General features: G+C 39.3%; 5 protein-coding genes across 6 annotated transcripts in view; all 5 read left to right on the top strand.

The window, feature by feature from the left end:
* Window positions 1–10,310: 10,310 nt before the first annotated feature.
* On the top strand, window positions 10,311–34,780 carry LOC103046318 (sodium- and chloride-dependent GABA transporter 2-like). The gene is made up of 14 exons (XM_049469269.1): window positions 10,311–10,741; window positions 12,785–12,919; window positions 13,804–13,944; window positions 15,436–15,514; window positions 16,317–16,449; window positions 17,795–17,929; window positions 21,988–22,091; window positions 24,829–24,953; window positions 25,210–25,322; window positions 26,484–26,621; window positions 28,222–28,324; window positions 32,232–32,332; window positions 32,449–32,619; window positions 34,501–34,780. The coding sequence occupies exons 1-14, from the start codon at window positions 10,504–10,506 to the stop codon at window positions 34,609–34,611; spliced, it is 1,827 nt and encodes a 608-aa protein (XP_049325226.1). The 5' UTR covers window positions 10,311–10,503; the 3' UTR covers window positions 34,612–34,780.
* Window positions 34,781–52,768: 17,988 nt separating this feature from the next.
* Window positions 52,769–96,489, top strand: LOC103046017 (A disintegrin and metalloproteinase with thrombospondin motifs 5). Its single transcript, XM_007237759.4, has 8 exons — window positions 52,769–54,126; window positions 74,706–74,838; window positions 78,351–78,518; window positions 80,550–80,833; window positions 88,240–88,423; window positions 89,512–89,687; window positions 90,474–90,649; window positions 91,765–96,489. The coding sequence occupies exons 1-8, from the start codon at window positions 53,194–53,196 to the stop codon at window positions 92,393–92,395; spliced, it is 2,685 nt and encodes an 894-aa protein (XP_007237821.3). The 5' UTR covers window positions 52,769–53,193; the 3' UTR covers window positions 92,396–96,489.
* A 9,425-nt stretch (window positions 96,490–105,914) lies between these two features.
* On the top strand, window positions 105,915–112,358 carry adamts1 (ADAM metallopeptidase with thrombospondin type 1 motif, 1). The gene is made up of 8 exons (XM_007237758.4): window positions 105,915–106,959; window positions 108,351–108,691; window positions 108,801–108,933; window positions 109,043–109,500; window positions 109,613–109,799; window positions 109,901–110,079; window positions 110,193–110,368; window positions 110,488–112,358. The coding sequence occupies exons 1-8, from the start codon at window positions 106,413–106,415 to the stop codon at window positions 111,212–111,214; spliced, it is 2,748 nt and encodes a 915-aa protein (XP_007237820.1). The 5' UTR covers window positions 105,915–106,412; the 3' UTR covers window positions 111,215–112,358.
* Window positions 112,359–118,375: 6,017 nt separating this feature from the next.
* On the top strand, window positions 118,376–134,549 carry cyyr1 (cysteine/tyrosine-rich 1). The gene is made up of 4 exons (XM_007237757.4): window positions 118,376–118,835; window positions 124,494–124,593; window positions 131,372–131,532; window positions 132,856–134,549. The coding sequence occupies exons 1-4, from the start codon at window positions 118,751–118,753 to the stop codon at window positions 132,987–132,989; spliced, it is 480 nt and encodes a 159-aa protein (XP_007237819.1). The 5' UTR covers window positions 118,376–118,750; the 3' UTR covers window positions 132,990–134,549.
* Window positions 134,550–140,902: 6,353 nt separating this feature from the next.
* Window positions 140,903–144,179, top strand: part of appa (amyloid beta (A4) precursor protein a) — a 68,212-nt gene continuing 64,935 nt past the window's right edge. Inside the window, exon 1 of one of the 2 annotated variants that reach the window (XM_049469263.1) lies at window positions 140,903–141,103. In XM_049469263.1, the coding sequence (XP_049325220.1) occupies window positions 141,044–141,103 (60 nt within the window). In that variant the 5' untranslated portion in view covers window positions 140,903–141,043. The remainder of the gene's footprint in view (window positions 141,104–144,179) is intronic. The other variant, XM_049469262.1, reaches the window with a different exon arrangement.

Raw genomic sequence — 144,179 nt, forward strand, 5'->3', positions numbered from 1 at the left:
TGATTCCTTTGGGATTATTTGGATTTCTGGATAAATTGGTGATTAAATATATTCTAATCTTCATCTAAGTCACAACAATAGACAAACACAGGAAGATGGATGATCACAAGCCATCAAACCAAACTGAACTGCTTGAATTTTTGCACCAGGAGTAAAGCAGCATAAAGTTATCCAAAAGCAGTGTGTAAGACTGGTGGAGGAGAACATGATGCCAAGATGCATGAAAAACTGGTTAAAACAGGGTTATTCCATCAAATATTGATTTCTGAACTCTTAAAACTTTATTAATATGAACTTGTTTTATTTGCATTATTTGAGGTCTGAAAGCTCTGCATCTTTTTTTTGTTTGTTATTTCAGCCATTTCTCATTTTCTGCAAATAAATGCTCTAAATGAGAATATTTTTATTTGGAATTTGGTAGAAATGTTGTCTGTAGTTTATAGAATGAAACAACCATGTTAATGTTACTCAAACATAAACCTATAAATAGCAAAATCAGAGAAACTGATTCAGAAACTGAAGTGCTCTCTTTTTTTCTCCAGAGCTGTATAATATCTTTGTCTCATTTGTTTAATTGGATCTAGTTTTAGGATGTGTGCAAAAATCTGATGAAGCTTTTTTTCTTCACAAACTTTTAAGCAGATCAACTAAGTTTTACATAAAAATATTACAACAATTAATTCAGGTATTTTCTTCCATTTTCTTCCAATTCTTCTTGTAGCATACGTTTAACTAGTGGTGTGAATCAATAAAATAAATAATGAATTAATCACAACAACATTCTATTTTTTTTTGTTCTTTTTTAGATTAAAGCATTTAATAGTGGATATTTAAATGTAAATATAATATGAATTTAAGCTGTTTGTGATTGTGCACACCTGTGGGAGAGAGTTTAATCATTTTTATCTTCCGAACTTGACAGTAGTAATGCTGTGTTTACACAGCTAAATAAAGTCACTAATACATCACCTGGCTCTGTAAGAAAAGTGAATTGCAGAAGAAAAGTTGCACCAAAGTTGGTATAATTACAGACAAACCAAGTCTCCCTGAAGCTGCGGGAGTCTCCCGCATTTCGGTAGCGGCTCCCTGATGCCCGCGAGTCACATATAATCTCCCAGAATTCAGAACGAGTGCCCCAAACGCACTGCACACAGGCCACAGACTTTTATTCTCTAATCACGTGTGGGAAGGAGAGAGAGAAAACAGAGAGGGTTCTGATTGGCCTGTTCTCTGCAAAGAGTCTGTGAGACAGCCAATCAGTATTTAGTGTGGGCGGGCAGTGTCTTTCCCCCCCTCCCGGATGGGATTTGTTCAGTGAGTGAGAGAAAGCAGATCATGGCGGAGGCAATATTAATAATTATTGTAACATGACATGAAATGTTTTTGATGTTGTGCATTTTTTTGTGATATTGTAACTGTCATTTTTTTGTCAAATAAAGGCTTTTTTTCCAAAAAAAAAAAAAAAAAGGGAAGCAGAGGAGGTAACCTCCCTGAAATCAACTTTTGCAACTTGGGATGTCTGTAAATATTCATTTGTCTATGAAAAATAACAGTTTTACAATTTTCCAGATTAACCTCATCGATCCATGCATTATCGCTGACTGCACTAGTTTAAACACTTGTTAGCATAAAGTTATAAGCATGCTAGCATCACTCACACTAGTAATAAACACAGCCCCTCAGTTATAGGAGAACTTCAGTGAGGGTAAACGTCAGTGGAATGTCCTGCTAATGCTTTTCTAATAGTGAGCTTGACATGGAGGGGCAGCCCACAGGAATGTGTGGAGTTTGTTTTTAGGAAGCTTTTCCCAATGAAGCCGCCACATCCAACAGACTGGAGTCCAGCCAGAAGTCAGAGTTCACGGCCAGGTAAGAGGAAGCAACAGTGTGAGGACGAAGTCGATACACTGTGATTTATACAATGTGTAAATATAGAGTTTATGTACTGTAAGTGTTTACTATATATGAGTGAAAGTATTCATTTTTTGTGGAAACTTTTGTGTGCCAAGTCCTGCTGGAAAATGAAATCTGCATCTCCATAAAAGTTGTCAGTAGCAGAGAGAAGCATGAAGAGCTGTAAGATTTTGTGGGAAAACAAAACTGCACTTTAGACTTGCTAATAAAACACAGTGGATCAACACCAGCAGATGACAGACATGTCTCTCTAAACCATCACTGATTGGTGGAAACTTCACACTAGACCTCGAGCAGTTTGGACTGTGTGTCTCTCCACTCTTCCTCCAGACTCTGATCCCTTGATTTACAAATGAAATAAGTACAATTTACTGATGATCAGTGATGGTTTGGAGAGACATGTCTGTCATCTGCTGGTGTTGATCCACTGTGTTTTATTATCAAGTCCAAAGTTAGCTGGCAACTTTTATGGAGATGTGGATTTCATTTTCCAGCAGGACTTGGCACACTGGCCAAAAGTACCAATTGGTCTTATATAATATTCTAATGATCTGAGACACTGATTTTTGGGTTGTCATTGGCTGTAAACCATAACCATAATCATCAACAATAAAATATATATATATATATATTTTTTTTTTTAGGTATTTTTGAGATGCACTAGTACAAACCAATCATAAAAGTTTAAGCCATTAAAAAAGTTCCTACTGGATGCATTTTCCCATCCCAACAAGTCTACAGTTTACAGTTTATTTCATTCGTTGCTAAGAACATTTTCTCTCTTCTGTCTGTGTTTTTCCTTTAGTGCTGAGTGTGCAGAACCAGGTCAGTTGTTTTGCTGCCAAATATACTGTAGATACACCGAAGAACCTGTTATTAAATCTGTCATTAAGACTCTTAATTGAAGGTTGTTGTGGAGTCAGACAGCAGTTGGTTGAGATGGCACTTCCAGCACATCTGGGAGCGGAGCGTGGGCCAGCGCGGTTATTGGGATGTTTAATGTGGGCAGGCTGCTCTGGAATCACTGAACGCTCGCTGCATCTAGATCCGCTCTGGGTGATAAAGATTCCTGAGGCTGGAGGAAAAGCCTGTGCTGAATTAAAGCTCTGGTGCCACCGTTTAGCTGCGACTCCACGTCTGACCCGCAAGAACAATAGTGACTGTGTGTGCAGAAACTCTTATGACCGTGTTTTATAGCAAGGCAGGAGCCTGGTGGGTGTGTAGCCGATTTATGTGTGTGTGTGTGTGTGTATGTATACAAGCCCCAGACTGAGTATGTTCACCTTAACGATTGAATACATGAGTGTTTTGCTCATTAGCTCATTAGCTTCCTTTAGGTTGTTGGTAAGCTGGTACCTTTACATATCCTCTAGAGACCATTTGTCCTCTTATGTGGACATTACATTTCTGCATTTCTGCAGAAAAAAAAAAAATCAAAAAAATGTTAACCCTTCGTTCTCATATAGAGACACTGCCTGTACCATCTGGTGGTGCATAACTACATTACTCTCAATTGATTAAAAAAAAAAAAAAAGATGGCGAGAATCCCAGTCACATGTTTCTACAGCCAGTCCAGACAGAGACATGGGCCAGGTAAAAATTCTCATCCATTTTTTATGTTTGAAACTAGTTTATTTACTTACTGTAGAAAGCTCAAATTTTATTTTTGGACTAATTAGGTTCGTTGGATCCCAAATTGCAAGGATCATTTTTAACTTTTGTCTCCTTATAAGAACAATGGTATTAGCAAAAAAACGACTTTCTGCACAAAGACAAAATTTAGTTTTTAAACTTGTTCGGTCCTACTGATCCCGTAATGATTTATTATAGATATGATAAATTAAAAATGCACAGCAAGCAAACGTTCGGGTCCCAGGAGGATATATTTAACACGAACTGACCTGAAGCTTTCTTCAATGTATCTGATTATAACAGATGTAATGACAAAAAATGAATACTTTATTGATACAACTGTACAGTATTGAAATTAAGCTCTATAAGAATCCTGTTGGAGCCTCTAGCCCAGATACCAGCCTTCTACTTCTACTCAGTTTTTCCTGTGATAAACGTCTGATTTCACTCTAATATCGACGGAAGCGCTTACATATATCATCATTACGTTCACATATGAGTGGTGGGACATGACGTGGGCTTTTTTTTTTTGGTCCAGTGCGTCAAATAAATGTAAATTATAGAAGAATATGATATATCAAAAACTGTGATGATATTGTTTAGAAAGTGCTGTTTTATATCAACTTACAGAGCATTCATGAGATTAACATTAAATTTTTTCACAAACTTCAATCAAACCAGAAAAAGCTCATATGGGGTGACTATCCCAATCCATTTCACGTAAATTAATTTATTTTCTGTTAAATCAATCATATATTAATCTGCCTGGCTAAAAGTTTAGAAATAACATTTTAAAGCCACCATTAACTAAAACATTTTGTCCCAAAAATGTATATAATGTGGTGTGACGTCATGCTCCTTTATTAAACGGGCAATTGTTTGGAGACCTTTAGGGAGTGGGGGTCTTTCTTTCTTTCAGGAGGAAGAACAACATCTCTTTTTTTTTATTATTCTTTCAGAAAAAACAAGTATATCTAGAACTCCTGCTTCAGCTGCATTTTGTATTTTGAATTTTGTCATACAGCGGGACACATTTTATACAAAAATGCCCAAAGGAAATTACTTTTCATTCAATATTACCTTTAAAACTATATTGTTATGTTGTAGTTGGCATGGTTTTATGATGCTAGCATAAAGCCACATCAGAGTTCATTATATATATATATATATATATATCGGCTTTCATTATATATATAACGACTTTCATTATATATATCAGCTTTTATTATATATTTCCTGTTTGGCTTGCCATAATATATATATATATATATATATATATATATATATATATATATATATATATATATATATATATATATATATAATCAGGGTTCATTATATATATACATATATCAGCTTTCTATATATATATATATATATATATATATATATATATATATATATATATATATATCAGAGTTCATTATATAGATCGGCTCTTATTATATATGTCCTGTTTGGCTTGCCATAGTATATATATATATATATATATATATATATATATATATATATATATATGATTATTTTTTCTTGAAATTTACATTTATTAATTTATTTATACATTATTTCATCAAAATGTGTTAATTGGCTTAGTATATTCTACCAACTCTTATATTTCCAAATATATATATATATATATATGTAGATATATATATATATTTTTTTTGGCCAAATATGTCATCCACCCATATACTGTATTTAATTGAATCTTTGAGCAGAGCATCATGAGCGTGTGAATGTTTCTGGTCTTGTGAACAGGGCCCTCAGGTGCTCTCGACAGGAGCACTGCACGTTCCTGCCAAACCCTCTGCCACCGCTCCAACAGCATCAAAGCTCCTGCACACAAACCAGCAGAGAACAGAGAAAAACACACTGTACTTCAATCACATCCAGCTGTGCTGTTCTTTTAGCTGGAGGATTTTACGCCAGTGTCCGTTAATTAAACCCGTCAAGCACAAAAGTCCTGATCTCTGCCGTCACGTCTGCGTGGAACCGGTGTCGGATGATGATAAAGCGTAAGCAGTGTGTGACACAGTATTGAAGGATGTCATAATAACTGTAATAAGAGCAGAAACAGGGGCTGACAGTGTGAGACGGGACCCTCGGCAGGCAGGGACGTGGTGTTTCTGTGCTGGGTCGGGTCGGGGAGGAGCGAGATGGAGTTAACTGGAGTTAAACGGAGTTAAATGAGTCGCTCAAAGGCAAACAAAGCACAGCCCGGCCTGGCGGAGTCGTGTGTACACAGGAGTTCACCTCCAGGTTTTGGACAAGGTGCAAATTCCTGAAACGTGATGCCTGAGCGATTTCCAAGCTGGGAAAAGTTGATTCTGTTTACTGGTGAGATCGTATGGTGAGACTCGCAGGCCGAGCCGTGGTGAACTCTTGCCAGGAAAAGGCCACTGAGAGTGTAAACCACTGAAATGAGAAAGTGCAGCTCATAAGTCATTGGACAGTGACATTTCCTGCTGTTGTTACTGTTTTGGTGCCATTCTGGACCATATTAAAGTGAAAATTGAATTAAAAGGGTCATAATGAAATTACAGCCCTTTTATACAAATACCTTCCAATTTAATTGCACCAGAAGTTGGATGCAGAGTTCTTTTTGTCCCAAATGTGTTATTCAAGTTTCAGAATCTGTGTTTTCAGGCTTTTCTACTCAGTCTCAGTTGATTCCAACAACTACAATTCCCATACTCCACCTCTCACAGTTTCTCTCACACTCACATTTAGCTAAAAATGAACTGTTCCCATGGTCTGGGTCAGATAATTATACTAAATCTATACTATAAGTTCCCTCTGTGCCAAATTACCTACGTGTATAAATACCCTTCAGGTTTGTCTTACTCTTTGCGAACTATTGTTTTGTGTTTCAAATGTTTGTTTATGGCTCTCTGCATTATGAGTTTTGTCAATTTTAAGTTTGGTTGCCTAGTTCTGGTTTGGTTTATAGGTTGTTTTGGTTTATACACCGTTCATGCATATTCTGGTAACTATAGCATTGATATTATACAAGCCACAGACAACTTTTTGGGGTCTAGTGTCACAGCAATATTATTTAATGCACAACAGAATTAATGTATAAATATTATGCAGTCATATGCCAAGGTTGGACACCTCTGTTCAAATTATGATCTTTCCATGTGTTTTATAGAAGCTATGTGAATTGTTTGTCCAAAAATGCCGTTTTAGATACCCCTGTACTACAGTTGCTGGCCAAGAAAAAAAGGTCACACTCTCTAATATTTGGTTGGATCGTCTTTATCTTTAATTGCTGCACGCATTCACTGTGGCACTGTTTCAATGAGCTTCTGCAATGTCACAAGATTTATTTCAAACTAGTGTTTCATTAATTTTTAATCAAGATCTTGCAGCAGTATTGATGATGGTAGAGTCTGACCGCTGCTCAAAGCAGCTCTTCTCCATCCAGCACATCCCAAAGATTCTCAATAAGGTTAAGGTCTGGACTCTGTGGTGAACTCTCTCTCTCAATCCATGTGTGAAAATGATGATCTCATGCTCCCTGAACCCTGAACTCTTTCACTATTCCAGCTCCATGGATCCTGTTATTGTCTTATCTTGGAATATGGCCGTGCCATCAGAGAAGAAAAAATCCATTGATGGAATAACCTGGTCTATATTCAGTATATTCAGGTATTGAGGTCAGCTGACCTCGTTCTTTCAGCACATACTGTTGCTGAACCTAAACCTGCAGACCAACTGCAGCATCAACCAACCCCACATCATTTACTTAATTAAATCCAGGTGGAGAATTTTTTATGAATAATTTAACGAGCTATGCACTAATTGACTGGTTTACAGTAAAATACATTGACAGTGATGCTATCCAGTTGGCCAATTACCCAAATATAACATGTCCATGTGGGCCTGTATGAGTAGCCCAACTGGGAACCGGATCATTTCGTCCACAGATTTCAACTCAGCCCAGGAGGGGTTAAACATGGGTCCCATCTGGATTGTCCCTATGGACCCATGTGAGATTAAGGTGGGATGTAATGATGGGTCCCATTTGGGAAGTCCAACTCAGTTCCAGTAACAACACTTGTACAAACCCACCTGAAACCCACCTAGCGCATGTTCCACCAATGTGAGCCTCATATCAGCATGCTGGCTGGGTAGTCTGGATATCTGTATGGACCTTATGGAATACTGCTAGTCTAAGGTTAGCTTTTAGCCTAACATCTGTAATGACATTTCTATTTACAATATTGCTCGACAGCAGCTTTTGCATGTAGCTGGTTTCAGTATATATAAGATGGTCTCTGATGGTTAAGGTGGTTGAAATGCTGGTCAACAAGGTGAAAACGTATTGATAACGCTTTATAATACAGCCTGTGTTTTAGGGGTAAATACTGCGTACTTACAGAATAAGAACAGTAAAACACTGTACACTACATAATACAGCCCACACCCTGTTGTTTCTGAGTAATTACTGAGTAAATACTGTGTACTTATAGTGTTCTTATAGTAAGAACAGTAAAAAGCAGGTGATGTGTGAGTTTACTAACCATTAATATAAAACCTTGTGGTTTCTGTGTATTCATGAATAAATGATCTTTAAAATCTCAGCATTCCTGATTGTGTTATTGAAGATATATAAATATTATTGTATTTTAGTCTTAATATTACAAACTATATGTTTTCTTCCTACTCTACTCCACCCTGAGTGTTTTTAGCTGCTCCTCACTTGACAGTTTTGAAAGCCTAAATCAAATTCTCATCTTCTTTTTCAAACTCTATGAATACTCTATGAAATTATTAAAATAATAATACTGTAATTTCTGGAGTGTGACTGGAATGAAGCCTTTATAACTGCCATGAATATATTGCACAATGATTATATATTATTTTATATGAAAACCACAAGTGTATAAATATTGCAGGTTCTAATATTCTTTATTTATACCTACATTTAAGTACAAGTAGTAAATATTTTGTATTTACTGATTCACAGAGAACAGTGTTGGAAAGTGTTGGAAAGTACAGGGAAAGTTTCATAAAGTTACCTAGTTGTTACACTCTTGTTCCTGGTTACACCATAAGTAAAGTAAACTATTATAAGTATTATAAAGCATTCTGTCATACTTTATTCTGGCAAGCTAGCTGGTAAACCATATCTTGACTAGTATAGTGTATATCATATTTGATCTTGGCCATGTTTGGCTGGTCTATGGGTTTAATTATGCTGATCGGGTCAAGGTCATCAACCAGCGATGGTCATGCTGTCCAATGGACTTGGTCTCAATTTCCATGCTAGTCAATGGGATTGGTTTTACTGTATCTAGTCTCACTGTTGACCAGCTTGGTCTTGCTGGTCATGCTTGTCCAAGATATAATAAGGATATTTATTCTATCATGGGCATCTAAACATTTGCACACAACATTAAACATGGTACACTACATTAATAAATTAAAATGCATGTAGTTCAGTAGTCTGAGCTCTCAGGCTAGTCCTATAAGGGACCCTGTTACTCCAGTTCTCCCACCCTCCCCCTGTACTTCTCACCCTCTCAGGATTAGTAAGGAAGGTGTAGGAAAGTATGAACCCGGCTGTAATTTTCCAAAACAGAAGTGACTTATAAAAGCAGCTTACTCTCCAGCGTGGAAGTGAATTCTTTCCTCTTTATGTTCTCCATTCGTTTTTTTTTTTTTTTCCTCCTGCTCTATTTCTTTTTTGGCCTCACCTGCAGAAAACACTCACTTAACCGTGGCAGAACATTAGACCTAGCCATGGGCTAATTAGCTCCATCAGAAACTGGCTTCATTTCAGTTAGGAAATACTTTAGGTCTGAATGGTTGTTTTTAAAGTTTCAGATTCTGACAATGTACCTTTACAAATGATTAGATCTTTAAACACATGTCTAAATATAATCGTATAGGTTTATTTAGAGAATATTACTCACATGCACAATTGTTATCCATTCATCTCACTCGTTCTTTCCAGAAGTAAGACCCAACAAAACATATATACAGGGGTTGGACAATGAAACTGAAACAACGGGTTTAAGACCACAATAATTCTGCCTTGATTTGATCAGCTCTTACAGCGTCCACAGTTAATCCTGTTGGATGTGGTTGGTCCTTCTCGGTGGTATGCTGACATTACCCTGGATACCGTGGCTCTTGATGCATCACAAAGACTTGCTGTCTTGGTCACAGATGCGCCAGCAAGACATGCACCAACAATTTGTCCTCTTTTGAACTCTGGTATGTCACCCATAATGTTGTGTGCATTGCAATATTTAGAGCAGAACTGTGCTCTTACCCTGATAATTGAACCTTCACACTCTGCTCTTACTGGTGCAATGAGCAATTAATGAAGATTGACCACCAGGCTGCTCCAATTTAGCCATGAAACCTCCCACACTAAAATGACAGGTGTTTCAGTTTCATTGTCCAACCCCTGTATGTAGCAAACTAAAAATTAAGAAAAATGGAGATACTTGTTTTTCATTGGACAGCCATGATATTTACTCAGGTTATTTTTGTCTGATATTCGAGTTTGTTTGATAATCTGAAAAATATCAGTATGACAAAGTCACTGTACACACCTCTAGCTAATAAATTGAAGTGTACAGTATGCAGAACGGTTTCAGACCCAGTAGCAAAGTCCGCTCTTTGATGTAATCGGAGCTGTTTTAGCTGACCAACCCCCTCCTCCTTCACTAACCGCTATTTAGGCCTTGCAGTGGCTGACAGAATTAGATAACGCTCATACACACCCGTTCTGTAGCCGCGTCTGAGCAGATAAGTTTACACAGCTCAGCCAGCCATGTGGAACTGGACGGTATGGTGTGATGTGAGACGGCATGTTTTCCAGTGTGTGACGTTGTAGGGTTGGTGTTTAGACGGTTGCACTGTTTAAACTCCTGCTTTGACACTGCGTATTGTGTGTGCAGGTGAGTGTGTGTGTGTGTGTATGAGTGTGTGTGAGTGTGTATGCCTGTGCCGGAGTCTGTCATGGTGGGCCAGACCAGTGTGCTGCAGGAAACGGTGGTGTTTAAAGATAGCAGTCTGCTGGAGAAAGCTGTAGAAAAGACAGCAGGCCAGGAGGAAAAGCTGCAGGATCGCGGTCAGTGGGCCAGCAAGGCTGAATTCCTGCTGGCTGTAGCCGGACAGATCATCGGCCTGGGAAACGTCTGGCGCTTTCCGTACCTGTGCTACAAAAATGGAGGAGGTGAGCAGCTTTATTCAATCCTGCATTATATAGTACACAGGGTTTGGACAGTGAAACTGAAACCTGTCATCATTTTAGTGTGGGAGGTTTCATGGCTAAATTGGAGCAGCCTGGTGGCCAATCTTCATTAATTGCACATTATTGCACCAGTAAGAGCTGTAAGAGTGTGAAGGTTCAATTAGCAGGGTAAGAGCACAGTTTTACTAAAAATATTGCAATGCACACAACATTATGGGTGACATACCAGAGTTCAAAAGAGGACAAATTGTTGGTGCACGTCTTGCTGGAGCATCTGTGACCAAGACAGCAAGTCTTTGTGATGCATCAAGAGCCACTGTATCCAGGGTAATGTCAGCATACCACCAAGAAGGACCAACCACATCCAACAGGATTAACTGTGGACGCTGTAAGAGGAAGCTGTCTGAAAGGGATGTTCGGGTGCTAACCCGGATTGTATCCAAAAAACATAAAACCACGGCTGATCAAATCACGGCAGAATTCAATCTGCACCTCAACTCTCCTGTTTCCACCAGAACTGTCCGTCAGAACAATACATTATTGTGCTCTAAACCCAGGTGTTTCAGTTTCATTGACCATCCCCTGTACAGTGTGTCACAAAAGTGAGTACACCCCTCACATTTCTGCAGATATTTAAGTTTATCTTTTTATGGATCAACACTGACAAAAAGACACTTTGACACAATGAAAAGTCAGTGAGTCTGTGTGCAGCTTATAGAACAGTGTAAATTTATTCTTCCCTCAAAATAACTCAATATACAGCCATTAATGTCTAAACAACCGCCAACAAAAGTGAGTGCACCCCTAAGTGTAATTAATTAAGCCCCGTAATGTCCAAACTGAGCACTGGTTAGTGTTACTAGGGCTCAGGTGTGCTCAGGGAGCTCTGTAGGGTGTGTTCAGTTTTGTAGTACAGATCTCACACTCTCTCATACTGCTGACTGAAAGTTCCAACATGGCACATGGCAGGAGTGCTATTATTGGTAAAATTTAACCAAAGATGACTTTACAACCTAAACATGTTACTCCACGTTACATTTACTGTCCAAATTATATACATATGACAAATACACATAAACTTTTATTTTGAAAGCATGCCGAAATCTGCACCCCCGCAATGAAAAGCATCTCCTCTCGGGAGCACGTGCCTACGTCTTCTTGGCTTTAACTTTACTTAGAAAATGGAAATACCCAAGATACTGTTCTAAGGAACCTCACCTGCTTTTCCTGGTAATGCAGATTTAGGTCCTACTATGGTGCCAAATTCGGCACCCCCGCCATGAAAAGCACCCCCCACTTGGAAGTGCGCATGCATCATCTTCTTGATAAAAGTGAAGATAATTTCTTTAGTTAACCTTTATTAAAAATGCGCTCCCGAGAAGGGGTGTTTTTCATTGCGGGGGTGCAGATTAAGTTTAAAACAATTTCTGCTTTTTAATTTTTTGGGGACAAAAAAACCTATTTGTAATATTGGGTCACGTCCCACCCATCCAATCCCACCCAGCCAATTATTTCATTTATTATGGAAAAAAAGCTATCCAAACAAACTGGTTTTATGTGAAAAAGATAAAGAAATTAACTTTGATTACATTTTTTTTTTAAGTTTTTTCACAGTTCAATTTCACTACTAATCACAACCCTTCCTGATTACTGCCAAACCTGTAGAATCAAGAAATCACTTAAATAGAACCTGTCTGACAACATGAAGCAGATAAAGATCTCAAAAAGCAGCACATTATGCGGAGATCTGAAGAACTTCAAAAACAGATGAGAAAACAATTAAAAAGTCATTGATCATCTATCAGTCTGCTTATAAAGGTTATAAAGTCATTTCTAAAGCTTTGGGACTCCAGGGAACCACAGTGAGATCTACTATTCACTAATGGAGAAAACCTGAAACACTGGTGAACCTTCCCAGGAGTGGTCAAAATTCAAGCCGATCAAAATTACTCCAAAAGGGCAAGGACAACTCATCCATGAGGTCCCAAAAGAACACAAAAAACAGCTTTGTGCGTTTTTCTGCAGGTGTTTTCTTCATCCCGTATCTTCTTTTCCTGGTGCTTTGTGGAATCCCACTCTTCCTCTTGGAGACAGCACTCGGTCAGTACACTAGTCTGGGAGGAGTCAGTGCCTGGAGAAGCATCTGTCCGTTGTTTGGAGGTACATCACACCTTCACATACTCGTACGTGCCGTCAGTCACACTGGTTTACAGTATATACATGCATTCCCACGTAGACTTTATACATCTACAGCTGTAATCCACGGCTTTTACATCAGAGTCTGTGAACAGGCAGCGAGGCGTGAGCTTTTATCAGATTCAGAAACTCTTCAGTGTGAACGCTGCCAGAGATGGAGGCACTCTTCCATGAAAGAGCCGAGTCATGCTGAGCGGCTGTCGAGAGCTTCATCTGCAGCAGATAAACAGACTGTTCCTACACATTCCTCACATTCCTTAACCTTGTTGAAGATGATTTCAAACTATTTTGTTTGTGGTCCAAAAAGAAAGGCCTTCCAACAAAACATCGATGTTTTTAAACTTTATTTTTCATCAAATCATTTTTTTTTAATCTATATGAATACATTAAAAGTTATAAGGTAGTAATAACAGTTAATAACAGTCTTTGTTGATGACAGACTGTAGTTCTGTATCTGTTTCTCTGTATACTTTTTTTACTTTAGTATACTTTACTGTATACTTTATTATTTATGAAATCAGACTCCACCTCTTTTTAAACTGCTGCTGATGCAGTATTGTCGAGTAGCATCACAACGCTAATGCTCGGAGGAAAGCGCAGCGACTCGGTTCTGATACATCAGCTCACAGACGCAGCCTTGTGCTGATCAACATCACCTTAGAAGTGATGAGTGGAAAGAGAGCCACCTACTGTACCCACCCAAACAGGGCAAAGACAATTGTGTTCTATCAGGGCTCCAGCTGCTGATGGCAAGCTGCATGACCAGGATTTGAACCAGGGATCTCCAGAGCAAGGGTGTCCAATCTTTTGACTGATACTGTATATGTTTGTATATATGTGTGTTGCAGGTCTGGGCTATGCCAGTCAGGTGATGATCCTGCATGGTTGTGTTTATTACATCGTTATTCTGGCCTGGGCTCTGTTCTACCTGTGCAGCAGCTTCCAGGCTGAACTTCCGTGGGCCCACTGTAGCAACACCTGGAACACAAGTAACAGCGCTGAACCTCATCCAGACACATACTGCTTATATATCAGAAGATAAATAAAATAAAATATAAGATTCAGCAATTCAGACAGATTAGTCTTTACACACAATGCAAACCAGAAACACCCCACAAAACCCAACATTCAGAGGATTATCTCGTCCAACCATTAAGCCAATATTGCAATTTAGCTTTTTAGCCAGTTTATCCCAACAGCCATGGACTAGTTGCTCACTTTCTTCTAACAATTACACATTAGATCTTTTTTAGATGTATAAAGACTTTTAACATTCATTTATTAGTTCTCTGACCAAAGGAGGATTGGCACCCCTTATATATTAGGTTATATATGTGATAGTTTCTTCCTCCTTTAGCTTTTTTCTTCAGGTTTTGTGTTGTATATTCAATAATTTGTCTGATATCATATTTCAAGACAAGATGAGTTGTAGAAAGCGTTACATACAGTAGCTTGCAAAAGTACTTATCCTTTTTTCATATTTTGTCAACTTACAACCAAATATACAACTTAAATGTATTTTATTAAGATTTTAAGTGATAGACCAGCACAAAGTAGCACAGAAAATTATAAAGTTGACCGAAATGAAACATGGTTGCCAAAATGTTTAATTAATAAATAAATTGTTGTCTGGTTTGTCTCTACCAGCTTTGTGCATCTAGAGACAATCTAGAGAGATTTTTGGCCCATTCTGCTTTATTAAACAGCTGAAGCTCAGTCAGGTTGGATGAAGACCATCTGTGGTATTTAGGTCAGCAGGACTTTGACTGGATCATTCTAACACATAATTATTCTTTGATCTAAATCATTCCACTGTAGCTCTGGCTGTATGTTTAGGGTCATCGTCTTGCTGGAAGGTGAATCTCCTTCCCAGTCTCAAGTCTTTCGCAGCTTCCAACAGGGTTTCTTCCAGGATATTTAAGTTTGCTGTCGTTTGGGGAAAAAAGTGAAAAAGCTCAAGGGGTGTGAATACGTTTGTGCAAGCCATTTTAATACATTTGATTTGATTTGACTTTTGTCAAAGTTGCTCATTCATTGCAGATTCAAATTCTTATACTAAAGTCTCTGGCTTCAAACACAGGTGGAGAACTTAAATTGTTAAAAAAAAACATTTACATAATATAAAAGTTGTTCTTCACTCAAAGAACCACTAAATACCTGTTTGTGGATAGATGTAGAATTACAGTAAAATATTGGCAACAATGTTTTATGGACATATGGGAGCAAAATAGAGGTGATTTCCATATCTATCAATTGATGGATATTTACAGTATATTATGTTTGACCTCTAGGTGGTTCTAAGACCTACACTTTTTTGTTTTCCAAAAAATTCAAGTATTATTAACACAAATATCTCACAATATAGTCCATCTCTGAAACATTAGATATCTTTAGATATTTCTATTGGTTCTCTCTGGTTATGCTAGGTTCTATCTTGCTAGGATGGTAAGATGAACCTGTTTTTTGCTTGTATGTTGTAGATAACTGTACAGTGTTGGAGGGTAAGAACATCAGTGGACTTCCTCTCAATATGACTTCACCCGTTACAGAGTTCTGGGAGTAAGTATAGCAGTTTGTGTACATACACTGCATGTAAAAAAAAAACTATTTTTTAACCAAATAAAGCTTACAGTATGTTGATACAGTATCAGAATAATTCATATAGATTACAGATATGAGGCTCTGTTTTAGCGATCTATAGATAAGCCGTCAACTGTGCACCATACAGCTTGATTTAGAGTCAGTGTGTCTTTGCTATCGTAATGACTGGAAAAGTATGCCTTGCACAGCTCAAAATGCATAAAGGCAAATATTAATTCTCTTAATTAATCATGGGTGTGATTAATTTTGGCCGTAACAAGAAATAAACCAATCAGCGAGTCACTTGCCATTCCCATCAGAGATGCACACTGATTTTGTCGTATTGCTATTTTAATGACGCAGCTCTTTCTTGTTCATGCTGTGAAGGTACATAAGCAGGTCATTTACAGAAACAGCAATGTTATGTTATTGTTTATTCTGTTAATTGTTGATGTAAAAGTTAGGTTTGAGCACTGCTGCATGTCTATGTGTGTGTGTGTGTGTGTAACGAGCTAGGGTGAGTGTTGTCAGTGTTCAGATCAGTCAGTGGTGCACCTGTGTTTTCCACTACCAAGATAGCAATATGCCAGAAATTTACATGAATACTTCTCACTTCCAGGCCACCACGCTTATCAGTGTGTATATATATATATAAATCTCATTGCTATTTTAACGAAGCACATGTAAGGTGAGAAAATAGTCAGTTGATGGGGGGATAAGATAGCAATGAGCATCACGACACGCCTGTAAGATGTAAGGTGTGTGTATGTTGTTTCACCAGGCGGGAGGTGCTGAACGTGTCGGATACAGTTGGAGAGTTGGGGTCTATACACTGGAGGCTGGCTCTGTGTCTGCTGGTGGTCTGGGTGGTCTGCTACTTCTGTGTGTGGAAAGGGGTCAAATCCACTGGAAAGGTGAATAGGAAAAAATTCACTCTCATAAACAAACTTAGAGTTACTGTATGTCTCACGCAGATTTCCAAAATCTATCTATCTATCTATCTATCTATCTATCTATCTATCTATCTATCTATCTATCTATCTATCTATCTATCTATCTATCTATCTATCTATCTATCTATCGATACGTAACTGATTACAGGTGTGCTCTGATTAAACACTGGTTCTTACCTCAAGGGGCCTTATTTGCTTCCCTTGAAGGCTCTCAAAAGCTACTTTTGGGTAGTGTCCCTCTTGGTGAGAGATTGTTGACTGCTAACCATGCCAATATGATGCACTTGAGGCCATCTAACCATTAATGAGTCAGCCACCAATAAAAAAAAACCTATACTGCTAAAGACTGGAAGCTTATCATCATTGGCAATGGATCTGGATTCTGTTTGGGATCCAACAATGGTCGGGTTAGAAGAGTATGGCGACCTGATCTGGGAAGATCAGAGAAGATACAGTGTTACAGCTTAGCATGGGTTGCCTGACATGGCAGAGTTTCCAATTGGTAATATTTATCAGGTTAATGCTTTATGACCAATCTTTTCTTACCTTGTATCCAGGCTAGAGGCGCTCAAGAAAGAGGGTACTTAAGCATCTGTTTAACTGTACAGTTTCTCCCAAAACTTTCATTCTAATATTGGAATCACTTAGATATATTGGGTCCTATTTTAGTGGTCTATAGATCACTAAAACTGTTAACCGTGAACCACACAGCTTCATTCAGGGCGTGTCAGTGTGTCTTTGCTATCATAACGATGGGAAAAGGACACCTTATGCAGCTCGAAACACACAACGCACACGCCACAGTGCTTCTGTACTTCTTAGCAATGGAAATTGACCTGCTTGTTTATACTGTGAAGGTACATAAGCAGGTAATTTACAGGAACAGTAATGTTATTTTATTTTGTATTCTGTGTATTGTTAAAGTGTAAAAGTTGGGTTTGTGCACTGCTGTGGGTCCAGGTGTGAGTGTGTAATGAGTGGCGGTGTACACACAGCGCATCTGTGTTGCCAGGATAGCAATAAACATCTGACATCTGTTGAGGTCTGTCTAGGTTGTACTCAGTCATTGGTGCACCTGCGCTTGCCATTGCCAAGATAGCAATAATTTACAAGTATAGTTGCTATTTAAACATATATAAATGTGTACTATCATCTTGACATTCACACATATAAGGCTTCATTCTATTTCAACAATCAGTTCTTGTCAATATGTGTAGATTATAAAACACATTTGGAAATGTTACGTCCGTGTGTGTTTGTGTGTGTGTGTGTGTGTGTGTGTGTGTGTGTGTTTGTGTGTGTTCAGGTAGTCTACCTCACAGCTACCTTCCCGTACGTCATGCTGCTGGTTCTGCTGATCAGAGGTGTAACTCTTCCTGGTGCTGTAGAGGGAATCATCTACTACCTCAAACCTGATCCCACCCGCCTCACCGACCCTCAGGTAAAACAGCATGACCAATATACACTCGAGTGTAGAATTACAGATTTAATAAACTTTCTCCACAGTAATAAAACACTGTCCTGCTCTTTTCTACTGCTGCCCTTTTCTTATTGTGCATATTTCATTATAAATGGGTCAACAGCACCAAACAATCAACAAAGGGAAAGCCAGGTCTATTAAAAACATTGCTGTGACTTAAAGCCCCACTAGGTAGGATTTTCTTGATTTTTTGATCTTTTTAAAGAAGTAAAATTACAGCTTGAAACTCACTGCAGCGCTGCATTGAGGTGTAATAGGAGGAATAGCGGTGCTCTCGTGTCTGTGCCGGAGCTCCTCCGAGCTCAAACCAGACTCTGTACGTTTTCTGAGGCGGCCGCGACCAACGCTCGCGAGAACTGCGACCTGCTTTCCGACCTTTAGTTCTAACAGTTCTACAAGGACTACTGGTTCATTCTTTACAAACTAACATACAGACACTCTGGAAGAAGCTGGAAAGAGACTGAATATGTCTGTGAAAGCCAGAAAACGAGAAAGAGAAACTAATCCCCCTGAAACATTTATTACACTCTACAACTGTAGGGGGAGCCCACGAGCACAAAATCTCAATCCTACCTAGTGGAGCTTTAAGTAAAGTTTATTGTAGCTTTAAGATCCCAAATACAGAGTCTTATAAAGGTGGTAGGATGGCAGTATTAATCTGTACTGACAATGGAAAGCCTATACATTTGGTCTATAACCTGTAACTCTGCATGCAGTTATGTCCCAGGCAGATATGTAAATGATTACAGTGTGGCCTGATTTTGATGCTGGGTCTTGCCATGAGAGAGGAAAAAAAGGACTTCCCCCACTAACCTATGAAAAGGCTCTCAGAAGATACTTTTAGAAAGCATATTTCGGTAACACGCTCTATAAATGTCATCTCTATAAGACTCTATAAACATACTCATAACACATTATAATGCATTCACAAGGCATTATAAACATGGCTATACATATTTATAAAAATGTATAATTCATCATAGACATGGTTATTATGTATCATGAACTGTGATTATAATGCATCAATAGCTGTGTTTATAACATGTTATAAGTCAATACCAAGAAACTCAGTCCCAGCTTGCAAACTTGTATCATGACTAAAACAGCTTCCAACTTATAAACACACCCTCAGTAAATATATTTTCAACCACTGATAACTTATTCTTGCCTTGAACATAATATTAATTATAGTCAATTATGATGTATTATAACAGGTCTTTGTGCGCTCTAAGTAAAGTGCCAGACTTTCATTGTGGGACTATATTATTAACTATACAGCTTATAACGTCATAAGGCTTTATAAACATGGCTATAATGGGTTATGCATGTTTATAAATATTTATATCCATGTTTATAATGTCTTGTGAATGCATTATAATATGTTATGAATGTGGTTATAGAGTCTAATAGAGATGACATTCATTGAAAGTGTTACCCATATTTCTTGTTAAGAGGTCGTTGACTGCTAGAGATGCCTCTATGACTCTTTTTGCCCAGTTTACTGTCTGAGTCTGGGCGCATCATTGGACTGAGGAAAACAGTTCGGTATCAACAACTTCATCAGGCAGCCGGTGCTCTTGGTTTGCAGTGGTATCATAAATTTGAAACTTTTGAAAATTTTGAAGAGACTCGTAGAATTATATATATTTTTAGTGAAGAATTCCCAACTGCTGATGGTCAGGACATTAACCGATTTGCAATATACGCAGAACTTATTGCCGCATATGTTGCCTCTAATAACAGGGTCAACTGTCATTATTCAGCAAGATAATGCTCATCCAAACACAGTTAAAGCTTCCCAGGCATGTCTTCCCAAAATAGCATAAATTCCTTGGTCTTCCTGGCTACCAGATTTATCGCAAGTCGAGCATTTATGGGACCAACAAAAGAAGCAAACAGAACTTACCATACATGTTGTATTTGATTATATTTGACTGCTTCTGGGATATGTGATGAATTAGGTTCATTAGATTTTTCACCAAACTGGTCCTTTAAAACCTACTTAACTACCTTTTTAATTAGGGCGGTCAATGTTAAAGTTTTAATAAATTACGTCACCAAGTTTAACCACTTTAACTTCCACCGTAATCTGCCCCATCCGGAGAAGTTTCCTTGTGGTGAGAACATAATCTGGTCTTAATCTGAACCAGCTATCAATTATACCTCTTTTTAATTGAGCTAAACTCCTGATAAAGCCCAGTTTAATCTGATATATTAGCCAGATAATATACTGCTATGATCAAATGCTGTCTCTGCTGCTTCATGCTGTTTACACACTAAAAGCGCAGAATGTGCAGCGTTCACCGCTCACAGCAGCAACACTCTCGCTCCCACGCCAGACAGCTCTGACCAATCAGAGGAGACGTTGAGCTCATGCGGTTTATTGGTACGCAATTTGTTTGGTGCTTTTAGGTTTCTATGCCTGTGTGAAACCAAACCAAACAAAGGAAGAAACGCTTCAAATAAACATATTCATCAACTGATCCAGATCATAGAAACTTTCACAACTACAGGTGTAAAAACTCTCTTTTACACTCAGCTAATTCTAAAGATCGAATTCAGAAATCCTTACAATCAAGCTGAGATGTTTATAATAAAGTAAAAAAAGCTTCCTCTATTCAATTTATCATGCATTCTTCTTTATTCCAGCGCCCCACGCTACGGCCTTATCTCCCCTCAAACATAAATATAAATACACTAGTATTTTAATACTAGACACCACTAATATAAACATAATTGCATTTTACATTTCTTACATTCATTCCCAAACTGTCTCCTTAAAACCTACTTAAAATACCTTCAAATTACGGCTGTCAATTTAAAAGCATTAACACATATTTGTTTGGAATCAGTAACGTGTTTTCGTAAGCAAATTAATTACGCCACCAAGTTTGACCCCATCTTTTATTGTCAGGGCCAGACAGGAATGAGACTGGTGCAGATACAATAAAATAACTTTATTAAAAGTTATAGAGCAGACAGGGGTAGTCAACAGAAACAGGGTCAGTACCAATAATACACAGTGTAGAGAAACCATACCATAACCGGAAGACAGTCCAGAGTTCATACACGGGTAGGCAGTATAACAGGGTAGGCAAAAATCCAAAGTACTATAAACAGTCCAGGTCATACACGAATATCCAACACAAGGGAGCAGGCAAAAATCAACGTCGGTAGCAAACAAAAACAAGATCATACACGGATAACGGCAAGGGCAAGAGAAACGCTTTGTATTGCAGGAATTACCAAACAGATACTCGGCGAGGTGTGAGCGTGAGCATGGTCCTTAAATACTGAGGATCATCAGTACTCGGGGCTTCCTGGTGGCGTCATGTGATGTGTCATGTGATCGGGAGTGTGTGTTGTGTCATGGAGTGGTGCGTTCTGGGTATTGTAGTTGTTACTGTGGGAATCGCAGATAGAGCTGGATGTGGGAGACTCAGACGTGCTTTCAGCACCAGACATGACATTTATAATAATCTACCCCGCCCCTGTCCAATGTGCATTTTTTTCTTGCACGTTGGTTTTATCTACTCTCAAACATACAAGTATATACTAGAATTTTAATTGACATCACTAATATAAATATAATTGCATTACATACATTCCTTTATTTACATTTAAATATCTATAAATCTATAAAAACTTGTGTCTTATTTATTTGCACCACTGCTTCTAATGCATGTTATAAATGTGTTTGTTGTTTCCTAGTTAGTTAGTTAAGCTTAATTAAGTAAGCTTCATTTATTTTAAAGAAACTTTACCTAAAGAAGATTAGACAGCACGTTTGGACTGAGTGAAGTTGAGTGTAAAAGCATGTTCTCACGCAATAGTGTGTCACTATACCCTGAACTCAAACTAAACCCATTTACAACTTAACAAAGACAGATGTTCTTAGCCAAGTAGCTACAACACTGCATAATTACTTTATATTTTGTTTAAGAAACACCAGCACAGGATCAGCTGACAGGTTTGTATAGGTTCTGACTCTCTCTCTCCTGGTCTCTGCGTCTGTAAAGGTGTGGATGGACGCTGGGACTCAGATCTTCTTCTCGTACGGGATTTGTTTGGGAAGTCTCACGGCTCTGGGAAGCTACAATAAATTCAACAATGACTGTTACAGGTACAGCACAGAACTCTAACTCTGACACAGTACACTGAAAAAAATGATGCAAAAATTTACTTTAAAAAAGTTTCACAACTTTCTGCATTTGCGTTTTTTAAGTAAATTTAATTTTAGATCAATTTAAGTAACTTTAACTCGGTTTTAAGACTTAAATAGAGTTACATAGAGAAAATAAGTGAACTGAAATTCAGTCAATCCTTTCTTTTAGTAAACTTCACTTCATTTATTTTTACTGAATCAATCCTTTCTTTTAGTAAACTTTACTTCATTTATTTTTACTGAATCAATCCTTTCTTTTAGTAACTTTACTTATTTTATTTTTGCTGAATCAATCCTTTCTTTTAGTAAACTTTACTTAATTTCTGCATACAATATTACCTAATTACAATTACTTAATTTATACAATATTGCTCAAATTATTTATGATACTTATTATATTATAATTCCTGAAATGTAAATATTTTAGTTAAAACACACATATTACACTGTCTCAACACATGGATGGCATTGAAATGTAAGTATACTAAAAAGAATGTATTACATACCGTCCATGTGTTGAGACAGTGAGACTTGATCTTTTTACAAAATAAATCTTTAAGATTATGTAAATATTTGAATGTGTGTTTTAACAAAAAATATTTACATTTCAGGAATTATAATATATTATGTATCATAAATTATTTTAGTAATATTGTATAAATTAAGTAATTGAAATTAGGTAATATTATATGCAAAAATGAAGTAAAGTTTTCTAAAAGAAAGGATTGATTCAGTAAAAAATAAATGAAGTAAAGTTTACTAAAAGAAAGGATTGACTGAAGTTCAGTTCACTTATTTACTCTATGTAACATTTAAGTCTTGAAACCGAGTTGAAATTATTTAATTTACTTTTTTAAAAAAAGCAAATGCAGAAAGTTTTTTAAAGTAAATTTTACTCATCTTTTTTTCCCAGTGTAGAAATAAGCTAAAGATTCAGATTAACAGCCATGGGGATCAGTCTCACTTTCTCACAGCGCACTGTTTGAGTTGTTAGATTTTTTTGAGTTGTGTTTTATGTGGAACTCGGGAATGTTCTCAGACGTCTCACCGTTATTTATTTCTTTTTATAAGAAGTCTTTTGAAGTTCAGCTCTGAAAGGCCCAATCAGCAAGCAGCTGGATTTAAGAACCATACTTGGACCCTCGCAGGATGTCTAATAACAGCGTAACACACCTACTAAACCCTGCAGTTCATGTATACTTCCCAGACTGCTTCAGTAAACTCACACCTAATCTGTCTGATCCAGAGTCAGCTCTGATGTTCTGGGGGTTCTATATGTGACTTTAAATGCTGTTTCTGGGATTGTGGATTTTGTACATTTGTGCTCTAAGGACAGAATTGCTGCTGGAAAACAATGAACTGCTGGTGTTATACAGATAATTATGGAATGTTACTCTTTGAATTAATGTTTTATACAATTGTTGGCCACATTATTTGGAACATTAAGCATTTAGGTCTACAGGGGTTGGACAATGAAACAGAAACACCTGGTTTTAGAGCACAATAATTGATTGTGGTGACGGACAGTTCTGGTGGAAACAGGAGAGTTGAGGTGCACATTGAATTCTGCCTTGATTTGATCAGCCGTGGTTTTATGTTTTTTGGATACAATCCGGGTTAGCACCCGAACATCCCTTTCAGACAGCTTCCTCTTACAGCGTCCACAGTTAATCCTGTTGGATGTGGTTGGTCCTTCTTGGTGGTATGCTGACATTACCCTGGATACCGTGGCTCTTGATGCATCACAAAGACTTTCTGTCTTGGTCACAGATGCTCCAGCAAGACGTGCACCAACAATTTGTCCTCTTTTGAACTCTGGTACGTCACCCATAATGTTGTGTTTATTGCAATATTTAGAGCAGAACTGTGCTCTTACCCTGCTAATTGAACCTTCACACTCTGCTCTTACTGGTGCAATAATGTGTAATTAATGAAGACTGACCACCAGGCTGCTCCAATTTAGCCATGAAACCTCCCACACTAAAATGACAGGTATTTCAGTTTCATTGTCCAACCCCTGTATCTTTCCACTGAAGTGTAGAACTGAATGTGTTTTGTACTGTTTTGTAACTTAATATTATAAAAATGTATTTTATCATGTTTTCTATTAAAAAAATCTACAAAAGACTCCTCAAACCCATTCATAACATACTAAAATGCATTAATAAGGCAATATAAACATGGCTATAAATGTATTTATAAAAATGTATAAAAAGGCATAACCCATTATAGCCCTGTGATCATAATACATTATAAGCTGGTTCTATAATAAGTATGTTAAAATAGTTAAAATATATCTATCATTAATATAATTATCTAGCCCCACAGTGAAAGTATGTCACTTTACTCGGAGCACACAAAGACCTGTAATAAAACATTATAAACTGCTGTAAGACAAGTATAATTCATGAGTGATTTAAAATAATTAGAGTATTATTGAGGGTGTGTTTAGAAGTTGGCAGCTTTTTTAGTCATAATGCATAATTATGCAAGCTGGGACTATTGAGTTTCTTGGTATTGGCGTAAACATGTTATAAACACAGCTATTAATGTATTACGATCACAATTCATGATGCATAACAAACATGGATATGATGGGTTGTATATTATAATGCGTTATGAGTATGTTTATAGAGTCTTATAGAGATCTCATTCATAGAAAGTGTTACTTTAACTGTGTCTGTGTGTTATTCAGGGACACGTTCCTGCTGTGTTTGCTGAACAGTGGTACCAGTTTTATAGCAGGTTTTGCCATTTTCACAGTGTTGGGCTTCATGGCACAAGAGCAGGGCGTTCATATCTCTGAAGTGGCACAGTCAGGTACATTATAATCTCTTTATTATAATTCAGTGTGTTTGCGTTAACCTTAAATTACCTTCAGCTAGTAAACATTACTTCTCCAGAAAAAAAATTAGCAACTACGCTTCCGTCTTGTAGTCCTTCTGGGTTCTAAGGTGTTCTATACCTTGCAACCTGTGGTGTGGAAATAGAACTGCAGAGCCTATAAAATAAAGAGATTTTGATTCTGTAATGAACGAATGTACACAACAGGTGCTGATGGATGTTTTGTTTTTAGGTCCTGGTCTGGCCTTCATAGCTTTCCCGAGGGCAGTGTCCATGATGCCTCTTCCTCAGCTCTGGGCCGTTTGCTTCTTCCTTATGATCATCATGCTGGGGCTGGACACACAGGCAAGACAGACACACTAACAAATAAAACACACACACACACACAAATCCAAAGAAATACACTGTATGGCAAAAGTAAAACCACAGATATTAAAGGAGAACTCTGGTGTGAAATTGACTTTGGATGTAGTAAAACATGATAAAGACCATTGTTGACTAGCACACTACCGCTCTTCCACAGCTTTCCAAAATCCAGCAGTTTTATTCTGTTTGTCCAAACACCCTTCAGACTGGGTGATATGGGGCAAATTCTTGCTCCTGCAGATACATTACGTTTTTACACCATTATTCAGGCTCAAAGTAGCTCCACACTTCAGAATCTGGAGAGCCCTGACATTTAAAACGGGGCCTTAATAACTTTGCACAAGAAGTTTATTAAAATCCACTGTTTACAAGCTGTAGCATTAGCTAAATCTCAGGGTGCTGCCTTCTTAAACTGTTCATCAGGTTCAGCAATGGATGCAACTTTAAGTAGCTTAATGCATTCACTAATAAATGGGTATCCATAGACATGTGACACATATACTAGTGTACATATTGTATTTATAATAGCATCTGTAGTTGTTGATTAAGACTACTATCTTCCCCTCTGGGTTTTAATTCCCAGCCCATGCCCTCTACACCAATACCAAAGTCTATTAACGTTGTCCTAAACTCCTTATTCTGTGATGACAAAGGGTTTGGTGCAGTGGACCATTAATATAGATTATACCCACAGTGAAAAGACAGAAGGTAGAATAAGTTGGATGGATGGATGGATGGATGGATGGATGGATGGATGGATGGATGGATGGATGGATGGATGGATGGATGGATGGAGGAATGGATGGATGGAAGCATAGATAGATGGATGGATGGATGGATGGATGGATGGATGGACGGATGGATGGAGGAATGGAAGCATAGATGGATGGATGGATGGATGGATGGATGGAGGAATGGATGCATGGATGGATGCATGGATGGAGGGATGGAGGAATGGATGGATGGATGGATGGATGGATGGATGGATGGATGGATGGATGGATGGATGGATAGCCTATTGAAATACTGGGTTAGACTGCATTTACTGTACATACAACACAACCATAAACTAATTAATATTAACTGATTGTTCTGAATTCTGAACTCTCTTTCTATACATGTCTGTCTGTGCACATTCAGTTTGTCAGTCTGGAGGCTCTAATGACTTCGTTGACTGACCTTTACCCAAGGGTCATTCGTAAAGGTCGACGGCGTGAGCTGCTGCTGTTGATGGTATGCATGGTCTGCTTCCTGGTTGGACTGGTCATGGTCACACCGGTGAGTGATATCAGCTGAGTTCATCTTCAGAAAAAAAGAAAACTGCACTTGTGTGATTTTGTGTAAATTAACAACGCAAGATACTGGAAAAAAACAAACAATATATACTATATTTTTTTAGACAATAAGGCTTTCCCAAAAATCCACAGTGCATCTTTTGTATGACTTCTACCAGTCAGGTATTAAGGAGCAGTAAAGCCACTCTGCTGAAGTAGAGCATTATAAGGGTGAGTTTTTCGGTAAAGTTTCTCCAGCACTAAGGCTGGGTGCAGCAGCATTAGCATTAGCTGCTGACCACAGAACTAGCTCTTTTACTGTTCAGAGGTGCGTATATTAGGCTGCGTGTTTACTGTGTTTAAACAAACTGCGTGTGAAGAACCACAAGGTGAAAGTGCCCTCGGTTACCAGAATACCCAGGGTTCCTCAGTCTAGTGCTATCGGGTCGCATTAAAGCCCCACTAATGCTGTGGTAAGCGGCTAATGCTAATGCTGCTGCACCCAGCCTTAGTGCTGGAGAAACTTCACTGAAAACTCACCCTTAGACAAAATATTGGAAATCTAAGCTTAATGTAAATAAACAGAAGCGCATTACTCTCCTAACTAAACAGTTTTCAGCAGATAAATCTGTGTAGATTACCAGCCAGCGCTCGTTTGACTTTAAAAGAAAATGTTTTTTTTTTTTAAGAATTACAGTTTTGTTTACTTCCCCACTTCCCCCAGCTTCCCTATTAGAAGGGAAACATGGCAACACCTTTGCTCACTTCGATGTAGGCATCCTTACTAGTTTCGCTTAATGCACCTTATAGTCTGATGCGCGTTATAGTCTGAAAAATGAGGTATTGTGATTAAGAATTACAGGCTTTTTGCTGGATTTCTGTCGCAGTGGTCCTACATTTCAGGATATTAATACTGAGTAAAATAAATGATATTGGTAAATGTGTCACTTTAAATAATGCAAAAAAAAATAAGTTTCATTTTAATTTAGAAACAACATTATTAATGTTTTAACTTAGGAAAAGTTCATGTAATATTATTATAATATTTGGTGAGAATATTTGGTCTTGGCATGCTCTCCTCCACCAGTCTTACACACTGCTTTTGGGTGACTTTATGTCACTCCTGGTGCCAAAATTCAAGCAGTTCAGTTCCTTCCTCTTAATTACATTTCAGAGATCTATTAATGTTTTCTGGAGCTGTAAGTTAGAATAAAAAGGTCACGAAAAAAGATCTGGATTGTTTTTGGTAAAGGATCTATACCTAAATAATGCACAACAGTGTTCAACAGTGTTAAAAGTTACATTTTTCACTTTATACTTTTCACCTTTCTAAAAACTCTCTCTTTAAACTCTCTCTCTGTCTCTCTCTCTCTCTCTCTCTCTCTCTCTCTCTCTCTTTCTCTCTCACTTTCACTCTGTGATTTCTCGCCTTGTGTTTTCTCTTTGTCTGTTACTGCTTTTTTCATTTTACACAAAACATCTTCTTTCCCTTTATCCACCTTTTTGATCTTTATATCACCGAGACAGGGAGATTTGTCACATAATGAAGATTTAAAATGTCTGACTCATAAAGACTCTCTCTCTCTCTCTCTCTCTCTCTGCAGGGAGGACTGTATGTGTTTCAGCTGTATGATCACTTCTCCTGCAGTGGAGCCAGTCTGCTGATGCTCTCCATCTTCCAGTCTGTGGCCATAGGCTGGGTCTATGGTAAAAACACAGACAACACACTCTTGCTTTAAACCCTCCCATTATAGTACTTAAGCAATCGAGGTTTGTGCTATAATGTGTAATATTGGCACTGCTGTGCTGCGGTTACAGCACAAACCTCGGGTGTATTATTGTGATTATACCACAGTTCCATTATCACTGTTTATTAAAAGATTTTGAGTTAAAAAGGAGGACAAAATAGGATCTGTTTGGTTATAAAGACAGAAGTGGTTTAAACTTACATTATTTAAATCTGTTTTACATAAAATTGGAGATTTCTAAACAATTCTCAACTATTCTGAGTTAGTTGAACAACTACTGTACTATTCAAACTGAGATCTTTGAGTTGAACCAATTTATAATAACAGAGTTTAGTCTGTTTCCATTAACAGCTTCTTTTCCATTGGCTTCTGTCACAATCTATGCATACTGGGTGTGTCCAACAGTTTCTGACTAACACTCACCATCAGTGTGTAGTGATTCCCTCTGCGCTACCTTACAAATAAATCAACTTCCCCTTTAGTTGTAATAACTTGATGTTCTTAGTTATGCTAACTCAAGTTTTTATTATCCATTACTTAACTTTTTTAAGGCAACCAGTTTCCTCAATTTTTTAAAGTAAATTCAACTTATCCGGGCTTACAGTGTAAGTGTCTCAAGAGTGTTTTAGCACACACACTCACACACACACACACACACACACACACACACAAGCAGCTCTCTGTTTTGCTCTGTGCTTTTCTTTATCCTCTTTATCCATCATTTAAACCTCCTGCTGTCTCTGTCTGAGATCCACAGCCTTGCTCGGATATGTACTGTAAACTGCAGCTTTGAGAAAGAAATATAGACCTAGAGCCTTTTATCTATTTTGATAAAATGCAAACTTATACTCATCCCCAAAAGTTCAGATAGTACTGATCAAAAACCTGTACATTCTGCACACCCAACTAAAAGAGTTATAAAATAGTAAATGTAATTGGTGGACAAAGTACTAGTGCATCTCAGAAATGTAGAATATTACATAAGACCAATGGGTACTTTTGGCAGTGTGCCAGTTCCTGCTGGAAAATGAAATCCGCATCTCCATAAAAGTTGTCAGTAGCAGAGGGAAGAAGCATGAAGTGCTGTAAGATTTTGCAGGAAAACAAAACTGCACTTTAGACTTGATAATAAAACACAGTGGATCAACACCAGCAGATGACATGTCTCTCCAAACCATCACTGATTGGTGGAAACTTCACACTAGACTTTGAGCAGTTTGGACTGTGTGTCTCTCCACTCTTCCTCCAGACTCTGCTCCCTTGATTTACAAATGAAATGTCAAATTTACTGATGATCAGTGATGGTTTGATAAAAATAGACATATCTGTCATCTGCTGGTGTTGATCCACTGTGTTTTATTATCAAGTCTAAAGTCAGTGCAGTTTTGTTTTCCCACAAAATCTTACAGCACTTCATGCTTCCCTCTGTCATCATACCACTCAGAATAAACAGTCTTAATCAGTGGTGTTTAACTCCAAAGTTTGGTAGTTGCCCTACCCACTATATAGTTTCTCCCACTATGTCAATAAAACAGGATTAGAGTTTTGATTAATTAGATAAGTGTGATCACGTTGTTGTTGTTGTTGTTGTTGTTGTTGTTGTTGTTGTTGTTGTTGTTGTTTTCCGGTACTTAATTACATCTAAAGGTAAATACATGTTTACTTTATCTGTAGTGGAGGTCTAAATCTGATTCACCTTTAACTCAAATACATGGTTTGGGTTCTTAGTCCACCACTGTTGAGATATCTACCAGACATCAGCCACCAAAATCCTCAGAGCAGTTAAAATGAAATACTAGTGGGAACCTAATGTTTCCCAGTCTATTAAGCGTCTATTGGCTGTAGCAAATAACCTAAACGCTGGTGCTCCTGGCTGTTTTCTGGTGGTCTTTTGTTAAATTGGGGATTCTGCTATCTGGGCTGTTAAACTGCGGGACAGTGGCCTCTGGAGCAGAAATATTCCAGGGGTTTTATAGCTCCCTAAAGGCAAAGGAATGCTTCAGTTTCAATCATTGTGTCGCCTCAGGAATGAGTCTTAACTATGGACCACTTCTTTCCTAGCTCTAATAATACTACCACTACTACTATCACTACTGTGCTGTACTTTACAATTCCTTCTTCAGTGTAGAATTTGTATATACCATTTATTAATCAGACATAAAAAAATATATATCATTAAAAAGTGACTTTATTTCAGTAATTCAGTTTAAAATGTAAAACTCATATATTATATAGATGTATTACACACAGAGTGATCTATTTTAAGCGTTTATTTCTTTTATTGTTGATGATTATGGCTTACAGCCAATGAAAACCCCAAAATCAGTGTCTCAGAAATTAATATAATATATAAGACCAATTGGTACTATTAACAGTGTGGGCAGTGTGCCAAGTCCTGCTGGAAAATGAAATCCACATCTTTATAAAAGTTTTTCTCAGCAGAGGGAAGCTGTAAGATATGAAGTGCTGTAAGACTTTGTGGGAAAACAAAACTGCACTGACTTTAGACTTGATAATAAAACACAGTGGATCAACACCAGCAGATGACATGTCTCTCCAAACCATCACTGATCATCAGTAAATTTTACATTTCATTTGTAAATCAAGGGAGCAGAGTCTGGAGGAAGAGTGGAGAGACACACAGTCCAAGCTGCTCGAGGTCTAGTGTGAAGTTTCCACCAATCAGTGATGGTTTGGAGAAACATGTCTGTCATCTGCTGGTGTTGGTTCAATATGTTCTATCTTAAAATTGTACATTTTGACCAACACAAATGTATTTCTGGAGCTACCTTTAACCAACAAATGTAGTCAACGCACAAGCAAAGATAAAAAAACATAGACATGCCTAACCAAAACATCAGAGATAAATAAAATCAATAAAAGATAAACAATAGACAAAAAGGATCAGAAACCAAGACAAAATCAGACAAAAAATAGGTAATAAACAGAAATATAAATCATAGGAATAACGCTTGGTCTGCAGCTAAAATGAAAGGGGCAATGCTTTGCAAGAGGCAGAACAAAAAGACCGCTATTTATACATGGGAAAACAGGTGAAAGGAATCAAAATACAGGTGAGGCTGATCTGCCAAGCTGATGCTGTCTGAGAGACATTACTAAAAAAAAGTGCATGTTAGGAATTGGAGTTTGTGACGGAGGAAAAGTCTGTAGAGGAATTGGAAAGCATGACAATTGCATTATAGTATTATTATTATTAAATATATAATTATTGTAGTATTATAATTAAATATTTACATACATTTTTTTATCATTTTTATCCCATTTTCTCTCCAATCTACAAGACCAATTACCCAACCCACTATTACCCCCCTATTACTAGTGTTTCCACAACACCAGGAGGGTGAAGACTAGCACATGCCTAATCCTCTTTTTGCTGATGCAGCATTGCTGAGTAGCATCACAGCGCGTTCGGAGTAAAGTGCAGCGACTCGGTTCTGATACATTAGCTCACAGATGCAGCCTTGTGCTGATCCACATCACCCTAGGAGTGATGAGGGGAAAGAGCACCATCTACTGTACCCACCCAGAGAGAGCAAGGCCAATTGTGCTCTTTCTGGGCTCCGGCAAGCTGCATGACCAGGATTCGAACCAGCGATCTCCCGATCATCTCAGAGCCTAAAACAAAGCCAAAAACCAAAAATTAGGTCACACAAGATCCCTTACAGCTTATTTGGATTAATCCTTGGTCTGAAGTTTGTATTCAGTGTTCAGGTTCAGGGTGGAGGACTCTGAGGGAGCTTTGAAAAGTGTTCTGTTACCAAACGTCAATACTGTCCATGTTTAGTTTTTTGTCTTTTAGAAATCCAAGCCAGTTGCTGCTTTTCACACACTTTCCTTTCATCCAGGGCCAGACCGCTTCAGCAGCAACATCAAAAGCATGATCGGTTACCCGCCACCGTCCACCTTCACACTGTGCTGGCGCTACCTCACCCCAGCTGTGTGCACGGTAGGAGCAGGTCGCTCTCGGGACCTTCACTTTTAACACTGAACATCTGCATTGTGTCAGGATTGGCTCAGAGATTTTCAGGAGCCCCTGAACTGCTTGTTTCTCTGGTTCCTCAGGGCACGTTCGTGTTTTCTCTGGTGAGATGGACGCCCCTGAGGCTGGGGAAGGGTGTGGAGGCCCCAGCGTGGGCTACAGCTCTGGGTTGGCTGCTGGCGTTGTCGTCGGTGTCTCTTCTGCCACTCTGGTCCATCTACGCTTTGATAAACACTCCCGGCACTTTGCTCCAGGTTAGTCATGGTTATGGCTAAACAGTTGGTCGATTTATTCTACTTAATCACGACAATAGCACAAAGTGAATGTAAATTAAATGTTAATAAAATAATTATTGTAAGAACTGTAAAATGTGATTATATTTATATTAGTTCTGTTTAATAAAAAAATACTATGTACATGTTTGAGGGGAGATAAAGCCAAACATTTCAGCTTGGTTGAAAGGATTTACAGTATGAAAGTCTCAGGAAGTGTTTGGTATTGCAGTATTGAACACATTCTCACAATGGGGGGATGACTCTTTAAATGGCCTGGGGAAAATATGTGACCGCCAGTATTCAGTAATGTGTACACTGTCCCTTTAAGAGACTCTTATGCTAAGTATGCAGGCAACCTTACCAAAAACATCCAACTAACCTCACCAAAATATTTAGCTAACCTTGCCCAAACATCCAGCTAACTTGACTGAAACATACAACTAACCTAACCTAAACATCCAGCCAGCCTCACCAAAACATCTAGCTAACCTCAGCAAAAACATCCAACTAACCTTAACAAAGCATCCAGCTAACCTGACTGAGACATCCAGTTAACTTTAACAAAAACATCCAGCTAACCTCACCAAAACATTTAGCTAACCTGACCGAGACATCCATCTAACCTTAACAAAGCATCCAGCTAACCTGACCAAGACATCCAGTTAACTTTAACAAAAACATCCAGCTAACCTCACCAAAACATTTAGCTAACCTGACCGAGACATCCATCTAACCTCAGCAAAAACATCCAGCTAACCTTACCAAAGACTCTAGTTAACCTGACCAAGACATCCAGTTAAATTCTCCAAAACATCCAGCTAACCTCACCAAAACATCCAGCTAACCTCAGCAAAAACATCCAACTAACTTTAACAAAGCATCCAGCTAACCTGACCGAGACATCCATCTAACCTCAGCAAAAACCTCCAGCTAACCTCACCAAAACATCTAGCTAATCTGACCGAGACATCCAGTTAACTTCTCCAAAACATCCAGCTAACCTTACCAAAACATCTAGCTAACCTTAGCAAAACATCCAGTTAACTTCATCAAAACATCCAGCCAGCCTCACCAAAAAACATTCAACCAACCTCACCAAAATCCAGCTAACCTCATCAAAACATCCAGCCAGCCTCACCAAAAAACATTCAACCAACCTCACCAAAATCCAGCTAACCTCACCAAAACATCCAGTCAACCTCACCAAAAAATCCAGCTAACCTCACCAAAACATCCAGTCAACCTCACCAAAAAATCCAGCTAACCTCACCAAAACATCCAGTCAACCTCACCAAAAAATCCAGCTAACCTCACCAAAACATGCAACTAATCTCTCTTTAAAACATACAGTCTACCTCACCAAAACATCCAGCCAGCCTTACCAAACATCCAGCTAACCTCACTAAAACATACAGTCTTACCAAAACCTCTAGCCAACCTCTTAGCCAAACTTACCAATAACCTCTAGCAAAACCTCACCAAAACATGCAACCAAACTCATCAAACATCCAGCTAACCTCACTGAAACATTCAGCTTACCTCACCGGCTTTTATTTTTATGCCGTTATAAATTGTGTTTGACAGTGAGATATGCACATAACAACGGTACAATAAAGAAATTGATCATTTATTTTTCACAAAAAAAAAACAGATAAGTCCATAAATAAATCATTCTTAATAGATATAATTCCTTAAAAACATTTATCCAAAAATACAATAAATAAAATATTAAAATTACATTTAATATCTAAATAAAAAATATCGCCTTCTCATCTTCAGGCCTGTCTTTGACACTTTAATTGACTTAATTCTGACACTAAAATCAAAAATAAACTTTTATATCTTTCTTTTATCTCCCAGCGTCTGCAGACACTGTGCCAGCCGGAGGAGCGCTCACTGGAGGTCCTGAAACATCAGGGTAACGGAGTTCATCCCCCCTCAGACTCGGAGAACACATCCAGAGTCCTGTAGCTGTATAACTGTATCACTCTCTCCCCTGCACTGTTTCCCTCTGATCTGTTTCTCTGGGAAAGTCTCACCCCACACGCTCTGCATGACTGAAACACATGCAGGAGAAAATGACATACTGCACACATGCAGCATAAGCACATACAGGGGTTGGACAATGAAACTGAAACACGTGTCTGTAACGTGGTAGCTCACCTAAAGGTGGATTTTAACCACCAACCTTATGGGTGGGGGACAAGAGTAAACTAAGTGAGCTACCAACTGAATTATTTATAGAGAGACCCAAGTGCAGAGTGGAACTGAGATAAGGGTTAACAAGGGATATATGTATTTTAAATAGAAAATGAAAAGTTGCTTTACAGAGGGAAAAAACCCAACCTCTGCTTAGTAAAACAAATGAAAATGCACTGCACTGCTGGAGGAGTTAAATAAGTGATTTGGACCAAAGGGACAACTTAGACTGCCAGGGGAAGGCTGGCCAGCTCAAATATCACAGAGCAAAGAAAATCCAAGACTAAACTTCCCAAACAAATAAACAAACTCAAAATGCTTAGAGGGAAAACTATTTCTTTCCCTTTCACTTTTTTTTTTTTTTTTTTTTTTTTTTTTTGGAAAGGAGAGTTTCCAGAGAAACCCTGAGAGGAAACCTCAGAAGGGTAGGTCTGGGATACACAATAGCAAAGAGCAAGAGATTCAAGGAGAACACTCGAGAGAGACTTGTGCGTATCAGGCAAACTCAAGACTGAGCACAGGGCTAGGGGTTGGCTCTCCTTAAATAGGAGAGGACCAGGTGTTGCTAATTGCCTGTAATCAGGGTGCAGTGGTTCTGGGTTTCCCTCTGGTGGCTGGGGGTGGCATAGCAGGTTGCCCAGCCACAGTCTGCACCCTTACAGGACCCCCCCTCCTAGGAACGGCACCCGACGTTCCTAACCCCGCAGCACGGTCACGCCTGAATGCACGAATGAGCTCAGGGTCCAGAATGTTACGAGCAGGGACCCAAGAGCGCTCCTCAGGCCCGTACCCTTCCCAGTCCACCAGATATTGGGTGCTGCCCCGGACCCGCCGTGAGTCCAAGAGGCGCCGGACAGTGTAGGCAGGTGAACCATCCACCAAGAGTGGGGCTGGGGGAGCAGGGACTGAGGTAAGGGTACTGCAGAGTACGGGCTTCAGGCGTGACACGTGGAATGTGGGGTTAATGCGCATAGAGCGCGGGAGAAGCAAGTGATATGTGACTGGGTTTACTCTGCGAATTACCTTAAATGGACCCACATAACGAGGGGCCAATTTCCGGGACTCCACTCGAAGAGGTAAATCTTTGGTGGAAAGCCAGACCCGCTGTCCTGGCCGTAAGGTTGGCCCAGGCTGTCGTTTCCTGTCTACAGCTCGTTTCTGAGCTGCTGAGGCAACTTGCAGAGCAGCTCTGGCCTTTCGCCAGGCCCGACGACATCTCCGAACTAAATGCTCTGCTGCTGGGACCCCCACTTCATCTTCCTGCTCTGGAAACATAGGGGGAGCGTACCCGAATTGGCACTCAAAAGGGGACATGCCCAAGGATGAGTGCCACAAGGTATTATGGGCATACTCAGCCCAGAGCAGGTGATCAGCCCAAGTGGAGGGATTAGAAGATGCCAGACAGCGGAGGGTCCTACCTAAGTCCTGGTTGACCCTCTCTGTCTGGCCATTGGATTGCGGGTGAAAGCCTGATGATAGGCTCACTGAGGCACCCAGTAACTGACAAAAAGCCTTCCAGAATCTACTGGCAAACTGAGGGCCTCGATCTGAGACCAAATCCACTGGCAGCCCATGGACCCTGACCACATGCTGCAGAAGTAATTTTGCCGTCTCCCTGGCTGAGGGTAGTTTGGGCAGTGCAATAAATTTACAGGCTTTGGAGAACCTGTCGACTACGACTAAGATTACAGTGTTGCCCTGAGACACGGGCAACCCTGTGACAAAGTCTAAGGAGAGATGGGACCATGGGCGTGAAGGAATCGGCAAGGGGTGGAGCAAGCCTGATGGTCGTGTCCTAGGCTCCTTGTTCTGGGCACAAACCTGGCAGGCAGCTATATAGGCCCTAACATCTTGGTCCATTTTGGGCCACCAAAATCGCCTTTGCAAAAACTCCAGGGTACGGGTGATTCCTGGATGGGCTGTAAGGGGTGATGCATGACCCCACTGGAGTACTTGGGGCCTGACAGAAGTAGGGACATAAAGCCTCCCTGGAGGCCCCCCTCCTGGGTCAGGCTCACTTCGGAGGGCATTTTGGACTGCAGTCTCTACTCCCCAGCGTAGAGGAGCCACAATCCGAGTCTCAGGGATGATAGGTTTTGGTGGCTGATCTGATGATGGAGGATCCCACTGCCTGGAGAGGGCATCGGGCTTAGCATTTTTCGAGCCTGGCCGATATGAAAGAACAAAATCAAACCGGGCAAAGAATAGTGCCCACCTGGCCTGACGGGGATTTAGACGCTTGGCTTGTTGAACATAAGCCAAGTTCTTGTGATCCGTCCAGACCAGGAACTGATGTTTGGCCCCCTCCAGCCAGTGTCTCCATTCCTCCAACGCTAGTTTTACTGCCAAAAGCTCCCTGTCACCAACATCATAATTTCGCTCTGTGGGTGTGAGGCGGTGCGAAAAGAAAGCACAGGGGTGCAGCTTTTTGTGAGGACCAGAGCGCTGTGATAGTACCGCCCCAACACCTATATCAGAAGCATCCACTTCTACTAAAAAAGAAGCCTCAGGGTCTGGAAGCTGTAGCACTGGAGCCGTGACTAAACAATGTTTGAGTTTTTCAAAGGCTTTCTGGGCAGCATCTGTCCATTGAAACCGCCCCATAGTTTTCTTTGTTAGGGAGGTTAGCGGAGCAGCGATCGTGCTAAAATTTCGGATAAATCTCCGAAAAAAATTTGCAAAGCCTAAAAAGCGTTGAAGCAGCCGAAGAGACGTGGGACGAGGCCAGTTTTTAATAGATTTTGTCTTGGCTGGATCCATGCTCAGCTGCCCCTTGGACACTACAAATCCAAGGAAGGAGACAGATGGGACATGGAAGAGGGACTTATCCAGCTTAACATAAAGATGGTTTTCCAGGAGAAGCTGGAGAATCCTCCTCACATGACCCATATGCTCCTCCATGGAATTGCTGTAGATGAGGATATCATCCAAATAGACAAAAGCATAGGAGTCCAGGGCCTCCCTCAGGACCTCATTGATGTATCTTTGGAAGACGGCCGGTGCATTCATCAAACCAAAAGGCATAACAAGGTACTCGTAGTGGCCTGATGGAGTAATGAAGGCCGTCTTCCATTCATCACCTTCTCTAACTCGAATAAGATTGTAGGCGCTGCGCAGATCCAGTTTGGTAAAAACTGAAGCCTGCTGCAGCGCCTCGAAGGCTGAGGTCATGAGGGGCAGAGGGTAGTGGTCTTTGACTGTAATTTTGTTTAACCCCCGGTAGTCTATGCAGGGACGAAGGCCCCCATCCTTCTTCCCTACAAAGAAAAATCCGGCTCCTGCAGGGGAGGTTGAAGGCCGGATAAAGCCTAAAGCAAGTGCCTCTTGTATGTAGTCCTCCATGGCTTTCTTCTCCGGGCCAGACAGGGAAAACAGCCTACCACGAGGAGGACTTGTACCTGGAAGAAGGTTAATTGCACAGTCAAAGGACCGGTGGGCTGGTAGGATCTGGGCCTTCTGTTTACTGAAGACCTCCCTCAAGTCAAAGTATTCAGAAGGGACTCGAGATAGGTCAGGGATACCAGGGAGGGATGGGGAGGTTGTATGTTGGATGGGGTGGACTACCAAACAAGACCCCTTGCATTGTGGCCCCCAGGCTGTTATGGATCGTGTTAGCCAGTCAATGTGGGGGTTGTGGCGTTGCAACCAGGGGAACCCCAAAACCAACTGCAGCTGGGGGGCACTAATCACGAAAAAGGTTATTTGTTCCCTGTGTTGGCCGATGTGTAATAAAAGTGGTTGGGTCTGCTGTGAGACCACTCCTGGCTCAAGAGACCGCCCGTCTATGGCAGATATTGGAAGAGGATGTTCCATAGACACCAATGGCAATCCCAAAGTCCTAGCTACAGTGGAGTCAATGAAATTGCCAGCAGCACCTGAGTCTACAAACACTCTGAGGTGTTTCTCTTGTTCTGGTCCCCAGGAAATGGCAGCATTGAGAAATACCCCAGAAGTATAAGGAGATGTATTGGGGTCCGTCACAGGTCTCCAGTCCTGTGACGGACTTTGGCTTTCCCCGACAATTCTGGGCATGATGGACGCATATGTCCAGATTGTCCACAATAAAGGCATCTGCCCTCCCGCATACGGGACTCACGCTCTTGGCGAGACAGGCGAGTATGTCCCAATTGCATGGGCTGTTCACCCTCCTCAGGTGAGACTGGAAGCGAGTGAGAAGTGGGAGGCACAGGAAAGAAACCCTGATGTCGTTGTGTGGAAAAGCCTGTATCTCGGACCCTACGGCGCTCCCTTAACCGGTTATCCAATTTGAGGGTTACTGATATCAGCTCCTCGAGGGAAGAAGGAGGATCACGTGGGGCTAACTCATCTTTAAGTTCCTCACTCAACCCTTGCTGAAACGCTGCCATTAATGCAGAGGAGTTCCAGCCACTCTCAGCAGCCAGAGTGCGAAACTCTATCGCATAATCAGCCACTGATCTTTTCCCTTGTCGTATGCGTAGGAGACGGGGCCCAGTTTCTCCTCCACAGACAGGATGATCAAAAGCTTGACGCATAGAGGCTGTGAACAAGTCTGCAGAGGTACACACACCAGGTTGATTCTCCCATACTGGAGTGGCCCAAGCAAGGGCACGACCTGTGAGCAGGGAAATTATATAAGCCACTTTAGCTCTCTCAGTAGGGAAACGAGACGGCTGCTGTTCAAATGCCAGAGAGCATTGGAGCAGAAAGCCACGACAGCGTCCAGGATCCCCATCAAATCTCTCTGGTGGGGGTAAGTGTGGCTCAACCCGTGGAACAGGTTCAGGGACTGGTGCAGGTGGGATGGGAGGGGCAGCTGTAGCCACAGGAGATTCAGCCTGTAAGGCTGTTGTTAGGGTCTGCAACTGTGACAAGATCTGCTGGAGAGCCTGCTCGTGTCTGCCAATTGCAGCACCCTGGTTGATTATGGCTCCCTTGACCTGCTCCATGTCTGATAACTCTGCTGGGTCCATGACTGGCTCAGTCTTGCTGTAACGTGGTAGCTCACCTAAAGGTGGATTTTAACCACCAACCTTATGGGTGGGGGACAAGAGTAAACTAAGTGAGCTACCAACTGAATTATTTATAGAGAGACCCAAGTGCAGAGTGGAACTGAGATAAGGGTTAACAAGGGATATATGTATTTTAAATAGAAAATGAAAAGTTGCTTTACAGAGGGAAAAAACCCAACCTCTGCTTAGTAAAACAAATGAAAATGCACTGCACTGCTGGAGGAGTTAAATAAGTGATTTGGACCAAAGGGACAACTTAGACTGCCAGGGGAAGGCTGGCCAGCTCAAATATCACAGAGCAAAGAAAATCCAAGACTAAACTTCCCAAACAAATAAACAAACTCAAAATGCTTAGAGGGAAAACTATTTCTTTCCCTTTCACTTTTTTTTTTTTTTTTTTTTTTTTTTTTTTGGAAAGGAGAGTTTCCAGAGAAACCCTGAGAGGAAACCTCAGAAGGGTAGGTCTGGGATACACAATAGCAAAGAGCAAGAGATTCAAGGAGAACACTCGAGAGAGACTTGTGCGTATCAGGCAAACTCAAGACTGAGCACAGGGCTAGGGGTTGGCTCTCCTTAAATAGGAGAGGACCAGGTGTTGCTAATTGCCTGTAATCAGGGTGCAGTGGTTCTGGGTTTCCCTCTGGTGGCTGGGGGTGGCATAGCAGGTTGCCCAGCCACAGTCTGCACCCTTACAGTGTCATTTTAGTGTGGGAGGTTTCATGGCTAAATTGGAGCAGCCTGGTGTTCAATCTTCATTAATTGCACATTGCACCAGTAAGAGCTGTAAGAGTGTGAAGGTTCAATTAGCAGAATAAGATCACAGTTCTGCTCAAAATATTACAATAAACACAACATTATGGGTGACATACCAGAGTTCAAAAGAGGACAAATTGTTGGTGCACGTCTTGCTGGAGCATCTGTGACCAAGACAGTGAATCTTTGTGATGCATCAAGAGTCACAGTATCCAGGTTAATGTCAGCATACCACCAAGAAGAACCAACCACATCCAACAGGATTAACTGTGGACGCTGTAAGAGGAAGTTGTCTGAAAGGGATGTTCGGGTGATAACCCGGATTGTATCCAAAAAACATAAAACCACAGGTGATCAAATCACGGCAGAATTCAATGTGCACCTCAACTCTCCTGTTTCCACCAGAACTGTCCGTCAGAACAATACATTATTGTGCTCTAAAACCAGGTGTTTCAGTTTCATTGTACAACCCCTGTATCTCAACATGTGTCCTGAATATAGAACAAATAATACTGACATTAAATTCCACAGCTCTGATCCGGCTCCAGAAGAGACGACAGAATCGACTCTGCTGCTCAGGAAACTCAGAGGAGTGCTTTGTTCCCTCGGGAATAGAAATTAACTCGTGTGTGATGTTTACATGCTACAGATGATGGTATGATTTGAATGGTTGTATTTTTTTATCCAATTTCTTATCAAATTTAATAAACAGTTTTGACCCAAAAACTGTTGTAATCTTTTCAGTTGAATAGAGTAATTATAATAGTAGAAATTGTACGTTATTTCATTTTTAATAGTTTATAGAAATATAAAACAATGTAAATGTTTTTTATCCAAATGTAATTTGGTGCAGTGTGGTTTGAGTAGTATGTGGGGGCCCTTTTACCTTTTTCGAATATTTTTTTTTCTAATTTTATTTCCTATTACTAGTAATGTCCCCAACTCTAGGAGGGTGAGGACCAGAACATACCTCCTTTGATACATGTGACCTAATTTATCACTGGGTAATGCCAGTGCACTCTGAAAAGAAAGTGGCAGATCCCCAGTTCTGATAGATCAGTTAACAGATACCTGTGCCGACCAACATTATATTACACTGTAAAAATAAAAAAGTTGAGAAAACTCAAATTACAAGGCAACTTACTGCACTACATTTCTGAGTTTTGAGGCCAAGAAAACCACCACCCTACACCTAACCCTACAAATCTAACCCTACACCTAACCCTAACCTTAACCCTTAATCAACCCTAAAATCTAACCCTACACCCAACCCTAACCTTAACCATTAATCAACCCTAAAATCTAACCCTACACCTAACCCTAACCTTAACCCTTAATCAACCCTAAAATCTAACCCTACAACTAACCCTATTCTTAACCCTTAATCAACCCTAAAATCTAACCCTACACCTGACCCTAACCTTAACCCTTAATCAACCCTAAAATCTAACCCTACACCTAACCCTTAATCAACCCTAAAATCTAACCCTACACCTAACCCTAACCTTAACCCTTAATCAACCCTAAAATCTAACCCTACACCTAACCCTAACCTTAACCCTTAATCAACCCTAAAATCTAACCCTACACCTAACACTTACCCTAACCTTAACCCTTAATCAACCCTAAAATCTAACCCTACACCTAACCCTAACCTTAACCCTTAATCAACCCTAAAATCTAACCCTACATCTAACCCTAACCTTAACCCTTAATCAACCCTAAAATCTAACCCTACACCTAACCCTAACCTTAACCCTTAATCAACCCTAAAATTAAACTCTACACCTAACCCTTACCCTAACCTTAACCCTTAATCAACCCTAAAATCTAACCCTACATCTAACCCTAACCTTAACCCTTTATCAACCATAAAATCAAACCCTACACCTAACCCTTAATCAACCCTAAAATCTAACCCTACACCTAACCCTAACCTTAACCCTTAATCAACCCTAAAATCTAACCCTACACCTAACCCTAACCTTAACCCTTAATCAACCCTAAAATCTAACCCTACACCTAACCCTCACCTTAACCCTTAATCAACCATAAAATCAAACCCTACAACTAACCCTAACCTTAACCCTTAATCAACCCTAAAATCAAACCCTACACCTAACCCTAACCTTAACCCTTAATCAACCATAAAATCAAACCCTACACCTAACCCTAACCTTAACCCTTAATCAACCATAAAAACAAACCCTACACTTAACCCTAACCTTAACCCTTAATCAACCCTAAAATCTAACCCTACACCTAACCCTAACCCTAATCTAAGCTTAAAATCTAACCCTAAACCCAATCCTAAAATCTTAAGATAAGTGTTTGGATTAGAGTTGAATGTTGGGTTATATTCAATAGAGAATCATTTACTTTCACCTTTTAGTTCATTTGCATTTAATAGACATGTAGTTGAATGTCAGTTGAGCATCAAAGAGGCCATCAAATGGACCATCCAAGTAAAGTGTTACCGAAATATTTTAGATAATACATATGATATGAATAAAAATTACTAATATTACTTAAGTATTCACTGAATGCTTTTATTTGGCCTAATTAAAGTTCTATAATATGTGAATCTTTAAGAGTCAAGAATTATTAAGTCGTGTAATGGACACATTTTACATTAATCTAATTGATTTAGTGGCACAACAGTATTTTATATTTTTTATATTTTAGTTAGCAATTTATTGTCAGTGATCAGCTAGCAAATAATGCACATGTGACCAGCTGGATCCAGTCAGCATATAGTCTATATACACTCAGCTACACAAAATACAGTAACTTGCTCTTACAACCTACAACACCAGGGAGACCAGGCTATAGTTGTAACTATTATACAACACATTTTTATTGCATTTTATTCATTTTATTGCATACGATAAAAAAACTGATCTGATTTAAAATCAGAGTAAAATTAGATTGATAACCATTTCAAGATGATGTCTTAGAAAATACTTTAAAAATCACCAGCAGCTTTTTGCATTTTGTGAGTTTTATTCAAATAAAATAATTTCAATCATATTAAATTTCACGTTTAAAAATGAAAAATAATCTCGTAAGATGAGTGTCTCATCACATCACTGCTAATTAATCTGATTAAATATTGAATAAAAAGCTCTCATTTTTAAAATAATGTGTAATATGAAACATGGACTGCTACAAATTGAAACGTATTGTCTTTAACAACAAATCCAGTTCAAAATCTTAAGTAAGCTTATAGTGGTGGTTGGTTTTCAAGTATGGTGTCCTCGTGGTGAAAGATTTAACCCTGTCTTTGATGTTGAGCAACACACTGCCCCATCTGCTGGTGTGATGATCTGGAGAGTCATTGAATATGACAGTCAGTCACCTCTAGTAGTCATACGAGGGACACTAACAGCTCAGTGATATGATATGTACAAAACATCCTGTATGGATAATGTTCGCACACATAGCAAGGGTTTCCCAGGAATTCCTAAAACCTGATACAGTGTGTGTGTGTGTGTGTGTGTGTGTGAGAGAGAGAGAGAGAGAGAGAGAGAGAGAGAGTATCACAGTATACACCCCCCCCCCCCCTACAGAGAGGCCTGTGTTACACATGTGCTCTAAAGTTCCCCCTCTCAAACAGCATCATCTCACCCAGCAGCTGCTGAAAGACGCAGCACATTAAAGCAGGTGCTAAACTCTGAGCGCTGTAGGTGTGACAGGTGGAGGACGATGCTGAAACAGAGATTAGAGATATGATGAGAGATGGAGTGTCGTACCAGTCCCTGTCGCTCTCATCTTATTACATCATATTACTCGTCATCTCTGACAGTGGGAAGCAGGAATGCTACTGTGTGTGAAGTGCGAGGGGCTGTTCGGTGTGGAAGGTGTCGCTTATGTAGCCGAGCGTTTAAAGAGTATTTTTAACCTGACACTTGTGAGAGAGGTGTATTATGCATGAGGGAGTGTGTGTGTGTGTGTGTGTGTGTGTCTGAGAAAGTCACAGTACTGTATAGGATGCACCAGCTTTGGCTTTTAACCCTCCTGTTATGTAAATGGTTCCGCTTTCAATTAGTGCTATTGGATGTCCTCGATCTAACTGTGTGTGTGTGTGTGTGTGTGTGTGTAGGTTCACACAGCATGTGTACTCTTTCTCTCCTAGCACGTGTCCTTGCATGCGTGTCCATATGCACGTTTTTATAGTGTGTGCTCTATATTTAGAGTGTGGGCCTATGTGTATATGTGTGTGTGTGTGATATGAGTGGCTGGCCCGGGTCCATATGTCTCTCTGGCAGGCGTCTCTGTTTCAGATGATCAGGATTATGTGTAATTCTCTAATGTGTGCTGGTGTTTGATGCTCTATCAGTGTAACTCTGCCAGCCGGAGTCGGGGTGGGCTTTGACACGTTGGGCCCTGTGTGCCAAAGCATGCCGAGTGTGTGTGTGTGTGTGTGAGAGAATCTTTTTGTCCATGTGCCATAAACTCTCATCCAGCACAGTTAAGTACAGCCACATCTTCCTCTCACTTTCCGCTTCTTCTAATCATCCCATCATTACCCACAGTTCAATGGGATATTGAAGGTCCCCTTCCACTAAAATCCATTTTTCTTGTTCTTTGTAAAATACTATAGATCTCTCTTTGACTTGTTTATGATGTTGCATATGAAACTGTTTCTCAGCCTCTCTTGTCTGCAGTAGCTAGTAAAATAAAAATCCTCAGAAATACGAGTTGATCAGAGAGATGTTACAGTGTCGACGTCAACCAGTGACTTCATGGCTTCATCCAACTCTGCTCAGGACCGCCCACAGGCCCTGGGCTTTCTTTAGAGACCACTAATTCAGTGATCTAAAGCAGGGCTAAATAGAAACACCTGAGCTTTTCTTTTTCACAAAAAACACCTCACATGACATTCATTCATACTAGAGAGACCACAACCAGACATTTTAAAATGAATGAAAAAAAAAACAATGGAATGAGACCTTTAAGTGATAGACCAACACAAAGTAGCATATAATTGTGAAGTGAAATGAAATACTGTATATGACTACTTAGTTGAGCCACCTTTCATTGCAATTACAGCTGCAAGTCTTTTAGAATATGTCTGTACCAGCTTTTAGCATCTAGGGATTGAGAGTTTAGACTTTTGCCCCATTCTTCTTTATAAAACAGCTCAAGCTCAGTCAGGTTCTGATGGAGAGCGTCTGTGAACAGCAGTTTTTATATTTTGCTACAGAAGCCTTGTGGTATTTAGGTCAGCAGGACTTTGACTGGGCCATTCCAACACATGAATGTTCTTTGATCTAAATAATTCCACTGTAGCTCTGGCTGCATGTTGAGGGTCATCGTCTTGCTGGAAGGTGAATCTCCTTCCCAGTCTCAAGTCTTTTACAGCCTCCAACAGGTTTTCTTCTCTTTCTTGCCATCAATTCTGAAGGCAATTGATTATAATGAATTTTGTTTAGGGCTTTCAGAGTAAAGGGGGATGAATACTTTTGCACGTCACACACTTTTCAGCTGCCGCAAGATGGTTTGCTGGGTTTCAGAACTGGGTTTCAGAACTAATCACATTTCCTGGATGTGGCAGCTCTTTTATCTCTCTCTCTCTCTCTCTCTCTCTCACTACACACAGACAGGTAGGTGATATGCCAGTGGAGGGCGAGGCGGGCGAGAGAGGTTCCTCTTCAGTGGGGTTATATAAGAGGGAGTTTTAACCCCCGGTGAAAGAGGAATAGGATATGGAGGATAGCAGATGGAGAGGCCCTTGCTGAAACAAGAGAGACAACTGATGTTTAGATCAACCATAGGGGGCCATCAGAGACCACAAGCAGTGAGCGCTGCACTTCTGGCGTTTTTTTTACAGTGTGAAAACAGTTTAGCATGAAGCAGCAGCAGAGACACTATAGTAACTATGGTAATTATATGGCTTATTTATCAGGTTAAACTGCACCTGAACATCAGTTTAGCTCAAATAAAGAAGTTTATTTGATATTAAACTGCAACTACTGTTAAACCCGACTAATGAACCCAAATAATGCCTTCTATGATAGTGCATCCAGGAATAATCAATTCCTGCACAAATTCAGGAGCACAAAAATAGAGGTCAGGCCAGAAGATACAAACAAATCTTTTTGTTTGAAAAAAAAGAAATTATCCACAAAAAATTAGAAATGTGCAAGGTTGATGCATTAATTGGAATAGAAGTCACAAACCAATAAAATCACAGTAAAGCTTTAGTAAGTATGTTCTTCTATGAATTGTCTGATACTGTGTGAAAATCTGTTTGAATCATCAGGAGTAAAACACCACTAAATACTGGTAATGCTGCTAATCTTAGCTACAGGTCATTTATCACAACTGCACATAGGGATGGGCATTTAAAAGTCAATTTAACCTTCAATTAACACATTTATACTCAGTGGTCCACACTCAGGTGGGTAATCAAGGCAACAAGTATTTAACCCTTTCAGACCCTGCGTCTTTTGAAACAGACATCATGTGTTTTCTTCATTCTTGTGTATTCTTGTACTGTTGTATTCTGTTGTCCATCAAAATAGACATTTATTAGACAATCAAATTATTGTCACAATCATATTAGCCCCGCCCACTGCATTGAACTTTTTTTAGTTGCACACTGAAAGTAAAATATGGCAGCATCCCAGCTAATGAGGTGAAATAACTATTTTTTCCTGTCATGTATTTAGTTTTATTGCGTAAGTAGTTACATAAAAGTGATATAGGATGAATTAGCAAATTTACACTAAACATTTAAACTAATTTTTTTTTTTTTTTAATTTATTTATTCACTATTTTAATCATTTATTTTACTGAATCTTGTTTGCATTTTCTTTCATCACTGAAACATAATTCAGGTCTGACTGGCTAACAATGAAGGAGCATATCGTCGCTGTCCTATGAAAAACACTTATCTCCATTTTTGTCGATTTTTAGTTTACTACGTAATTTGAACAGACAAACTGTCCCTTACACTGTGCCAAAATTTCTTGTTGAACGGACCAATAGAAACTCTTTAAAAAGACCTGAAATAAACTCTTTTTACATTGACTTCCATTAAAGGTTTAGAAGGTTTTTTCTCTCTCCTGTAAAGTTGCTGTTTTGGAGATAAGTGTTTTTCATTGGACAGCGACGATATGAGCCAGAGTAGCAAACAGTGACAAAGTGTGACAGAGATATATACGAGAGAAATCTAAAGTTTTAGTGTATTTTGGCTCAGTTTAGATCCTGAACATTTCTTTGCCTTTAGGTTCAATCTGGCAACCCATCTGATATTCACATTTTGTGAGGAGTGGCTGTGGGAGGCAACTCTCTCCAGTGTTTTAAAATTGTAAATTGTTTTTAAAATAGTGGCCAATTAATTTACTACATACAGTTTCTTGAAATTGGGTATAATTCAGTGTTCAAGCAAGTGATCTATCAAATCCCTATCAATTCTTCTATACACTGTCCATCTCAGAGGCCTAATCTGCTCAGTAAGAACTGTCTGCAAGGCTAAAGCTCTGAAGAAGACCAGACCACCGTACAGCCGTCACTCTGTCCACCGTCCAGACTGGAGTGGACTCTTCCATTCAGCCTGTAACACAGGGAGATCATTCATCACCAGTGGACTGCGCCATGTCAGGCATCTGTGAACACATGGTGTTGTGTTGTAAACAAGCGCTAAGCCCCTCCCACACACGTCATACAGTAGTGGCCACAGAGCGGTAAGTGTGTGTTAGGGGATGAGCAGAGGCAGCCTGGCAGCCTGGCACATGCTGGCACAGTGTCACAGGACTGGTACAGTGCAGACAGTGAGATTAAACCAAACCAAATCATGTGGTGGTTTTGCTTTCTGGTTCTAAAATCGGACCGATTGAGTCGTAATAAAAGCCATTATACACTGTAGCATATACAGTGGCATGAACAAGTATTTAACCCCCACAGATTTGTTTTAGCTTATTATTGAATCATTGACACTGACCTTAACTGAGGCGAGTGACGTTCTGGGTTCTTTTGGGACCTCCTGGATGAGTTGTCCATGCCCTTTTTTTGGAGTAATATCGGTCGGCCGGTCACTCCTGGGAAGGTTCACCAGCTTTCCATGTTTTCTCCATTAGTGAATTATATATAATATATAGTGAATAATAGCTCTCACTGTGGTCCTCTGGAGTCCCAAAGCTTTAGCAATGACTTTATAACATTTTCCAGACTGATAGATGATCAATAACGTCATGTTTTCTTATCTGTTTTTGAATTTCAGATTACAGTATAATGTGTTGTTTTTGAGATCTTTTAGCTGATTTCTTGATTCTACAGGTCCGGCATGTAATCATAATCTGTAGATTGGTTTGGATAGGTTTTGTCTCTTAATAAATGAAATTATCATTTAAAAAGCGATTTTTATATTTACTTAGATTATATTTTATATGTTTAATATTAAAGTTTGTTTGATAATCTGAAAAATGTAAATATGACATAAATGTCAAAACAAAAGAAATGTGTTTGTGGGAAAATACATTTTCATACCACTGTTGATTTAGATGAAATGTATTTCTATAAGTCTGTATTGATATAATCATAATAGTGGTGATGAAAATAATTAGGAGTTAAAATGTAACCTACAGCTCTAAAAAAAATAATCAAAAATATTTTTTACCAAACTGAAAACCTCTGGAATATAATCAAGAAGATGATGGATGATCACAAGCCATCAAACATCTGGTCCTTGAGGTTGTTTGAACTATATGTAATGAACAATAAAAAAATTAATGCTTCTCTGGCGAACTTTTATTTATATTCCTCCCCCATGTCTCTGTCGCGCTCGGCGTGACTTTAGTTTCCGCCGGTTCCTGGGCTCCTTATCTCCTTATGAGGATGGTAGTGTATTGGATCGCAACCCTGATGACCTGGGTTCGATCCCAAGGAGCGTGAGGAGCGGTGTGTTTATTTATTTATTTATTTATATTTACCTTTCTTTTTGGGTTTACCTGCTTTGAGATCAACTGTTCTGCAGTTGGGTTCAACAACCCTCTGGGCTGGAGAGCTACTAGTCTGTAGCACTCCATCCCATTACACTACATTTTACACAACTGAATGTTTTTTTGGCCCGCCACGTAATGGTTTGAAAAATATCTGGCCCGTGACCAAACTAATTGCCGACCCCTGGTTTAGTGTTTCGTTTTTTCGGTTTCAGCCAAAAACTTTCAGTGCATAGCTAATACAAGGGTTGAACAGGTGTTGCTTTATCGTTTGTTTTATTATTTTGTTGAGCACTACATTAGCTAAGTCAATGATACTTACTGTAAAATACCATGTTAATTAGTTTTTTTTAAAGAATAAATTTAGATGTAGATTTAGAAGTTTAAATGATGTGGGCCTGATGAGCAGCACACAGTGCCAATGTGCTCATCCTTACAGATCAGTGGGATCCACTGTGTGTCTAATGAGAGAAAGAGAGAGAGCGAGAGACACTTAGGCCCACTCTCTCTCTCTCTCTCTCTCTTCCACAAATCCTCCGTCGCCTCGCTGTCACTGACTCAGCGCTTTTGATGGATCCTGTGGGACGGACTGGTGACTGAGTCAGCCGTAATAATAAACAAATTCTGGGAGAGAGATGCACGAAGTGTCACTCTGTTTCGGCGGTCGACAGAAAATACTCAGGCTCTCCGTGAGTTTAAACAAGATCTGATATTCTATCAAACTAAAACAAAGACTAAAAAAATGAAAATACTAAAAGAAAGACTTATAGTCTGTAAAGCTACAATAACAGAACATGTATGTTTAAAAACAGAGTCTCTCAAAGAAAGATTGAGCGCCATATCTTACACCCTGTGCAAGGAGTGCCACGATGCTCATTGCTATCTTAGACCCCACCAATTGTCTATTTTCTTGCACCTTGCACTTGTGTCGTTTAAATAGTGACAGTGCTTGTGAATAAGGTGTGAATGTGGTGGTCTGGAAATGAGGTGTGTTGAGATAAATCTTGACAATGGAAAACATAGGTGCACCACTGACTGAATAAAACCTTGACAGACATCAACAGTCAGACGTTCATTGCTATCTTGGCAGCGAAGTGTCAACACGCATTAACCCCTCTTGTTATGCACACAGGCACACGCAGCAGTGCACAAACCCATACTGCCTGCCTGTTGGTGGCTATATGAACTTTTACATCAACAATAAACAGAATGAACAAGTGTAAACCAGCAGGCCCTTTTCTGACAAGTCCTAAATCAAGCTATTCAGTGTGAGGTTGATGACTCTAATAATCACTAACATAGGGCCCTGAACAGCATGGAGCAGTTCATAGCAGTATATTATATATCAGCACCTTATCTAACCTAACCTACCTGCTGCACCTTATCAGCAGTTTAGCTCAATTAAAAAGAAGTATATTTTATAGCTAGGTCAGATGGAGACCAGATCACGTTCTCACCACAAATGAACCACTCCAGAAGGCAGATTACAGCGGAAGTTGGTGTAAAAATTTGTGGCTTAATTTATTTACGTTATTACAACAACTTATTAGCTTAGAGTTTTGTCTGAATTATTTTCAGTAGGAATACTGACAAAGACAAAGCTAAGTAATGATCCGAAGAGATGAACAATCGCCAACTGAAGCTAAGGTAAGATTTTTTAAAATCTGTATAGTCCCCATTTTGGAGGCAACGATTTGTTCCAGCGGTGACTGTAAATACAGCTTTGGAAAAAATGAAGAGGTCACTTCAGTTTCTGATTTTGCTATTTATACGTTAATGTTTGAGTAAAATGAACATAGTTGTTTTATTCTATAAACTACAAAACAACATTTCTCCCAAATTCCAAATAAAAATATAGTTATTTAGAGCATTTATTTGCAGAAAACAAGAAATGGCTGAAATAACAAAAAAGATACATTACTTTAAAATAATAATCCACTGGATCATGTAGTAATCTGTATTGTTTTTAAAGTACCCCTCCGGCTCTGTGTGTGTGTGGCACACGTATGCTCTGTCTGGCTTTTCTGGCTGGGTATAAATTATACATCTTTTTATAGCTCTTAAATTCACACACAGCTGTGGAGAAAGGGAAGGGCTTTAATAATTAAACAAATCATATAACAGGATGCAGAATGTAGCGCTGAGTGTGCCTGTTTACACTTTGCGTTAACATGCGATTTTGATGATCAGATCATGCTTGGATTTCACTCACACGCATGAAAAGACAAGTGTATTGTTCTTTTATTATTTTTAAATCTTCAGCATTGTATATTAACAATAAAGTCATCCAAACTGTGAAGAAAAACATATGGAATAATTTACCAAGCAAAAGAGTGTTAAACAAACCATAATAGGTTTTATATTTTAGTAGCATCTTACACATCTTGTCTGGATTTTCTCAGTCAGCTTTATGAGGTAGAGTCACCTGGAATCCAGGCTTTCAGTTAACAGCTGTGCTGAACTCATCAAGAGTTAATTCCTTGAATTTCTTGTCTCTTAATAAAGTGTTTGAGAGCATCAGTTAAAGTAAAGTAGTGAAGAGGTAGAGTTACAGGTATACAGTGAATAGTGAATATTTGAGTAATGTTCTAATCCAGATTATGAGACGCAACTAAATAAAGAAAAAAATACTTTAAGAAATGGTCAGTCAAAACTTCAAAAGTTTCCTCAAGTGTGTGACAAGTTAACAAGAGAAAGTAAAGACAGAGAGACATTGAGAGAACAGTGAAGTGAAAAAAACAAGAGAGAGAAAGAGACAAAGAGAAAGAAAGAAAGAGAGAGAGAGAGAGAGAGAGAGAGAGAGAGAAATGTTAAGACAGACACTGAGAAAGCAGAAGAGTGACAAGAGAAAAAGAGAGAGAGTGAAGAGATGGAAAGAAGAAAGTAGAGATGGAGAGAGTAGAGGACTAAAAAAAACGAGAAAGAGAGAGTGAAGAGATGGAGAGAAAACAGGTAGAGATGGAGAGAGTAGAGGTGTGACAAATAAACGAGAAAGAAAAGAGAGTAAAGCCAGAAAGACAGTAAGAGAGTGACAGTAAGTAGAGTGACAAATGAATGGGAGAGAGAAGGAAATAGAGAGAGAGAGGGAGAGAGAGAGAGAGAGAGAGAGAGAGAGAGAGAGAGAGAGAGAGGGTGGAGTGGAGAGTTTAGCGCAAAGGGGCCGGACTTCACCCCCCTCCTCTCTCTCTCTCTCTCTCTTTTTCTCTCCGGCGCTTTAAAGAGCTAAAACTTTGTGTTTTGTTGCTGAAGTTCAGACTCGCGCCTCTCCGCTCCTCCGGTTCCCGGCTTCCTCTCTTCTTCTGCTTCTTCTGTTCCCTTCATCTCTCTCTCTCTTCCTCTTTCTCCTTCATCACTCTTTCTCTCCCTCTACATCCCTCTCTACCTCCCTCGCTCTAGCTCTCTCTCTCTCTCTCTCTCAGGCGCTCGTGTCTGTGTGGGATCTGACCCGAAGATGCTGCTGCCCCGGAGCAGCCCTCATCCTCCTCCTCGCGCTCGAGCTTCGACTCTTCAGTGAGGAAGATCAAAGCGGGATTACTTCCGATTACTTTTTTGTTTGTTTGTTTTTTTGCTTTTGTCTTCTTTTGCTTTGTTTTTGTTTTGATCTTTTTTTTCTACTGAGCGCGCGAGTGAAAGAGAGAGAGCGCGCGCGCACCGTCGTCGTCATCATGCTGCCCGGGATTATTGTGGTGTTGTTGTTGTTTTTCTCCTCGCTCCACGTGTGTCGCGCGCTCCCTCCCGCCGCTGCCCCTCCTGCCGCCGCTGCCCCTAGCTCGCGCCCCTCTGCACCTGCCGCCCCTCGCGCCTCTGCTACCGGGCTCGTGCGCTCCGTGGACCGGCTGTATCGCGGGGGCGGGCGCGCGGGCTTCCTCCTGGACATGGACGGCCGTCGCTTCCAGCTCGACCTGGAGAGGGACGAGAGCGCGCCGCCGGCACTGGAGCGCGCGCTCGGGCTGGGGCGCGCGCGTGTGAGGTCCCGGTGCGCCTACCGTGGCACGGTGGACTCCAACCCCGAGTCGCTGGCGGCGTTCGAGCTGTGCGGCGGGCGCCTGCGCGGATTCTTCGCGGTGGACGGCGCGCGCTACGTGGTACGTGCGCTCCCGCGCTCTTCCGTCTACTTCTACAGGCGCGAGGGATTCAGCTTCGAGGCGGCGCGCGGGGCGGACGCGCACGACGGCTGCGGAACGCGCGACCCCGACGTCATCAACGCCAACGACGCGGAGCAGCAGTCGGTGGTGCACGTGAGAACGGAAGGGAAGCGGCTGAGGAGACGCGGCAGGTCGGTGTCGCGCGCCCGGCACGTGGAGCTTCTGCTGGTGGCGGACGAGAGCATGGCGAGGAAGTACGGCACCGAGCTGCGGCACTACCTGCTCACGCTGGCGTCCATCGCCTCGCGCCTCTACGGCCACGCGAGCATCGAGAACCCCGTGCGCCTGTCGGTAGTAAAGCTGACGGTGCTCTCGGAGAAGGAGAAGGGCCTGGAGGTTTCGCGCAACGCCGCCGCCACGCTCAAGAGCTTCTGCAAGTGGCAGAACCAGCAGAACCCGCTGGATGACGACCACGAGCATCACCACGACGCGGCCATCCTCTTCACCAGGCAGGTAAAAACATGAGAACGCACGTGACCTGCGTTGCGTGTGCCACCAATGTGTTGTGGGGTTGGAACAGTGTTGTGTTTATATAGGAAACAATCGTAGCAGTAATGCAGCAGAAAACTGGCATGCTTGCCAGTGTAGTGCCAAAACTTGTGTAACAAGTGCAACAGTGTCACTTTCATCTAGCGCTATTGAATAGATATAGATGTTGGCAATAATGAATGAACGATCATGAAAACTCCACAGCTCACGTGCATGTGTTTGTGTGTGTGTGTGTGTGTGTGTGTGTGCGTGTGTGTGCGCATGTTAGCATGTAATGTTAAGCACAGGCACAGAAAAACTTTCTAAAACTAGATTATATTCTTAAAACTTGCACTACTTCCGGTAATATCAATATTTTTAACTAGGTCACTAAATGTGCCTGAACACAGTTAAAACACTGCAAAATTCACTTTTCTGTCATGCCAACACTTCCCTTCACCAAATGGTAAAGAAACCTTTCATGAATGTTACAAAAAGTTTGTTAGTTTGAAATCATATACATCTCCTTTCATATTAATCAGTGTATAATAAGCTAATGTCATCAGTATAAAGGGCAGCTTGCCAATTTCGTCCATTGGAATTCCATTTTTGTGTTTGTGTCTACTCCAACCTACCTGATGCAGCAAAGAAAGAGCTTGCTGAAACAGGTGTTTTAAGTTGCGTAGAGTCTACAGGTCTGGTCCTAGAACCCCCTGCTTTAGACAGTACAGATAGTGTCAGGAAAACCTTTTGTTTTGCTGGTTGAAGGCTGACGACCAGAGATGTTGGGTTGCTGAAGCTGGCATCCCAGCTATGGCAATAAATCTGGGAACTAGACAGAACAAGGAAGTGTTGCACTCTAACAGAAACATTCCTGGGAAACCCTTGCTGTATGTGGGTGAGCATTAAACTGCAGAAAATTACCAATTGGAAGCTCTACCATGAAAAGCAACACATGTGGATGCATTTCAAATATAATTTAGTGTCCTTTGTTTTACTAATAGTGGTGATCAACTGTTGCTTGCAATGCACTTGGGGCAGTGTGTTGCTCCACAGTAAAGGCAGGATAGAAGCTCTCACCACAAGACCTACATACTTAAAGCCAACTAACATCATGCATTAAGCTACATTATACCTCAGTTAATTCTGACCCTGCAATGTGATTGGCTGAGAGGCGTTTAATGAGTGACATTATCAGCCAGTAATGCACTGTTACCGAACCTCTCCATGTAATACTCTGCCACATACAGGTAACCTAGCAACAATACAGCGCTTACAAAACCAAATACAAACCAAATGTGATGTCATTATACACCACTGGAAGGTGCTGGATCCCACAGACACAGTGCAGATATGCCATGTCACCAATAGGAGGCGCAGGCAAAAACACTCGGTCCCACAAATAAAAAAATAATTAAGCCCAGCGATTCGAAAATATGCATTATTACACACATTTTATTAGCCACCAATATCAGGTTAAGAGTTATTATTAAAATAAAAGCTTGTGTATATATTTTCCAGATAATTTAGGGTCTCTGCAGGTCTTGCCACTGGGGGACGCTGAAGTAAATGAAACTTTAAATCTTAAAACAACACATTTTCTTTCAGTCAAACGAGCACTGGACTTTAATCTACACAGATTTCTCTCCTTAAAACTGTTTAATTGGGTGAGTAAAGCTCTTCTGTTTGTTTACAGTAAGCTTAGATTTCCACAATTTTGGCTGAAATGGCCGATAATGCATTTTATTGTGCATTTGCGATCGTATTTGCAAGTCCTGTTTAACTCAAAATCTTTAATTAAACAGTGATTATGGAACTGTGGTATAATTGCATTAATACACTCGAGATTCATGCTATAACGTGTCATATTGGCACTGTGGCCTTGTGCAGTGCGGTCTCGTGCATACAAGCGCAACACAGCAGTGCCAATATTACACGCTATAGCACTCTCTCTCTCGTGTATTATTGCTTAATTAGTCTGTCCTTTCCTCTGTCTAACAGTCCCTGACCGATTTCCCTCTTTCAACAAAAGGGGACACCAGCTTCGGTCTACCGAGTCCCACTCCCAGCCCGCCAGCGAGCGAGAGCCTCCAGAAGGCGCGTGATCTTTCTCACAGCGTGTGCACATTCCTGCACAGCCGACCAGTCAGCATTCAAATGGGTTTCTGGCTGAGATGTAAAGCATCTTTTTTTATTTCAAACCACAGTCCTCAACCCTCCCTTCCTCCTCTTCTTCTTGCTCTCCCTCTGTAGAGTTGAGCTGTCAGGAAAACAAACAGATTCACCATTTGAAAGGCCTTCCATGGGCTGGGACCACACTCGTCTAAGTTTCCCCTCTTCTGACAAAACCAACATCGGAGTACAAAGGCTTTCGCCTCTCTTGCGTCCCTCTAGTGCCTCTGTAGCGCCTCTCTAATGTGGTTAGAAGGCAACCCCCATCCCCCACAAACCCTCTCACGAAACAGCTTACTTGAAGAATCTGATGAATCTTGTGGAGCACACAAGTCATGTAAGGTCTTGACTTGTTTCTGGAGTTCTTTGCTTAACTTTGGTTCTCCTGGCATTAAGATTCCCTGCTTAGGAAAAGTTCTCTCGATGCTGAGAGTCCCTGTGGAATTCGTGCTGAGGTGCCCTCGCTTGGCACCAACCGAAGTGGTGCTGACGTAGCTTCCTCTTGGCAGGATTCGCCGCACCGGATTCCACTCAGAGGCAGCTTCTCTTGGCAGTGCCACAACTGCACTGGCCTTCCACTGGGTTAATAGGTGCCAGCGGTGTGTTCTCTGGCAGAGCAGCGCTTCCACACCTGGCGCAGCTGCCTTTGAGCTTATGTATGTATGTGTGTGTATGAGTATATCTATGTGTGTGTTTGGTAGCTGTGGTTGACTATGTCATGTCAGTAGTCTGTGGTGGGCAGAGCACTAGGGGAGGAGCGGCCCAGCTGGCAAGCTGAAGTGTTGAGTGTGTGAAACAGATTCTTGGAATGATCACCATCTATTTCCTCTCAGCTCTTGCTCACACTTCACAGCTCTCTCGCAGAGATGCTAGTCACTGAGGTTTACGTGGTGTTTTTGTTTCCACGGACAGGTCCACCAGCATCCTGCTCCAGTCAGCCGAGGACTCAGGGTGCTTTTGCAAGTACCTCGTTTGATCTAGACCTTCAGAACCTAAATAGCAGGTGTTAAAGGTGCTGCAAACCACGGTCTGATTCAAAGGACCAAAATTTGTTCCAACCAAAAGAGCTGGACTTGGTCCGGATGATTGTTTGCAGCATGAAAAGACTTTTCTAGGTGGTTTGCACATTCAGACCAATTACAGAAAGTTGAGGAAGACTGTTGTCATCCGTTAAACCATAGAAGAAGAAAAAAGAAATGGTGTTGCACCAAAATATGTCTATCCTTTGCATGCATGTGTGTAACACAGCAGTATGGGTACAACAGATTTCACTGGTGATTGCTGTATGTACTGTAACTGTAGATTAACTTTTATTTATAAACAGAAAGGAATATAAGGAATCTAATTGGGAATCTGTTGCACTCTATCTGTCGCAGGACACACCTGCACTATAAAAAAGCATTTATCTAGAAAGCATGACTCATATGGAGTCTCTTCAGGTGTTGTTATAACAGGTTAATTATAAGACAGTCATATTTTCATATTTTCACCCCTCATAACACTGGCTTTTCTCACACTACAACTGTATTGCTTTTTGGCATTTGCAGACTAAAATATCTCCAAACAAATGACATTTCACTCAAACCAACTGTTAATTTGACTAGCTTCCTTAGTTACAGGCTGTAGCTAAAGAAGGTTTTTTAGTTAGTTAATTAAAGTTAGCTATCTGCTTCTACTCTCTGACAGAAAACATCTGCAGGTGATTTATTAAACTTCTATTTCTCTGGTTGGAGACACAAAGTTTTTCACACCATCCTGTTACCCAATTACAGACAAAAAATAATATTCTCAATACATTTGAAGCAATAATCTTTTGAATAGAGTTCTGTCCATATTTTCAGTAAATATTGAACAAAAACAGAAACAGCTGACACACTTTAAACAATAAGTTAAAGTCTACCTTACATTTCTAAGTACATTAAACAAAATGTAATTTCTCTAATGGCTTCTGGCATCATTATTAATATTATATTTAGCATAATGGGTGTTCCCCCAACCGTAACTCACCACCAGTGTGCAGTCTTGTCCACATGGCTACTTTCCGACCAGTATTTAGTTAAATCTTAAATAAAGGATGTTTGTCTGACCACAGTGTTATAAGTGGCTATAAGAGCAAGTTACCATGTTTGTACTGTAAATTAGTGGTCGCAATTAAGTTTGGCCGTATTTTCTAAGCCATTAGGTGGTGGACCACAAAAAAAATATATGTTTTGGAGAATGAAGTGTAATGGGATGGAGTGCTACAGATTAGTAGCTCTCCAGCCCAGAGTGTTGTTGAACCTAATTGCAAAACAGTTGATCTCAAAGCAGGTAAAACCAAGAAGAAAGGGGAAAAAAATGCTTTTATAAGGAGATAGGGAGCCCAAGAACAGGCGAACAATCGAGAACGGACAGAAACTAAAGTCACACTAAGTGTGACAGAGAGACGGGGGAGAATTTAATTTTTTCATTTTTTCATTATTGTTCATTTTAGTTCAATCCCTGCTGTAAAGTTTGGAAAAGTGCTGGCAATGCACTGACAACTGCACTGATGCATCAAATCTAGTTTATTTTTAACTTTTGTTTTTTTAGTGTTAGCTTAAAAACTGTGATTAAACATTTGAAAATTTTTGTTTTAATTCCAAAGAGTGTGGAGCTGAATAAACCCTGGGAAAGTGTTGAAATCTGGAAACTTGGCTTTTTGCTGTGTTTAGCTCTAGAATCCATAACCACTTACTAACTGAATCTCAGACCAGTTCAAAGCATAATCAGAGAACGTCTTTAAACCCAGTGTGATTCTACAGAGGGTTCCTGGTTTAGAGTGGGAGAAGAAAGCCTCCTGAAGAATGCGGTGGGGACATGACAGCGCTGGCATAACCCTCACCACCACGCGCTTCACATCACGCTCCCTATTCCCTAACCGTCTCATCCACACTGCATCATTCATTACTGTAATGAGAACCCGAACCCAAAGCACTGCGGCGCTGCTGGATCTTTGAACCATGCTGTAGCGTGGTAAGTGTGGGCCGAGGTCCCACCCCCCAACACACACACACACACACACACACATATATAGTTCCCACAAACCCTGCTGCCCTTTTTCTGCTTGATTGTGAGTTCAGGCATGTGGAGATGCCCATGGAGCTGGACGCATACCAAAGCGTCCCGGAACAAGAGCCGCATTCAGAGGGCCGGGCGTTTTTGTAAGCGTGTGTTTATGAGATGTTATATCACAGAGGGAGCAGATATGCCATCACTCTGACGCTGCAGGTCACTGCCGGAGACGGGGGACAATGCCCTGACTGTCAGCAGGGACGGACAGTGACTGTCAGCCTGTTTAAGGGCCTGATTGAAGATGAGAATTAGAGTGTAGAGAGAATAGGACAGTGACTGTCAGATGTGTGAGGCACTGTATTCTAAATGATTGTGTATTCAGTTCAGTCTTCAAAGGAGTGGACTGATTTAAGTCCAGTTTATGTCTCACTAATTTGATTCACTTTTATTAAATGCTTGATACGAGAGTTATCTGAAACTGAAACACCTGACATTTTAGTGTGGGAGGTTTCATGGCTAAGTTAGAGCAGCCTGGTGGTCAATCTTCATTAATTGCACATTATTGCACCAGTAAGAGCTGTAAGAGTGTGAAGGTTCAATTAGCAGGGTAAGAGCACAGTTTTACTCTAAATATAGTAATGCTCACTATAACATTATGGGTGACATACCAGAGTTCACAAGAGGCCAAATTGTTGGTGCACGTCTTGCTGGAGCATCTGTGACCAAGACAGCAAGTCTTTTTGATGTATCAAAAGCCACGGTATCCAGGGTAATGTCAGCATACCATCAAGAAGGACCAACCACATCCAACAGGATTAACTGTGGATGCTGTAAGAGGAAGCTGTCTGAAAGGGATGTTCGGGTGCTAACCCGGATTGTATCCAAAAAACATAAAACCACGGCTGATCAAATCACGGCAGAATTCAATGTGCACCTCAACTCTCCTGTTTCCACCAGAACTGTCCGTCACCACAATAAATTATTGTGCTCTAAAACCAGGTGTTTCAGTTTCATTGTCCAACCCCTGTATATTTACACTTATTGACCATGAAGTTAATTGTTGGAATTAAATTAAACTTTGCTAACAGACTTAGCAAAGTTCGGGTGGTTTAGCTTCAATGCTAACACTCAGCTTCAGTATGGTTAGAGATGCAATGCTTACAGTCAGTCTCAGTATGGTTAAAGCCACAATGCTAACAGACACAGTAGCCAGACTCGACAAGATTTAGGTGGTTTAGCCGCAATGCTAACAGCCACAGCGGGGTAAGGGCTTGAGTATGGCTGAATATGAAGCATTTACTTTGGTCTGAGATGCTCTGGATTTGCTCAATTTTTTTTTTACATTTCCTTTGACTAGGTTACCTTTAAATGCTCTGCTCTGAAGTACTTTACTAAATGGATAAACAAAGTTGCATCAGATTTATCTACTCTGAATGGAGACCACACCCTAAGGCACAATTTAAAAGTACTCTTCTGCATGCTGTGTGCAATTACACATTCTCACCAGAGAGGTCTCTAAATCCCCAAATCCTCAACACTTGCAAAATATCACTTTAATGTACAGTCGTAATAGTTTCCTGCTTTTTAAACGTATTAACATCGCCTATACTGGCATGCCCTCTCTTTCTCCCCTGCTGTGTCTATCTTCTACACACACATACACTCACACACACACACATGCAGACGTACACACACTTTCACACTCAACCACTAGATGAGACAACCATGGCATGTTCAAACACACTCTGAATTTCCCTACTTCCCCGACCTCATGGCCTGTAGATATGGTACTGTACATTCAGACATTAGCACATAGCTGTACTGTACACAGAGCCGGGGTATGCAGTGAATGTGTGTTTATTTCTGGGAGACAGTGTGAGAAGTAGACTGTATGTGTGTATCAGTAGCAGTGGGGAATCCTTAGGGCCTTCTTGGCAACCCAAAAAAGATTTAATGATTTGTAAAAGCCCCAAATATATCTGTTAGATATGATATGATACAATCATTGCGCTTAGTAGCAGTAGTAGCACTAGTCTGGATCACTTAACCTATCTCAAACACTCGCTGCCTTGATAGTCTAGCAACACACAGACTACTGGGTATGAAAGCGAAACTTGAAAGTTGAAATTAGTTAAAATAGCTATCTCTACTGGTGGTTGTGATTATTTAACCAGCTTAGATTAGCTAACCATAGCTGAAGCTCAGTGATTACCTGTTCAGGAAATAATTCTCATCAAGCATCATCTGCAGTTCAACATCTGTCTTGTAGTCCTTCTGGGCTGTCCCCATCTTTCCAACTCATAGCCAATATTTACTGCCATTTTTAATCTATCTCTGCTCTTGGAGCTATCTTTTTTTAGAAGGATGCTAAAGCTATGGTATTCTGTGTTTGCCTGATATTGTGTTCTGTACCTGGCAACCTGAGGTGTAAAAAGATGAATGGGGATCAGGGGCAAGACAAGAAAGAAGAAATGAGACAAGAGATGCCAGTTCTTAAACTTAGCATGTTTTCTTGGTATCTGATCAAACATCCTCACCATTTTATTTTAGCTATTACAGAAAATCTAATATACAGTATCTATATATTGCTTTTACTGTCTATTTAATGCTAACCCAGGATCAGAAATTGAGCAATTAGCATTTTCTTCCCATTTTATTGGCCGAGTTTTGACATTTATAGCCAGAACCGAAGACCTAGCTCTGCCAGTCAGGGTTCACTATTGACCAATAAATAGCAGAAGTGTTCAGAGTTGAAGAATTCAGTAGCAGATCACACATATTTTATGAGTATGTGTGTCTGAGCATTCCTGTCACAGTGTACACTGAAGAGATTTAAGATTGTCTGAGGTGATGTTTATCATAGTCGGCTGGGGTATTTCACACATCCTATGTTTCGCTCTCTACACTGAGCTTCCAACAGGCTGAAACCCTCACATGGGTCCAGGCCGGGCTCCGTCCATCCGTGACGCCGGCTGGCTGGCTGAAATTTCTGGGGCCTGGGCCAACGCCGGGCAGCAGCACCGCGGGATCGGTTCCGGACACTTTTAAGAAACTCAATAGGAGAAGAAGTTTGTTTTTGACAGCAGCTGAGCCGGGTTCTCTCCCGTTTCTGTGTTGATGTTGAGGGAGGAGGCCCCCTTTTATTAGCTTTACTTGAAGATATCGATCATTGAGAAGATACACAGCAACTGTGCACTGTGGGAACATGTTAAGCCTCCGGTTGCTGTTCTGAGGTCAGTTGCAGGGTTGTTTTTGACCTCTTAAAGCCTGCAACCACATGCATATTGTTGTTTATTGTTTATTGTTTTATTGGGACCCTCATTCGCTGCTATCACAATAGCAGCTATTCTTCCTGAGGTCCAACTAACATAGCATACAATACAGGCAGAAAGTTTGGACACACCTTCTCTTTTTCAAAGCGTTTTCTTTATTTTCATGACTATTTACATTGTAGATTCTCACTGAAGCATCAAAACTATGAATGAACACATGGAGTTTTATGTACTTAACAAAAAAGGTGAAATAACTGAATATATATATTCTAGTTTCTTCAAAATAGCCACCCTTTGCTCGGATTACTGCTTTGCACGCTCTTGGCATCATTCTCTAAATGAGTTTCAAGAGGTGGCCACCTGAAATGAAAAGTTTTCCAACAGTCTTGAAGGAAGGAGTTCCCAGAGGTGTTTATTAGCACTTGTTGCTCCTTTGTCTTCTTCACTCTGTGCTCCAGCTCACCCCAAACCATCTGGATTGGGTTCAGGTCCGGTGACTGTGGAGGTTCAGCTCATTTTTTGTTAAGTACATAAAACTCCACATGTGTTCATTCATAGTTTTGATGCTTCAGTGAGAATCTAAAATGTAAATAGTCATGAAAATAAAGAAACGTGTTGAATGAGAAGGTGTGTCCAAACTTTTGGCCTGTACTGTATCTCAAACAGAACCTGGATTAATCGCTAAAGACAATAGCAGACCAGGGGCCCTATTTTAGTGATCTATTGGCAGCTTGATTTCGAGGATGTCAGTGTGTCTTTGCTATCGTAGTGAAAGGAAAAGTACACCTTGCACGGCACGAAATGGACAAAAGGCATGTACTAATTCTCTTAATTAATCATGGATGTGTTTTGGCGTACCTTGAAATAAACTAATCAGAGCCAGGTGTGCTCTGACTGTATTTTTTATTGTTGATGTAAAAGTTAAATGTTGGGTTTGTGCACTGCTTTGTGCCATGTGTGTGTAACATGCAAGGGTATAAGTGCGTTGTGTGCGCATGGTGCATCTGCATTGCCAAGATAGCAATGAAATTCTGAAAGTTGAAAGCTGTCCGGTTTTAATCAGTCAGTGGCGCGCCTCTGTTTTCCATTGCCAAGATAGCAATATGCCATAAATTTACCTAAACACACCTCACACATTTCCAGAACAACACGCCCATTGGCATAGATATATTCATAAGCACTGTTTTTATTCTCTTTTGTCAATTCCCACAGTCTAATCAGACCACACCCATAATCATTTACTGTATATATCTGCCTATAAAACCTACTGTAACCGCATCTGGAATGTGTGTTTTTTTAGGGGTCAGTGAGTGTACATTCAATGCTTTTATTGTAACAGTGACTTCTAAAGGTTAAAAGCCAATTTGTAATCCTTCAGTTTAATGGGTTAATGGTGAAGATCAGAGAAAGAGACAGAATGAGAAGAAAAGGAGTGTCAGATCCCCGGCCCTGAGAAGAACAACAAATCAGAACCAGCTGACATAAAATGGTTTGGGTCACACCTAGAATCGAGTATCCAGAGCTCCCTCCACCTAAACTCCACTCTTCCTGTCTGTCTCTCCTCAGTGTGTTTACTCTGAACTCATGCCAAGTCTGAGAGTCATGACCCATCTCAGGATGGTGGTATAGGATCTGTGTGTTTTTACAGACGTTCTAAATGTTGATCTCAGTGGGCTTTTATAATGGAAAAACTCAAGCTGCCTCTACTGTTTGTGGCCTCGTTTTGCTGGCCCTCTAGTGGCCATACTGTCAGAGAAATGGACTGGCTGTGTATATAGATACAGTATATTAGGATATATTGTCATACTGTAAGAAAGACAGTATATAACAAAATAGGGTTTATTTAGTATACGTTTATCCAGTCAGAGCAGTGAGGATTAGAATAGAGATATTTAGAATTTAGAAATAAACCTTATAAGTCTGAATGTCTGAATGACATGTGTAAGTGATTACAATATTAATATAATATTAGAGCGAAAAGAAACATTTTGTAATCTGTACAACTTAATGAGGCTCTGATAAGTTGTCGTGCACCTCTAGAATGGATACAAGATTAGTGCTTTTAACGATGTGTACCTGACACTGCTCTGGTTTGCGAACCAAATTTTAAACCATTTCGCCATGTTTCCACCAAAAAAAGTAGGTTTTAGAACCAGGAATGTTTGTTCGCATTGGGAACCGAAGAATACTAGGTTCTTCAGTGCAAACTATGTTGACATTTTGACAGTTCCACTAAAACTGGTGGAAACGCAGTCTGGCTTTTCAAAAAGCACTACGGTTCTCAGAAATGGTTCAAGAACCAGAGTTCTTTTGGTGGAAAAGCTCTAGATGAGACACAGTTGGGCATACAAGTTCCATATAGCATTTTCACACAGATGTTGCAGCAGCAGCTGCGCCTGTAGATTCTGCTCTACACTCGTAGGTTGCTAAAGTTGGCAACCCAGTTACTGCCATAAATGGATGATTGGCAAACAAATCAGATTTTTTTTGCTCAATGTGGCTCAGATCTGTTTTTGTCATGGATGTGTGAACATGCCAAATCCTAATTTTTCAAACCATTTCTGAGCCACTTCCATATGTCATCTTAAATTGGTTACATATCCAATCCATGGACATGCGTCATAAATGTAAACGGTCAAATCTCGGGAATTCTCTCGTTTCCACACATCTCTTGGTGCAGCAGCTCTGCAGCTATAGCTGCAAAAACAGCAAAAGCAAACCGCCTGGCCTTTTTTCATCTCTTCGACCTGAGCATGAACTTCAGAGCAGCTGTTCACTGTTTCTCCACTCCACCAAAAGATGCTCCACATATGAGCTGCTAATGCTTCCATTTCCCTTTATAAAGCTACGAGTCATCTCTAAAATATAAAGATTTTTGTTGTTGAAGAAGAAGGTGACGTTTATACAGGTATCAATGTGAGGCGCATGTGAGCCGTTTGAGGGACAGATTTGTTCACATTACACAGTACAGATACAGATCACTTATATTTGTAAATGTGATTCATCAAGATTCAGCCAAACCTGATCTGAGCAAAAAATCGGATTTGAGCAATGTGGCTTGTAATGTGAACGTAGCCTTAAAGGTACACTGCCTCAGTTAGCATATAAGAGCCTTTTTATGGGGCAATAAGGGAAGCATATGGCATCACTTTATTAGATACATGGTCCATTATAGATGCCTCATAGATGACATTCAACTAACATTCATCTGTATGGTATATTAAATGCAGCTAAAGTCTAAGGTAAAAGTAAATTATTGAATTTATTAAATGTTTATTGAATGTAATCCTTCACCAAACTCTAATCTTAACATTTTAGCCATTGTAGAGACATGTCTATCAGTCAACAATCTCTCACCAAGAGGTATACTACCCGAAATTAGCCTCTAAAAGATTTTTTTTTCAAGGCATTGGTTTTTAGTCTAGTATACTATAGTAAACCTTTTGAATACCCTGTGTCTTTAATCAGACCATAACACAGCTGTAATCATTTACATTAATGCGTCAGACATAAATGCATGCAGAGTTCTGCAGCTTCTGAGCTGCATTGAATGGACCATTTTATGCAGTGGGAATGTAAGTAAATGGGACTCGTTTTTATGAACATGCAAACTTTGGATTTGCTATGGATTTAATGGACAAAATGTACAGATTCTCATAAAATTTACAAGCAGCTGACAGCCCTGTGTGTACGAGTGAAGTCATGAAGTCACTCAAGTCACAGCGAGAGACAGGCATTTTTCTCTTTCTCCATCTATCTCTCCAAGCCTTCGTTCAGCTGTAAACTATTTCCATCATCTTTCATTCCTCACCACCAAATACTTTTCCTGCCCAGAGCTGTTTTCATTGGCCTCTCATCTGCCTCCACCAATGGCTTCATTAGTCAGCTCCTGTGATTGACAGGCTGTCGCCGCTTCATTTCCGATCGGCCAAATTGCCAGGGTCAGACCCCGAAGCTAACAAGTCTGACAGCATGTTATACCACATGGGCAGGACGCTGATGTGCAGGCTCTGAGAGGGAATGTACCACCCAGGCAATGCCAAGACACCCAGCCACTGTATTGATGGTTGCTTGACCTACATACCTTTCTACTGGATCTGCCAATAAAATAGTAAGGAAGTGGTGAACCCTTGCTGTGTGGGTGAGCATTATCTTGCTGGAAAATATTAATTTGAAGCCCTGGCTTGAGTAGCAACATGATTTTCTGTACATATCAATAAGGCTACATTTACATTACAAGCCACACTGTTCAAGTCCAATTTTTTTTTCACATCAGATTTAGCTATCTTGATGGTTCACATTCACAAATGTAAGTGATCTGTAGCTCGTAGCTTTATAAAAGGAAATGGATGAGTCAGCAGCTCATATGTGGAGCATCTTTTACTGGAGTGGAGAAACAGGAAACAGCTGGTCTGATGTTCATGCTCGGGTTGAGGAGGTGAAAAAAGGCCAGGCGGTTTGCTTTTGCTGTTTTTTTGCAACTATAGCTGCACAGAAAAGCATGTAGCAAATGCATAAAGCATAAAGATGCAGGAATTCCAATTTGACCATTTACATTCATTTAGGATGTTCATGGACCGGTTATATATCCGATTTAGGACCACATATGAAAGTGACGCAAATCTGATTTGAAATCGGATTGGGCATGTTTACACAGCCCTGAAAAAATCAGATTTGAGCCACATTGAGCACAAAAATCAGATTTGAGTCACTTCAGCCTGGTAATGTGAATGTGTAGACTAAGGGCATTTTCATACCAGCACTATTTGGTCCGGTTAAACGAACTCTGGTCTGTTTGTAACTTTAGTGCGGTTTGATTGAGCAGGTGTGAAAACAGTAATCGCATTTGGGTGTGGATTAAAAGAACTGCACCGAGACCAGCTAGAGGAGGTCCCAAACGAACTCTGGAGCGGTTCGCTTGTAGTGAGAACATAATCCGGTCTCGATCTGACACAGCTATTAAATACAGTTCATTTATTTGAGCTAAACTGCTGATCAGGCGCAGGTTAAACTGATATATTAGCCAGATAACGCTAATTACCACAGCTGTGAACAAACACTGTGTCCATGACTCGATTTACTATGTATACATCTGCGCTGCACGTCCAACCACTGTGTTTGAAAGTGTAACATTTTACTCCTGCACCAGACAGCTCTGACCAATCAGAGGATGTGCTTTAGAGGGTGTAGTTTATTGGTGCACATTTTGGTGCATTCAGGTTTATGCCTGAGTGAAACCAAACCAAACAAATGGAGAAAAGCTATAAGTAAACAAACTCATCAACTGATTCGAACCAGAGAAACAAACTACAGGTTTGAAAACGATCTAAGGCAGGGGTGTCCAAACTACGGCCCGTGGGCCAGTTGCGGCCAATTTTCTTTTTTGGAGCGGCCCGCGAGGTATTTTAGAAATAGAATGAAAGTTGTTCCGCTGTTAAGCAGGTTTTTATAATGTGAGATTCAAAGATTGAACGCTAGGTGTCAGAAGCGAACCAAAGAGTCTAAAAGCGGAGAGGGTGCGCATTTCTAGCGCAGAAAAACAGGCCAAAGATTCTAAAAGCGGAGAGAGTGCGCATTTCTAGCGCAGAAAAACAGGCCAAAGAGTCTAAAAGCGGAGAGAGTGCGCAGTTCTAGAGCAGAAAAACGGGCCAAAGAGTCTAAAAGTTGCCGTAATTAAGGAGTTTAATATTAAGAGACATCATGAAATGAAACATCAATTTGAAAAATCTTAGTTTACACAACACTGTCAAAGATAAAGATAGTTAGTCAAGTAAAATGGTGTGTAAATGAAATAAAAAATGTATTATTTAAAGTGGTATATTTACTTATTTGTTTTATTACAGAGTCTGTGGCCCGTGACTTCAAATATATTTCTCCTTCTGGCCCCCAACAAAAAAGTTTGGACACCCCTGATCTGTTAGGGATGCTGTTAGTATCCCTCATATCACTACTAGGGTTGACTGACTGACTGACGTATGCATTGTTCCTCCAGATCTTCACACCAGCAGTTGGAGCAGTGTGTTGCTTTACAGCAAACCCAGGATTAAAGTGGTCACCACAAGGCCTCCATGCATACTCAAGCAGATTGACAGTGTGTCATGTGTTCACATGGACAGGATGCTGTTACACAAACACAAATTCTGAAAGGGCATGTACCACCACTGACCCACGCAATGCCAAGACACCCAGACACTGTTTTGATGGTTGCCTGACCTACATACCTCTCGATTGGACCTGCCAATATTGTTTTCCCCCGAATATTTTCTAAACTTTCATTTCCTCGTGGCCTCCCTCGTCCTCCTCCTGGCTGACTCAAGGCCCTTGGTCAGCAGCCAAGAGAATTCCTCAAATCGCCGTCTGCAGATCTGTCTCTTTCTCTCTCTCGCCTTCCCATCTCCGTCTCTCGCCCCGAGTCCAGCCCGTCTGTCTGTCTCTCTGCCTGCGTCTCTCCCTCTCTGGACGTCTCTGCAGAGACACATTCAAAACAAATGGCTATTGGAGAGCAAGATTGACTAAGGCGTAGTTTAAACAGCAACAGAAAAATATTGAATAAGACAGGGAGGCTATGAGTTTTTTTGATCAAACGTTTCTCAATTTTAAATGAAATTCACAATAGCTGTAACTGTTCTGCACAACATGCAAGGGTATAAGAAAATATTGATGCATATCGAAACATCACAATTCGATATTCAGTACATTGATCATCAAAAATTCAGATTACAATGCTAAATGGAAGGGAAAAGAAAGTTATCAGGAACAATAAAAGATTAGAATTTAGACTGATATGGGAAATACTTGGGCAACATATTTATTGAGCTACACATACAGTAAGTAGTAGTGTGTAACACAAGTAATGCTAATTGCCAGATATCTCAGCATGCATGAAGGTGTAGAGGTTCCTAATGGAGTCCTGCGATAATTCATCCCATAAAGCAGGGGTCAGCACTGGGCAACCCGCAGGCCAAATGTGGTCCACAATCATGAAATATTCCTCCACTGTTTCTCTGTTGCGTTCGGCGTGACTTTAGATTAGTTTCCGCCCGCTCTGATTTTTTCGCCCGTTCTAAGGCTCCCTATATCCTTATAAGGGCATTTTTTCCCACAACACCTGACAACACAGGTTCAATCCCGCATAAGGAGCAGCGTGTTTATTAATTTATTTTCTCCTTCCTTTCTTCTTGGGTTTACCTGCTTTGAGATCAACTGTTCTGCAATTGGGTTCAACAACCCTCTGGGCTGGAGAGCTACTAGTCTGTAACACTCCATCCCATTAGACTTCACTCTCCAAAACAGATTTTTTTTTTGTGGCCTGCTACACAATGGCTTGGAAAATATCTGGCTCGCGGCCAAACTTAATTGCTGACCCCTGATCTATGCCATACAGCTTGAGAAGTCTGCAGTTCCTGCAGATTTTGCCGTAGGGGTGATTGGTAGAGTTAATAGAGCGTCCAATAGCATCCCACACATTTTCAATCAGGGATAGGTCTAGTGATGCAACTGACCACGACAGTTAGATATCAGATAGCAGCAGAGCATTGTCTTGTTGGAATAGCATACTAAGTCTTCATTTGGAAAAGGTAGAGCCACTGGTTGCAGGACCTCATTAACATAAAGTTGGACTGTCAAAGTGCTGTAATGAAGACCAATGGTGATCTGGCTTCATGCAACCATGATGCAATCAACACTCCACCCAATCACAAACTCTGCAGGAACTGACAGAGAATCTTAGAGCTGTATAGGATGGATTATAACAGGACGCCATTAGGAACCTCTACGACATATTTACACATGCATTACTGCTTATCACTTACTGCTGCTGTCAACTTTTTAATAATTTGATATTCTTTGATATCCTGGTCATTTTTATCCTTTTTCTGAACAGCTTTGCAATCAAACACTATTCTCTAGCAGCTGTGCCCTAAAACAAGGAAAAACAGTAACATTCTCTTTTTGTCATTTAAGATGAGTTGCAGGTCAAGTCTAAATTCTATTTGTATATAATTTAAGTGCAACTGAGGCTCACATGCCTAACTCGAGTACCCATCTCTGCCTAAAGGCATTATTAATGGATTTATGCACTCCCTGCAGCAGTGGGGAGGAGAATAAGCATGCTCTTGTTTGAACTTTATCAGAAAATGAAGCACAGAACTTTGCACACTGCTTTCACTTGAGGGCTGCAGGTTGCTTTGCATAATACACACATGGACAAAACTGCTTGCACGCTTCTGTTAACCGCTTTTGTAAAACTTACATGAAATAAGATGCAACTGACAAAAGCTATCTCAACTACTAACAATCAGATATTGCTTTTGAATTGTGGTTCAACAGAATCATTTAAAAGCACTTGAAAGCACACAAAACTGATGTTACCCTTATTTGAAAGGCTTTATTTAATAAATGTTTCATTCATTTTATCTGGTATGACGCTGCTTTAGTCCAGTGGAGAAGTGGACAGGGAAAAACGATAGGATTTCTGCTCTTGCTCATGAATATTCATATATGCAAAAAATATCACCTCTTATTGGCTAACAGCCCTGCAACACCAGTGAGACAGACAACGATTATAAATGTTTTAAAATAAAGACCTTTTTACACTAATAACAGTGTTTGCAATGTCATATGATACTTTACAACATGTGTAATAATGCTCTGCTAAGTGCAGTTCAGCCACTGACCTAGTCTTAGAGTCTCTGTAAAACACAAAATCCACTGGAGATCCAATGTAAACCTATAGATACTTACACACAGAGGTGGGTAGTCCAGGTCCAGAAAGTAAAAATCCACCCCTGGGGTTTTGTTGGCTGAGCCGCAGCAGAGCCACCCAGGCAGTTGAAACAAAACCCTGGGGTGGATTTTGGAATTTTGGAACTGGACTACCCACCTCTGCTTCCACAAGATAACTAGCTAGCTAACTAGCTACTCTAACTAGAGTAAACAGAACTGATCTAAACATACACCTACATATCTCAATTGTACTTGGCTGGTGTTTTTCTTCCATAGACTAATTTTAACCATTTGTCTCTTAGCTCTGAATTACTGGGTAAAGCAACCGACACTGATGTGTTACTCGCACAAATAACACAGGAATGAACTGCATGCTCCTATCTGACGAGACGGTGTCGCTGTGTAGCTTCAGGGCTGCCTGTTTTAGCAGAGGGACACCTTTATTATTTTGATGATCAGCCAATATTTTGTTTAGCCAGTTACTGTCATCAAGCAATTCATTAATGCAAGGGAACCAACATTTTTGGTCCACATGTGAAGAGAAGAAATCAAGCCTTCAGTCATGGAATTCCCTCAAAAATATTAAATAATAATTTTTTTAATCCTTTAAAAATGCTTTAAAATATTTTTTGTCCTTTGAGGAATATTTAAAAAATCTAAGCTGATCCCAAGCCTGGCCTTCAGGTTGCCCTCAGACTGGCCTCCATCTCAACTAAATATGCATTACACATGCTCTCCGCTGATGTAATGACCCAAACTTCACACTGTGTACATATAGACCCTGCTGATTTGCTTTAGGTAAATTTGGACTTGGTCTCCGGAGGCCTTGGGATTTAAGAGGGCTGTTCTCTAATGTGGCTGAGCTGTGTGTGTGTGTGTTTGTGTGTGTGTGTCTGCAGCTACAGGTGCACGTGTGTGTGTGTGTGTGTGGTTGTGTGTGGATGAGAAGTCTGAACAGACTGCGGTTTGTTTCCTCTCAGTATGAGTAAAAGGTGTAAATACACTCCTGGAAAGGCTTTCACACGGCGAGCTGTCCCTCGGCATCCTGGGAAAAATCAGTCTGTCAGGTGCTGCTGTTTGTTTGTGTAGCTGTAGGTGCATGTGTGTGTGTGTGTGTGTGTGTGTGTGTATGTCTGTGTATGAGAGTGTTGGCCCACATGTGCATTAACACAGCACTGGTGTGTCTCGTGCATGCAAGCGTGCATGTGTGTGTGTGTGTGTGCAGTTCATGCAACTGTATTTTCAAGAGCACATTGGGTTGATTGGCTGATTGATCTCGCTGCCCTCAGGGCAGATTCTTATAGATCTGTGTGGGAGAGAGGATAGAGCTATAGCTGTTAGCTTACAGCATGCTGTTTGAGCAGCAGAATCAGAGTATTGTTGTACTCAGAAGTTTCAGAATTTTCAGAATCAGTACTCCTGACTTTCAGTGGGAATGCATTCTTGTGCATCTAGTCGATTATAAGGCGAAACATCAATAAACAACTATTATCTGGTCTATTTCCATACATAAGGTGCACCGGATTATAGTGCGCATTATAAGGAACTTCTAATTCAGCAGGTCTTGCCGCTGGGTGGTTGGGGAGGGGGAGATATGTAGCGATCTATGTTAAGTAAAGCTAAGCTACGTAAACAAAACTGTAATAAAACAGTATTTATTTTAAAGTCAAACGAGCGCTGGATGTTAATCTACACAGATTTCTCTCCTGAAAGCTGTTTATTTGGCGTTATGAGTAAAGCGCTTCCGTTTATTTACAGTAAACTCAGATTACCGAATTTCTCCAGCACTAAGGCTGGAGCGTTAGCGTTAGCGGCTACACGGAGGAACCCTGAGCGTTCCAGTAAGCCAGGGCGATATTAGATATTAGATATATTTCATCCCATGTAGCTTGTTTTAACATGGTAAACGCGCAGGCTACAGTCTGATATACTTGCCTCTAAACACCAAAAGAGCATACATACAGTATAGCGCAGTTAGCAGCTAATACTAATACTGCTTCAGCAGAGCAGCAGGCTACAGGCTGATAATACTCACCTAATACTCAGCTAATGCTAATACTGCTGGAGAACTAATCTTCTGTAAACTAAACTTCTGTATAACGCTGTGGCTTTACTGCTCCTTAATACCTGACGGATAAAATTCATACAAAAGGTGCACATTGACGATTTTTTGGAAAATGAAAGGATTTTAAGTGTGCCTTATAGTGCGGAAAACACGGTAGATTACCAAAAGTGTTCACTCACCCATCCAAATCATTTAACTTCTGAAGCTGCTCATGCTGGGACTGCTTCAACAAACATTAGTGGAAGAATTGGTGTCTCAGAAACCACTAAACGTGGGATTTAAATGCTGAGAAAAGTTTATGTGTAATAAGCTGAAAAACAGTGAGTACTGCTGTTATCTTTTTTTTTTGCGAATAACAATTTATTGGATTCACAATAATTACAACAATCACACACCAATACATACACATTCACTACTCACAAACATGTCCATATACAAAAACACAAAACTGGAGGAAAACAAAAAGACCCATCCCTTATCCCTCTTTTCAAATGTGATCCTTCACAAACCAAATAGCATCTGTCCAGTTACTAACAGTCCTTGAAGTAGCCTTACGAAGTTTGGCTGTAGACCGCTCCAGAATTAAAATGTCTAGGAAATACTGTAACCAAATATTCCTCAGCTGAATATTAGGCTCATAATATTGCTTTAAAATAGCCTTTATCGCAGCTGTTGAGCCTGCCATCAGAATCTTCATTTGTATTAGCTTCAAATCAAATCCAGAATCATCACAAAATAACAAAAGAGCTGGACAGTTCAGAAATAAACTCCATCACAAAAGTCCAAAATCTTACAACAACTGGACATTCCCAAAAGAAATGAAAAAAAGTACCAAGGAGTGAAAGACCACATCTATTACAGTTTTTATCAGCACTGAGTTTCATCTGAAAAGCACGAAGAGGAGTCAGTACTGCTGTTATCTTGACCCTTTTCTGGTGTATTTAGATATTTTCATCAGGTTTTTTTTTTTTATTATATTTTCATCATGTTATTTTCACTCCAGAACACATAAACGGTGCATTAACAACAAAATTCTGTGTAGTAATCCATTGAATTTTAAAACAATTGCATTTTTAACAGATACTTAATAATATGTAATGGAATATTTTTTTTAAATGAACCCTCCTAGTTCTGGTTGTATAATTACACTTCAGTCAACGAGAGGTTAAACAGTGCAGCACCAGTTCTGTACATGTGTTTATCAGAATGTGACTGGGAGTGAAATTCCCAGTAAAGGTTTTTGTAGGACTGAAGTCACGTGTGTATTTTTGTGTGTGTGTGCGTGTGTGTGTGTACAGGACCTGTGTGGGCATCACTCGTGTGATACGCTGGGCATGGCTGACGTGGGCACCGTGTGTTCTCCAGAGAGGAGCTGCGCTGTCATCGAGGACGACGGGCTGCACGCCGCCTTCACCGTCGCCCATGAGATCGGTACACTCAATAAAACCATGTGATCAGATACAGAACAGAGCAGTGTGATGTAACTGAAGAAGCAGAACTGTTGATAATGAGATTCATTCAGTAATTTACAGTCACATCTCTTTTACCTTCTCCACATTTTATAACATTACAATACATCATGTTCCATTTTTGCAACCATCAATAGGTACGAAGTAAAACAGGTCTTTTATAAATTATATAGGTTTATTTAACTGAAGAAAAACTTAAAGATACATACTGTAGCTGTACACACATTTAGCCTAATATTTGCTTAATGCACCAATTTCAAGACATCTTGGGAAAAAAGCTATGAACTTGGCAAAAATGTTTAGGACTTTTTAGCCCATTCCTCTTGGCATATCATTGCAATCTCTATCAGGTTGGATGGGGAGCATCAGTATACAGCCATTTTTAGATCCTTTTATGGATGTTCAATTGGATTCAGGTCTGGAGTCTTGCTGGTCCACTGAAGGAGGGGGACAAGCCTCTCTCATCCAAGTCTGAGGTCCAGTGTGCTCTGAAGAAGGATTTCTTGAAGGATCTTGCTTTACTCTAATAGAACTAATCTCCCTGCTTCCACTGCTGAAAAACATGCCCATAGCATGATGCTGCCACCACCATGCTTTACTGTAGGAATTACATTGCATTAGCAGACTATAAGCAGTGCCTGGTTTCATCCAGATATGATGCTTGGTATTTTTTTTAATTACCATGAATGTTGTCATTGTGGGCTATTTTGTGTGGAATTGTGTGTCCAAAAATGAACTCAGGGTACTGGAGAATAAGTCTGCAATGTAATGAAATGTGGAGAAGGTGAAAGGTGTGTGCAGAATTTCCAGCTTTAGTGTAGGCCTGTGATGTCAGCCATGATCACTAATAATACCTGAGACTAGTAACAGCTAGCAAAGCTAGCTGAGGCAAGCAACATTAGCTAAAGGCTAGCAAAGTTAGCTAAGGCTAGTAACATTAGCTAAAGGTTAGCAAAGCTAGCTGAGACTAGTAACATAAGTTGTACGTAATTTCAATTCCCTGTATGTCCTGTACATATGCAGTATTGACAATAAAACTACTTGACTTGACAAGTTAGCAGAGACTAGTAACATTATCTGAGACTAGTAACATTAGTTGTAAAGTTAGCTGAGACTAGTAACATTATCTGAGACTAGTAACATTAGTTGTAAAGTTAGCTGAGACTAGTAACATTATCTGAGACTAGTAACATTAGTTGTAAAGTTAGCTGAGACTAGTAACATTATCTGAGACTAGTAACATTAGTTGTAAAGTTAGCTGAGACTAGTAACATTATCTGAGACTAGTAACATTAGTTGTAAAGTTAGCTGAGACTAGTAACATTATCTGAGACTAGTAACATTAGTTGTAAAGTTAGCTGAGACTAGTAACATTATCTGAGACTAGTAACATTAGTTGTAAAGTTAGCTGAGACTAGTAACATTATCTGAGACTAGTAACATTATCTGAGACTAGTAACATTATCTGAGACTAGTAACATTAGTTGTAAAGCTAGCTGAGACTAGTAATATTATCTGAGACTAGTAACATTATCTGAGACTAGTAACATTATCTGAGACTAGTAACATTATCTGAGACTAGTAACATTATCTGTGACTAGTAACATTAGTTGTAAAGCTAGCTGAGACTAGTAACATTATCTGAGACTAGTAACATTAGTTGTAAAGTTAGCTGAGACTAGTAACATTATCTGAGACTAGTAACATTATCTGAGACTAGTAACATTAGTTGTAAAGCTAGCTGAGACTAGTAACATTATCTGAGACTAGTAACATTATCTGAGACTAGTAACATTATCTGAGACTAGTAACATTAGTTGTAAAGTTAGCTGAGACTAGTAATATTATCTGAGACTAGTAACATTATCTGAGACTAGTAACATTAGTTGTAAAGCTAGCTGAGACTAGTAACATTATCTGAGACTAGTAACATTAGTTGTAAAGCTAGCTGAGACTAGTAACATTATCTGAGACTAGTAACATTATCTGAGACTAGTAACATTATCTGTGACTAGTAACATTATCTGTGACTAGTAACATTAGTTGTAAAGCTAGCTGAGACTAGTAACATTATCTGAGACTAGTAACATTATCTGAGACTAGTAACATTATCTGAGACTAGTAACATTAGTTGTAAAGTTAGCTGAGACTAGTAATATTATCTGAGACTAGTAACATTATCTGAGACTAGTAACATTAGTTGTAAAGCTAGCTGAGACTAGTAACATTATCTGAGACTAGTAACATTATCTGAGACTAGTAACATTATCTGAGACTAGTAACATTATCTGTGACTAGTAACATTAGTTGTAAAGCTAGCTGAGACTAGTAACATTATCTGAGACTAGTAACATTAGTTGTAAAGTTTGCTGAGACTAGTAACATTATCTGAGACTAGTAACATTATCTGAGACTAGTAACATTAGTTGTAAAGTTTGCTGAGACTAGTAACATTATCTGAGACTAGTAACATTATCTGAGACTAGTAACATTATCTGTGACTAGTAACATTAGTTGTAAAGCTAGCTGAGACTAGTAATATTATCTGAGACTAGTAACATTAGTTGTAAAGCTAGCTGAGACTAGTAACATTATCTGAGACTAGTAACATTAGTTGTAAAGCTAGCTGAGACTAGTAACATTATCTGAGACTAGTAACATTAGTTGTAAAGCTAGCTGAGACTAGTAACATTATCTGAGACTAGTAACATTAGTTGTAAAGTCAGTTGAGGCAGTAGCTGGGTAGTATTATCTGAGGATAGTAGTATTATCTGTAACAAGTATTGTTAGTGTATCTTTGTTAGTACAGGACTGGTGAGTCTTGCATTAATGTTAGGTGTTGGCAGTAAAGTTATCTGGGGCAAGAAGAAAGTTAACTGGGAGTAATAACATTAACTTTAACTGGTGTTGTAAGTGTAGCTCTGTTGTGGTTCTGTTGGAAAATTGCTAAACTGCTGAGTCTTGTAGTTCAGAAGTTGTAGAGGAAAAGAACGCTCACACCGTTGTCGGTTGATGATGTTTTTCTGTCTGTTAAACTTTGTTTTCCTGGAACCTTTTATAAATGTGAAGAGGGAGAGTTTTGAGGGTGGGAAAAAGACGGATTAGACACAACTGTGTTGTTAACGGTGATAAATCTTAATCTGAGTTTATTTAAGCATAAAAATGGTTTAGAACATAAACATTTGAACATCCAGGGGTTTACGAGATGGATCAGAAGAATTATAGAAAAAGACTTGGCAATGTTTCTGAGATATTTTTTATTATATTTGTTTTAGAGTAGAACTTATAGAGTCGACTAAGAGAAAAAACATCGTTTGGCCCCATATGTCTCTTGGCGTTTTGGAAATGTTTTAGTTTATGCATTTTAGAAAGCACAGCTCAGGGAATGCTCATGCTTCCTAATGATACTCCAGTGGATTTGGAAAAACAGGAGTTCTGGTAAAACAACACGGCTCTAATGTGGTCTGTTCTCAGGGCACCTTCTCGGCCTGTCCCATGATGACTCTAAGTTCTGTGAGGAGAGGTTCGGCTCCACAGAGGACAAGAGGCTAATGTCGTCCATCCTGACCTCCATCGATGCCTCTAAGCCCTGGAGCCGCTGCACCTCGGCCACCATCACCGACTTCTTTGATGATGGAAACGGTGAGACTCTACTTTATAGTTTATTAGAACGTTTTTTAAGTAATCAACTTTTTTGTTTATTTGAATTAGATGCACTTTTGTCCTGCTTCATTTTCCAGACAGATATTAAGCCTAATTTAGAACTAGGTCAACTTAAATTAAAATATAATGCTTAAAGGTTTAGCGTAACGCTGTGTGTGAAATCATCTTTACGTCATACAGATTTTGTTGTGTTAGTACAGTGAGTGGATCAGATGCAGCAGTGCTGCTGGAGTTATTAACCCTTCTTTTAAGTGTTTATTTGTCAGAAACAGCAATGGTGTTCCCGGGTCAATTTGATCTGGTGCATGTTTGATTATCCAATTAATATCCAAAATAATAATTCTTCAAAAAAATCCAAACAAGCAGTGTGAATATGTTATTACTAACTACATTGCAAATAATTCTATCTCTTGTTAGTGCAATCTTGTTCCTTACCTATATCATGTAGTGGTTCAATCAGGATAATTCACTTGTTTTGTTCAAACTGTTTTTTTAATGTTTCACTACTTTACTACTTTTGAAAGACCAACATATTAGACATAATAGCTTTACATAACATTAAAACATAACATTGAATTTTTTTTAAGTTTTTGTTTATTGCAGGGGGTTATATATATATGGATTATATTAATTAAAGCAAGCAGAAGAAGTTTTATACTGAAAAAATATTTTATTTACACTATTTTTCCTAGATCTTCAAACTTGTAAACGTGTCAATTTGACTCATATCATAACAGGAGGGTTAAACACTTCAGTGTCACTGCTGGACTGAGAATAGTCCACCAACAGCGTCTTGTGGGCAGTGTCCTGTTACCACTGGTGAAGGACTAGAGCAGGGTTCACCAACAGGCGGACTGCGGTTCGGGTCCGGACCCAGACGTTGTCCAATGCGAACCCAAACCGATAAACTACAGAGAAGGATTTAATTTTGACAGAGTTCATTTAAAACTTTTCTTGTCTTTACGATATAAGTGCTGTGCTTTGCAGCGCAGTAAACTCACAGACCAATCACGTGTGGTGTAAGATCACCAAACACTCTCCTCTGCCAATCAGATCTGAGCAAACCACTGTCCCGGCTAGTGAATTGGGAAGCAGCTGGGGAAAAAAGCCTTTGTAAAGAGATAGGGAGCCCGAGAACTGGAGGAAACTAAAGACACGAGAGAGAGAGACAGGGCAGGAATGTAAACAAAATCTGACCAGAGAAGCATTTTATTATTATTATTATTATTATTATTATTATTATTATTATTATTATTATATATATTTTTTTCATCATAGTTCAAACAACCTCACGGGTCAGATGTTTCATATATAAACATATATTAGTATACAGGATATAGCACTGAATCCGGACCTTGGACTGACAAAATTGTCTCCAACTGGACCATACTGAATTCTAATTAAATACCCCTGGACTACAGGATGACCAACACTGTAAGCTGTGCAGCAACAGATTCAGAGCATCTGTCTCTGACTTTACTTTATCTACAAGGTGTTTCAGCTGTAGGTAGGAGTGTGTAATAGAGTGGAGGACAGTGAGAGGTTAAACACAGTGTTTAAAAACTCCAGCAGCACTGCTGCATCTGATCCACTCATACTGTCTATCTTGTGGGGTCCTGAACATTGAAGAACATTGAAGAACATTGAAGAAAGTATGCAGAGAAACAGAATCAGGACTACAGTCTATAATTATTATAGAACTACAGAGTGTCTTATATGATCACTACATGATGGTTATTCAGTGTAGAAACACTGTGGGAGGTGGTCATAATGTTCAATTGTGCTCAATCTGTAGCCTATACATGGTACCGTCCAAGTTTATTAAACCACGGCTTATTGGTCTCTTCACAAATCAGCTGTGCTCATTGGGATCTAAGCTTATATGGTAATTGTGAATTGTAAATCTGACTTCAGTTCTCAGAAAAATGCTTTAGGAATCCAAATTTGAGGCATAATAACAAGCTAACACCTCATTGTTTTAATTCCTCATTCCCTTTCTCCCCACTGCAGCGGAGTGTCTGCTGGATACGCCCCGCCAGCCTATCCTGGGTCCTGAGGAGCTCCCAGGCCAGAGCTACGATGCGGTGCGGCAGTGCCGGCTGGCGTTCGGGCCCGAGTACACGGTGTGCCCGGGCATGGACGTGTGTGCACGGCTGTGGTGCGCGGTGATCAGGAAGGGCCAGATGGTCTGTCTGACCAAGAAGCTGCCGGCCGTGGAGGGAACGCCATGCGGCAAGGGCAGGATATGCCTGCAGGGGAAATGTGTGGACAAGACACGCAAAAGACACTATTCGGTAAGTCTGGTGAGGAGGTGTCTTCAGTGGTGTCCCTTAATATAAGTACGTTATTCAGTAAGGCAAAAAGTTTACTGCTTATATCAGGGGTGTCCAAACTTTTTTTGTTGGGGGCCAGAAGGACAGATATATTTATAATATAAGTCACGGGCCACAGACTCTGTAATAAAACAAATAATGAAATATACCACTTTAAATAATACTTTTCCTGATTATTTCATTTACACACCATTTTACTTGACTTACTATCTTTATCTTTGACAGTGTTGTGTAAACTAAGATTTTTCAAATTGATGTTTGATTTCATGATGTCTCTTAATATTAGACTCCTTAATTACGGCAACTTTTAGACTATTTGGCCCGTTTTTCTGCGCCAGAAATGTGCACTCTCTCCGCTTTTAGACTCTTTGGCCCATTTTTCTGTGCTAGATCTGCACACCCTCTCCGCTTTTAGACTCTTTGCCCCGTTTTTCTGCGCTAGAAATGCGCACTCTCTCTGCTTTTAGACTCTTTGCCCTGTTTTTCTGCGCTAGAAATGCTCACTCTCTCCGCTTTTAGACTCTTTGGCCCGTTTTTCTGTGCAAGAAATGCACACCCTCTACGCTTTTAGACTCTTTGCCTCGTTTTTTTGCACTAGAAATGTGCACTCTCTCTGCTTTTAGACTCTTTGCCTCGTTTTTCTGCACTAGAAATGCGCACTCTCTCTGCTTTTAGACTCTTTGGCCCATTTTTTTGCGCTAGAAATGTGCACTCTCTCCGTTTTTAGACTCTTTGCCCCATTTTTCTGCGCTAGATCTACGCACTCTCTCCGCTTTTAGACTCTTTGGCCCATTTTCCTGCGCTATAGCTGCGCATTCCTTCTGCTTTTAGACTCTTTGCCTCGTTTTTTTGCACTAGAAATGCACACTCTCTCTGCTTTTAGACTCTTTGCCTCGTTTTTCTGCACTAGAAATGCGCACTCTCTCTGCTTTTAGACTCTTTGCACCGTTTTTCTGTGCTAGAAATGCGCACTCTCTCCGCTTTTATACTCTTTGGCCCGTTTCTGACTCCTAGCGTTCAAACTTTGAATCTCACATTATAAAAACCTGCTTAACAGCGGGCCAACTTTCATTCTATTTCTAAAATACCTCGCGGGCCGCTCTAAAAAAAGGAAACGGGCCGCAAATGGCCCGCGGGCCGTAGTTTGGACACCCCTGGCTTATGGGAATAAGCATTACTGTACCCACTGTATCCACATGTTGCTTATGTTCCACACATGGCTTTGGGTCAGTAAATTTACCTTCTACCAGCATCTAACACTCATTTCAGCTGTTTAAACCACACCCACTTCTATATCTAGATAAAAACAGGCAAGAATAAAGCTCTTGTAAATTGTTGAAAGCAGTTGTTCAGGTACTTTTCATGAGTCCTCCTTAAGATTTCTGATTTTTTAAAATCTTTTTTATCACTCTATTGTGTATTTATGTAAAATCAGACTGAATAAGGCCTCCACACCACAGAGTTAGTAAGAACCTCAAAGCAAAGAACGAAATAAATATATATATATATATCCCAAAAGTCGAAACAAGTAATGTTTTTACATTTTATTTACAGATGAATCAAAATGTTTAGTAGATGTCAAGTTTAAAATGAATAAATAAAAACAAAAATAAATGTGCCACATTTGACAGTCATAAAGTAACGTTATATATGACATCCTGCATGTTATAAATCATTTTGATGATAGTCTGACTTTTAATAAGGAGAATTGCATTATGTCATTGCCAATCTGTACCTGGAATGCAGACTAAAACACTATATAATTATTTACTATATGATTCAGCTGCGTAAGAACTGTATAATGCTTTGTGACCCTAGTCATATGGCTTTTTCACATCAAGCATGATTTTTTTTTTTATGTGATATAAAAACCGTAAAAAAAGTAATTTAAATGTAGTGAAACATTCACACCAAATCTTTAATCAAATTATTTATGTGTTTCGAAACTTGACATGCATTGTTTTTGTCATTGAACAGTTAAAAGTGTGACACACACATATGAACCACATATTTATGTCAAAGCAAAATAAGCACAGGCATCAGGGAGGGTCCGGGCGGTCCAAAAGGCTAAGCGCTGCCGCTATGATCAGGAGATTGCTGGTTCGAATCCTGTTCATGCAGCTTGCCATCAGCTGCCGGAGCCCTGAGAGAGCACAATTAATTGGCCTTGCTCTCTCTGGGTGGGTACAGTAAATGGCGCTCTTTCCTTTCATCACTCCTAGGGTGATGTTGATCAGCACAAGGCTACATCTGTGAGCTGATGTATCAAAACCAAGTTGCAGCGCTTTTTCTTCAAGTGCTCTGTGATGCTACTCGGTAATGCTGCGGAGTCTAACTTCATATGTATCGGAGGAGGCGTGTGCTAGTCTTTACCCTCCTGGTGATAGGGGGAGTCCTAATGAGTGGGTTGGGTAATTGGCCTTGTAAATTGGGGAGAAAATGTGAAAATTAAAATTATATCTAAAAAAATATGATATCAGCTTTTAAGAATATTTGTGAGGAGTCTGAGGAGAGGGAAAAGAGTTCTGAGAACATTTTGGGTTGGAGCTTGAGTAGCTTCTGATTGTGGTAGGAAGCCATTTCTTTGGTCTTTAGAATGAGGCAATTTTCATGACAACACTGTTAAAAATGTTCAGATAAAATCAGCAAATTTTATAAAGAGGCCACATAATGAGTGAGAATAGTGGTAATCAAAATCGACAAGGGCGTGAACGAGACTTGCGAGAGGCTCTTGTTATTTTCTGAGAGCAATAGATGGGAGGGAGTGAACGAAATTGAAAGATGGATAGATGTTCTAGTGAAGCGAAAGAGCACTGAGAGCCAGTACTCTGTGGGCAAACGAGGCCCGCTGAAAGAGTGAGCGGCTGGATGTAGAGAAGAACGATAGGTGTTTAAAAGTGTTGAGAGGCGAGGCATGATGTACTGCTCTGCTCTCACTGAGGAGGACAGCTCTACAGAGAGAGAGAGAGAGAGAGAGAGATGGATAGATGTGTTAAGAGCGTATTGGAACAGCTCTACAGGACACACTGTTTGGATACAGAGGAAACGAGAGGATGGAATGTGTGTGAGAGAAAGTGAAAGAGAGAGAGAGAGACAGATGGAGGCAGGAAGAGTGAAGGAAGCGTGTTGAAAGGATGTGAAGAGAGCACCTCGGAGAGGCATTACACGCTGAAGCATGGTGAGGAATTCATTGTGAGGAGAAGTGGGAGTGGGTTAGTAAACGAGGCTCTCGAGATCAGCGGGAGATGTTTTTAAGAAAAGTGCAAGTAAGAGAGCAGGTGAAATGAGGCGTGAAGGTGTGTAGACCAAACTCCCAAGAGCCAGGAGCTTATATGAGAAGCAGGAAACCAGAAATGAAGTGGGAGGTGGGAACTGGAAAAGTGTGAGCGGGTGTTCTAACATGTGGACGAGAATAGGGTTAGGTGTGAAAAGTATTTACATTCATTACTCTGTAGGTAGACGTATAGATGCTAGAGTTTAAAATACTTCTGTAGAAGTTAAAGAAGTATCATCTCAAGCTTTTTACTCTTTAAGTAAAAGTGTGGTCTTAAAACTACTTAAAGTATAAAAGTAAACGTAATGTAAATAAAGCCATTAAGAACAAACGATTAGGCCATGCCCACAGAGTCCTATAGTGCACCAAAAAAGGTGAAATAACTTTAAAAAAAATTAGATTCTAGTTTCTTCAAAATAGCCACCCTTTGCTCTGATTACTGCTTTGCACACTCTTGGCATCATTCTCTCAACGAGCTTCTTTAAGAGGTGGCCACCTGAAATGAAAAGTTTTCCAACAGTCTTGAAGGAAGGAAGGAGTTCCCAGAGGTGTTTATTAGCACTTGTTGCTCCTTTGTCTTCTTCACTCTGTGCTCCAGCTCACCCAAACCATCTGGATTGGGTTCAGGTCCGGTGACTGTGGAGGTTCAGCTAATTTTTTTGTTAAGTACATAAAACTCCACATGTGTTCATTCATAGTTTTGAAGTTCTTGCTGGAGTGTGGGGGTGGTTGGGGGGGGGGGAAGGGGGTTGGAGGGTGGTGGACGTGTGCAGGTGTGATGGATCACAGTATACACCAATAGGGTGTTGGAATGGTATATGATTACACTTCTCTACATCCAATCATAATCAGATTCACTCTATCTGGATGGAGAGATTTATCTGGATAGGGGTTTTATTGAGCGATGAGAAGCCGGAATGAAAACCAGCTGAAATGAAATATTTGAAAATGAAAATTATTGAGGTAATTTTCACCTCTGCAGCGCCCTCACAGGTTCAACTGTGCTATAGACATCGATGATGTGTCTGTGTTCGGTACTTTGATACGCAGACACATCACAATATGTAGATCAGCCAATCAATAATACCACCCGACCCCCCGCCCCCCCTGCTGACGTCCAGCCATCTGTGTCTCACCGCTATCAGAGGCACTGTTCAGCTCAATCAGCTCTCCCTCCTGCCCTGCCTCTAAACCCATACATCACCCAGTGCTTCTCCAAAACTACCCTTGCAATTTTTTAACATTTTTTAAATTTAGGGTTTTGTTACCCCTTAATAAATGCCTTTATACCACTGTAATATTTCAACCAAATACACAAACACACATAAAACAACAAAACATCAGTAACCAAACTAATGATAATGTTACATAATGTGTATAATTCTAATGCACAGTTCAACAAAGTTCATCAGTCACTCAGTCATAAGTCAAATGAAGCTTCTTCTGGGTAATAGGTTTTGCTGTTTGTTAAGATAAAACCCAAGTTACTGTATGTGTATTAGGACTACAGAAGAGGCTATACTCAGATCCCTGTCCCTGGGCCGTGGTGTGCATGCCTCTGTGGAAATGCAGCCATAAGACATTGCCCTTGCCTGAGGTAAGCAGATTAATATCCAGTATATTTAGGCCTCAGGGCTCTGGGAGTTTCCCTGACTGTCTCTCCCCTCTGCTTCTTTAAGCGGTGCGTATTTTCGTCTGTGTCTGCTAGCCCATTAAATGTTACGGAGCGCTCGTTTTCTTCTCAGAGGACAATATTCCCTTTGAGAGTGTTTGCGTTCAAGCTGGTTTTCCACGTGGAATTCGAAAACATGCTTCTGGAGTCTTCCTTCACGCTGACACTCGCTCAGACCTTCCCCTCCTATCCTCTGGTGAACTGCTCTTCCGCCGCAGTGCTTTCCTTCAGAACGTCCAGGCGATGTTAAGGACCGTTGCAGTGTGTAGTCACTCACTCGAGACAGGTCCCCGGCTGTTTTTGGCTCGGAGCTTGTTTATTACGAATGGGATTGGGTGTGCACACACCCTTACATAAAACATCGCTCTGAGACTCTTTCAGCTCACCATTCATGCAACCAGATTCTTTAAGCATAAACGAACTCAGAGAAGAATGCGTTACAGTGACTCCCTCTTGGAGAGCACATCCCGGGTGGACGTGGGGTCACTTTCAGTGCTGGACAGTTTGGTTTAGATCATCTTCAGGCCTGCGGCTAGCATACTTTAGATTTTACGGTAAAGTTGCATTACCTGTCTCATCGTCTGTGTAAACAACAACACGCTCAGGCAAATTCTTACTGTCATAGCTTACGGACAAATTCCTGTTGATGTTTGTTTCGAGCAAATCCTTGATTTGTGCTTTCTCAGTGAGGTTCTGAGTAAAAAGTATTTAATACACATCGTCGCACATCTGCCTTCGCCCACATATAAACTTGAGTGACGTCCTATTTTTAATCAGTAAGTTTTATTGGGACATCAGCCCCAATGGCGGAGGCGCAATTACCATAAAAAAAGTATTCTGATTTCTGGCGCTCCGAGTGGTCTAGCAGGCTAAGCACTGCCACTTTTATCAGGAGATCACTGGTTTGAATCCCGGTCATGTAGCTTGTCATCAGCTGCCGGAGCCCTGAGAGAGCACAATTGTTCTTGCTCTCTCTGGGAGGGTACAGTAGATGGAGTTCTATCCCCTTATCACTCCTAGGGTGATGTTGATCAGCACAAGGCTGCATCTGTGAGCTGATGTATCAGAACCGAGTTGCAGTGCTTTTCTTCAAGCGTTAGCACTGTGATGCTACTAGGTAATGCTGCATCAGCAGCAGCAGTTGGAAAAGAGGCGGTGAATAGCTGTGCTAGTTTTCACACTCCTGGTGTTGAGGCATGACTAGTGATAGGGGTAGTACTAATGATTTGTTTGAGTAATTGAGAAAATCTGAAAAAAAATCAATAAAATAATAAAGAAAAAGTTATTGTAATTAAAAAGTGATTTCTGATTATTCTTTAAAATGTAACTTACTTATTTTATTGTTTTACACTGAAGTCCAGCTTTTTGATATTTGGGTGGTGGAGGACCTCCTGCATTAGTCTCAGCGCTCTGTTTTGCACCATCTGGTTAGACTTGCTCTGTAAGTTTGACTGTGCTGTGACTCCAAAGGTTTCTTCAGATTTGATGTTGAGTTTTTGTAGCCAGTACAGAGTGAACAACCAATCTTGATATTGTCATCTTTAGCTTACACTCAAAATCTACATCCTCTCTCCATTTTTTACGTTTGTGTTACAGCGTGGTGTTACAAGTTGTTCTCATGCTAAAAACGTGACTTAATTTTCCCATAAGCCAGACGTTTCAAAAACAAAGCTTCCCGAGACGCAAGAACAAAGCAAAAATATATAGTTTTACTAAGGAAAATGACCAAAATAAATAACTTTAATCTGATTTCTGAATTGGAAATGGTTAGATTACTCGTTACTGAAAGAAGTGGTCAGATTTGAGTAATACCTTACTGACATCTGGCTTGCAGTTTCCTCTCGGATTCATCCCAAAGGTGTTCTTTCAGGTTGAGGTCAGTACTCTGTGCGGTCCAGTCAAGTTCTTCCACACCAAAAACCCTCATCAAGGTCTCGATTGGCCTTGTATTGTGTTCTAGTGTGCAGTCATGTACTAACAGAAAGGAGTCATCCTAAACTGTTCCGGCACAGTTGAGACTGAGCCCAACTCCCGAAAAACAACCTTTACCATGACCCCCCCCCTCCACCAAACTTTTACACTTGGCACTATGCAGTCAGACAAGTACTAACCCTAACATTATCCTAAAACCTAAATCTAAGATTATAGTTGTTTATAGTAGTTAAGTTTAAGTTAGGTGTAAAATTACCAAGAAGGTTTTGTCTAGGGTGATGGAACAGTGGTTGGTACAGTGATGGAACCAGAAGGGGTTGAACATGGACCTTATCTGGGTTGTAAACTAAACATGAGGTCTGTAATGATGGGCAATTTGTGAAGCCCACCTGGGTCTCAGTAACAACATGTACAAACCAACTGAGAGCCCATGTTTATTAATTAAAATAATTGTGATCTTCACTGATCTTCGTTGTTGTCCACTTTCAGGCCTCTAACCACGGTAGCTGGAGCTCCTGGGGGCCGTGGGGGGCGTGCTCTCGGACATGTGGAGGCGGAGTACAGTTTGCCCATCGTCTGTGCAACAACCCTCCACCTCGCAACAACGGACGCTACTGTACAGGAAAGAGAGCCATCTACAGGTCCTGCAGCGTCACGCCATGTCCTGCACAAAGTGAGTTCCCACCTGCTCCTGAACTTTATTTGCTACTGATCATGTTCTCTCTTCAGGACCACCATTATCCAGATACTAGGCAAAACTGTGATATTGACATGGTGGCATTGTAGATAGTGGTTCAAACATTTTTTTTTTAAGAATTAAGACACCCAATGAAAACTTTTGTCTTTTTGATCATCATTTTCTTAATCATATGGACATCTGAGCTTCAATTGAACACCTTTGTGTTAGTGAAGAGCTATCTTCAGCTTTACGTGTTTAGTTGTATACGATCCATCTCTCAATATTGTTCAGTGTTCAAATTGAGCTTTAATGTCCATATGTTTAAATATGCTATATGATATATTGTAATATGTCAAATTCTGGATTGTAAGTCCTGTGTTTTTATATATATTATATTGCCAGGTTCTTGATAATACACAGTCTTAGTGTCCAATTTGACAGTAGCTACGATTTCATATGAAAACTGAGAGCAATATTAATTAAAAAAAAAGAAAATTCAGAATGGTTGTGCAGCTAGGGTGGTAGAAATGAGGGATTAAAAAAATGATGGTGGATTAGAACAGAGATAAATGTCCTGAAGGAGTACATGGAGGTGGGTTGGTGGCTGTCGGGACACAGTAACTCTATGGCTTGAGCTTGTATTAAAATGAATGGGAGTAAATAAGAGGAACAAGGGATGAAAATAAAATGACAAGTAAATGAGTACAAATTAAAATGTCCTAATAGGGGTGTAACAGTAGAGAAAATTCACGGTTCGGTTCACACCTCGGTAAAAACCCCATGATTCAGTAAGTTTTCTGTATGTTTTTGGTTCAGTTGGTGGAAAAAATAAAGAGGCTGGACGTTCTGTGTAGCAGCACCTTTATTAACTTCATAATAACAATAGAACTTCATTATAATCCTGTTTTGTTTTTTGGGATGGAATAAACCCCTGGTAGCTAAACTATGCCTAGAAGCAATTCTAGCCTACCAAGGAGGGCACCCTGCAAAACACATTCCGTGAAACCTAAAGAGACTTGGGATTAAAATGATAAAACAATTAAAATTATATGAATAATATTGTGTCACTGTGTTTACTTTAGGCAAGAGTTTTAGGCAGGAGCAGTGTGAGGTGAAGAACGGGCCTCAGACTGACCCTAAGGGAGTGAAGACGTTTGTGGAGTGGGTGCCCAAGTATGCTGGTATTCTGCCAAAGGACATGTGCAAACTGACCTGCAGGGCCAAGGGCACCGGCTACTATGTAGTGTTCTCTCAGAGGGTAAGTTCAGTACTTTTATTTATAAAGTCTAGTAGCTTTATGCACATTATAGCATGACGTCTTAACCCAGGGGTGTCCTGTCTTACTCTGTTTCAGTCACTTTTGAAATTAAAAGCTATAACCTTTGCAGAAAGCTGTAGTTTGATATGGATTAAAATTTTTATACTGGTGAAATGGGCACTAATTTGTTAGCTAGGTAACTTAGCTATGCTTTAAAGCGATTGTAGCCAACCAAGGAGGGCTCCCTACAAAACATACATTCTCTGAAACACGAGGAGATTAGGGAATAAAAGCTGCAATTAAAAGCTGTATGTAAGATGAAATGGATAAGCTATCTACTGGTGGAATGGGCACTAATTTGTTAGTTGGGTAGCTTTGCAAACTGCACTAAGCTATTCTTTTAGAAGGCATTCTCTAGCCAACCATCTAAGCTTTCCATTTCAAATTGTGCAGAAGTTGTGTTAGTGCTCACTAGCTATCTAGCTAGCCAGTCTCACATCCAGTCCTATAAATGACAGTTGATATGTATTATGAGTCAATACTCTAATAAAGAGGTGATTTTAAATTACTTGGTAACCCATTTTTAGCATGTCTTAGAGATATATCTACTTTTATCTATGAAACTGTTGTTAATATTGCCTTTAATTTAGTTATTTTATCTAATAAACACACTAAACCAAGGGCTTGTTAAATCTTAAGGCCTTTATTCGAGTAAAAAAACGAACAGCTGATATAATGACTCTTGTTTTTTTGTTGTTCTGTTGTTTTGTTTGGGTTTTTTTTTAGGTGATAGATGGAACTGACTGTAGGCCCCACAGCAGCTCAGTGTGTGTGAAAGGGAAGTGTGTGCGCACCGGCTGTGATGGAATCATCGGCTCCAAGCTGCAATATGACAAATGCGGCATCTGTGGAGGCGACAGCACCAGCTGTATAAAAGTGGCGGGTAACTTCACCAAGAGGAGGTAGGAGAACAAGCATGTGCACCAGCGTGCTAATGCAACCAGTTTATTGGATATTTGCTCAAAAGTGTTTAAAATGTGTGGTATAGGATATAACATACCACAAAAATATATATATATACACTCTATCTTTAAATGAAAAGATGCAAACATAAATGCACCCTGATGGAAAATAAAAGTTGCCAGGAACGATAAATTATGTGTGTAACACATACGTAATGCACGTAAAACATTTCAGACACCTCATGAAGTTGTAGAGGTTACTAATGAAGTCCTGTGATACTCTACCCCATACAGCTCCAATATTTTCACATAGATCCATTTTGTGTGCAGTAGAAGTGGTTAATAGAATGTTCAATAGCATCCCACACATTTTTAATCAAGAAAGATTTTGTGATGTGGCTAGCTATGGCATATCATCTGTGTCATCAAAGTAAGCTCTTGACATGGCAGCAGTATGTGGACGAGCATTGTCCTGTCATGAAATTGCAGCCCACAACATGACTACAGGCTTTATGGACTTATGACATGTTATAACAAACTGTTAATCTTTGTGCTGGCCATGGCGCCTTCTCAAATGGATTTGTTGGTTGTCTCCATCAAGACAAAAGCAAGACCGATGACCCGATGCCATTTTCCATGATGAGTCATTTTAAAATAGTCTGATAAAATTATCCACCAAGTTTTATTACTGTCCGTCAACAGTTTTTTGACAATGAGTGTCCAATTAATCAAGACCAGCATTTTGATCAAAGATACCAGCAATGTACCTTAGCTTTAAAACATAAAGCAGGAAGCAACTCGTTGAATCTGCCACTCATCTTGTGTCACAGTAAGAAGTAGTAGAGCAGTGTGTTTAAGGACCAGGGTTAAACCTCACAACGGTTAAAATATATCTAGCCTACTGCCAATTAGAGTTTGTGTTTGGCACATGTATTTCTGTGAAATGACTTGTAGGAGATACTCAGATGTTTTACTTTGATCAATGGTGCTACTTGGTCTAAGCCATTTGAGAACTATTGCCTTTAGCACATTGCAAGTGAAATATAAAAAATATATTATACAATCTATAGTGTAACGGATGCTAACCACATTTTCCTCTCTCTTCCCCCCTCCAGTAAGGGCTACACTGATGTGGTGAAGATCCCAGAGGGCTCGACTCACATCAAAATCCGGCAGTACAAACCCAAAGGCCAGACTCGCTTCACAGCTTACCTAGCCCTCCGCCGACCTGGAGGAGAGTACCTTCTCAACGGCAAGTTCATGATCTCCACCTCCGAGACCGTCATTCCCCTCAACGGTACCATGTTTAACTACAGCGGCTGGAGCCAGCATGACGAGGCTCTCCACAGCATGGGGCCCGGAGCTCTCCGGGAGAGTCTGGTGGTGCAGATACTAGCGACCGACGGCAAGAAGCCGCTCGACATCCGCTACAGCTTCTTCATGCCACGCAAGACGCCGCTGCCTCCTCGGACCACCTGGATGATTTCTGCCACGGCTGCGGCTTTGTCTTCGGGCGAGACGATCACCATGACCACGGAGGCGCCCTCCACGACCAAGCCTCCAACAACGACCCCACCTGGGCCTCGGTGGGTGACGGGCTCATGGATGACTTGCTCCAGGACTTGTGACACTGGCTGGCAGAGTCGTACAGTTCAGTGCAAGGACCCGCTGGGTAAGTTAAGTAAGGCGTGTCCTCTGGGAGACAGACCTTCGGCCTTCAAACACTGCCTGATTAAAAAGTGCTGAAGAGCCTATACGGGAGAGGACTTGCTCTTACGGGAAAGCTTGCTCTGCTCTTATGGATGTGCTTCTTCTTCTTCCGTGTCCGCAGTGGAAAGTCTCGAGAGGAGACGGACAAATGGGAGCATAGACACGTACAATCTTACGGAGCAGAACCGCGCAAGGTTCTTTTACACTTGCAGTCGTTCGTAATTGTTCTGATGCTGTTTCATGCCCTAAAATGTCACTGTGGAAATTGTGGAACGTGACTGAATCGGCTCGCATTCCGACGTTGACCATGAATTAGACGAGGAGCGCCAGCCCTGGCCTCCAGTACAACATAGGGACTTCATCTGCAGCCTGGATTCACTGACAACTCAATAACAATATGTAGCCACTCTTCTCCTGACCATCAGATATCTTATTCAGCCACTCCTCCTTTGGGGGGTCAGTGTATTTTAGTGTGTATCCATCACGAAATCAAGTTTGAACTGGAACCCAGCAAAGAAACCCAACAGAAATGTAATTCTGGGTTAAAGTAGAGGACTGCAAGTACATAGAGTCTGAGCTATTCCTGCACAATGGGACTGTAGTATGACTACTCTGGTTTTGGAGGTTGACCATGCATTACAATGATGCAGATTATCTACAAATGGAAGCTTCCATGCCCATTGGAGTGTATCAATGTTGAGATCAATACCTGATACTGTTGTCCTGTGTTTATGTCCAGCACATTCTCAAAATGGCTTGAGGAACTTTCCTTCATCACTGAAAGACCACAATCTGTTGATGTTAGGGATGCACCAAAATCACATTTATGGCTGAAACTGGACAAAAATAAATAATTTTTAGAATGCTAAACACTAAACATGCTATTGCTGGTTTTATAATATCTACCATTTCATTGAAAAAAAAAATAGAATTAATCAGCTGCCAGAGCCCTGAGAGAGCACAATTGGTCTTGCTCTCTCTGGGTGGGTAGATGGCGCTCGTAGGGTGATGTGGATCAGCACAAAGCATCTGTGAGCTGATGTATCAGAACAGAGTCGCTGCGCTTTCCTCCAAAAAGAGGCGGAGTCTGGCTTCACATGTGTCAGAGGAGGCACGTGCTAGTCTTCACCCTCCTTGCCTTTTGTAATCACTAGTAATGAGGGATATACACCTGAGTAGCAGCTGAATGGGTGAGACATTTGAACAGATAAAAGGAAAACATTAGATAGAAAAATAATTAAAAACTAAAAGTTAAAAAACTCATCTGACATACCAACAAAGCACAATGTGTTTTCTAACATCATAACAGCGCAATTACAAATCTCTGCAGAGGGCTTTTAATTTGAATTAACAGATGCAGACAGAGGAACAAACCTAGTGTGAGAACTTTATTTGCGATGTTAATAGTCTGGTTAAAGCTGCAGTGCTAACAGACAGAGCAGCCAGCCTTGCTGAAGCATTAGCCGTGATGCTAATAGCCAGGTTAAAGCTGCAATGCTAACAGACAGAGCAGCCAGCTTTGCTAAATCATTAGCCGTGATGATAATAGCTGGGTTAAACCTGCAATGCTAACAGACAGAGCAGCCAGCCTCGCTGAAGCATTAGCTGTGATGCTAATAGCCTGGTTAAAGCTGCAGTGCTAACAGACAGAACAGCCAGCTTTAGCTTTTATCAGCCAGGTTCAGATGAGTTAAAAGCTGCAATGCTAACAGATACAGCCAGATTAAAGTTTTTCAGAGCTGATAATGTTTCTCACAGGTAGTTGAAGAGTACCTGTGCATGTTTTTTTTAACGGCTAACTTCATTAGATCCACTACAATTTGACTTTTTAAAAATCGTAAAATTGTTTTATATATTTTTTCCTCTTCTAAAAGCAAAAAAATGTTCAGCCAAATAATTTTAGTGCATCCCTATTTGACGTCCATGTCTTTACCTGTACTTATCAATGTTTCATGGATTATTTTTCTGTTTTTGTTTGCCCTGGACTCCTGCAGCACATGGGATCACTCAGATCATGCCTTCTATCCTTTCTCTGTTCACCCACTGCCATTTAAAATTCTCCAGTAGTTTTCAAATCTTTATCTGCCACTGCTGTACCAACCATGGATGCTATTATTCTCTACATTATAGTCGAAAATGGGCATTTGCTGAATTCCATTGGGGAAAAATGTGAAAGACATGAAAAAGCATATTTGTGTAAATTCTGCAGTCAAAATCATTTCAAACTAATTAATTCATGCTTTCTAAGATGGGAGTGTTTTCCAAAGCAAAGAGCTTCAGACAATATGTTTCAGAGTAGTGTTGCAGAGTAGTACTACTTTTGACAGTGTTACTCAAGTTGGATAAAAAAAACTTGTTGGCAACATCAGGAATATTAAATTGATAAAATGATGTGGGGTTGATGCTGCAGTTGGTTTGCAGGTTTAGGTTCAGCAACAGTATGTGCTGAAAGAATGAGGTCAGCTGACTACCTGAATATACTGAATATTATTCCATCAATGGACTTTTTCTTCCCTGATGACACGGTAATATTCCAAGATGATAATTCCAGGATTCATGGGGCTGGAATGGTGTAAGAGTTCAGGGTTCAGGGAGCATGAGATCATCATTTTCACACATGGATTGAGAGAGAGTTCACCACAGAGTCCAGATCTGAACCTCATTGAGGTTAATCTTTGGGATGTGCTGGATGGAGAAGAGCTGCTTTGTGCAGTGGTCAGACTCTACCATCATCAATGCTGCTGCAAGATCTTGATAAAAAATGTATCCAGCAACACTGGATTGAAATAAATCTTGCGACATTGCAGAAGCTTATTAAAACAATGCCACAGTGAATGTGTGTTGCAATCAAATTCATACAATTCTGTATGGGATCCTGCAGCACATTTACCCACGGATGTTGCAGCAGCTGGGCCTGTAGATCCTTTAGCTCTACACTCGTACAGGAAACCCTTGCTCTGTGTGGGTGAGCATTATCCTGCTGAAAATGCCAGTTGGACATCCTGCACTTGACAGGTTATTGTATGTAATATCCCCCTTAGATTATCACACCATTGTGAAATCCAAAACATAACCTGGAATTGTCACTAAAGACAATGTGGCTCCAGTCTGTACCAATCCAGTTTTATCATGCATGACATCCCTGCAAAAAAAACTAATATAAATTTGACAACTGGGCAAAATGTCTTTTAGGGTGTCTTAGAGGCATTTCTAGAGGCCAAAAATCTTTCACCAAGAGGTTCACCACCCAAAATAAGCTTTAATAGGGCAGGAGGACCCAGTGTGGTAAGACCCAGTGTCTAACAATACCATACCTGTAATTACTTATATACAGTATCTGCCTGAGACATGACTGCATGCCGAGTTTTGCAATAATCTGGATGCTTTTTTATCATTGAATGCCTTTCAAATGTTTATTTATGGAATTCAGCAATTGCCTAATATACCAGATAGAGATTATATTGAAAATGCTACAGTATTATTTAGATGGACCCATCCCAAATTAACACACTGTCAGTTTCTGACATACAGAGACACATCATCTTCATTTCCAGTAACACATACATCACTAACACATGAACACACATGAACAACATTCCCCAAACATTCATTCCCTTCTGCTCTAGGGTTGAAGTACATTGATTTTTAATACAGAGAAGTGTATTTAAAGAAGAATATTTAAAAAGATTCACTCAAATTTGGACCACTGACCAAATGTCCCCAAACAGTTTATTCTACAAACATATAAACACATATAAGTAGAATTTTGTATTGAAATTCAGTCATTGTTCTAAACCCCAGGGACCGGAGATTTCAGCTCATCCTTCATGTATCCAGTACTGTCTGCCTCTCGCCATGGGAAACAACCCTTTGCTGAACGACAGAAAACGCAGCACTGAAACTATAATTTATTGTTTGTACAACTAGTATGTGGGAAAAAAAGAAATACGCGATGAATTTATTTATTGTTATGGTCATTTTTTTTTTGTATCGTTATACAAAATACATTGTATTTAACTAGGACTATGAACATGACTGAGCAGAAAATGTCCTTTTAAAGAAAATAGTGGGTCTGTTTTGTTTTCTAGTCATCTTCAGAACATGTATATAAAATATATCTATATTTTAAATCATGAATTCTTCGTGGTGTTTATCAATGTCTTTCTACTGTCATAGTAAGCACAGTAACTATTTTTTTAGACAGTATATTGTCCAAGAATGTTTTGTGAAAAATGATGAAAATATTGTCATTTTAAGATAAATGATAAAATTTATCATTTTAAGATCACTGATAAAATGATAATGTAATAGCAGAATAATGCATTTACACATTACATTTAAAGACCTATGATTATTAAGAATATTAGGACAATTAGGACATTAGGAAAATAAAAAAACACTAGGCAAAACACACAATGGACAAGACTGGGGCAGCTAATTATTGATATTTGGTTATATCCAAGCTAATGTAAACACACAAAACAAAAAAAGTGTTGATTTTTAGATCAGTTAAAGAAGTTAGATCAGTCAGACAGCAAAAACAGGTTCTTTTTTAACATTTTAGTCATTTGGTCCTACTTCTAGTGTTAATAAGAGAATTATGAGAATTACATTAAACCTGCATGACAATTTGAAATGGCTAATTTAAAGCAAACATTATAATAAATGCTGCCTGTCCAGTGGCAGCACATAAAAATTATACACACTTTTTTGAACTACGCCCATTGTGACAAAAAAAATCTATTTTATCGATTTTATCAGACCACCGGAAATTCAAAACATCTTTTGGGTGTAAGAGGGTGCAGAAAAGGATTTGATGACTCTACCACTTCAGACTGATGGTCTTTTGCAGTCAGATGGTGATTCTGTCAGTTAGACAGTTGCTTAGAGGAGCCCATGGCTGCTGAGTGTTGGAACAAGATAGACAGTGCCCATCTAGGAAGCATCTTAATCACTTTTATTAATCATACATGGTTTTCAAAAATGTTATCAAATAAAAATCTGAAAAGTGTGACTTGCAAAAGTATTCAGCCCCCTTTACTCTAAGGGTGCTTTCACACCTGCCTTGTTTGGTCCGGACTTTCGGACTGTTCAGTTTGGTCGGAACCAAAGTAGCAGGTGTGAAAAGGGCCGCGAAGCACGGTCCGGACCAAAGGACCAGATTTTGGTCCGACCAAGAGAGGTGGTCTCGGTCTGAATCTTCTGAACCATGGTCCATTTCTCCTGCAGTGTGAAAGCGCTTTTCTGGATGGTTCGAACTTTCTGACCAATTACAAGAAGCTGAGCAGGTATTCCTCAACACCGGCAGCAGAAGAAGAAAAATAACCAACTACTACTGACTGCAGCCTGCGGGAAGACGGAGTTGGACGTCCAGCGCGTCCAGTCCCGCCCACTTTGTCCACGCCACGCCTCGTCAGTCTCGCAAGCTTGTAGTATATACACAGTATTTAATCCGGACGTCGCGGCGCATTATATTTAAAGTCCGCTAACTGCCCTGTACATTGTTTACTTCCGTTCAGAGGCGGAGCTAAGAATGATGCTGACAAAGTGGGCGGGACTGGACGGCATGGGGCTAACAAAGTGGACGGGGCTGGACGCAAAGGAAAAATGAGGCGTGGATACAGCTGCTTCAGGACGAGCTTGTTCATTTGGCGGATTTGAACTAATCAAGAGTACTGTACCTGAAGCTGCTGCTGCTGCTGGTATAAAACCCTCTATAGCAGCAGCACTACTGTGGAGACGAAATTAATCTGTTCATTCATTTTATCCTGATCCTGGAAAGGCTTCCCACTGAATTAACCACCCGCTGAATTATCATCAACACGCCAAAGTCAGACGCATGTCCTTCTAAAACCAATCAGCATCAGGGTAAGGAAAACGCATCGATAAGTAAGTGATGATGAAAGGATGTAGGAGTATCACACAAAGATCTTTGGTGCGCTCCCTAAACTGCAGTGTGAAAACAAACATAAGCAGACCAAATATATACAATGTAGAAACACATGAACCTCGGTTCAGACCACGGTCCGGACTTTCAGGTGCGAAAGCATCCTAAAACCCCTAAATAAAATCCAGTGCAGTCAATTGCCTTCAGAAGTCAGTTAGAGTCCAGCTGTGTGTAATTTAGTCTCAGTATAAAGACAGCTATTCTCTGAAGGCCTCAGTGGTTTGTTAGAGAACACTAGTGAACAAACAGCATCATAAGGACCAAGGAACCAAGCAGGGTCAGGTTATAAAAACATATCCCAAGCTTTGAGCATCATAAGCAGCACTGCACAATCTATCATCCAAAAATAAAAAAAAGTATTCTACAACCTTTTCTACAAACCTACCAAGACATAGCCATTCGTCCAAACTGACAGAGCACTGATCAGAGAAGCAGCCAAGAGGCCCATGGTCACTCTGGAGGAGCTGCAGAAATCCACAGCTAACATGTGAGAATCTGTCTACAGGACAACTATCATAAGTCATGCGCTCCACAAATATGGTCTTTATGGAAGAGTGTCAAGAAGAAACATGTGAAGTGTTGTTTGCAGCTTCAGAAAACATGTGGAAGAAGGTGCTGTGCAGATGAGACCAATGTAAAACTTTCTGGCCTAAATGCAAAGCAAAGCTATATGAGAAGGAAAAGTAACACTGCTCATCACCCTGAACACACCATTTCAAAGGGCTAAATATACTATTGCACGTCACACTTTTTATATTTTTATTTAAAAGTTAAAATCTAAATAAAATACATTTAAGTTTGTGGTTGAAAGGTGACAAAATGCGGAAAAAGGTTTAAGGGGTATGGATAATTTTGTAATCCACTGTACTTCTTAAGATCTCAAGCATGGATCCCTTTAGGTCCTCCAGAAATACAGGCCATTCTACATTGCCCCCTAATTCTGAGTGTGTGAATAAATGGTTGTGTGTGGTATCCTGAGGTGGACTGGGATTCCTGCCATTATGCACAATAATTCCAGGTAGGCTCCAGATCCACTGAGACCATGACCAGGAAGAAGCAGATAAGAAGATGCATGGATGGATGGATTGGTGGATCTCAAGCCATTTAAGTAATACATTTGACTGTTTTCCCAAGATAAGAACATAATACACTGATTATAATTTTCAAACAATGAAATGGACTATGCAGTTTTTTCTCCTTATTATTGCCACTGTTTGAAAAACTATTAAAAAGCTGTTTTTGGTAAACTTTTAAATATTCTTGATATGGGATATAAAAAATCACAAATAATTCAGAACGCACACTTGACGCAATGCACACTGTCTATAGATTAATTAAACACCACTTTCAGAAGGGAGTGGTGCTTAAATCGAATGGAAATATCTTATCTTAATACTTCACTGGTTTAGTATTAGCAATTTGGTTTGGTTATTAAGAGAGTAGGCAAATGATCAAGCCAAATATTAATATTACATTAAATTGACTGTTTAAAATGCAAACAAATGAAACACAATAGTCAATATAGCCCATAAATCCCTCTTCACAGTTCCTCTTGCATCGTCTGCCACGGCCACTATCAAGTGTTTGTCCCACTTTATAATAAGTGTCCCTAAGTACTATGTAGTTACACGGTAACAATCCATGTAACTACAGTGTAACTACTGATGAAGTACACATTGTTACAGGTTAACTACAGAGGTACAGGTTATGTAATTACACATGTGTGTTAAGGTTAATTTTGACTTGTGTAAGTACACATGTGTACCAGGGTGAGCGTACTTACACATGTAATAGAGCAAGTGTACTTACACATGTGTAACAACGTGTGTGTACGCAATCAGCAGTACACATGTGTACTTACACAAGTCAAAACTAACCTTAATACCATAACCTTAATTACATAACCTGTTCCTCTGTAGTTAAACTGTAACAATGTGTACTTCATCAGTAGTTACACTGTAGTTACATGGATTGTTACCGTGTAACTACATAGTACTTAGGGACACTTATTATAAAGTGGGACCCAAGTGTTTAATTCTTTCTCCTTTATGCTTCTATTCAAACAACACCTATTTCAGGGAGGACCTTGCTTATTTCAGAAAGACCATGCTAAACCAAGTGCTGCATCCATTATAACAGCATGACCTGAATGCAGAATGAAGAGAGGCCTGAATGCAGTCCAGACCTTTCACCAAAATAATACAAAAATCAGGCTATAATCCTCCATCAGACAAGAAATAGTTAAGAAACTTCTCTCAAAACTCCAGAAACTGCTCTCCTCACTTCCCAGATCTTTACAGACTGCTGGTAAAAAGATGAAGAGCTACACTGTGTTAAACACAGTGGTAAACATGGTTCTGTCCCAATTATATTGAGATGTGTTGCAGCCATCACGTTTTAAATAAGTTGGTTAAATGGTTAAAATTAGGGCAGCAACATCTTGTCAATTAAAATAGATTATTAAAATAGTTGGCAACTAATTTAATTATTGATCAGTTTGGTCTACGCTATAATACACATAAGTACAGTTGCTTCCCCCCAATGTGGGGCAGGAAACCAACCAATACCATGGCAGTAAAGCACCGTTAAGCTGGATGCATGTTGGAGTCATGGGTGAAGGAAAGTCATGGTAAGTTCATAGTAAGTGCACTCTATTTCTTCTCTGGTACACTCTGGTAAAATTACTACAGTAGTTAAACAAGAAGTCTAATTTAATATATTCTAACCTATAATTCTGAAATTTAACCTTAAATATGGCCACTCAAGGGCGGCACGGTGGCGCAGTGGGTAGCACTTCCGCCTCACAGCAAGACGGCCTGGGTTCGATTCCCGGCTGGGGCAACCCGGGTCTTTCTGTGTGGAGTTTGCACGTTCTCCCTGTGTCTGCGTGGGTTTCCTCCGGGTGACGGCACGTTCAGGCTAATTGGAACTTGATTGAAATTGCCCCTTAGGTGTGAGTGTGTGAGTGAATGTGTCTGTTTGTCTGTCTGTGTCCGTCTGCCCTGCGATGGATTGGCGGCCTGTCCAGGGTGTATCCTGCCTTCCGCCCGATGCCTGCTGGGATAGGCTCCAGCACCCCCCCCCCCCGCACCCACCCCCGCGACCCTTCACGGACTAAGCGGTTGACAATGAGATGAGATGAGATGGCCACTCAACCAGCAGTTCCAAAACAAACTGTAGTTTTGGTCAAACTAATGTTAATGTTAATGCTAAAGTTCTATTTTGTCTCTTATTCAATGTTCCTAGATCCTGCTAGAGTAGTTAAACAAGATGAGTCTCGTTCTTTGTAAATTTATATCTCTCTCACATTTAGCAAACAGGTTAGTCTTAGTATCACCACCCCTCCAATTTTCCCTTCCACCATAAATGTTCCTAGAGCCTGCTAGAGTAGTTAATCAAGAAATGTTAAAAAATGTATATGTCACTCATGTTTTAGCAAGTTTTCAATTCCACCTTAAATGTAGCAGCAGTTAGCTATACATTCAGAGTAAAAGAGTAAAAAGTATCAAAAAGTTTGAGAATCACAGCTAAGTGTATATTTACATTACATACACTGTTGTTGTGTTATTAAATAATGCGGATAATAAAATGTATGTAACTGTTGGGTTGATTATTAATGTAAACAGTAATATTTTTAAACAAGGGTAAAATGTGTGGTTCTTATACAATTACAAGCATTAGTAGGCATTAGTGAAGACAGTTTGGTTTATTAAATACAATACAGGAAATCAAATTATGTTTTTCCTCTTCTTTTTCAATCAAAATGTGGATTCTGTGTTCTATTGTGAATAAAATATGGCTCTTTAAGGGTTTGCAAAACATTGCATTCGGGTTTTAGTTATATTTTACACAGCGCTCAAACTTTTTTATAGTGGGTTTATTTAAAATGTTTCTCTTCTTCCAAATACAATGACACAACTTACCTATGCAAGCATATTACACTTTTCATTTTGTGGTTTTATTATTACTATTGTTGTAATCTATAATAATGGACCACAGCCATATCAGAGGTTCTTATACAATTACAGTCATTAGTAAAGACAGTTTGGTTTATTAAATACAATGCAAGAAAAAATATATGCTTTTTCCTTATTTTTTTAATAAATAATCATTTAACTAAAAAAATGATTGACAGATTAATTGATCATCAAAATAATCACTACACCGTTACAGCTCTAGTACAAAGTATTCTGTGTTCTATTGTGAATATAATATGGCTCTTTAAGGTTTGCAAAACACTACAATAAGTGTTATTTATATTTTACACAGCGTCTCAACTTTTTTATAGTGAGTTCAATCAAAATGTTTCTCTTATTTCAAATATAGTGACACAACTTGGCTATGTGAGCATATTACACTATTAATTTTTATTTATTTTGTGTTATTATTATTTTATTATATTGTTGTAATCGATAATAATGGGTCCACGGTCAAACCAGAGGTTCTACACAAAGCAAATAAAATGCACCAATTTTAAGATAACTAATAAAAGTCAGCTTCGTGAAACTGCAAGACAGTACAAAAGAAATGTGACCCCATGGCCTTCAGAGCTTCTATACTAGAACACAAGCAGAAGCAGCATTTCATGAAATTATATGTGAGGTTGTAGCGCCACCTGTTGGATAGTAATTGTCAGCTTTTTCTGCTGAACCTTTCCTGCTCTACCTTTAAAACTACTTGTCTGATTTTGTGTAGGAACCACCTGTATTAGTAAATTAACTCATTGGAGCATGAACTTTACAAAACTATCACAACGCATAAAAACCTACATTAACCCTTTAACAGGCCTTTTAACAGGCCACAACTGCTGGTGATATAAAACCATTTTTCTCTGCAGTAAAATCAGTTATTTACGTTCTGAAAATGTTGATTGTTTTAGGGACTCCTACAGGAAACTTAGAGAAACTGCCTGTCCAGTTTCTACTCCACTTAATTAATTACAGATTAATAATCCTTACACTTTAATAAAGATATAAACACTAGGCAACTGTAATAAAACATTAGGAAAGGTTTGGAGGACAAAAACTTGTTTGATTTGTGTTCAGCAAAATATTGATTTTAAAATAAACTTTATGATTTATATTCATTATATTTTGACAGTTGAAGAATTACTTTTTTTTACTCAATTTCTATTACATTTACAATTAGAATTTTCTATAAGGTTTCTTATCAACCACAAAACCTTTGTATATAATTCTTGAATAGAAATTCTCTTGATATAGGTGTGTAATATCAGGCAAAAATAAAAATGCCTGCCTGCCTGCCTGCCTGTTAAGGGGTTAAAGCAGATCCTTAAAGCTGTAGAATGTTTTTAATTCTGTAGAATTTTCTGAAAAAAATGTAATTTCAGTAATTAAAAAATATATTGTATGTGTGTCCCCATGTTTTGCTCAATCATCTTTTAATTTCAAACTGCATAAAGTATGTGAACAGTTCCAGCAAAGCATGAAACCTGCACTTATTGATGTTGTTTCTTCTTCTGTTGGGAAACATGTGAAGGCAGGAAAATATATATAAACTATTATTATTTCGTATCAAAGTTTAATTATAAATCAACAGTATATTAATCCTTAAAATGAGTTTTAGACATGATGTTTGGACTGCTAATGGTTTAAAATGTTTATTGATGATTTTTTTCCATACTTAAAATGTATCAGCAATTCTGGGATCTATACATATTCTCCATTGACACTGTAGGAAAATTTCAATGTTATTCACATCCTTACCAGGGTTTTAATGTTACACCTGTTCAATCACAAAATGTAGCTCCAATTAATAAGAGGAAGCCACGTTTTATTTTGGCTATAGGAATTACCTAACCTTATTATTATTTTTACCTATTTGTTTTTATTATTATTATTATTATTTATAAGGCACATTGTAGGGCTCTCATGATTTGGGTGATACGAGTTTTTGCGCGATCACTGTGCGCCACCTGGTGGACATTTTTATAAATTGCAGGCAAAAATCCTAATCGTCTGGTCGGATTTAAGGTGGACCAGAACGTTTGAAACATCTTGAGGGTTGAAGAGAAAACTGCTATGAGGTTAATATTTTTGCGGAAACTGTTTATTGTGAGTTTAAGAAATGAAGAAAAACAATTGTGAAAGATTGTTATTTTTGTTTATTGCTGTTTTTTTTTTTTTTTTTTTACAAAAATGCCTATGTGTTCTCATTTTAATTTTTAACTTTGCAAACGTTTTTAATGCCATTTTAGCATGTTTACTTTTTTTTTATTTTTCAGGTGGCCTTAGTAGGGGCTGCGGTGGGCTTCGTGGTTCAGACAAATCCCACCGTTTTACAACTCTTGAGTACATTTCCTGACATCTGATGGTTATCGGTATTGATGTTCCCTCGCGGGCATGCCTGTTTTACGCTGTTCTCGTACGGCATGTCCTTGTTCTGCTGTTCCAGGCTTTTACTTCAAGATCAGCAAGCAAACATCCTTCATCCTCTGCATCCTCTCTATTATCACTTATTTTAATCAAACAGCAGAACGGAGGTTCCGCAAACAGCGCGCGCCGCTCCGGTAATGGGGTATTAATCTGGCTTTTTCTAACCGGGTTCAAAGCGACCGCGGGATGTGAAGCGGTTCGGGGTTTGTGAAGAGGCTCGTGCGTGTGTGGAGAGAGAGGGGCGGAGTCATGGCGAGGGGCGTGGCTGGCTGAGCTCCCAATCAGCATACAGAGAAACAAAGCCAGTCCACCTTAAAAAGTTTAGAGAGGCGCGTGCGTTACTAACTTCTGCATAAAACTTCTGCACGCAGAATTTAGTAGAGTTATGGGATGTTTTTAAAATACGAGTTTAGGCAACAACAAGCATATAAATCAGTTATTATTTAACTATATTATAAGAAATATTATTAAAAAAAGAAAAAAATTATTCTAAAAATGTCCAATCCAGTCCATTGTTATATATGTAGACTTTTTCTATTAAGTTCTGACTTGAGATGTTCAGTCCTCTTCATGATGTTTTTCCATGTTGTAATAATGCATTAAGTGGTTTATTTGATGATTTTAGTGTTTTTTTTTTCCATATAAAAGTGTATTATTATTATATGACATACGGTTTACAGTATTATGACTTCTGTATATATCTATATATGGTATTTTAATGTTTTATAAATACTTCAGTGTTCTATTTGAAGACTTTAGTGTTAAAAAAATTTACTTAAAAGTTTTAAATGATGACTACTAAGTGTATTATATAGAGTTAAATTTGAGAACTTCAGTTTATTCTTCAGTATCTTTAATGTTCTAAGTATGGCCTTAATGTATTGTATGATATCAGTGTGTTTTTTCAGTGTAAGATTCAGTGTGGTATATGATAAATTCAGAGTATAATACATTATGATGAGCAGCATGATGTGAAGATCTCAGTGTTCTTTATGGAGATTTGAGTGTAGAGTTTGAGTGCTCCACTGTGCTGTATGAATAGAAAAGGTTTAGTAATAGAGAGAGAAGTGTGTGAGTCTCTCTAAAGGGTTAAAAGGTGGAGAGTTGGAGAGTGAGGTGGAGGGAGGTGGAGGGGTTTTTGGTGCCGCTCCGCTGTGATTAATGCCGGTGGCCGAGCTCCAGGCCTCTGCTGCGTGGAGCTGCGCACGAGGAGCTCGGGGCCGTCTGATCAAAGAGGCTCCAGGAAGGGGGTGGTCCCGACAGGGGGACATAAATAGCGAGCCGGGAGCTGGAGGTTAAGAGAGAAGGAGAAGCGGAGTAAAGAAGGGCGGTGGAGGAGGCGCTGAAGTGCGGATGGGAATAAAGCTGCGGGAACTTTAGCGCTGAGAGTTTAGTCTGAATCCTCCGCGCAAAAACTGAAGAAGAGAGATTTTTATTTTTGCACAAGTTTGATTTCTTTTCTGTGATCTGTATCGGTACTCGAGCAAACACTGGCACTGGATTTCTGCTAGATTTCTGTTTTTATCAGGTTCTGATTTTTGCCATTTTTAACGCGAACCGCACATTTGATCTGGACTTTTCGTAATAGAAATATTTTTTAAAGTTTTGCTCTTTTTCTCAGGACTTTTTTTGCGTTCTTTTGCAACTTTTTACAACTTTCTAACTTTCTACAAACGTTCCTGTTCGCTTCAGTTCAACTTTCTGAAGGAATATGTTGAGTTTACTGCTTGTGCTCCTCGCTGCCGCTTGCACTGTGGTGTCAGCGCAGGGCGCGTGGGAGGAGACCACCGTGGTCCCGGTACGTCTGGATGCCACTGACACCGATGCCGACTCCCAGAAGCTCGTGTACCAGCTGGACGTGTTCGGCAAGCGGACGGTGCTGGAGCTCGAGCCCGACCGGACGTTCCTGGCGCCCGGCTTCGTCTTCCACGAGATCGGCAAAACCGAGGGGAACCGGGAACCGGACAGTGCCGGTCAGGAGCGCTGCTTCTACTCGGGGACGGTGCGCGGAGAACCGGAGTCCGCCGCAGCCATCAACGCGTGCGACGGGCTGAGAGGCGGCTTCTACACCGGCGGCGAAGAGTTCTTCATCCAGCCCGTCGGCGCCAACGCCTCCACCGCGGACCTGCACGTTATCCGCCGGAGGAGCCGAGCGGGGGCCGCCGGCTCCAAGTGCGGAGTCAACGAGGAGGAGGAGAAGGTTCCCGAGCACAAGGAGCCCGGATCAGATCAGCGGAGCAGCCCGACGGACTCGCAAGGTAAGCGGGTTCAGTAGAAAGCCGGCGGTTGCGCGATATATCGGTAATCATTATCGAGATACTAAGGCAGCTCAATACTAAAATATCTATATTTTCGATTTTTTTGTGGGTTTAAAAAATAAACGATTGATCTTGACACAAAAAAATCAGGAATGCACAGAATACATGTAAATTAAAAATATTAGCTCAGAAAACGAAAAATATTCTCAGTCATTTATACTGAACAATGACTAATTTGTGTTAAGTCATATTGTGCTTCATTCATAGTTTAGTATTCAATATATATATATATTTTTTAATAATAAAAAATAAATGAATTAAAGTGAAACCTTTAAAAATCAGTAATCAGTAATTTGGTAATGTTTCATTTTGTTCATTTTTGAGCACTCAGTGTTAGTGTTAGTTTTCATTTCATTGCTTTACATACATACCCAACAATGTATGTGTCAGTAAATGTGTCACATAATTTGGCACTCAGAAAGGTTTCAGATTTTGCAGTCACGTTAAAAGATCTTAAAATGCAAGCTCCCAAACAAATAACAAAACTATAAACTGCTTTTTATTGTAATTTGACCTAATTTTGACTGGGTGTTTGGATGAACCAGGGATCTGACAAAAGGTATTAAATTATTTGGCTTAAACACAACACAGATCAGTCTTTAACCATGATCTATCAAAGTTTTCAATTCAAATATATATATTTCACAGTCCCGGCATGTCACATGGTGCTTTGTCTGTATCTCGCTGCCCTAGAGGAGAGCCACTTTTCCCGTATGAGTCTCTTTCTGCTCACCCTCCAGTAAACTCTATAAACTCAGTGACTCCGCAGCATCCAGGGTGTGCTTGGCACATACTGACTGAATTTGGCAGGCTCAAGGGCTTTTTATGTCTACCCCAGGTCTCCAGCTGTTACTAAACGTGAAGCTTACACAAGATGCTCCTCACAGGAGTGAAAAAAAGGTTTCAAAAGTCTGGAAAAAAGGCTTATTTTACATGGCAAAAAACTTGCTAAAAGTGTGGTTAGGGTTAACTGGAATGAGGCAGGGGGAAAGGAGGGTGGAAAGGGGAGTTCTGAGAAGGCGGGAGGCTCTGAGCTGGTGAGGCGTGTAAGCTCGCCTCCTGATACGGCGCGTGTAGGTCAGCACCGACAGACATTTTCTCCAGGAGGATTGTGGATGGCGCAAGTTTTCTGCCAACTTTCCCCCTTGAAAGTGCCCCAGTTTAGGAAACTGAAGCTGAGTGATGGTACAAGTTCTGAACAAGCTGTTTTCTCTTGCTTGGAAAGACATAATATTCAAGGGCTATTCCTAAAAGCTTTTTAAAATGTGTATTTAGAAAATATAATAACTACAGGCAGAGATATAATATGTATGTTTGTTTCTTTCTTTCAGCACACCATCGATCCCGTCGCTTTGTGTCCACCCCACGATACCTGGAGATCATGATAGTGGCAGACAAGTCTATGGCCGACTTCCACAAAGAGGGTCTGAAGCCTTACCTGCTGACTATAATGGCAGTTGCCTCTCGCCTTTACCGCCACCCAACCATCCACAACTCCATCTCACTGGCCGTGGTGAAGCTGCTGGTGGTGCACAATGAAAAACATGGACCAGATGTTTCTCAAAATGCTGCTCTCACCCTGAGGAACTTCTGCCAGTGGCAAAGGCAGCACAACCCTGCAAGCGATCGCCACCCGGAGCACTATGATACAGCAGTGCTGTTCACAAGACAGGTAAAGACCAAATTCACAGTAGAAAATGAGTTTATAAGTGTATTTGAAAAACTGTGATTATAAAACAGACAGATAATAATGTATCTTTTGATGTTTCTTAATTCTTTAGGATCTTTGTGGAGCTCACTCTTGCGACACACTGGGCATGGCCGATGTTGGCACAGTATGTGATCCTGACCGGAGCTGCTCTATAATCGAGGATGATGGACTGCAAGCAGCCTTCACTGTGGCACATGAGCTTGGTAAGAACTGATGCCCTGTCAATGGAATGACAACAACATACATATAAAATATTATGCATGAAGAAGTTCTTGAAGAAGTTCTTACAAGCTTGATTCTATCTTTCTGTAGGTCATGTGTTCAACATGCCCCATGACGATGCCAAACAGTGTGCTAGTGTCAATGGTGATCATTGGAGTTCTCACATGATGGCTTCTACTCTTTCCAACCTGAATCAGTTGCAACCCTGGTCTCCTTGTAGTGCCCTGATGGTCACCTCCTTCCTGGACAATGGCCATGGCCAGTGTCTGCTGGACAAGCCCCAGAAACCTCAACAATTACCCCAGGCTCTGCCAGGTTCTGAGTATGATGCTGACAAACAGTGTCGTCTCACATTTGGAGAAGAGTCACAGCATTGTCCCGACCTGAGCACCACCTGTGCAGCTTTGTGGTGCACTGTTACTACTTCCAGCGGTCTGCTGGTGTGCCAAACCAAGAACTTTCCATGGGCTGATGGAACACCATGTGGGCATGACAGCTACTGCATGGCAGGCCAGTGTCTGAGCAAGAGTGAAGCCGCTGCCTATCAGGTAGGCACTCGTTTGTGCAGTATTTTGTCAGAACTATAATTTGTACATCAGTCACAGTTTCTGAACAACTTTGTTCTTCATGTCTGACAGTTTCTCATTCTTGTTATTTCAGACTCCAGTCAATGGTGGATGGGGATCTTGGGGAGATTGGGGAGATTGCTCACGCACCTGTGGTGGTGGTGTACAGTACTCTTTCAGAGACTGTGACAACCCCTTACCCAAGAATGGAGGCAAATACTGCGAAGGGAAAAGAATTCAGTACAGATCCTGCAATACCGAAGCCTGTCCTGACACCAATGGTGAGTGGAAGACAATCCTTTACAAATGTACAAAATGTACAGAAAAACATATCACGATTTTTTCACTTGTAACTAACATGAACATCCAATTCTCTGCACAGGTTTAACCTTCCGAGAAGAGCAGTGTTTGGCTCACAATGACCTCTCCTCCCAAGTGTCATTTGGCTCTGGTGAAGGTGTTGAGTGGGTGCCGAAGTACGCTGGGGTATCACCCAAGGACCGTTGCAAGCTGGTTTGCAGGGCAAAGGGAACAGGCTACTTCTTCATTCTCAAGCCAAAGGTAAGTAGGCGACTTACACTTGCAAATTTGCAACAAATAAATTAAGATAAATATTGCAAGTTTGAAATGGAACACTGCATTAAACTTTTTTGTTGGTTCTTTGCTGCCCTCAGGTGGCTGATGGAACACCCTGCACCCCAGACTCCACCTCAGTCTGTGTCCAAGGCCAGTGTGTCAAGGCCGGATGTGATCGTGAGATTGGCTCAAACAAGCGGTTTGATAAATGTGGCGTTTGTGGAGGGGACGGATCCACTTGCAAAAAAGTGTCTGGATCACTGGAACGTGCAAGGTAAGCAAATGACCCTGTATTTTATTGAAATTTGTCGGTTAAATCTTATCAACATAAATGTGCTAGTTCTTATTAGGTCCAAGCTAGGATTCTGACATTTGTTTCCTTCATGATTTCAGGCCTGGCTATCAGGATGTGGTGATAATCCCTGCCGGTGCCACCAACCTTGATGTCAAGCAGCGGTCCCCCGGTGGCCGCCGCCAAGACAACAGCTACCTGGCAGTCCGTCGGCAAGACGGCACCTACCTACTAAATGGTGAATACAAACTTACAACACTGGAGACTGACATCTCCCTGCGAGGGGCACTTCTGCGCTACAGTGGTTCCTCAGCCTCTCTAGAACGTATTCGCAGCTTTGCTCCTCTTCCAGAGCCACTAACAATCCAGGTACTGTCAGTAGGGGACTCTCCTCGTCCTCGTGTGAAGTACAGCTACTTTGCACCACGTCCTGCTTCTAGTCCATCTGGCTCAAAACAGCGTTCCATCAACGCCATCGGAGAAGCTGGAGGTGCAGAGTGGACCCTGCGCGAATGGGGACCCTGCTCACAGACCTGCGGCGAAGGTACACAGATGAGGGACGTGCTCTGTCTTGATGCTCAGGGCAGACCGTCGAAAGACTGCCCTGAAGAGCTGCGACCTCCTTCCTCTCGGCCTTGTGTCATGCAGGCTTGCCCGTCCTGGCAGGTGGGAGAGTGGTCAGCCTGCTCCAAGACCTGTGGTCGAGGCTTCCGGAAACGTTCATTGCGCTGCGTGGGGCACAATGGTCACACCTTGTCCCACGACAGCTGCAACGCAAAGGATCGGCCTCGACCCCTACTGGACTTGTGCATTAATAGTACCTGTTAAGACTGGTTAGGACTAAAAGCAACCTCGAATGACTGTAATCCTGCTAGTTGCATCTGAAGCAGAGCAATGCAGGTTCTTGGGATCCAAAGGGCCCCCCTTATGACGGTGACTGCAAATCCCACCATCTAGTGCTACAACTCCCACTCCTCCAACACTGGGAACAGGGCACAAAGCTGGCACACTGTGTACCTGTAAAAAAAAAAAAAAGCTAAGATGGAGGAAGAGTTTATGGACGCTACAAGGACACGTGTGCTGCTTACGGTGCTGTTGTCGTGCCATGAGTGTGTTTTAAATTGAATGATTGTATGAAAAGCTCTAGTTTATGTATTTGTACTGTCTGTCTGAGCTGGACTAGACAGACAGGGTTGCTTCCCTGCAGGAACGATTATGAGAGGATTCACAAAGGTGCATTGGCTACAGTAGAAAGCAGTAGTTGGGACTTAGCAAGGGAAACCTTTATAAAGGGCCAACAGTTGGTACTCCTGCTACTAATTCCGACATTTTTGTTACTAGCATACCGAGCACATATTTTACAGATGCCTTCTTGCCAAAACCCACTCCGCACCTCACCTCACCTCACGTAGACACAAAAGCTGCTATTCCTTTTAGCTACAGCTAGTACACACAGTTAGCGCACAGGTTGATAATGCTGTCGTTTTCAAAGCCATACCCTATCATGAGGGAACAAAAAAATGGAGAGGAGAGAGTCCAAAGATCACGGTTTCTGTATCTGAGGAGTGAGTGCTGGTGTGTTCTGAAGAGTGAGCGAAGAGTGCGCGAGAGTTTGAAAGAGTGACTGTGTGAATGTCTGTGTGAGGGCATATTTTGGAGATGGGTGAGGGACTTCTCTCCTGCTACTACTTCATAAGTAAGTCTCTCGTGCCTTCCAAGAAGGTGTCATCTTAAAGACGTATTTCTTTGTTGTTGTTGTTGTTGTTTTTTGTACAGAATATCCAACACTTATTTATTTTTGTACAGCCTGTTTAATATAATCTTGTGGCTTTTCTATTATTATTGTATTTCTATTTGTTATTATTATTATTGAAATAACAGAAGGATGTATATTATATTAGAGTATTTATACAGTTATTATAAATGGTCTTAGGTTTATGAATAAAGTATCACATTGACCTGTGAACTGTCATCAGTTGTGTGTCTCATTAATATTGAACCATTACACTCAGCAAATACATCACACTCAAGAGCAATTACACAAATCTTGGTACACTTAGCACTTAGCTTGACACTGCTATGTGCAACTAGTAGCATCATGCTACTTATGCTAACTTTTTATTGTTGTATCATGTCATTTAGACAAGGCAAGATTATTTGAATAGCACATTTCATAAACAGTGGCACAGTAAACAATTATTATATACTAATGCATAAAATACTAAATGTGCAAGAATACACAAAACATACAGTAAATTAAAAAAAAAATACGATTTAATATATAAATAAATAAATTATTTTTAAAAAAGCACAATTAAACATACATCCTACTTAAACGAATGGAGCACAATGCTCTACATATATTTGCACTAAGTGTACCTAGTAGCATTGTGCTATTTACACTAATTGTACCTAATAGCACCATGCTATTTATGCTAAGTGTACCTAATAACACCAATCAATTCATACTAAATACAGTATGACGTACACTTAGCATAAGTAGCATGATGCTACTAGATACACTTAGCGTAAATATAAGCAGGTACAATTTGCACCAGTAAGTAAACACTGTATTTTCAGTCATTTTACAGTTATCATGAATAGCATAGTGTTTCGAGGTACACTTAGTGTACAAACCCTGCTAATAAATCCAGCCCAAGACCAGAAAAAAACAGGCTAGCTTGTTAACTAGCTCCAGGTATGTTTTTCTGGCTGGATTTTTAGCAGGATAGTAAGTTTACTCTGCATGGTGTTATATGGTTAAATAGCAAAATATCACAATTTCATTTTTTCCATATATGTTTTATTTCAATTAAACATGGTACGGAAAATAAAAGAATACAGAAATATAAACAGGACAGTATTATAAACCGAATATGAGAATCAGACTCACATCCCTGAAGTTCTGGAACTGTGGTGTTGAACACACACACCCTGCCACCTCCTACAGTAATAAAATAGAGTACAGCATGTTCACTGAGCTTCCTGGAGGCTGGAGGGCCCTGAAGCCTCTGCTGCTACAGAGTACGTCAAGAACCAGCCTGATTAAAATCCTTTAAAGTAGTGATTTATAGAGTGTTCTAGAGGTATCTGGTGATTTCAGAGGCTCTATTTACTTCACACAGCCAGAAACACTTTTACATCTAACTATATACTTATATTTATGAGTAAAAGAAACTGCAGTATTGTGCAAAAGTAAATTGTGCAGTAAAGTCACTAGAAAGGACAGTAGCTTTAATTTCTATAGGCAGTTTTTTTGTGTGTCAGAATATATTATATATATATTATATAAATAATAAATTGATTTAGACTTAGACAGGTTTGTTTTCTGACATATAAATTCGCACAAAAGTATCACAAAAGTTCGAATATTCTCATGCTACCTAGAAAATTATTTTGTACAATTAATTTAAACACAAGTTATACAATCTGTTTGAATTCTATTTTAAATCCTACCGTACTGGACTTTCTTATCAAAAAGCACAGTTTTTATTCAGTGTCCTCTGTAGTTTCTGTACTGAGTTAGACAAGGCTTAGTGAGACTAAAAGAATTGTATTCAGAGCAAACCAGCAGGGGTCACTGTAACCTTTATTAGTCCAATTTTTCTGACAGTTTGATACAGAAAATTAGTATATATAAACTTCCATTTGCGCTTTTTTTATTTGGTGAAGTAAATAATTTATTTTTCCAATTGTATAGTTTGTTATTTCTGCCCTAAATATATATATATATATATATATATATATATTCTTTTTTTTTCAGTTTTCTATTTTTGCATTATGTAACTGGATTATGCCATCAGACTGGGGGAAAATATTATATATTTTTCATACAAATATTAAAATAAAAGAATATTATAGTTATATTATAATATAGTAAGCCTATTATATTATATAGAATACCATGGCCCATTTTACCTTACAGCAAAACTTTCCATGGCCGCCAGGAATATTTTATTTTAAATAAAATACAGCTAAACCATCAATAAGTTTGGCCTTTGCATTACCTTTGTGGTGCACTTGGGGACCGCGGCTCTAGAGAGGAGAATGCCTATTTAAAAATTATTTGGCGTTTTTAGACACTAGAGGGCGCTCTGGAGTCAGTTCAAAATGAATAGGTTCATAGAGCAAAATCAAAGTTTATGGATGTTTGATCTTTTTTATACTGAAAAATGTCTAATTTTCATAACAAATAAGAACATTAAATGCTTCAGCACCACAAACATAAATGTAGAGCTTTTAAATTACAGCATTTTAAACAAGCTTTAAATGTAACACCATGCCTGATTCACCAGTTGACCAATCCTGCTTTAGAGCGACTAACATGCAGAAAATGCAGAAATACAGAAATCAATAGATGAATAAATAAATTAATATTGAAATAAATATATAAATAAATGCAGAAATAAATAAATAAATACATGTAGAAATAAACAAATAAGTGTAGAAATACATCAATAAATAAACTTGAATAAAAAAATGCAGAAAAAGCCCCAAATAAAGGTTTATCCATGAAAATATGTAAATAGATTACTAATATAATTTTATGTGTGTACTTTTTAATGATTTCTATTATTAAAATTATTAAAATGCTTTTTTCTACTATGTGTTTGTTTATTTGTTTGTTTGTTTGTTTGTTTGTTTATTCATTTACATTTGCATTTATTAACCCTCCTGTAATGTTCATATGTCAGATAATTGAATGGCGTTACCTGCTCATATTGACCCAGTGCATGTTAAATTATCCTAAAGATGTCTCAAACCAATAAAATCCTAATAAGCAGTGTGAATATTTTATTACTACTTTACTCCATTACAAATTATTATATAAATACTTAGTGCAATGTTGTTCCTAACCTCAAATAGGTAATGGTTTAATTAGGATAATTTACTCGGTTTTCAATACATGTTGAATATTTATTTATACCAACATATAAAACACAGTAGTTTTACATAACATTGAAACGTAACATAGTTTTTTATTTTTTTATTATGTTTGCAAATATTTGAGATGAACCATTTTCATATTATATGTTGATTACACTAATTGAAGCAAGTTTTATACTGAAAAAATACTTTTAACTATTTTTCCTAGATCCTAGATGAACTTTAAAACGTGTCAATCTGACCCGTAACAAAACAAGAGGGTTAATTTATACTTGTTAATATTTTCATTTTTGTCCTCCTTACCATTTACCCCTATTAGTTTTAGGACTCTCGCGGGCTCCCTCTAGCGGTGAGCAGTAATTTTGTGATATAACGGGGGTTTAAGGACAGATAGTGAGCAGATTCTCCATAAACCAGCTCATATCATCCACAAGAGGGCAGCAGCAGCACACAGCCAGGCCCAGAGTCTCACCCTGCTGCACTGCATGAGTATAGAGGGGTATAAGGGGGGGCTGGAGGGTAAAATGAGCTGCTTCTCGTTTTTTATCTTAATATTCACATCATTTACTCACATACTCCAAGCCAGACATCACAGTATTTCTACTGAAAATAATAATCAGTAATAAGATAGGTCTCACTCTGCTCATAAGCAGCTCCTAAATAAATAACTGTTATAACTGTTAAATTACAATCGTGTTATTGTTGTTATGCCCATATAAACACAGTAAACAAATAAATAATAAAGAAAGAGAAAAACAGCGAGTCAGATGACTCGCAGAAACGGTTGCCAAACAAAAACACTAAATTAAAATCAGATACACAGTGATTATATTTCCTCCAGGGAGAATAATAATGACAACAGCCTGTTCTTATTATAAAGAGGGCTGTTTGTGTGGTTCAGCAAAAATCTTTATAAGACAACTATTAACTTACTTTAATCATTTTACTTTTTTTTATAAGAAATTTAATACAGACTGGATAAATACAGATTACAATAAAGACAGACAGATAACAGTTCTGATGTAGTGATGATGAAGTACAGTTCTGATGATTTTACACTTGTGTTATTACCATGTTATTATTCTTAGCATTTGCACATGTTATTACAATGTTGTTACTATGGTGTTATTACCATGTTGTTATTATGGTGTTAATTCCGTGTTATTAAAGTTACCATATTGTCAACAGAACATGATAACTACTGTGATATTACCATATTATTACCATGTTATCTCCATGGCAAAATGACCATGTTATTACAATGTTGTTATTATTATGTTGTTATCATGTTTTTACAAGGTTATTTATATTGTATTATTACAATGTTATTGCAGTGTTATAATACCAGTGTTACTGTATCATTGGCATGTTATTGTAAAGTATTTACTACTGTGTTATTAAAATATAACATGTTATCTCTATGGTAAAATTACCTTGTTGTATATGTGCATGTGTATAGGTTCAGTTCTGTCAGCAGCTCACCTGATTTACCAAATTTACCAATTTACCAAACTCTATTAAACTCAGATGAGGAGAGAAAGCTCTGCTTTTTGTAAAATTGCTGTTTGTATTTATTGTAATGTTAGCGTTTTATTTATTATTCTGTAACATTAATTATCTAATACACATATGGACAGTACTAGTCTAGCACACTGGCTTTAGTATAAACACACAGATCAACCAATGGCAGCAGAGCTAGCCTCTCTCACTCCAGTTCAAACACTGGAGAGTGACTGATTGTCAGCCTGCACCTTTAGCTAACTACACTGCCTGGCCAAAAAAAAAAAAAAAAACAACACCAAAAAAAAAGCTCCCACACTCAAATATTTGGTTGCAATCTCACAAGTTTTATGTCAATCAAGTGTTGCATTAATTTTTTACCAAGTTCTTGCAGCAGCATTGATGATGGTAGAGTCTATCCAGCACATCTCAAAGATTCTCAATGCGGTTAAGGTGAACTCTCTCAATCCATGTGTGAAAATGATGATCTCATGGTCCCTGAACCCTGAACTCTTTCACAATTCCAGCCCTATGTGGTATATGGGAATAGCATGGTCATTCAGCATTCAGTATATTCAGGTAGTCAGCTGACCTCATTCTTTCAGCACATACTGTTGCTGAACCTAAACCTGCAGACCAACTGCAGCATCAACCCCACATCATTTACTTACTTACATTCAAGTGGAGACTTTTTTTGGCCAGGCAGTGTGTATAAAAAAAGTATAGAACAATACCATCATAAGGCTTGTGTTTTTTTGTGCAGTGGAGAGAAAGTGGATAGTATCATTTTGTGGACAGATATATTTTCTTTTTAATGATTTACCTTCTAAGATTTGAGCATTTTTAGCTAATCAGAGACAAACTTCTGTTTAAAGAAAAAAACAACAACTCAACTTTCTGCTTTTACTATAGGGGTGCTTGGGCCCCTGTAAAAAGGGCTAATAACTCCCCTTGTCTGGATTCTGAACAATTTGATGAATAATATTATTTATATCAGTATTCAGATAATGACTGTATAAAGAAACAGAAGGAACAGCTGTATGGGTTGTTTACTCGTGTCTCTCCTTCAGTGGAGTGACTGGAAATAAGAGATTTTAGCTTTTGTAAAAACACAAAAGATAACGACTCTCTATATTTAGACTCGGGGAACACAGGATCTGGCTTGTTGATCTGAGTGGAGAGGAGCATCTCTAACAGACACGATATGGAGGTTCTTAGAGCGTCGTGATCGCGAGGCGAGTCCAGTGTAACTACCGGTGTAATTGGGCCTAAATGGCTCTTTGATCATCCGCGTGGTATGTCGTGACGGTGGGGGCGGTGACGTCACAATAGTTGGTAAATCCAGGTGTGGGAAGTAAAAATCCGGCCCGGGATTTTGTTCCGACTGCATGGTTGGGTCGGCTGCAGCTTATGGTTGAACCACACAGTCGGAATCAAATCGTGGGCTGGATTTTTACATCCCACACCTGGAGTTGAGTTAAATTTTTGATGTTTTGTCTGGGAGAGCTGAGCGTGCTGAGTAAACAGGGGCTGAGGGAGGAGGAGGGGGCGGGATGCGGTCGGGATGGGGGGCGGAGATGGGATGGAGGGGGGAGGGGTTCAGCTCGAGAAAAGTAGCAAAAGGGAAGGAGGCAAAAAAACAAAGAGGAAGAAGTCAATGGATACTTTTTACAGCGCTGAGAGCACGTGGACTCTGGAATAAAAAAGAAAAAGCTTTTTTTCCGCATCTTTTTTTTTTTTTTACCGCTAAGTGACGATCAGCAGCGATCAGCGTCAAAGCCGCATCCTATATATATCTCATATATCTGATATTATTTACTGTATCATGGATCTGGTTGGGGAACTGGGATTCGCCTGGTCTGTTTGATGAGTTTTTTATGTGTGGATCTGGGAGAACTGTGCCGCTGATCCTCACTGTAATTGTAGAGTAAGACTTAGTCCATTACCAAATTGGGAGAAACGCGGTGGAAAAGCGGTATGGAAAGTCTCGGGGCAGCGAGTTTACAGACTTGGTGGAAGTGGAAATTCTTTAAGGAATCGCTTCTGCTTTGCTTATTTGTGGGTAAGTTATGATTTGTGATTTATGAATTACGAAGATAACTGTCGAATGCATGGAATCAACTTGGAAACGTAGTTACACTACTTTTTAAAAAGTTTTTTTTTTAAAGAAGAAATTCGTAATTAAGAGAAAAATGCAAATATTATTGACCAGTTTACATTTTGACCAATTTTAGATTTTGATGTTTGAGAGTTGGCTGATCAGTATGTCCAGCATAGACAAGCTTAACCAAAATCAAATGCAATTCTGGATAACAGCTGGTTAACCACTGAGTTTGATATTTATAGGGTTTGTTTTAGTCTTTATGTCCAGCTTTTAAACCACTTAACCATCACATACTAGAGCTGATCTTGGGCTTTATGGTTCTGTTTTAGTGACCAGTTCAATTTCCTTCAAAAATGTATTTGGAAAAGTGTTGGAAAAGCAGGCTGGGTTTAACATATATATTTTTTTTACAACAAATGACAGAATGACTCTTAACCACAAAGACTTTTTACAAGTCCTTTATAATAACTGCTACCACTCGTTCTGGAGAATAATGACTGCTAACAGGAAACTAACAGGGAACGTTTCCACAACTTTGACTAATGTTATCTAAAAATTACCCCAATGTTAGTTGCAGACATTCTCACAATGACATTAGGGAATCATTTGGAAGAATGTAATTTTGGTTGCTAAGTTGTAACCTAAGTTTTGGTCAATTGAAAAAGTTATAGTCAGCACTGATCAGAATAACAGTGGACATATTTGGGATACAATTTACAATTTACTAGTTATAAATTAGTAATGAGATAATTACTGATATCTGTAATTGATTTTTTACTAGTAACAATGTAATTAGATCAGATCAGATAAGCGAGTGCATGTTTGTCAATGGTAACATATGCGAAGTCAGAATTAAATAATTATATAGATTATATAGCCCTGATAATATTACATTCCTATTCCTACATGTTCCTATTACAAAGTTGGGCCAAAATGTTAGAAGTCTTGCTCAAGGACTCTTATTGGTATATCTTAGTAAAGTCAATCATACCAGGAATTGAACCCAAGTATCCCAAATGATGTGGTAGCTCAAAAGCAGGCGGTGGTGTTATCCACTGCGCCACACCAACCACAACCACACACCAACATAATATTACTTTTTTTAGAATGAAATGAATGAAAAATAAAAATGTATAGATCTGTATGTCAGACATTATTGCTAATAAACTTTTTTATAGTGGATCTGTGCAGTAAAACTGAGTTACAGAGATCTTTACTTTGTGTTTTCACTGGTAAAAACTAATAAAAAAGCTAAGTACTTGTATTTTCTGTGATTTTTGGCTACAATTTCCCCCCATAGGTTTTCAGTGTTTTGCTGCTTTTCCTGTAAATCCTGCAGATTCAGCATTTGATGTGAAGTTAATAGATTATTGGGATGTTCAGTCTCAGCTTTAACTGCACGCCTGGCTGAAAGCGTGGTCACTGGGGGAATGAATGGGAGGGCTGGCCGTGTGGAGGAACAGTTTAAGAGGTGGCTGAAGTTGTATAGGCTCTTTGTCCTGAACGTGTTGACCTACAGGACCCAGAGGTAAGAGGAGGACCTCTGGGGGACCACCCGTGTAGAGAGGGCTAGACTACACTGTGGAGCTGCAAACTGCAAATTAGAGCCGTAATTCAGAGCTTGATTTTTTTCTTCCTTTTAAGGGTTGAGTGTGTCTGAGACAGAGGCAGCAGGGCTGATTACACATGGTTCATTCAAGTTCATGTTGAGTAGAACATTAGTAGAAATTAATGGATGGAATTATGTATTTTAAGAAGATTTTAAAGGTATATACAATGAAGAGTTTAAGAGAATGAAGTGGTTAAGAGGTAGAAGTAGCTTTTTAGAGGCGTTTGGTGTGAAAAGCAGTGTAGTTAAGAAAAGGACTGAGTCAGAGCTGGTTATAATGGGAACCAGATCCTTCCAAAGAACTGACAGAATCAAGGGGGTGGGGGCAGGGAGGGCAAGGTTAAAAAAGTGTTGCAAAAATGCCCTCTAGACTTGCAAAAATAGACAAAGTGCCACAATGACTGCGCTAGACAGTTTAAAAAGTCCATTAGAGAATATGAGGTTTATCACTGTTTTTTTGTGTTCTACAATTGAGAAAACATAATGAAGTGCCCAGTTATGTTCTCCTCTTATTCAGAAGTGCCATGCTAGTAAAATAAAGGAGTGATAGGGTGCCCTATAGATGCCCTCACTGTACAAGGCAAATTTTTGACTAGAAAAGTGCATTTCCTGAAGAAAACGCAGGACGGTTGTGCATCTAAACTGTCTCCCATCGTTCGCTATGGTCGTTGCTATGATGTGGCCAGACGCTTGCTATGGTGTCTGTGGTGGTTGCCAAGGTGTTGCTAAGCAGTTGCTAGGTGGTTGCTAAGGTGTTGCTAGGTGGTAGCTAAGGTGTTGATATGGTGTCTGTGGTGGTTGCTATTATGTTGCTAAGCAGTTGCTAAGCAGTTGCTTAGGTGTTGTTATATTGTTTGTAGGGTGTTGCTAGATGTTTGCAAGGGTGTTTCTATGGTATCTGTGGTGGTTGCTATATTGTCTCTAAGGTTTTGCTAAGTGGTTGTGAAAGGGTTGCTATGGTGTTGGTGTGCGAGATGGAACTTTGGGCTCCCATTTATTTCTATTAGGAAAAATTCGTACGGCAATTGGTCAAAAAAAAAATGTACATCATAGCTTTACGTCCAGCATATTTTCAGTAAGAAGGCGTTAAGTTCTATAGATTTTCCAATTTTTTTCTTTGTAGCTCAAAAATTGTGAAATACATGGCAGTTAAAATTCCTCCCCATTAATTTTCAATTGGCAAAAAAGCGTACATTCACTAAGTTTTTACGAAAACCGCATGTCCTAATCACGCATTGCACCATCAGACCGCACAATCTGGAGTTGGAATGTTGTCGATACCTTGAAAACTGCGGAACATAAGCGGCAAAGAAAGCACCTATAATAATAATATTAACACAGAATAACAGTATAATTGCTTTGCAGTGCTCAACTATGAGAACTAAACAAAGTTTGAAAAAACTCTTTGACCAAACAGAAATAATAAAACCCAGATTACCAAACACTCTCTTCTACCACAAGAACAATAAAAAGTACCCCATTGCCCTAAAGAAGTCTCTTTAAGGCTACTTTTGAGTAGTGTACCTCCTGGTGAGAGATCTTTGACTGCTAAACATGTCTCTAAAATGTGCTTAAAAGCTTTTAGTCCAGCTGATTTTAAGAGTGCGTGTCTTATTGGATTAAGAGATCCAGGATGATAACTTTAACCCATCTAAGCTGTCCATTAACCAGCCACCCTGGCTTTCGTTTCAAGTGTTGTCTTGAATGATAAATCTGGACTGGAATAGACTGGAATTAAATCATTTTTAGTGATGAAACCAGATTTAGTTTTGAGTCTGGGAAAGGTTTTCTACTAGATTTTTGAGCATTGCTGTGAGGATTTGATTGAATTAAGCAACAAATGTGTTAGGCCACCCTTGCTAAATGAGCACAATGGCTATTTGTCATATATATTTATAATTTAATAACATAATTATTTTGTATTTTGTCTCCTAACGAACTGTTCCTCACAGTAAAGCAGTAAAGCCAGGCCTGCGTGTCTCATTTCTTCATGTTGTAGGTTTAGAAATCTGCATGTATTATCATTTGCCATGGTAATATGACTACACTATTACTCAGATAAAGGGATGAGAGCTGATTGGCACAGACGAGTGCGAATCGACTGCCTACGCCTGCGCTACAATAACAAAACCAGGCCTGCTCTGAGGATCTGGAGCCAGGAGAAAGCAGTGACAACAGCTGAGTTAGGAAATAAAAGCAGTGATGAAGCCTGGAGTGCAGGACCAGACGAGTCTACACACGGCTCATACAGGCTTTTGTACTGAGAGAACAGGCTTTACAGAATGTGTCTGGATACTTCAAAGGTATAAAGGGAGTTACACAGGGTTTTTTTTTTTTTTACATTTTTTGTAACTGAATGGTTAATATATTTGAGATTGGTCTGAACAACATAATGACTATGTGTTTTACACACTCTTATTTTTTTATAATATTATAAAAAAAAAATCAGATTTTTGGTTGAAAAACATCATGTAAACCCTAAACCTCATACCACAGCACTAAATCTGATTTTTAGACGTTTACTTCAATCTAAGAATTTGGTGTAATCTCCAACTATAAGTATAATAAATAGATTTTTTAGTGCGTGTAATAGAGGTGGGACAAAATATCAATATATATTTTTTTGCAATATATCGTTTTTTTAATATATTTGCAATACATTATCAATATGTGCCATCAAATATCAATATTGTTACTAAAACACAAGCACAGTAAAGCCCCTAGGACTCACCGCCCATTTGATTGATTCCGTTTAATTATTCTTTTAGTACTCCACGTGGTGGAACTAATCAAATTAATAGGGTAATTAATTCCAATTTGTGGTAAAACAAATTGGAATGTTGTGACATTCAGTAAAACTGACACCAATAAATCCACAATTCCTGGTATAATTCCTGGTATATACTTATTTAGGAGTTTTTTTATATATAATTTTATTTATAATTTTTCCGATTTTCTCCCCAATTTAGCACAGCCAATTACCCAACCCACTCATTAGGACCCCCTATCACTAGTAATGCCCCAACACACCAGGAGGGTGAAGACTAACACATGCTTCCTCTGATACATGTTGCAGAGCAGCATCACAGCGCTAACGCTCGGAGGAAAGCACAGCGACTCGGTTCCGATACATGAGCTCACAGATGCCCTGTGCTGCAGACATCACCGTAGGAGTGATGTGGGGAGAGAGCGTCATCTACCCACCCAGAGGGAGCAGGGCCAATTTTGCTCCCTCTGAGCGCCCGGCAGCTTGATAGTGGAGCGCTGGACCACTCAGCGCCCCTAATTTAGTATTTTATCCATTTTAGTTACACAGATGCTGTGAAGTATTGTAGATAATTGTCTGATATTTAAAGAATCACAGAATCAGAGTATTGTTATGCTCTGTGATTCCCACCCCTGGCTTTTAAACACAGTCTGATGTTCTAATTTCACAGTAGTGGGGACAGGAACCTGAGGTCTCCATGTCCACAGTGCAAATGTAGCCAATTTATTAATGAATTAACTTATTAATTAAACCATTTAATTTTTTTTTATTAATAAAAAACTTTGTTTGTTAAAGCTGGTAATCACGGGTCCATAACAAATATCTATCTGTAAAGTATTCCAGAATTTTAGAAAAAACGTACAAAAAAAGGCAAAAATCAGTTTCATCAGTGTTTTTTGTATTATATTATTTTTGGAACATATAGAAAGCTAGCATTTGATGTTCACAGATTACAATTTGGTGTATATCCTGTCATGCTGTAAAGCTTCCTTCCATTCCAGCAACTTCTTTTTTGGTGCGTCAGTTAAATTTTTTGTCAATGAATGTATTTAATACATAAACGCTTATTTCAAGTGTCCTCAAAATTCTAGAAAAAATCTCATGATTGATTCATTGAACCAATAAGAATGTAGTATTTTGAGGATTCAGGATTTCCGTGTGATTACTAATGTTAAGGTTAAGGTTGGGTTTAAACAGTAGGAGTAGCATTATTTAGGCTTTTGTTTCTGTTCGATTGCAGGTCGTGGAGAGGCCCAGTGTAATGGCTGTGTTGAGTACTGTTGTGATGGAGTGCCTCCTTTCTGCTGTTCGTACTACGCCTACGTCGGGGACGTCCTCTCGTGAGTAATCACTGAAATGCACAATTGCACCCATCACCCTTGCACAAATTATGACCCTTTTTCTGATTTGCTCTTTGCTTCCCATTGGGTTCAGACAACCCTGAACCTGTACCACGTCTCTAAATTTGACTTGTAGTGCTCGGAAACTGTATGCTTGTTTTGTGTTGTCAAATCAAATCATTAAGTCATATTAGAAGACAAAAGACCAATGTAACATTAGACTGTGGACAAATGTGGCAAGAAAAAAGTCTTTTAGAGCACTGGGAAGAAACCTTGGGAGGGTTCAACTCTGCTCTTCAAAACAGCTCATGAATTATTGGTAGAAAGTCATCAAATCACCACAGGCATCTGCTGTTATGCTCAGATATACTCATACAAGTTATGTTTAGAACATTGTAAGTAATGTAATGATTGGTGATACCAAAACCACCAATAATAGTAGCAATTAGAAAATGAAGAGTTAGGCCCAATCCCATTTCACCCTTTGGCCCTATACCACTTACCCCTACTCCTTGTATTGTGTGATTATTAGATGAATCCTCCCCCTAAAAATTGGAAAACCCTTCAAGCACCCGATACGTCATCAGGAGCGCTAAAGTTCAGTAATCTAGCTGATCTGCTGATTAACTAGTTAACTTTAGGGCATCGTATGTCTTCAAAAAGGGGGGAGGAAGGGCAGAAATGTATTATTATTGTCCAATCCTTAATTTCTCTGTGATAGGGAGCTGAAATGAGCTTTGATTAAGGTGGAATGGGAAAGTTAGCTAGCTAGCTACTGAGACAAACTACTAGTGATCTTTTTTATGCTTGTTATGGTGAATTCAGCCATAAAACTTTGAAAATAAACGCTCTAATCGTCAGTTTTAAGAGGGACAATACTTATATTTGTGGGTTTCTTTGGTCGCTTGTTCCACCAGTGATTCTCATTCCCCTCGGTTTGAAGTGTGTCTCTGAAAAATCTCATTTTGAACGGCTAACAAGACCTATCTCTTCCCCTAATCTACCCCTCCAGCCTGACGAGAATCAGGACACCTCTACCCCTTTGGCATTCTGCTATAACTTCACCCAGTTCAAACAGAAAAAAAACTTTGGTTATGTTCTAAAATGAGCAAATAAAATAAAAAAAATTCAAACCCAATCAACGTTAGAGTGATCAACAAACAATGGTGATACTTAAAGATCAACCAATGGCTGATATCACAGTTAATAAAATACAAAATAATTAATATTAATAAGGAATAAGACAGAACTAATGTAAGTTATTGTGAGCACTGTCTTTGCCATCTGGAATTATTCAAATAGAAGTATGAAAGGTCAATCAGTAGTAAAGATCAAATAAAACCTGACAATAATAATACATCTTCAATTAACAGAACTCTCACATATTCAACATTAAATTTAGCCACTATAAATTCCATTTAAACATTTTTTTTTTCATTAGTCAGTGCCTTTAAACTATGCGCTAAACTTAAATTTAAATTCAGGGTTCTCAAGTAGAGATTAAAAAACTTAAGTAAGCTAAACGAGGGACACAATCCAAGGTGATGAATGTCCAGTCATGACAATACCATGACAATGGGATGTAAAATCTGATCCTGCGCTCAGCCAATAGATGCTTGATAAATTATGTCAAACTCAGCACAGCCTTTACTATTAGTTTTACTTTTGTGTTGTTGCACTGTTTGAATGTAACTATGTGGTGTCAAAGTTAATGTGTTTACTTTGACACCATTTGTCCACTCATCCCATTGTGTTTCAAGTCCCCAGTTATGTAGGTGTCAGGCTCTTCCGAGTGGTGAGCTCATGCAATTCCCGGTTCAACAAAAGTTCATTGAGTCTTGTGTTTTAGATTTAGTTTTTTTTTTTTCCACTATAACAAGAATATACAAACTGTATGAAGGTGAGAGGCAAGAGGCAGAGCAGCTGAACCGTTTACTGTACATCTGATACAGCTCTGGAAAAAATTGAAGAGAGCACTTCAGTTTACCTGATTTTGCTATTTATAGGTTTGTGTTTGAGTGAAATTAACATTATTGTTTTCTTCTATAAACTACAGACAACATTTTTCCCAAATTCTAAATATTGTCATTTAGAGCATTTATTTGCAAAAAAGAAGAATGGCTGAAATAAAAAAACAGGATGAGTTTAATCATCCATCACATTCATATACTATCTCTATGCACCGCTTCTCACATAGTTACTGCTTTAACCTGCTAAAGTTTAATTTAAGGTAAAATAACTGAAATAAAAGAAGTTCTAAAAGAAGTTATAGCAGTTTAATATCACCCCTTTACTACTTAATGTGAAACATAATCAAATAACCAGCTGACGAACACCAATTATGTAACAGCTACTGCACTTAAGGTGGGATATAAGAAAAAGAAGGCAGTGTAACGTTTATTTTAGGTGGTTAAGTCCAGGGACCTGCAACTGCTTGACTGTTTACGTTGGAACAAAAATGTAAAATAAAGCCAAAGTTAATATATAAATATAGCAATAGCAATTAAGGTGGAATTAGTCTGACTTTTTTAATATAGCTGTATTAATATAGCTGCAGTGTATTTCAGGTGGCAATAGCGTGATTGTGGCAGCATTTAAGGTGGAACTTGTGTGATTGTGTGACTATAACGACAGCACTTAAGGTGGAACTGGTCTGATCATGTGAATATAGTGGCAATATTATGGTTAAACTACTCTTAACTGTGTGAAATATAGTGGCGGTTTTTCAGGTGAAAATAGTGTGATTGTGGCAGCATTTAAGATGGAACTTGTGTAATTGTGTGAATATAACCACACCATTTAAGGTGGAACTTGTGTAATTGTGTAAATATAACGACAGAATTTAAGGTGGAACTTGTGTAATTGTGTAAATATAACGACAGAATTTAAGGTGGAACTTGTGTAATTGTGTAAATGTAACAACAGCATTTAAGGTGGAACTTGTGTAATTGTGTAAATGTAACGACAGCATTTAAGGTGGAACTTGTATGATCGTGTGAATATAACACAGCATTTAAGGTGGAACTTGTGTGACTGTGTGAATATAGTGGCAGTTTTTCAGGTTGAAATAGTGTGAATGTGCCAGCATTTAAAGTGGAACTTGTGTAATTGTGTGAATATAACGACAGCATTTAAGGTGGAACTAGTCTGATTGTGTGAGTATAGCGGCAGTATTATAGTAAAACTAGTCTGACTGTGTGAATATAGCGACAGAATTTCAGGTGGAAATAGTATGATTGTGGCAGCATTTAAGGTGGAACTAGTGTGATAATTTTCATTAGTTTGCGAGGCCTTATGCAGCGTGTGTAGTGAACGCTGGAGCTCACTATACATCCAGATGTCCACTGCCAATTGGGCAAAATGTCTTAAGTTCATTATAGAGCCATATGCCTAGCAGTCAACAAATCAAGAGGTAACCTCCAAAAGTAACCTCTGAGAGCCTTTTTTTCATACACACTAAGAAAAGTAAGTACAGATTTGTACTTAAAAGGGTACAAAGCTTGTCGCTGGGGCTGTACCTTATATTGAGGTACAAAAAAGTACCTTTCAGGGAAAGTCCTTTTTTGTACCCATATTTTTGTGCCAGTAAAGATTATAAAGATTATAAACATTATCATCAACTGAATATGTGTCAAGAACTTGATGATCCAAAATTGTCTGGCTTTCAAATAAAAAATGTGCAATTAAAATATATATTGTTTATTAGTACAGTGATACAGAATACTGAATGTACCCTTTGGCTGCAGGTTAAATGGTACAAATTTGTACTTATTGCTGTTAGAAAACACTTTGTACTTCAAAGGGAACAAATCTGACCCTGTAAAGACCAATATTGTACCATTGAGGGTACAATTATAAAGAATGTACCTTTGAGTACAAAAAAGTACTCATATCGTACCTCTGTTTTTTAGAGTGTAGGGCAACAAGGAAAGACTTTTTTATGTCCTCTTGTCTAATCAAACCACACCTGTAATCATTTTACAGCATATTATTTATAATATTAATATTATAGTTTATAAATGTTAAGAATTTTTGCGGTAAGGAATTGTAATTGTTATTGCTTATAAAACTCATTATGCTCAAGTTGTCACTGTTGAGATCTACAACTACTAACATTAATTAACTTCAACCTTTTAATATAAATTAAGCTATGTTTCAACAAATGTGGGTCTTGCTAGATAAGAGCTATGAGAGCTATACATTGTTATAATAAGAATACTGTAGTATAGCCAAAGCTTTAGGACCTTCCTCTGGTCCAACACCAGACAGAGAAGCTCTTAACTCCAGGGCTCTATAATAAACAGGAGACGTTTGGTCAGGGTTGTGTATTAAGTGCACCTTTCTTTTTCCTTTCTTTTTCCACCCCAACCCCCCAGTGACCTGCGTTTCTCCTGCCTCAGAGTGTCCCGTCTCTCCCGGGACGTGCCGCTGTTGACTCGCCCTGGTGCAGACTCTGCCCAGACAGGACCGAATGATTCTCGCTCAGCCAGCAAATAGATCTGAACTGCCTGGGTGGCCTGATTTAGCAGAATAGCAAAATCACTCCTGTGTTTGGATTGGAAAGATGAGGATAAACATGGAAGTCTTTGATGTTCCTCATACTATGTTTAGGCTAGCAGGGATGAGTGATGGGAACAGATGGCATAGGAGTTGTGTGTTGGGTAGGTGTACAGTTTGGTGGGAAAATGTTTGGTTGCCTACAGTGGCGCTTGACCAGAGGTGGAAAGTTACTAATTACATTTACTCACATTACTGTAACTGAGTAGATTTTATGAGTCATTAGTAATTTTTAAAGTAGTTTTTAAATTAGGTAATGTTTTGTGTCATTTTGACACAAGTAATTTATTACTTGTAAATTTTTTACTAAGTAAAAAATAAAATGCTAGAAAAAAAAACAAATAGTTTGAAAAAAAAAAAAAGTTTTGCTCTCCATGGCAGCGCAGCTGAACTTTTCTCAGCAGTGTTTATTACGGCTCGGAGGAACCGGTGTTCTCTCGAGTTATGCTACCCATCCATATGTGCTTTACGACACTGCGCAAGCGCCGACCAACAGTTATTTGGTACAATTTCATGTTTTTCATAATATTTTCTTTTGTTTTTACTGGGAACATTAAACAATCTGTTTGAACGTTAAAAAACATGTAAATAACATTTAAAGCATAGCAATGGCAAGTTAAAAAACAATAATAAAATGTAAAACTATAAAAATACGGTTTATATTCACATATTTGACCATAACTTTTTAACAGTAAAGAAAAAATGGATCATAGAAGCCTATGTCACTTGTTCTTAAAAATGTTTTATGGAGTGGTCTAAACAAATACTGCCTGAAAGGTCCAAATGGTTTAATTTAAGCCTAATTTAATTTTTACATCAAATAATTAAAAGTAACTATCTAACTTTTACTCGAAGTAAATTTTAAATTGAGTACTTTTTTACTTTTACTTGAGTAGATTTTTAGCAAAGGAAAGGTACTTTTACTTAATTACAATTTTTCAGTACTTTTCCCACCTCTGCGCTTGAATGCTTGTGAACTTTAGCATTTTCCATATTCTCACGTGAATTTGATCAGATTCAAAACATCAGATTTTCCAGATCTGGTCCTAAGAGTAAAAAAAGAACCTAAATCAAACAAATGAAACAAAAACTAAAATTGATAATTCATTTAATAAGTAAAATAATACAATTTTATATATTTGTGAGTGGAAAATGTATCTGGTGGGGAAATTTAAACCCATTTATCTGTTATGTTGGTGGGTTTCCTACCATAAACCGCTGCCTCAGCTCCACCCACAACATTAATACCAGATTAAGATCAGGACTCTGACATGGCCCCATTTCAAAAAACATTAACATTTAACCTTCTTCTTTACTCATTCTTTGGTAGAACAATTTTTGTGTTTAGGGTCATTGTCATGTTGCATTACCCACCTTCTCTTTCAATTAAGCTTACAGACAGACGACAGATTTATTGTTCCTTTAAAACAGGCCCAAAGCATGATACTACCACCACCGTGTTTCACAGATGGGATAAGGACCCCATGGCATCCCATACTATCTGATTATATGTAATTATACATTTATACATATAATTGTATAGATTCAAAAAGTCTATAAAAATACAAGTTTAGCACAGGCACAAGCCTATATATACTTGCATGTTTACCAATCAAGCATAACATTATGACCGCCTCCTCCTTTTTACAGACATTCTTTTTTTTTTAGCTCCACTGTCTTTCTGTTTCTCTGCATAATTTATTATTATCTTCCTTTTATCCTTTTCTTCAATACTCAGAAAACACCACAGAGCAGCCGTTATTTTTATTTGGGTGGTGGATGATTATTATTCTCAGCACTGTAGTGATTAGCACTGATTAGCATGGTGGTGGTGTATGAGGTGTTAGTGCGTGTTGTGCTGGTACAGTGAGTGTATCAGATATTGCAGATGATGCTGCATTTCTGCAATTAACCGTTATTTACACTCTGTGTTAATCTTTTATTCATCTATAAAAAGTGTGTATCTTTGAAAAAAATATGCATTCATGTACATTTAGGATTGTTTACTTATATTTATATTTTTAATTGAGTAACAATTTGAATCATACTTCAGCTTTTAAGTACTCAAGTACTGCAGTGTTTGTTCTTTTACTTAAGTATGGAACTTTTGTATTGCTGCCCTAAATACAGCATATTTTGACTGTGCTTTCTGTCTGTGTGTTGGGTGTTATGTAGATATATGACCTGAACTTGAATCTTTTTCCTTTGTCGACGCTCACAGGGGCACTGCGATTTCCGGGATCGTGTTTGGTGTGGTGTTTCTGATGGGTGCGGTGGCGGCCGTGTTCCTGTGTATCTGCATGTGCGTGAAGAACAGCCGAGGAGCGAGGGTGGGCGTCTTCAGCACGTCCTACATCAACACAGTGACTCAAAGCTACCCAGGTAACAAAACATCACCCATCACTCCACCTCATCACCATGCATCACCATTCTGCTGCACTGCAGGGATTATGGCCACAAGGGGGCAGTGTTGCATCACAGTCAGCTGATCCGTACTGTTGAAATCTTGTTGAAACCTGTGGGTTTAATCCAAAACCTAAAAAAAATCTAACACACTATAGGTCTGGGTCCAGGTCCAGACTGGGATTAGGCCTAGTCTTGGCCTACAGTGCATTTAAAGTATAGGACAAGGCTTAATCCCTGTCTCGGAAACCGTCCCTTAACTTCTAACCTTATAATCTTGTCAAGCGTTTCTGTAGACTGTAATTAGGCTTTAATAGTGCATAGTGCTGGAGGCAACAGCGATTCATTCATTTGTATATAATAAGAGACCAATTAAAAATGATGAGTTTCTTTGATTTTAACAAATTGAAAACCTCTGGAATATAATCAAGAGAAAGATGGTTGGACACAAGCCATCAAACCAAACTGGAAGTTTGGATAACTTTATAACAGAAGTGGTATAAATTTATCCAAAAGCAGTATGTAAGACTGGTGGAGGAGAACATGCCAAGTGAAATGCATGAAAACTGTAATTAAAAACCAGGATTATTCCACCAAATATTGATTTCTAAACTCTTAAAAATGTAGGATAGTAGAGATGCGCCAAAAAAGTTACATTTGGCCAAAGACTGATAACGAACATGTTTTTCACAGGTTTTTATTCATGTTGCCACTATCAGTAGTAAATAAATTAAATTGTCTAAACACATTTCATCTTGCTTTTTTAAAGAAAAGGCGATTACAAAACTACAAAAAAACTACATATCAGACAAGCACAATACATTTACCTCAGCAGTGCTACTTTAAACATAAATGTTTGTCAGCACATTTGAAGGAAATGAAATTTACACAGAGAAATTCAGCAATGGCTTATGCTAAACAAACATATGCTAAGGCTAATTTAGCACAGCTAACATTACTATCCTAGCCAAGTACAGCTCGTATATTTCAGCTGGAAAACAGGCGATTTGTGTGAAGAGATAGTAAACTAATTCTGAGTATGATAGATGATGCTGAATCTGTGATAAATGCTTTATTTTATCTATGTGAGTGGACCGTAAAAATGAACTTAAACATGCTTATTAATTAATTATTAAGTATTAATTGCTAACCAGTAATGTAGCTTAATGTAAATGATCATAAAACCCCACTTTGTGATAATAAACTCTATGGGTGTATTTTCGCTGATTGAGATTGAATTGGGCACATGATGAAGATCTATTAACTTAATTTGACTAATTTTATGCTGTCTCTGATTCACAGGTCCACCCCCTCCTTATAGCTACGATTACGAGATGTATCCTCCTGACCTTCGACCTCCTCCATACACCCCAACACCCCCCCGAACAGCAAACTACTCCCCACCTCCACCCTATCCAGGATACAACAGGAAATGAACCAGCCTCTTCAGCACGCTCACACTGGAGCTATAGGGACAGAATATAAATATATAAATATATATAAATATGATCTCCAGTTCTTCTGCAGTGCTCAGAGTGATGAACTGTGAAACGTCGCTTCTCCTGCTACAGAATGAGGAACAGAGCGGACTGCACTGGAGACTGCTGTGTGTACAATCTACAGTACGAACAGGCTGAATCTCAGACCTGAGGGTCGGATTAAACGAGCTCGTTTGAAGGTGTTGTTGTCCAGCCCGGCTGAAATGGGGATGTGGATCGTCCTCATGGTGGCTTATTCTATATGGTTGAACTTGTAGTTTTTTTATTAATTGTTTTTATGGACATTAGAATGAAGGTGGATTGTGTCTCGAATGGCGATGGACTATAAAGAAGTAGCCTACAAACCGACTGAAAGAGAAAAGAGGCAATAACTCAATGGCTAATCACATTCTCTCTCTCTCTTTCTCTCTCTTTCTCTCTCTGGTGTAATAACTTGAACAGTAATAAAAAAAAACCTTGTGTCTGATTTTTTTTTCATTTTACAGTTTTTGACATACTTTATTTTTTGCACTATAAGGTGCACCGAATTATAAGGAGCATTATGCGACACTAGTAAGGAACAGGGGCCTCGCTATATTTTTCTACTAATTCAGCACGTCTCGCCACTGGGTGGAAGGGGGGGTGGTAATTAAGTTAAGTAAAGCTAGGCTAAGTCAACAAAACTGTAATTCTTAAAAAAAACCTGTTAATTTTGGTAAGTGAAGTGCTTTCGTTTATTTACAGTAAGCTTAGATTTCAGCAGCATTGGCCTTAGCAGCTAAACCCTAGCGCTAGCGCAGTGCTAGTAAATGCCGCCTGACAGCGCTACACTAAGGAACCCTGAGTGTTTCGGTAAGCCAGGGTAATTTTAGCTAGCGGTTCGTCCCACGTAGTATGTTTTAACATGATAAATGCGCAGACTACAATGTACTCACCTCTGAATGACAAAAGAGTGCTTAGCACAGTTAGCAGGTAATGCTAATTCTGCTCCAGCAGTGCTAACCAGGGATAGCAGTAAGCTACAGGCCAATATACTCACCTCAGAACGGCGAAAAAGCAAGCTTAGCTCGGTTAGCTGCTCCAGCAGTGCTAGCCGAGGTTAGCGCAGGCTACAGTCCTATATTCTCACCTCTAAACAGCGAAAGAGCTAGCACTTAGCTCGGTTAGTGGCTAATTCTAATACTGCCCCAGTCTTGGTGCTGGAGAAACTAAACTCAAACTAAACCTGACTGGCAGAAATCATACATAAGGTGCACAAGATTATAAGGTGCAATGACGATTTTTTTGGGAAAATTAAAGGTTTTTAAGTGCACCTTATAGTGTGAAAAATACGGTAATTTGTACCTGACACATCTTCTTTACAATATATCAGAATGTCATGATGAATAGACTAATAGAATTTTTTTACATTGTCTTATGTTAAAATTAGAGATGTCTTTTTTTTCTTGTAAATCTAAATGTTTTGGAGATGCAATGATTTGGCGTGAGGCAGACAACAATAAAACACTTTATGAAGAATTAATGTGATTTAATTTGTGACAAATGAGAATAAAGAGAACCCTGCAAAAAAAAATCATGGTCTGTCATAGTGTGTTAGTACACTTGTGATGCAGCATTCCACATGTATTTGACTGCAGGACCTGCAGTCCTGATCTGTCTTTAATAGAGAATGTGTGGAGAATATTGTCATTGAAAATTGAGTTGTCAAACATAAGGACAGCTTTCTTTAGGATAAGGATAAGTTTTCTTTGCATTATTGCATTAGTTAGCCTTAGTTGCTCGATCCTGCCCTTTGCGCTGTATAACATCAGAAAAATTTGATAGTTTCTGATGCAACAGGCCATCCAACTCCTGGTACAAGCAGTGGTCATCCCGGCCTGTGTGGTAAAACCACTCCAAATGATCCAGAATGCAGCAGCACGTCTGGTCTTTAACCAGCCAAAACAGGCACATGTCGCCCTACTGCTCATTGAGCTCCATTGGCTACCAGTTGATGCTTGCATCAAATTCAAAGCTCTTACAATCGCCTACAAGGTGATGACTGAACAGCTCCTTCCTACCTGCACTCACTCCTGAAGGCTTACGCTGCGCATTCACACAAAGCAATCCAGACTGTTCTCATACAGAGTTCCCCAATGGTGGAACAAACTACCTTCCACTACCAGATCAGGAGAATCTCTCACTATCTTTAATAAACTCCTGAAGACAGAGCTCTTCAAAGAGCACTTACTCTCCTAACACCTCTAACTAACTACCTTCTACTACCAGATCAGGAGAATCTCTCACTATCTTTAATAAACTCCTGAAGACAGAGCTCTTCAAAGAGCACTTACTCTCCTAACACCTCTAACTAACTACCTTCTACTACCAGATCAGGAGAATCTCTCACTACCTTTAATACACTCCTGAAGACAGAGCTCTTCAAAGAGCACTTCCTCTCCTAACACCTCTAACTAACTACCTTCTACTACCAGATCAGGAGAATCTCTCACTATCTTTAATAAACTCCTGAAGACAGAGCTCTTCAAAGAGCACTTACTCTCCTAACACCTCTAACACAGTAACTACTTCTAACCTCATTTCCTTCTTCCCCTCCTTCACTTCTCTGTCCCACTATTTCCCTTTGCCCTCCTTTAGGCCCTGTCTAAAGATGTTTTTATCTTTAACTTCTATTACTTTTGTACTTTTGTACTATTGTAAGTCGCTTTGGACAAAATGTAATGTAATATAATGTAATTATTTGAGGTCTGAAAACTCATCTTTTTGGTTATTTCAGCCATTTCTCATTTTCTGCAAATAAATACTCTAAATTACCAAATATTTATTTGTAATTTGGGAGAAATGTTGTTCTTAGTTTATAGAAAAAGCAACAATGTTTATTTTACTCAAACATAAACCTATAAATACCTAAAAAATAACTGAAGTTGTCTCAATTTTGTCCAGAGCTGTATTTTTTATGCAGTTCTCAACAAGACCATGCAAAACCACATGCTGCACATTGTACGACAGCACGACTGCTGTAGAAGAAGAGGGTATAGGTACTGGACTTTATACTGTTCATACTGTCTGCAATGAAAACAGATTGTATTATGATTAGATTACCATTTATGAATATACTAAACATATCTTGGCTCTACAACCATTATTAAGAAAAAAAAAACATTTCTCTTTTAGGGCCTAATACTGTCAGAGTCTCTGGTTCCCATTCTCTCTCTCTCTGCCTGCTGACCTTAAAAGAGTTCAGTTGAAATCACACTGCCTTTCACTTTCCACAGACAGAAGTGTCCGTCAGGCTTTGGGCTACATAGTTAAAAATTGCTTTGAGCAGGACCTTTTCATTCGATCCGGGTGCATGAAAACCAATTTTCTCCGAGCTGAGACGAGCCGTATTGAAATATAAGCGGATTTTCTGTTAAAAAAGAGCCTCGGATTTGCTGGCCGCCGAGAATACAGCCAGCTCTGCCATATCAATTATGCCTCTGCAGCCCAGCCAAAAACACAGAGCTCCCCAGAGAAGAGAAGCTATTGAAGCCTCTCCTTTCTGCCGCAGCCACTGTCGTCTGATCAATCACCACACAGCGGCGGCAAATAACAGCAAAGGATTTTACCTGCTGTCTGTGGAGATAACTACTGAGAGAATCATGTCCCTGGAATAGCTTTATTAGCCCTATTTTCTCTGTACTTCTGCCATACAGACAAAATATTAGATGCTAGCCTAATTCACAGACACCTGAGAAATATGGCGGACTGTTTTAGCCCAAAATAAATAACACCAGTTATTTTACTCAGTTAATACTGATAAAAAAATCATGTACGAGGGTTCCAAATGGTCAAGCCCTGCCACTATGATCAGGAGATCTCCAGTTCGAATCCTGATTATGCAGCTTGCCATTAGCTGCCAGAGCCCTGAGAGAGGATAATTGGCCATGCCTTTTCTGGATGGGTAGATGGCGCTCTCTCCCCTTATCATTCCTAGGGTGATGTTGATCAGCACAAGAATGCCTCTGTGAGCTGATGTATCAGAACCGAGTCGCTGCGCTTTCCTCCGAGTGTTAGCGCTGTGATGCAGCAGTTTGAAAAGAGGCGGAGTGCGACTTCACGTGTGTCGGAGAAGGCATGAGCTAGTCTTTGCCCACCTGGTGTGTTGGGGCATCACTAGTGATGGGGGGACTCCTAATGAGTGGGTTGGGTAATTGGCCGTGTAAATTGGGGAGAAAATGGGGGAAAAAATAGAAATAAGAAACAATTCGAAATTTTAGATATTATATATTTTTTTACTAGAAAAAAACAAATTTCAGATTTGACATTTTAGTAAGTAATAATACCAGATCTACAAATCTATAACTCTATTTTGACAAGTGGATAAACCTGTGGATGCCCCACAGATGCTCAAAAAGGTTTAGATCTGGAGACATGCTTGGCCAGTCCATCATCTTTATTTGGGGTTATTTGGGGTTATCTTGCTTGGAAAACTGCAAACTGTTTGCAGGCTTTCTTGTGCATCAGCTTTAGAAGTGGCTTTCTTTTAGGATACTGTCATACAGACAGAGTTGATGCCTCAGTGTGTGTCATATGGTCTGAGCACTGCAGGCTGACCTCACACTTCTTCAACCTCTTTAGCAATCCTGGCAGCACTCATGCATCCATTTTGTTTTAAATCAAAAATGGAATTTACTCTTTCTTTTCCATATTTACATTTTTCAGATATCTACACTGTACTTCCGACTAGTAAAAGCTCTAGTTCTTTAATACTTTAAATAATATTATCATTACAATACTAAAAGGAATGTGGAGTAGGATTTACTTTAAAAATCATAGAAACTTTTTCCACATTAAAAACTGCAAATAAATTTAAGAAACCATTCAAATCAATGTTACTTACAATTGTTACAATTCAAATGCACTTTGTAACTCACACTTACTCAATATACTCTATATGTCTTATTAGACTGTACTTAAATAATGTTTCACCATATTAACCCATGCATCTTTCCTATTTGTTCCTGGTCTCATTTATGGGTGTGTGTACTCTTGTTGATAAGGGCTCAATTAATACACACACACACACACACACACACACACACACACAAAAGAATATGATGGTTGCCAAAATAATAAATAAAAAATGCAGTCCTGACAGCAATCTATTTTGTATTTTATGTACTGTTTTACTTTTGCACGTTTAAAGTTTGGTAAGTAAGTTTTTTTTGTTTATACTAAATGTATGAAACTCTTATATTTATATTAAATACAACTTTAATATTTATTTTGCGGCATTAGTATATTCTTTAAATTAATTTTAAAATGTATTGTTTTGCTATATCAGCAAGAATATTATTGATAAATAGAACAGAATAGTGATCAATAAAAATGTCCCAAAATATTTTTATATTATTTTGGGCCACGTCGCTCACACCTAATTGGCAGTATATTTCTTATTAGTCCCTTAATATGACTAACTATGGTTTATTTAGGAAATAACTAATAATTAACCTGTATTTTTTCTGCCAGACTATTTTCCTACAATAGTGCAAAGTTACATCATTAAAGTTCATAGCCAGAAAAATGTATCATAAAATGTAATCATAATAAAATCCATGGTAGCAAATGACTAGTCAGACTCATTTAATAGATTTGTAGATCTAATATTATTACTTCATAGCTGGTTTCTGGTAAAAACTGTATTTCATAGATCTTTTATTTTATGGTATCTGAAGTTTTTACCAGTATGGACTAAGTTAGAATTTGCATCACTGGTGTTATTTTAGATTAAATCGGACTGTCATTGAGGTAAACACTCTTAACATGTTCAGCTAAGTTTCTCTACACAACTGCCTCACACACAGTTCAGGGGAAAGATAAAGGATGACCCAGTTTCTCTGTGGTGTATCGATTTTAAAGAAATGGGTGAAAATAAGACAGTTCACTGAGTCGGTGCAGTCAGATACATACTATACATGAACAAGACAAACTAAATGAAGAGGAGATAAAAACATAAAACAGCAGCTTTTGCAACTTTCCTGTTTATTCACAGAAGTATATTTTTGAAAAACTAGAATCTGAACAATAGATTGACCCTAAAAAAATGTAATTTTTTTATTGTAATTGTAATTGTAATATTGTAATGTTGGTGAATATTATAATATATATTTACAGATGCATTTTATATTTGGCAACTAAAATTATTTAGCCAGAAAAGCAATTTCAAGATTCATTTACTATGTTAAAAAGGTTTACAGATCTAAAAATTACATTCTGACTGGTAATATTGCCAAAAGTCATTCTGATTAGTTGACTGTTACCATGACCTACATGCCTTTTCTTACTATTGTAAATTATTATTACAGATATCTACACTGCAATTCTGACTAGAAACAAAGTATAGTCTTTCAAAGTAAGTATATCACTAGTGAAAACTAGATATCTGAAATGTAGATACCTAAAATTGTATCATGAAGAGCTAAAACTGCACAAATCTGAAATTTACATTAATATTAGTCAAATTTACATTAGAAATATCAGTAACACTTTACAATAAAGGTACATGAATTAACAGTACCTACGACAGAATATATTAAATAATTGTTCATTGACACTAGTTATGGAATTGTTCATCTTTGCTACAATTTAAACTAATGTCTCCAGTCATAATTATCTGCAGCATTCATTCACTATTCGGCAAAAAATAGCAACAAAAAATGTGTAAGTCAGCTAGAATGTTAAAAGGTTAAGTATTCATATATATTTTTTTTGATAGAGCATGAAGTGCTGTAAGATTTTGTGGAAAAATAAACTGCGCTGACTTTAGACTTGATAATAAAACACAGTGGATCAACACCAGCAGATGACAGACATGTCTCTCCAAACCATCACTGATTGGTGGAAACTTCACACTAGACCTCGAGCAGTTTGGACTGTGTGTCTCTCCACTCTTCCTCCAGACTCTGATCCCTTGATTTACAAATGAAATGTAAAATTTACTGATGATCAGTGATGGTTTGGAGAGACATGTCATCTGCTGGTGTTGATCCACTGTGTTTATTATCAAGTCTAAAGTCAGTGCAGTGTTTTCTTGCAAAATCCTACACAGGGTTCATACACTTTTTAACTAATACATTTCCATGATTTTTTTATGACTTTTCCATGCCTTCAAGTCTAAAATGAATCTGACACACGATTTTTAACAATAAAATGTGTGTCAGATCCTGAGAGCTTCATTGTGTAGGGCTAAAATTACTAAATTAACTCTGAGTTGATGTATTTGTTGTTAGCTCAAAATAGAATTTTCCCATCGATAAACAGAAGCACAAAGATTTTCCAAAACTTTCTGAATATTTGTATTTTTCCAAAACTTATCCAGGCCTGGGAATTGCTATTTTCAAATTCCATGACTTTTCCAGATTTTTCATGATCGTAAGAACCCAGTTACAGCACTTCATTCATGCCTCTGCTTATAACTGTTACGGAAAAAAGTAGCAAAAGTAGCAATTGGTCTTAGATAATATTCAAATTTTTGAGACACTGAGATATAGATTTTCATTGGCTGTAAGCCATAATCATTAACAATAAAAGAAAAAAACTTTTAAAATAGATCACTCTGTGTGTAATACATCTATATAATATATGTTATGTTATATGTAATATATAGTTTCACATTTTTTTAATGATATTCTATTTTTTGAGATGCATTAGTATATGATTTTGTTGTTTATTAAATGTTCTATAGGAACCCATTCATTTTTGGGCTCAGTAGAGAGCTCCCTCTAGCGGCTGACACTGAAAGTGGGTGTGGTCTGTACTCGGGCCTTGTTGCCCTGCCTTACTCACGTGACTGTGGAGCAGCTGCGCAGCCTCCCTATCTATCCCTGTTCATCACACACACACACATTCTCTTAAACACACCCTCTCACACTCACTCAGCCTCCACACACACTCACACTCTCACACAGAGACAGACAGAGCTGTACACACAGTCTGACAGCAGAAAGCTGGTGAATAACGGGAGAGTCAGGATGTGGGACCGCGGGGTTTTCTTACTGCTCATGGCGCTGGCCTCGGCGGCGGCTCTGGAGGTGAGAATGGCGTTTAAATTTGTTCATTTTTGGGTTGATTTACTGTAGCTGGCTAGCTGTACAACACAGATCTTACAGTCCTGTTTATTCCAGGCTGGTTGTCTACTGTAAAAATGACTATAAATAACAATTACATCCATTAACTAATTAAGTTACTATTCTGAATATATAGTTAGGTTATATGTTTAGTTAGATAGCTATTAGGTTTGTGCCAGAATAGCGTGTTTCTGAACACTAGTTAACCTAGCTAACCTAGGTTATATAGATGGATAGATAGAGCTGCTAGAGCTGATGCAGACAGACTGGTCACCTTGAGGCTGCTGAGACTACACCCAAAAAATACCTACCTATAACCTAGTTAAATAAACAGCAGGTTAAAACAGGTAATAGGTTATTCATTCATGATGTTTTACAAAAAAAACAACAACACAGTAGCTAACCTAAATTAATCTGTTTTATTTTAAAGGTTATTAATTAATATGTGTTGTTGATAGCGATTTTCTGTACCTCTCTTAATATTTGGCGTTTTAAAAAAAATAAATTATGTAGTTACCTACAGATGATGATGATGGTATTTCTAAACCGGTGTCCTGTCCACTTATGCGACCCATCGATATGTGCTTCTTACAGGCACTGCGCATGCGCTGACCCACATTTTTTTTAAGATTGTCATGTTCTTTTTACGATAATCCTGTTGTTTTAGCTATGTTTTATATATCTTTGGGTGTATTACATAACATGAGCTTACTGTCATTATTTTATTGAGTGATACACGTTTTAAAAAGTACATAAAATAGGTTTCTAATGAAGTCTAATTATTAACCTAACCTAGCTATTAGCAGTGATTTAGTTAGCTTAGCTTAGCTAGTCTATGTAACGCTAGCTTTACTGGGTTAGGTTAATATTTTAGGTAAGTTGACTAAATTTAATGTAAAGTTTTTTCAGTATATCCCATATAGCCAAAACTAGCTAACTAGTATTCTGGTTCCATTGAAAATGGTGGTATTTAATGTAATTTAATAGCTAAGCTAACGCTAAGTGTAGTGGGTAGCGTGGTGTTCTGTCAAATTATGCTACCAATCGATACGTGCTTTCTAAAGGCCCTGCGCATGCGCTGACACTTGCGCTACACTTTTTGATTCTTTCTCTTGTTTTTTTTTTTACAATAAATCTATTTTGTTTGTGCATTAAACAACCTGTATTTACTGTCCTTGCACGAAAGCATAAATTGAAATTAATAATAATAAATACAATAATTATTGTATTAATTATTATAAAAAAAAAAATCAAAAGCAGTTTGTACTGAGCTCTCATTGCCATAAGCTTACTATGATACAGTGATTTATGCTATCCAAATATAATAACTAGCTACATCTACTGGAAACATGCTATAATATGGTGATTCTTTTGTATTTGTACACATTTGTACACTAGGGTAGTACGATTTGACAAGGTAGCACAACTCGACAGTACAGGGGCTTTAATATTATGGTATGTGTAACGCTAGCTAACAGGTAGACAAATAGATAGTTATCCAGGTGAGATTAAGTTAAGTTAACTTAAGTTAAGTAAACTGTCTGTTTTGGTGAAGCGTTTACCTTCATCTTTTTCTAAGCTGTTTTAATATTCGATTTAATTTATTATAGTGTTTTAGCTAAGCTATCTAGCTTATCTATGTTGCAGTCGTGCCTCTGCATAGCGATAAACAGACGCCACCGTCGCTAACGTTACAGAAACACCCATAAATAACACTATACGTGTTATGAGCTGTTCTGGAAGAACAGCAGGATTACAGCGAATTAAACGAACCTGCCGTTTAAATCCTTTATTTATTCTGTGTGTATGGTGTAATTTAGGTTTGTTTTAGTCACGATTTTCGCCGTTTCCAGGCTGTTGTTGTCTGAACTGCGCAGAGTCGTAGGTTAAATATAGCCGGCGGTGGTTAGGAGATAAGAGTGGGTGTGAGGAGAAGGAGGAGAAGACTTGAAATTTCTCATTTTTAAAAGCTTTCTCTTAATGTATTAAAGTTTTTTATAAAGCAGATGGTAGATATAAATCAGCAGAAAACGGACCAGCCTGTATTTTAAGATGTTTTTTACTGTTTTGGCTAAAGAAATGAGGAACATTCCCCTGTTAGCTGCTGCTGCTCCGTGTGGAGGGGCTGGCTGGGCGAGAGCTGGATGTATCCAGACAGAAGCAAGATGGCGGCGGGGAACTGCAGTAGCTAACTGTGCTCTTACATTCTTCATAAACTACTAACCATTAAAAACAGCCGTTCACAGAGAAAAGCTTTGTTAAATTAGTTTTTGCAGACATATACAAATCTAATTGTCCACCTCTTTAGTTGAGACGGTCACTATAACCAATTTCTTGGATAGTTTCATGTTCCAGAAGTGATGGGTACACAATGACAATGTTTTTTGTCATTTAAAGGCCAAGGCTGCAACTAATCATTAGTTTGGTAGTCAACTAATCTGTCGGTTATATTTGTGATTAGTTTATTAGTCTTGGATTAATACCCCAACAGTTAAACCCAGTCACTCTACATGGACATTTTACTCTTGCACATTTACTTATAGTTGGGTATGCACATACAGTCATATAAAAAGATTTGGGCACCTAATAATAATAATTTTCATGATTTTCCTTTTTTTTAGTCATTGGTTGTTCAGGTTTGCAATTTCATATATATCGTCATATATACAGAAAGTGTGCAATAATTCTTTAAACGCAATTAGGCAGGTGCACAAATGTGTTTTTTCTTTCCAGAACCTTTTTATTTCATGAGTACATTTTTATATATTATCCCTGTAATCCATTCCATTAGTAATCTTTTCAGTGGCAAGTTCACCGAAGCAAGTACAGAAAATAGAAATCTATTTTTAATAATACAATAAAATAGCTGCTTCATACAATTTTGCATTGATGGTATGCTGTAATGCTATTTTTTATTATTAGTTATTGCTGTTAGTGATGCATGTGTTTCCTAGAAAGGAGCTAGAAGCTACAATAAACAATGAACTCACTTGTACTGTTGTGTATATTCCTGTTCTTTTGTTTTATTTTAAAACTTTAA

The sequence above is a fragment of the Astyanax mexicanus genome, chromosome 21 (assembly GCF_023375975.1).
Source record: "Astyanax mexicanus isolate ESR-SI-001 chromosome 21, AstMex3_surface, whole genome shotgun sequence".
NCBI lineage: Eukaryota > Metazoa > Chordata > Actinopteri > Characiformes > Acestrorhamphidae > Astyanax > Astyanax mexicanus.

Excerpts from the sequence above, each read along its gene's own strand:
- LOC103046318 (XM_049469269.1), top strand. The coding sequence starts at position 10,504 with ATGCCTGTGCCGGAGTCTGTCATGGTGGGCCAGACCAGTGTGCTGCAG. Across the intron at positions 16,450-17,794 it reads GGGTCAAATCCACTGGAAAG|GTAGTCTACCTCACAGCTAC; the intron begins GTGAATAGGAAA and ends GTGTGTGTTCAG. Across the intron at positions 26,622-28,221 it reads GACTGGTCATGGTCACACCG|GGAGGACTGTATGTGTTTCA; the intron begins GTGAGTGATATC and ends CTCTCTCTGCAG.
- LOC103046017 (XM_007237759.4), top strand. The coding sequence starts at position 53,194 with ATGCTGCCCGGGATTATTGTGGTGTTGTTGTTGTTTTTCTCCTCGCTC. Across the intron at positions 78,519-80,549 it reads CTTCTTTGATGATGGAAACG|CGGAGTGTCTGCTGGATACG; the intron begins GTGAGACTCTAC and ends TCCCCACTGCAG. Across the intron at positions 89,688-90,473 it reads ATGTAGTGTTCTCTCAGAGG|GTGATAGATGGAACTGACTG; the intron begins GTAAGTTCAGTA and ends GTTTTTTTTTAG.
- adamts1 (XM_007237758.4), top strand. The coding sequence starts at position 106,413 with ATGTTGAGTTTACTGCTTGTGCTCCTCGCTGCCGCTTGCACTGTGGTG. Across the intron at positions 108,934-109,042 it reads CACTGTGGCACATGAGCTTG|GTCATGTGTTCAACATGCCC; the intron begins GTAAGAACTGAT and ends ATCTTTCTGTAG. Across the intron at positions 110,080-110,192 it reads TCTTCATTCTCAAGCCAAAG|GTGGCTGATGGAACACCCTG; the intron begins GTAAGTAGGCGA and ends TGCTGCCCTCAG.
- cyyr1 (XM_007237757.4), top strand. The coding sequence starts at position 118,751 with ATGGAAAGTCTCGGGGCAGCGAGTTTACAGACTTGGTGGAAGTGGAAA. Across the intron at positions 118,836-124,493 it reads TCTGCTTTGCTTATTTGTGG|GTCGTGGAGAGGCCCAGTGT; the intron begins GTAAGTTATGAT and ends GTTCGATTGCAG. Across the intron at positions 124,594-131,371 it reads TACGTCGGGGACGTCCTCTC|GGGCACTGCGATTTCCGGGA; the intron begins GTGAGTAATCAC and ends CGACGCTCACAG.